General features: G+C 43.6%; 3 protein-coding genes and 1 long non-coding RNA gene across 4 annotated transcripts; 2 read left to right on the top strand and 2 right to left on the bottom strand.

Annotated features, from left to right (window-relative positions):
* Nucleotides 1-58,000: 58,000 nt before the first annotated feature.
* Nucleotides 58,001-63,948, bottom strand: LOC138070674 (uncharacterized). The gene is made up of 3 exons (XR_011144172.1): nucleotides 63,823-63,948; nucleotides 60,371-60,541; nucleotides 58,001-58,377 (listed from the first exon to the last, which is right to left on the bottom strand). It is a non-coding gene; the product is annotated as an uncharacterized lncRNA (long non-coding RNA).
* A 3,347-nt stretch (nucleotides 63,949-67,295) lies between these two features.
* Nucleotides 67,296-69,678, top strand: HSD17B10 (hydroxysteroid 17-beta dehydrogenase 10). Its single transcript, XM_068962373.1, has 6 exons — nucleotides 67,296-67,417; nucleotides 67,752-67,916; nucleotides 68,550-68,714; nucleotides 68,835-68,963; nucleotides 69,043-69,151; nucleotides 69,350-69,678. Exons 1-6 carry the CDS (start codon nucleotides 67,391-67,393, stop codon nucleotides 69,538-69,540), a joined length of 786 nt encoding a protein of 261 aa, XP_068818474.1. The 5' UTR covers nucleotides 67,296-67,390; the 3' UTR covers nucleotides 69,541-69,678.
* Nucleotides 69,679-69,999: 321 nt separating this feature from the next.
* Nucleotides 70,000-77,215, bottom strand: RIBC1 (RIB43A domain with coiled-coils 1). The gene is made up of 6 exons (XM_068963047.1): nucleotides 77,102-77,215; nucleotides 75,946-76,027; nucleotides 75,396-75,740; nucleotides 70,973-71,091; nucleotides 70,189-70,583; nucleotides 70,000-70,081 (listed from the first exon to the last, which is right to left on the bottom strand). The coding sequence occupies exons 1-6, from the start codon at nucleotides 77,213-77,215 to the stop codon at nucleotides 70,000-70,002; spliced, it is 1,137 nt and encodes a 378-aa protein (XP_068819148.1).
* Nucleotides 77,216-83,511: 6,296 nt separating this feature from the next.
* On the top strand, nucleotides 83,512-120,801 carry SMC1A (structural maintenance of chromosomes 1A). Its single transcript, XM_068962966.1, has 25 exons — nucleotides 83,512-83,620; nucleotides 90,152-90,340; nucleotides 90,452-90,564; nucleotides 91,656-91,859; nucleotides 91,953-92,191; nucleotides 92,749-93,007; nucleotides 93,090-93,230; nucleotides 95,146-95,228; nucleotides 95,383-95,590; nucleotides 96,755-96,940; nucleotides 97,034-97,213; nucleotides 97,313-97,459; nucleotides 97,559-97,696; nucleotides 98,674-98,790; nucleotides 98,889-98,995; nucleotides 101,979-102,120; nucleotides 104,487-104,632; nucleotides 104,724-104,877; nucleotides 106,251-106,361; nucleotides 111,899-112,055; nucleotides 112,451-112,605; nucleotides 112,717-112,868; nucleotides 113,989-114,058; nucleotides 114,348-114,458; nucleotides 114,882-120,801. Exons 1-25 carry the CDS (start codon nucleotides 83,512-83,514, stop codon nucleotides 114,963-114,965), a joined length of 3,702 nt encoding a protein of 1,233 aa, XP_068819067.1. The 3' UTR covers nucleotides 114,966-120,801.
* Nucleotides 120,802-131,868: the final 11,067 nt, after the last annotated feature.

The raw sequence follows: 131,868 nt of genomic DNA, 5'->3' as shown, positions 1-131,868 counted from the left end.
CATCTTGACTGCTGTTTCCAGGCTCGCGCAAAACCCCTTAGTTTAAACCAGCCTATTAACAGTTAGTGTTGCCCACTATAGTCTGTCTATAAAAACTGTAACCCCTTTGTTTGGGGCTCAGAGCTTGGAGTGTTAACTCCTCTGGGCCTACCGACGTAATAAACCTGAGATCTCCAACTCTCCAAGTGTGATGCTTGGTTTCTCGGTTACTGGTTTCTGCAACACTAGGAGTTCTATAGTTTTGCATTTTACGTTTGGGTCTGAGTTAATTTTTGTGAAGGGTTTGGGTCTGAGTTAATTTTTGTGAAGGGTATAAGTTCTGTGTCTAGATTGCTTTTTTTGGCATGTGGATGTCCAGTTGTTTCAGTACCATTTATTTTATTGTGATAAGAACTCTTTAACTTAAGATCTACTCTGTTAACAAATTCTTAAGTGTACAAATTATTATTGCTGACTATATAGATACAATGTTGCACAGTATCTCTCTAAAGATTACTCATCTTGCTTGACTGAGACTTTACTCCCATTGATTAGTAACTCCCCATTTCCCTCTCATCTCAGCCCTTGACAACCACCATTCCATTCTTTGACTCTATGAGTCATATGAGTAGCTTCATGCAGTATTTGTCCTACTGTGACTGGCATATTTCACTTAGCATGATGTCCTCAGAGTTCATCCCTGTTGTTGCATATTGCAATTTTAATATTTGTAAAGGCTGAACAGTATTCCACTGTATGTATATACCATGTTTTCTTCATCCATTCACCTGCCAATGGACATTTAGGTTGTTTGGACATCTTGGTTATTGTGAATAGTGCTGCAATCAACATAGGCGTGTTCATATCTCTTTGAGATACTGTTTTCAGTTCTTTTGGATAAATAACCAGAAGTGGGATTCTTGGATCCTATGATAGTTCTATTTTTAATTTTTGAGAACTTGCCATACTGTTTTACCACACTAGTTATACTATTTTGCATCCCCACCAACAGTGTGCAAGGGTTATAATTTCTCCAGCACTTTTGTTGTCCTTGTTGTTGTTGTTGAAAATAGCCATCCTAAAAGGTGTCAACAGCCTGTTGAAAAGACTATCTTTGTCTCATTGTTATTACCTTTGCTCCTTTGTCAAAGATCAGTTAACCACATATATGTGGGTCTATTTCTGGGCTCTCCTCTCTGTTCCACTGATCGGTTCGTCTATTCTTTTGCTAATACCACACTGTCTTAAATACTAAGTTTTATCGTAAGTCTTAAAATCAGGTAACATCAGTACTCCAAATCTGCTCTTCTCTATCAATATTGACTGGGCTATACTAGATCTTTTGCCTCTCCATTTTACATTTTAGAATCTGTTTGATATCCATAAAATAACTTCCATGGATTTCTTTGTCTGGTTTTGATATAAGATTAGAGTAATATTGGACTTTCCTGGTGGTTCAGATGGTAAAGAATCTGCCTGCAATGAGGGAGATCTGGGTTTGATCCTCGGGTCGGGAAGATCCCCTGGAGGAGGGCATGGCAACCCACTCCAGTATTCTTGCCTGGGAACTCCAATGAACAGAAGAGCCTGGTGGACTACAGTCCAAGGGGTCACAAAGACTCGGACACAACAGACTGACTAACACTTTCACTTTTTTTTTTCATTCAGGGTAAATATTGAACTTATAGAATATGTCAGGAAGTATGCTTTCCTTGTAGTAGGCAGAATTCTAATACAGCTTCCAGGATTCCCAGCTCCTGATGTACATATACTTTCTCTCAGTTATTTAATTAAACATGAATCTAGTTACTAGAAAAAGCAAGAGAATTCCAGAAAAACATCTACTTCTGCTTCATTGACTAAGTTCAAGCCTATGACTGTGTGGATCACAACAAACTGTGGAAAATTCAAGAGATGGGAATACCATACCACCTTACCTGCCTTCTGAGAAACCTCTATGCAAGTCAAAAAGCAACAATTAGAACCAGATATGAAACAATGAACTGGTTCAAAATTGGGAAAGGAGTATGTTGAGGCTGTATATTGTCACCCTGCTTATTTAACTTATATGCAGAATACATCATATGAAATGTCAGGCTGGATGAAGCACAAGCTGGAATCAAGATTGCCAGGAGAAATATCAATAACCTCAGCTATGCAGATGATACAACTCTAGTGGCAGAAATTGAAGAGAAACTAAAGAGTCTCTTTGATGAAGGTTAAAGAGGAGAGTGAAAAAGATGGCTGAAAACTCAACATTCAAAAAACTAGGATCATGGTATCCAGTCCCATCACTTCATGGCAAATGGACATGGAAAAAGTGGAAACAGTGAGAGACTTTATTTTCTTGGGCTCCAAAATCACTGCCGATGGTGACTTCAGCCATGAAATTAAAAGACGCTTGCTCCTTGGAAGAAAAGCTATGACAAACCTAGACAGCGTTTAGAAGCATTAGAAGCAGAGACATCACTTTGCCAACAGAGGTCCGTCTAGTCAAAGCTATGGTTTTTCCAGTAGTCATGTATGGATGTGAGAGTTAGACCATAAGGAAGGCTGAGCATTGAAGAATTGATGCTTTTGATCTGTGGTGTTGGAGAAGACTTTTGAGAGTCCCTTGGACTGCAAGAAGATCAAACCAGTCAATTCTAAAGGAAATCAGTCCTGAATACTCATTGGAAGGATTGATGCTGAAGCTGAAGCTCCAATACTTTGGCCATCTGATGCAAAGAGCCAATTTATTGGAAAAGACCCTGATGCTGGCAAAGACTGAAGGCAAAAGGAGAAGGGGACAGCAGAGAATGAGATGGTTGGATAGCATCATCAATTCAATGGACATGAATTCAAGCAAACTCTGGAAGATAGTAGAGGCAGAGGAGACTGGCATGCTACAATCCATGAGGTCGCAAAGAGTCAGAAACGACCTAGCAAGTGGGCAATAACAACATACACACACAGAGAATGGAACATTACTCAGCCATCAAAAGAGTGAAATCATGCCATTTACAGCAACATGGATGGACCTAGAGATTACCATACTAAGTGAAGTCAGAAAGAGAAAGACAAATACTATATGATATCACTTATATGTGGAATCTAAAATACAATACAAATCAACGTATCAATGAAGCAAAGACAGACTCACAGATATAGAGAACAGATTTGTGGCTGCCAAGGGGAAGGTGGGTAGGGGAGAGAAGGAATGGGAGTTTGGGATTAGCAGAGGCAAACTATTATATATAGGATGGATAAACAACAAGGTAGGGCTTCCCTGGTGGCTCAGTGGTAAGGAATCCACCTGCAATGCAGGAGCTGCAGGAGATGTGGGTTTGATCCCTGGTTTGGGAAGATCCCCTGGAGGAGGGCAACCCACTCCAGTATTCTTGCCTGGAAAATCCCATGGACAGAGAAGCTTGGTAGGATCAGTCCATAGGGTCGTAAGAGTTGGACATGGCTGAACCAACTTAGCACACACGCACAAATAACAAGGTAATTCTGTATAGCACAGGGGAACTATGTTCAATATTCTGTGACAAACCATAATGGAAAAGTATATGTATATATATATATATATATATATAATATGGTGGTGGTTTAGTCATTAAGTTGTGTCTGACACTTTGCAATCCCATGGACTGCAGCCCGCCAGGCTCCGCTGTCCATGGGATTTCCCAGGCAAGAATACTGGAGTAGTTTGCCATTTCCTCCTCCAAGGGATCTTCCCAACCCAGGGATTGAACCCATGTTCCCTGCATTCCAGGCAGATTCTTTACCACTGAGCCATTGGGGAAGCTATATAAATAGAAAATGAAGTCACTCAGTTGTGTCCGACTCTTTGCGACCCCGTGGACTGTAGCCCACCAGGCTCCTCTGTCCATGGGATTCTCCAGGCAAGAATACTGGAGTGGGTTGCCATTTCCTTCTCCACGGGATCTTCCCGACCCAGGGATCGAACCCAGGTCTCCTGCATTGCAAGGCAGACACTTTAACCTCTGAGTCACCAGGGAAGCCCATATATATATGTTAAACTGAGTCATTTTGCCATGCAGAAGAAATTAACATACTGTAAATCATCTATACTTTTAATAAAGTTAAAAAATAAAAATAAGTAGCATCTCTTTATAATTATCTTAATTTCTGTAGGATCTGGACTCCCCTGGCGGTCCAATGGTTAAGACTCTACACTTCTACTGCATGAGGCCTGGTTTCAATCCCTGCTCAGTGGAGTAAAGTTCCTGAATGTCACGTAGTACAGCCAAAAAAAGTCATTCCTATTATGAGTCATTTGGATCGTCTTTCCTTTTTCCTTCATCAATCTGTCTAGAAGTTTATCAGTTCTAATGATCTTCCCAAAGAGCCAGCTATTGGTTTCTCTTCTTTTCTCTATTGTTTCCTGTTTTCTACTTCAGTGATTTCTGCTCTTTATTATTTTTTTTTTTCTGCTTACTTTGGGCTTCCCTTGTGGCTCAGCTGGTAAAGAACCCACCTTCAATGCAGGAGATCCGGGTTGATTCCTGGGTTGGGAAGATCTCCTGGAGAAGGGAAAAGGGACCCACTGCAGTATTCTTGCCTGGAGAATTACATGGACTGTATAGTCCATGGAGTCGCAAAGAGTCGGACATGACTGAGTGACTTTCACTTTCACTTTCTGCTTACTTTAGGTTTGATTTACTCTTTTTATCATAATTTCTTAAGAAGCTGAGGTCATCGGTTTGAGACTTCTTTTCTAGTATAAGCATTTAACGCTATAATTTTCTCTCTAAGCACTGCTTTTGCTACATTCCATACATTTTTATATATTTTCATTAATTTCATTCAACTTTTTAATTTTTCTTAGGATTTCATCTTTGACCCATGGTGTGCTGGTTATCAACTTACTGCCACTCAACTTCAAATTCACCCTTTCTGCCTGTTCTGTGGTAAAGAAACAATTTTAACTATTTTCCCTTTGCCAGCTGGCACTGAAGCTTTCTCAGTAGAGGGTGCTGAAGAGATACTGCAAAAAGAAAAGAGTTTTCCTCCCTGCTTCCTGCATGCTCGATTGACAGGCTCTTTCTGCATGGGTTTTTCTAGCATCAGACTCCTGCAACACTCACAACTCTTCCAGGGCCTGATTTCTACAGTGCATAGTGACCAGTAGTACCCAGTGAACAGCAGCTTTCCCCTCCTTCCAGAACTCACCCTCAGGCAGTTTGCAAGCAAGCAGAATGCTTCTGGATCTTGCCACACTCACAGCTTCCCCAGAGCCTGGTTCCTGCAGTGCAGACAGGCCAGCAGCACTCAGTGAACAGCTTTCTTCCACCTCCCAACAGGGAGATTTCTGGCAAGTTCCACCAGTATGGCATCACAATGACTTCACCCTGAAGCGAAACTACCATCACGCCTCTCCAACAAGATCTGGATCTCAGCCTCGGTGGCATTTGTCAACCTAGGGACAGTGACTACTTCTTTGGCAGAGGTGTGAGGCTTTTGGGATCTTAGTTCCCTGACCAGTGACTGAACCTGGCCCTTGGCAGTGAAAGCACTGAGACCTAACCACTGGACCGGTAGGGAATTCCCCTGTGACTGCTTCTTATATCTGCCATTTCTATGTTCTTTAGAGTCCTCCTCACATCTTACCAGCCAATCCCTCATTATTCCAATCTCCTGTTATAGGTAATTCCTTATATTAACTTTCTCTATTCAAATTCCTGTGTTATCCCTCTCTCCAGATAGAGCTCAGGCTGATACAGAATTGTTACCAGGAGTGGTACCAGGAAATAGATTTGCAGAGATGGGACTTTGTGATTGGTTTCTTCATTCCTCTAGCCTTACTCACGGTGATGAACTCCTTGCCAGTGAGAGATGGGTGCTAGTAACAGAGCCATCACAATTAATCAACCTATGGTTGTGATGAAGTGCCAAATGAAGCACATGTCCTGGAAGCCAAAATGGCTGCTGCACTTGACTATTATAGTCGTGACCATGACTGTGAATATCGTGATGAGGGAGAGATTATTTTGAATGCACTTGAGCACTTACAAAGAGAAAAATAACAAGCTTGGGTCCATTCATTTCTCAGTTCAAGTCACAACCTAAGAACCAGAGAGCTTTCTTGATGCCTAGCAACAGGGTTAACATTGTTAAACATCTAACACATGTTTAATTGTATAAATTGCTGAATTACAATGTCAGTTGAATTCACAGTCTTTTTTTTTTTTTTGAATTCACAGTCTTGACAAGTTTCTCATGTGAAAGTTATGGTATTGACTGGTAAAGAATGGGATCCTAAAACTTGGAATGGGAACATCTGTTTGGCCCCAGATGAAACTCACAGTCTTGAACTACCAAGTCATACTGAGCCTTCCTTACTAATGGAAGTAGCTTGCCTTTCAGTGTCCGAAACTAACCTTTCTCTCTTTGAAAATGCTGTGATAAACTCAACTGGTCCAGGGGCCTTGAAAAGAGATGCTCATTCTCAAGACCCACCACAACCACCCCCTACATTGACAGACCCATCAGTTCAGTTCAGTCGCTTAGTCGTGTCCCACTCTTTGCGACCCCATGAATCGCAGCACCCCAGGTCTCCCTGTCCATCACCAACTCCCGGAGTTCACTCAGATTCATGTCCATCGAGTCAGTGATGCCATCCAGCCATCTCATCCTCTGTCGTCCCCTTCTCCTCCTGCCCCCAATCCCTCCCAGCATCAAATCTAAGCAGGGGGAACAAGTGCACACTATGACCAAGTTGGAAATCACTTATACACCAAAATGATTGCAAGAGTTTGCTAATATATAATGGCAGAAACCTGGGGAATATGTGCAGAAGAGGATTCTATGGGTGTTAGATGAAGGAGGGCAAAATATAACTCTAGGTTAGGCAGAATTCATTGATATGGGTACGCTTACTAGAGACTCTGGATTTAATGTGTGAGCACATGCTCTAAGTGCTTTCTTGGTTGGTTGACTGAAACTGAGACTCAATTGTGGCTTACCGTTAATGAGGCTGAGATGTTAGAGGTGTCCTGGCATGACATGGAGGAGGGAATCCAAAGGCTTAGGGCAATAGGAATGTTGGACAGGATTTATCATGCAAGACTTGCATGCAATCCCCAACTATATTCCGTGACAAGACTCAGAATACACTAACTTCACCAACCCTTTAGTGAGAATGTGTACCTGCACCCTTGGAAAGCTCTATGGTTGCTCTCTTCTGTGGGCCAGGAATGACTGTAGGGGAAAAATAACCCTGAAGGCAATCCAGAGATCATCAGGACTGCCCCTCTGATCACAGGCCCAGAGCACAAAGGCCCCAGGGGCAGAGTAATTTCAAAGGAGTAGCCACTACCACATTGATGGGCACTACCTTGTGGCTCAGCTGGTAAGGAATCTGCCTGCAATGTGGGAGACCTGGGTTTGATCCCTGGGTTGGGAAGACCCCTTGGAGAAGGGAAAGGCTACCCACTCCAGTATTCTGGCCTGGAGAATTCCATGGACTGTAAAGTTCATGGGGTCGCAAAGAGTCAGACACGACTGAGCGACTTTCACTTCACTTCACCTCATATGGTGGTGGGTTCTGCTACCTCGCTCGGCATTGGTCTCCCCCAGGTGCAGCTCTAGCAGCCTGCGGTAGTATGGGCTACATCCACATGAACGAAGGAGATATGGTACCTCCACCTAGATTTCAAAGAATTGGGCCTCATGGCAGAGCTGCAGGCTCAGGACTCCAGAGGCAAGAGCCATGGGGCCCTGGTGGAGAATGGCCTGGGAGCTGGCTGCCCAAAGCCTTGAGGGCCCAACCCAGCAAAGCCACACCATTGTGCTTCACCCCACTGTATCTAGAAGATGGACCTCCACCCCAGTGGGCCCGGAGATTAGAGCATCTGGCCAAAGAGCATTATTCTCAAGCCTTAAGGTCTAATGAAATTGGCCCCTTGGAGTTTGGACTTGCTCAGGCCCTTGTCACTCTTTTCTTCTCTCCTATTTCTCCATTTTGGAATGGGAATGTCTATCCTCTGCCTGTTCTAACACCACATTTTGGAAGCACATAACTTGTTGGGTTCATAGCTGGAGAGCAATTTTCCTCAAGATGAATTGTACCTTGAGTCTCATCCATATCTAAGTTAGATGATATTTAGATGAGACTTTGGAGCTTATCCCTGGGATATACATACTTAGAAACTGGCATAATCTCCACATCAACTTGTTGATAATAATGAGAGCATTACTGTAAGAAGGGCTAAATGGAAGTGAATCTCCACTCCCTTCAAAGTTAGTAAACCAGAAGTGATAACTCATCCCTGGGGGAATGCACAGATTAATGGCCCTGTGGGTGCATGCTAAGTCGCTTCAGTCATGTCCAACTTTTTTCAGCCCTATGGACTGTAGCCCACCAGGCTCCTCTATTCTTGAGATTCTCCAGACAAGACTACTAGAGTGGGTTCCCATGCCCTCTTCCAGGGGATCTTCCCAACTCAAGGATCAAACCCTGGTCTCTTATGTCTCTCCTACATTGGCAGGTGGACTTTTAACCACTGGACCACCAGGGAAGTCCTCAACATGAATTTTGAGGAACACAATTCAGTCCATAGAAGCCCATGAATGAAGTGGCAGTGATAGAACTGCCCAGGCTCAACAATATAGTCTTTGCATTACTGAGGGTGGTGTGGTTAATGCTGCTGCAGAGTGACTAATCTGCCATCAATGGAGATGGCAAAGGAGAGACGAGTCCCCAGTATGATGCTATTCTGTGTGGAGACCAGCCAGCCACCTGGTGGCAGGTTAATTATCTTGGACTTCTTTCATCATGGAGGGGGACAGAGATTCATCTTCACAGGAATAGACTCATTGTCTGGATATAGTTTTCCTTTCCCCACCCATAAGGTTTGTGCCAGCACCACCATCTGTGAACTCTTCTGCACAGCCTTGCATCTGATCCAGAAACTCATCTCACAGCAAAGAATATGTAGCAAAATGTTCATGCCTATGAAATTAACTGGTCTTACCATATCATCTAGATGCAGCTGGCCTAATTGAGAGATGAAATGGTTTTGCAGACTCAGTTATGATGCTAGGTGGGAAACAACACCTTAAAAGGATGGGATTCTGTTTCATAGGATGTAGTATATACTCTGAATCAGAGACCATTATACGGTGCTATCTCCCCACTAGCCAATATAAATTGGTCCTGAAATCAAGGGGTGGAATTAGGAGTGGTCCCTCTAATTATTACACCTAATAACTCACTTGCAGAATTTTTGTTTCCCATCTTGGCAACTTTGAGCTCTGCTCATTTGGATATCTAAGTCCCTCTGATTTTTATGTGTCAACTTGACATAGCCATGGAGTGCCCAGATATTTGGTTAAATATTAGTCTGGGTATGCCTTTGAGAGTGTTTCTGGATGAGATTAACATATGAATTGGTAAACTGAATAAAGCCCAATGGGATTGGGCCTCATCCGATCAACTGAAATCTAGAATAGAACAAAAAGGCTGAGTGATGGACCATTAATTCCTCACTGCCTGATTGACTATCTTTGAGCTTGGACATCAGTCATTTCCTGATGAAAAATTGGACACAGAATCTCATCCTGTGATTGGCTGAATTACAATGCAAATTGAACTCCTAGCTTCACAGGGTGTCTACTATGAAACTAAGGGCATTGATGAGGAAGGAATAGGATCCTCTAAGATGGAATGGGTACATATGGGAAGACTCTATTGAACCTGGGGATGCTCTAAATTCTAATAAGTCTTCTCTGCCAGTGGAAGATGTCCCTACCAGGGGGTACATCAATGGGTCCATTGCATGGGAAAGTGAAGACATTTTAGGCTCTATGCCAATGAAACTATAGGAAAAAAAAAAGTGTGGGGAGAGACGTAGAGTTAATTCACTGGCTGGAATGGTTGATCTTCATTACCAAGGGGAAATCAGGTTGCTGCTATACAACAAAGGCAATGAGGACCATGTCTGCAACCCAGAGGATTATCTGGGGTGCCTCTTAGTACTTCTATGCCCAATAGTAAAAAAATAATAGAGAACTACAGCAACCAAAAACTGGCAGGATGATTGAAGACTCAGGAATGAAAATTTGAGCCACTCCATCAGGTGAAACAGCATCTAAGGTTCTGAAAGAAGGCAGGGGAAATACAGAATGGGTAGTGGAAGAAGGAAGTCATTGATGGTGACTTTAGCCTCATGATCAAAAACAGAAATGAGTACTACTGTAGCTTTGCCTATTTTCTTTTTGCTTGTTATATTTGTTTATTTGTATGTGCTAGCCATTTTCTTTTTCTTTCTCCTGATTTTTATTTTATGTACAAATAGTTATTAGAAGTTAATTTTCTAATTTAGTCTTTAGATAATGGAGTATCAATGGGACTATGATTAAATTTGAGGAATAGTTAACAGCAATGGATACAATGGCTTTGGGACTGTGTGTCTCCTCATTTGGGGGAGAGAGTCATAACTTCCTCTCTTACGAGACAGCTATATCTTGTTAGGTAGAAATAAAACTGTTTTGCTATGCAAAAATTCAAGGATACAAAAGAGTGCACACAGAAGCTGAGTAGTCAGAGGGGTGGACTGTGCCACGTACTGATTTTTTCCTCTTGGCTTCAAATCCACTCTCTATACTTGCCTGCTCTGCACAAATGGATCTGGTCCATTTAAATTTTTTTTTCCTTTGCCAGCCAGCCCTGAATTTTGGCCAGTAGAGCTAGAGAGACACTACAAGGAAGAAAGTGGTTTTTGCTTACCGGCTCTGGGGTGTCCACTCCGCAGGGTCCTGCAGCACACACATCTTTCTCCAGCACTAGGGGCATAAAGCACCCACACATCCTCCAGTGCCTGGCTCCTGCCGTGCGTGGTGACTGCCAGCACAGAGGCCAGCTGCTCCTCCCTGGAATCCCACATCAGCCAGTCCTATAGCAGTTTGCCTCTGCTTGTGAAGCACTCACACAGCATCTCCAATTATTGCAACAAACATACCTGACAACCAGCAGTGCCCAGTGGCCAGCAACTCCCCACATTGCCTCCCATCCTGCACCCTCCCTCAGGTAGTTTTGTAGCAGAATGCTACACTTTCCCCATGTTGCCTTCTTTGGCACCCTAGAGGGTAGATTTCTGCCAAGTTCCAGAAAGCAGATTTCTAGCAAGTCCCACCACTCAGAGAACCACAACCATATTCTCTCCAATAGGGACTGGATCTCAGCTCTGAGTTTGAGGGGAGCAGGGGGTGGGGTAGGGTCTTCCTTGGGTGCTCTATTTCAGCCCTGCTTATGCTCTCCTCTACCTTCTTGAAAGTATGTGTTATATTTGTAATAGCTGTTTTAATGTTTTTTGTCTATTGGTTCTATCATCTGGGTCATTTTCTATGGATTCTTTTCCCCTTTATTATGGGTTGTACTTTCCTGCTTCTCTGTTTTACTGGCTGCCAGACATTGTAAATTTTATAATGAGTAAAATGTGAGTGCTTTTTTAATTTGGTACTTAAAAAATTGGGGGGTGGGATTGGGCTTTGTTCTAGGATACAGTTAATCAGTTTGATCCTTTTGAGGCTTGCTTTTAAGTTTTTTTTTAGGCAGGACCTGAACAGCCTTTAGTCCCGGGCTAATTTGATTGATAGCTACTTCCCTCGTAGCTCAGTCAGTAAAGAATCTGCCTGCAATGCAGGAGACCCACAATTGATTCCTAGGTTGGGAAGATTCCTTGGAGAAGGAAATGGCAACCCACTCCAGTATCCTTGCCTGGAGAATCCCATGGACAGAGGAGCCTGGCAGGCTATAGTCCATGGGGTCACAAGAGTCAGACACAACTTAGCGACTAAACCACCACCACCATTTTAGTACTGAGGCAATACCTTCCTGAGTTCTCTATTCAATGCCTCATGTACTAGGAGGTTCTTCTACTTAAGCTGGTCTGGAGATGAACTATTCCTGTCTCTGATAATTGCTCCTCCTGATCCTTTTCAGTGGCCTTTCTCTGGCCTCAGACAGTTTCATCACATATGTATTCTGATTGGTACTTGGTTGAAGACTTGAAGGGAACCCTCTGTAGATCTCCACAGCTTTTTCTCTGTGTGCAGCTCTCTCCTCCATAGCACTCTGCCTGTTCTGAGAACTCTAGCTACTGTGACTGCCACAAACTCTTAACTGTGTCTTCTAAATTCAGGGAGACCACCAGGCTATTTTTGAGTCCTCCCCCCACCCACACACACACATCCTTGCACTGAACATGGAAATTCTCTCCAGGTAATCATATGGTTCATTCATTTATTTGCTTTCTCTGAGGAAACATGGTCTCATGTTTCCTGTTGTCTAATATCTATAAACCATTGTTCCATGTATTTTATCTGGTTTTTTAGTTAAGGCAAGAAAGTAATTCTAGTGCCTGTTACTCCATCATGGCTGGAAACAGAAGTCCCCAAACTCCCTTTTCTGACCCATCTTGTGAGAACTTGCCTTCTAGAACTCACACTTAGTCATCAACAGAATCCCTCCATTCTCAATCTCTTCCCTGAAGGCTGAATTTGCCTTCTTGCTCCAGTGGAAACATGAATCTTCCTGGACAATAGTGAAGCCCTCTTGAGCAGTGAATTTACTCCCACAGCTCTCAGACCAGTGATTTAGGAGGCATAGATGTCCTTGCACTTCATGTGCAGCCCCCAGATCATGCTCTCTCCCTACTCAGGAACCCCTCCAGCTCCTTTGAGGCACAAGCATCAGTCTACATGGACTTCTCTGCATCTTTGTTACACTCATCTGCCACCCCTCATCATTCCTCTTTAGGTTTTGAGGATTATTTTCCCTGGCTCACTGTCACCCTCTCCAATTCCTCTCTTGTTCAGAACCTTGGTGATTTCAAAATCTGCATGATGTTGGATTCAAAAATACACATTCCAGGCCCTTCCCTGGGGGTCCAGTGGTTAAGAATCTGCTTTGCAATGTGGAGGATGTGGGTTCAGTCCATGGCAAGACCTCACATGCCATGGAGAAGCTAAACTCGCACACCCCAACTACTAAGCCTGTGGGCTCTGGAGCCCGCATGCCACAAGTAGAGAGCCCACATGCCTCAACAAAGAGCCCACGTGCCACAACTAAGACCCAGTGCAGGCAAAATAGATAAATAAGTGCTTAAATTAAAAAAGCACACAAAATACACATTCTAAACCTCTAGTCCCTCCGTTCCATGAGCATTTCTTCTCCATTAATATTGTGTTCAGCCTCCTTTAGCCATCTACTCCCATCATTATACCCTAACCTGCATCAGTAACATTAACTGCAACCTCTCTACAACCTCAATTTCAAGGTTCTCCCTCTTTGACCACCACCTCTTCTTCCAACAACTAATGCAATACTGTTAATCAGCTATATACTCCAATATAAAATAAAAATTTTTTAAATAAAGAAAATAAAAGTTAAAAACCCACCAAAGTCCAACACATTGGGGATTATGGTTGCAACATATGAATTATGAGGGGCACAAAAATTCAGTATAGCAGAAAATAAGGAGGAAGTATTCACAGTTTCTGTAACTGGTCACATGCTTGTAGTTGGTATTTATAACCACCTTCCTCCACAACCCATTCCATATTCCCTTCGCTTTCAGCAAGACTATCAGCTGGTTGTGGTTCTTTACCTTTATTCTTGAAGGATCTGGGCCATTAATAGCCCTGCCTGAATTGGGTTATTGTAATTTTTCCATTGTCCTTAATCATCAGATGATTACCTATATTACTTGTATTACTAAGAGATCACCAGACGTCTTCCTCACTTCCATTGTGGAGTAGTGGTACAATTTACCCTTGGTAGTCAGAATCAGTCACCCCAGTAACTCCCTTCTTTACCATTGATTCAGAGGCACAAAAAGATCAAAGCAGTGGGGCAGTAGGTCTTAACTTTCATTTCAGTGGAATTACTGTTGCATCTCCTGATGGAAGCATTCTTCCTTTTAGAACTAAGGCCTCTAGGCCAGCAGAGCACATGGTCAAGGGAATAGGAAGCACCCCACGGCCCAGTCAAGTTGACATATAAAATTAACCATCACATCCTTCAACCCTATTAGGACCCAGAATTTATTGACCCTACTATATTTTCACTGTTCCAGACCTCTCTCATGTCCTCACTTCCCTCCTTACGCAGCTTAAAAGCTATGGTCCATAATTATGTTTGATTGTGCCTTTTTTACTTCTTTTTTTTTTTTTTTTTAACTACAGCCTACCTCCTAAGGAAAATATAGATCCAGGCAGTCATCACTAATGATTGCCACATCCCAAAAAGACCATACTGGATATCACCATCACCAGATGTGACAAACATATTCCCTTCTGTGTGCCTATGTCTGACAGTGTGTTTCAGGAGAATTTCTATGACTGCTTCTGGGTGTATGTGACCCCAGTCTGCATGCCCCTTTGCTTCTCAGCACCTTTTCTTGTGTATGTGCCTGTGTGGTTGTGTCTGTATAGCTCTGGTTAGGCATTGCTGTGTGTTAGCCTACATAGGCTCTGCTCACACCTGTGCTCATGAGCTGTGTGTCTCCACATGGCATGTGGGTATCTATGGGATTTATGTTCCTTTGTGAGTGACTGATGGTCACAATACTGGGTGTCTCTGTTTGCTATTGTGTATTTCAGAGTCTGTGTGCCTATGTCTGGGTTTGCGTGCTGTGGCTGTGTGAATAACCCATGGTCATTGTACATGGGTGTCTCTGGATCACTTAGGGGGCTGTGTCTGTACCTCTGACTGAAAGAGAGAGACAGCAAGATGACTCTGATCTAGAATCTTCACTCCCACAGGCCAAGCCCACCATCTTACAGGGCAGGCATTAACTGCAAGAGTTAGGTGATCCACTGGTTGGGAAGCACCTACCACCTGTATCCAGGGCTCTCTCCAGATGTGGAGCTTCCCCCAGGAAGGGAGAGAATGAATGAAGGAGGGAGGGAGGGAGGGGTCCTCCAAAGAGTCCAGCAGTGCCCCATACTTCCTTTCCCCCTCCACCCTCCCCATTCTAATCCTGACTTACTGAGTCCTCAAGGATAAACTCTATGCTGGCCCCACTCCCAGCGGAGTCACCCAAATGCCAGATATCCACACCTACCTCCTGTGCTTATCTTCCCACTACCACCTTCACCAGACCCACTCCAAGAGAGCCTCTCCCCTCCCTCCTGTCCCCTTCCTTCTTCTCCCCTGTGTTACCACATTGAGCCAAGATGGAGTGTGTGCCTGGAAAAACCCAAGCCAGAAGCACCTCTGCCCTTACTGCATCCTTGTCACTAGCCAAGCTTACTCCCAACTCAGGACCTTTCTGCTGTCCTCTGTCTGGAACACCCATCCCCCAGACCAATGCATAGATAGCTCCTTCAGATCACTGTTCTGGTTTCAGTTCATGTTTCACCTCAGAGAGGCCTTCTCTGATCACCACTGGTAAGTGATCACTCCCTCAGTCCGCTCTACTTCACCTCCCTGCTTTACTTTCTTTAGGGCATTAATCCCTCTGACATCATGTACTGATTCCTTTGTTCACTGTTTGCTGTCTCTGCCAGAATGACAGCATCCTGGGGAGCAGGGATTTCTATCTGTTCTGTTCACCACAGTGTCCCCAGCACCTAGGATAGTGCAGGTGCTCAGTAAGGAATTGATTGGTTGAATTAAAAGATTTCTCACTGTGAGATGTGAGATTCCCCCACCCTTGGCTGTTAGCCTCACTGCTCACGGCCCTGAAGGAGGGCAGGGCGAACTGGGTCAAAGGTGAAGTCACAGTACCTGTCAAGTCAGGGGAGATGAGCTAGCCCTATACCCAACAGTTCCCACACTGGGCATACTCCCTGCAACCACCCTTGGCTCCTAGGGACCTTACACCTAGGGCTGAATAGGGTTGTAGCCCTAAGCATGCCTGCACTGATCAGCAGCAAGGAGGCGCTGCTGAGCCAAGAGGAGCCTCTGCCTGCCCAGTCAGGCCCAGTCCCTCTAGGGAGGGTTCCTCTGCCTCTCCCACCACCCCTGGGCCCTGAAAGTAGCAGAAACTCAGAGGCTTTCAGAGTTCTCAGAAGCACAGCATCCATAATGGCATGACCCAGTTTCTTACAAAACAAATGTCTTTGTACACACACACAAACCAACAGACTAGCTGGCCAACTCACCAAACCATCAAATCTCCTAAAACTCAACTGAAAGCTAATTTGCTGAAAAATCAACGTATTGAATTCTTGATGATTTAGAAATAATTTGCATTTAGAAGAGACTTGGCACACACACACTAGTTCTGGGTGGTACCAGAAAAACACTTTCAATCAAGTCTAGGTCAATTCATTGCAGTTGTTCTAAAGCCAGAGGCAGCAGCATGGGTGATAATGAAGCAAAATCTTGAGGGGGGAATCCCTAGATATGGGTTACCTTGGTCACTCAGCAATTGAGCATCAAGGGGAGGATCCTGGGTGGCAAAGTAGCCTCTTCCACTGAGACCCAGGATAGGGGGTAGAGTTGGGTTAGGAAGTGACCATAAGGAATAGATATCAACATACCAAGAGCCATGAGATGAGCCCCACTCAAAGAGGCTCTAGTAAATCTTCATGACCTTAGATTTAAAAATGGATTCTTAGGGCTCCTCTGGTGGCTCAGTGGTAAAGAAACCACCTGCCAATGCAGGAGGGACAGGTTCAATCCCTGGTCTGAAAAGATCCCACATGCCATGGAGCAACTAAGCCAATATGTGTGTGTGTGTGTGTGTGTGTGTGTGTGTGTGTGTGCACGTGCGTGCGCATGCGTGTGTCGTGTGTATGAGCGTGTGCATGTGTTAGTCACTCAATTGTGTCCGATTCTTTGTGGCCCCACAGACTGTAACTTGTCAGGCATCTCTGTCCATGGGATTTCCCAGGCAAGAACACTGGAGTGGGTAGTCATTTCCTCCTCCAGGGGATCTTCCCGACCCAGGAATCAAACCCTGGTCTCCTGCACTGCGGGAAGATTATTTACCATCTGAGCCACCAGGGAAGCCCAACTAAGCCCACGCCCCACAACTATTGAGCCTGCACTCTGAAGCCCTCGAACCACAACTACTGAGTCCATGTGCCCTAGAGTCCATGCTCTGCTACAAGAGAAACCACCAAAATGAGAAGCCCATACACTGCAACAGAGAGTAGCTCCTACTTGCCACAACTAGAGAAAAGCCAGTGCAGCAACAAAAACCCAGCACAAGCTAAAGAAATTAATTTAACTAAAATTTTTAAAAATGGATTCTTAGAAAATGGGGTACATATATACAGTGGAATACTACTTGGGCACAAAAAAGAATGAAATAATGCCATTTGCAACAACATGGATGGACCTAGAGATTACCACAGTAAATGAAGCAAGTCATAAAGAGAAAGACAAGTACCATATGATATCACTTATGTGGAATCTAAAATATGATACTAATCAACATATACATGAAACGGAAACAGACTCACAGAGAACAGACTCGTGGTTTCCAAGGGAGAGAGGGGTTTGGGGGGAGGGGATGGGGGAGAAATGGGTTGGAAGTTTGGGATTAGCAGATGCAAACTGTTATATAGAGAATGGATAAACAACAAGGTCCTACTATCCAATATCCTGTGATAAATCATAATGGAAAAGAATACAAAAAGAATGCACAGAGAGCTCCCTAGTGGCCTAGGGCTTCCCTGGTGGCTCGGCAGTAAAGAATCTGCCTGCGGTGCAGGTGACATGGGTTCGATCCCTGGGTCAAGAAGATCCCCTGGAGGGGGAAATGGCAACCCACTTACAGTATTCTTGCTGGGAAAATCCCATGGACAGAGGAGCCTCATGGGCTACAGTCCATGGGGTTGCAAACCATCTGACTTTCGCTGCCATGGCTCAGGTTCAATCCCTGGTTGAGGAAGATACTACAAGCCATGTTGTGTGGCCAAAACAAAAAACAAACAAACAAATATATGTATATCTGAATCATTTTGTTATACAGCAGTTATCACACTGTAAATTAACTATACTTCGATAAAATAAATTTTTAAAAACAGAAAATGGATTATTAGGTATAACACCAAAAGTACGCACAACAAAAGACAAAATAGGTGAATTGGACTTCATCGATAATAAAAAATTTTATGCACCAAAGAACATTATCAGGAAAGCAAAAAGACAACCTATGGAATAGGAGAAAGTGTTTGCAAATCATGTGTCTGATAAGGGTTTAGCATCCAGAATATATTTTTAAAAAGTCTTACAACTCAATAACAAAAAGAAAAAAAATATGATTTTTAAAATGGGCAAAGGACTTGAACAGAAATTTCTCTGAAAAAAATATTCAAATGGCTAGAAAGCACAAGAAATGATGCTCAACATCATTCATAATTAGGAAAATGCAAATCAAATCCACAATGAGGTACCATTCTCAATGGGACTGCTATAATTAAAAAAAAAAAAAACAGAAAGTAAGTGTTGGTGAGGATGTGGAGAAATTGGAACCCTCATACACTGCTAGGCTTTCCTGGCGGCTCAGCTGGTAAAGAATCCGCCTGTAACATGGGAGACTTGGGTTCAATCCCTGGGTTGGGAAGATCCCCTGGAGAAGGGAATGGCTACCCACTCCAGTTTTCTGGCCCAGAGAAGTCCATGAACTATATGGGATCACAATTGACTCCATGTGGTCGCAACGAGTTGGACACATCTGAGCGACTTTCACATACATAGCTAGCAGAACTATAACATGGTTCAGCACAGTAGAAACAGTTTGGCAGTTCCTCAAAAACCTAAACAAATATAAAGCTAAACATAGAATTATCATCTGATCCAGGGACATCCCTGGAAGGCCAGTGGTTAAGATTCCATGCTCCCGAGGCAGGGAACACATGTTTGATCCCTCACTGGGGAATGAAGATCCCACATGCCACATAGCACAGCCCCTCCTACCTCAAAAAACAAGAATTACCACCTAATCCAGCAATTCCACTCCTAGGTAAACACCCAAAAGAACTGAAAACTGGTACTCAACAAATACATATGCATGTGTGTTAACAACATTATTATTCACAGTAGTCAAAATATGGAAATGCCCATATAATCATCAGCAGATGAATGGATAAACAAAATGAAGCATATACCTACTACAGACTATTACTCGGTCATAAAAAGTTATGAAGTCATGCTATATGATATATATTACAATGTTGATGAATTTTGAAAACATTATGCTATGTGAATAAAAACTGATCACATGGACCACAGCCTTGTCTAACTCCATGAAACTATGAGCCATGCCGTGTAGGGTCACCCAAGGTGGATAGGTCATGATGGAGAGCTCTGACAAAACATGGTCCACTGGAGAAGGGAATGGCAAAACACTACAGTATTCTTGCCTTGAGAACCCCACGAACAGAATGAAAAGGCAAAAAGATATGACACTGAAAGATAGGTCAGTAGGTGCCCAGTATGCCACTGGAGAAGAATGGAAAAATAATGCCAAAAAGAATGGAGACAGAACCAAAGCAAAAACAATGCCCAGCTGTGGATGTGACTAGTGCTGGAAGTAAAGTCTGATGCTGTAAGACCAATACTGTGTAGGAACCTGGAATGTTAGGTCCATGAATCAAGGTAAATTAGAAATGGTCAAACAGGAGATGGCAAGAGGGAACATAACGTTTTAGGAATCAGTGAACTAAAATGACTGGAATGGGCTAATTTAATTCTGGTGACCATTATATCTACTACTGTTGACAAGAATCCCTTAGAAAAAATGGGAGTGACCCTCATAGTCAACAAAAGAGTCTGAAATGCAGTACCTGGGTGCAATCTCAAAAATGACAGAATGATCCCTGTTCGTTTCCAAGGCAAACCATTAAGTATCACCGTAATCCAAGTACATGCCCCAACCACTAGCGCCAAAGCAGCTAAACAGTTCTAGGATGACCTAAAAGACCTTCTAGAACTAACACCAAAAAATGATGTCCTCTTCATCACAGGGGACTGGAATGCAAAAGCAGGAAGCCAAGAGATACCTGGAGTAACAGGCAAGTTTAGCCTTGGAGTACAAAATGAAGAAGGGCAAAGGCTCATAGAGTTTTGCCAAGAGAATGCACTGGTCATAGCAAACACCCTCTTTCAACAACACAAGAGAAGACTACACATGGACATCTCCAGATGGTCAATATTGAAATCAGATTGGTTACATTCTTTGCAGCCATAGATGGAGAAAGTCTATACAGTCAGCAAAAAAAGAGACCAGGAGCTGATTGTGGCTCAGATCATGAACTCCTTATTATAAAATTCAGACTTAAATTGAAGAAAGTAGGGGAAACCACTAGACCATTCAGGTATGACCTAAATCAAATCCCTTACAATTATAAACTGGAAGTGACAAATAGATTCAAGGGGTTAGATCTGATAAACAGACTGCCTGAAGAACTATGGACAGAGGTTTGTGACAATGTACAGGAGGCAGGGATCAAGACCATCCCCAAGAAAAAGAAATGCAAAATGGCAAAATGGTTGTCTGAGGAAGCCTTACAAATAGCTGAGAAAAGAAAAGAAGTGAAAGGCAAAGGAGAAAAGGAAAGATATACCCATCTGAATGCAGAGTTCCAAAGAAAAAGGAGAGATAAGAAAGCCTTCCTCAGTGACCAATGCAAAGAAATAGAGGAAAACAACTGAATGGGAAAGACTAGAGATCTCTTCAAGAAAATTACAGATTCCAAGGGAACATTTCATGCAAAGATGGGCACAATAAAGGGCAGAAATGGTATGGACCTAACAGAAGCAGAAGATATTAAGAAGAGGTGGCAAAAATACACAGAAGAACTATACAAAAAAGATCTTCATGACACAGATAACCATGATGGTGTGATCACTCACTTAGAGCCAGCAGACATCCTGGAGTGTGAAGTCAGGTGGGCCTTAGGAAGCATCACTACAAACAAAGCTAGTGGAAGTGATGGAATTCCAGTTGAGCTATTTCAAGTCCTAAAAGATAATGCTGCAGTCAATATACCAGCAAATTTGGAAAACTCAGCAGTGGCCCCAGGACTGGAAAAGGTCAGTTTTCATTCCAATCCCAAAGAAAGGCAATGCCAAAGAATGTTCAAACTACTACACAATTGCACTCATCTCACACACTAGAAAAGTAATGCTCAAAATTCTCCAAGCCAGGCTTCAACAGCATGTGAATTGTGAAAACTTCCAGATGTTTAATCTGGATTTAGAAAAGGCAGAGAAACCAGATCAAATTGCCAACATCCACTGGATCATAGAAAAAGTAAGAGAATTCCACAAGTGCACATGGAACATTCTCCAGAATAGATCACATCCTGGGCCATAAATCTAGCCTTGGTAAATTCAAAAAATTAGAAATAATTTCAAGCATCTTTTCTGATCATGATGTGGTAAGATTAGATGTCAACTACAGGAAAAAAAAACTATTAAAAATATATACATATGGAGGCTAAACAACACACTTCTGAAAAACAAACAAATCAGAAGAAATCTAGAAAGAAATCAAAATATGCATAGAAACAAATGAAAACACAACAACCCAAAACCTATGGGATTCAGTAAAAGGAGTGCTATGGGGAAGGTTCATAGCAATACAAGCTTATCTCAAGAAACAAGACAAAAATCAAATAAATAACCTAACCTTATACCTAAAACAACTAGAAAAAAAAAGAAATGAAGAACCCGAGGGTTAGTAGAAGGAAAGAAATCTGAAAAATTAGGGCAGAAATAAATGAAAAACAAAGGAGACCATAGCAAAGATAAAAAAAAAAACCTAAAAGCTGGCTCTTTAAGAAGATAAATAAAATAGATAAACCATTAGCCAGACTCATCAAGAAAAAAAGGGAGAAGAATCGAATCGACAAAATTAGAAATGAAAATGGAGAAATCACAACAGATAACACAGAAATACAAAGGATCAGAAGAGACTACTATTAGCAATTATATGCCAATAAAATGGACAACTTGGAAGAAATGGACAAATTCTTAGAAAAGTATAACCTTCCAAAACCAAATCAGGAAGAAATAGAAAATCTTAACAGACCCATCACAAGCACAGAAATTGAAACTGTAATCAGAAATCTTCCAACAAACAAAACCCCAGGACCAGATTACTTCACAGGTGAATTCTACCAAAAATTTAGAGATGAACTAACACCTATCCTACTCAAACTCTTCCAGAAAACTGCAGAGGAAGGTAAACTGCGAAACTTATTCTATGAGACCACCATCACCCTAATAACAAAACCAGACAAAGGTGCCACCAAAAAAGAAAACTATAGGCCAATATCACTGATGAACATAGATGCAAAAATCCTTAACAAAATTCTAGCAAACAGAATCCAACAACATATTAAAAAGATCATACGTCATGACCAAGTGGGCTTTATCCCAAGGATGCAAGGATTCTTCAATATTTGCAAATCAATCAATGTGATATACCAAATTAACAAACTGAAAGATAAAAACTATATGATTACCTCAACAGATGCAGAGAAAGCCTTTGACAAAATTCAACATCCATTTATGATAAAAACCTTCCAGAAAGCAGGCATAGAAGGAACATACCTCAACCTAATAAAACTCATATATCATAAACCCACAGCAAACATTATCCTCAATGGTTAAAAATTGAAAGCATTTCCCCTAGTCAGGAACAAGACAACAGTGCCCACCCTCACCACTACCATTCAACATAGTTTCGAAAGTCTTAGCCATAGCAATCAGAGAAGAAAAAGAAATAAAAGGAATCCAGATTGGAAAAGAAGTAAAACTCACTGTTTGCAGATGACACGATCCTCTTCATAGAAAACTTTAAAGACAGCATCAGAAAATTACTAGAGCTAATCAATGAATATAGGGCTTCCCTCATAGCTCAACTGGTAATGAATCTACCTGCAGTGCCTCAGTTGGTAATGAATATAGGGCTTCCCTCATAGCTCAGTTGGTAAAGAAACCGCCTGAAATGCAGGAGACTCCAATTCGATTCCTGGGTTGGGAAGATCCCCTGGAGAAGGGTAAAGGCTACCCACTCCAGTATTGTGGCCTGGAGAGTCCAGAATCAATGAATATAGTAATATTTCAGGATATAAAATTAATACATAGAAATCCCTTGCATTCCTATACACTAACAATGATAAAACAGAAAGAGAAATTAAGGAAACAATTCCATTCACCATTGCAATGAAAACAATAAAATACTTAGGAACAAATTTACCTAAAGAAACAAAAGACCTATATATAGAAAACTATAAAACACTCATGAAAGAAATCAAAGAGGACACAAATAGATGGAGAAGTATACCATGTTCATGGATCAGAAAAATCAATATAGTGAAAATGAGTATACTACCCAAAGCAATCTATAGATTCAATGCAATCCCTAACAAGTTACCAATGGTATTTTTTCAGAGAACTAGAAAAAATAATTTCACAATTTGTATAGAAATAAAAAAACCTCAAATAGCCAAAGCAATCTTGAGAAAGAAGAACGGAACTGGAGGAATCAACCTGCCTTACTTCAGTCTATACTACAAAGCTACAGTCATCAAGACAGTATGGAACTGGCACAAAGACAGAAATATAGATCAATGGAACAAAACAGAAAGCCCAGAGATAAATCCACACACCTATGGACACCTTATCTTTGACAAAGGAGGCAAGAATATACAATGGATTAAAGACAATCTCTTTAACAAGTGGTGCTGGGAAAACTGGTAGACCACGTGTAAAAGAATGAAACAAATACTTTCTAACACCATACACAAAAATAAACTCAAAATGGATTAAAGATCTAAATGTAAGACCAGAAACGATAAAACTCCTAGAGGAAAACACAGGCAAAACACTCTCCAACATAAATCACAGCAGGATCCTCTATGACCCACCTCCCAGAGTAATGGAAATAAAAGCAAAAATAAACAAATTGTACCTAATTAAACTTAAAAGCTTTTGCACAATGAATGGAGAAGGCAATGGCACCCCACTCCAGTACTCTTGCCTGGAGAATCCCAGGGACAGGGGAGCCTGGTGGGCTGCCGTCTATGGGATCGCAGAGTCGGACATGACTGAAGTGACTTAGCAGCAGTAGCAGCAGCAGCACAATGAAGGAAACTATAAGCGAGGTGAAAAGACAGCCTTCAGAAGGGGAGAAAATAATAGTAAATGAAGCAACTGACAAAGGATTAATCTCAAAAATATACAAACAGCTCATACAGCTCAATACCAGAAAAATAAACAACCAAATCAAAAAGAACTAAACAGACATTTCTACAAAGAAGACATACAGATGGCTAACAAACACATCAAAAGATGCTCAGCATCACTCATTATCAGAAAAATGCAAATCAAAACCACAATGAGGTACCATCTCATGCCCATCAGAATGGCTGCTATCAAAAAGTCTACACACAATAAATGCTGGTGAGGGTGCGGAGAAAAGGAAACCCTCGTACACTGTTGGTGGGAATTAAACTAGTAAAGCCACTATGGAGAACGGTGTGGAGATTCCTTAAAAAATTGTCAATAGAACTGCCATACGACCCAGCAGTCCCACTGCTGGGCATACACACCAAATAACCAGAATTGAAAGAGACACGTACTCCAATGTTCATCGCAGCACAGTTTACAATAGCTAGGATGTGGAAGCAACCTAGATGTCCACTAGCGGAAGAATGGATGAGAAAGCTGTGGTACATATACACAATGGAATATTAATCAGTCATTGAAAAGAACACATTTGAATCAGTTCTGATGAGATGGATGAAACTGGAGCCTATTATATAAAGTGAAGTAAGTCAGAGAGAAAAACACCAATACAGTATACTAATGCATATATATGGAATTTAGAAAGATGGTAACAATGACCCTATATGCAAGACAGCAAAAGAAACACAGATATAAATAATAGATTTTTGGACTCTGTGGGAGAAGGTGAGGGTGGGTTGATTTGACAGAATAGCATTGAAACATGTATATTACCATATGTGAAATAGATCACCAGTCCAAGTTCAATGCATGAAACAGGGCACTCAAAGCCAGTGTACTGGGACAACCCTGAGGGATGGGATGGGGAGGGAGGTTGGAGGAGGGTTCAGGATGGGGGACACATGTACATCCATGGCTGAGTCATGTCAATGTATGGCAAAAACCACTACAATATTGTAAAGTAATTAGCCTCCAATTAAAATTAATTGATTTTTTAATAAGAAAAAGCAAGAGAATTCCAGAGAACATCTACTTCTGTTTCATTGACTATGCCAAAGTCTTTGACTGTGTAGATTACAACAAACTGTGGAAAATTCTTAAAGAGATGGGGATACCAGACCACCTGACCTGCTCCTGAGAAATCTGTATGCAGGTCAAGAAGCAACAGTTAGGACATGGAACAACGGACTGGTTCCAAATTGAGAAAGGAGTACATCAAGTCTATATATTGTCACCCTGCTTATTTAAATTATATGCAGAGTACATGATACAAAATGCTGAGCTGGATGAAGCACAAGGTGGAATCAAGATTGCCAAGAGAAATATAAAAAACCACAGATATGCAGATGATACCACCCTTATGGCAGAAAGTGAAGAGAAACTAAAGAGCCTCTTGATGAAAGTGAAAGAGGAGAGTGAAAAAGATGGCTTAAAACTGAATATTCAAAAAACAAAGATCATGGCATCCAGACCCATCATTTCATGGAAAATGGATGGGGAAACAATGGAAACAGTGACATTCTATTTTCTTGGGCTCCAAAATCACTGCAGATAGTGATTGCAGCCATGAAATTAAAAGACCCTTGCTCCTTGGAAGAAAAGCTATGACAAACCTAGACAGCATATTCAAAAGCAGAAATGTTACTATGTCGACAAAGGTCCATGTAGTCAAAGCTATGGTCTTTCCAGTAGTCATGTATGGATGTGAGAGTTGGACTATAAAGAAAACTGAATGCCAAAGAATTGATACTTTTGAACTGTGGTGTTGGAGAAGACTCTTGAGAGTCCCTTGGACTGCAAGGAGATCAAACCTGTGCATCCTAAAGGAAATCAGTCCTGAATATTCATTAGAAGGGCTGATGCTGAAGCTGAAACTCCAATACTTTGGTCACCTGATGCAAAGAACTGACTCATTGGCAAAGACCTTGATGCTGGGAAAGAGTGAAGGCAGGAGAAGGGGACGACAGAGGATGAGATGGTTGGATGGCATCACCGACTCAATGGACATGGGTTTGAGTGGACTCTGGGAGTTGGTGATGGATAGGGAAGCCTGGCGCGCTGCAGTCCATGGGGTTGCAAGGAGTTGGACACGACTGAGTGACTTAACTGAACTGAATAAAAATAAGAAACTCAGATGATGATACTGAGCGCAAATCAGGGCAATGGGAGAGGGAGTGTTGGGTGACTGAGACAAGGAGGTCTTGCTATTTAATATGAGATGGTCAGGGCAGACCCTACTGAGGAGGTGACAGTCAATCAGAGACCTGAAGGAAGCCTGGATTATTAGGCTGATTGCTTCCCCGGACCTGTTCAACATGTTCCTCTGATGCCTGGATATCTATAAACTGGTAGTTTGATCTATAAGTTGACCTGCTACACATTCGGTTTGGGGGCAAGAATCCTTCCTACATGGTGCTGTGAGGTCTTCCATCAGGAAGCATGTACATCTGGGTCTCATGACTTTGTGGCCCTAGATAGCCATTGCCTGGATCCACTATTTCATTAGGGGTATGCAAGTGATGAGAATCCATCATTCCTTGTTCAATATGAGTTATTTTTAAAATTCTTGTTACACAGAGATTACTTTCAAACAATTCTCCCTCCCTTATCCTAAAGTCCCTCAGTTTAAAAACATTGAATAATTCCTTAAAGTCTATCAGTTCAGTTCAGTCAGTCAGCTGTGTCTGACTCTTTGAGACTCCATAGACTGCAGCATGCCAGGCTTCCCTGTCCATCACCAACTCCCAGAACCTGCTCAAAATCATGTCCATTGAGTCAGTGATGTCATCCAACCATCTCATCCTCTGACATCCCCTTCTCCTCCTGCCTTCAACCTTTCCCAGCATCAGGTTCCTTGCCAATGAGTCAGTTCTTTGCATCAGGTGACCAAAGTATTGGAGCTTCGGCTTCGGCCTCAGTCTTTCCAATGAATATTCAGGATTGATTTCATTTAGGATTGACTGGTTTGATCTTGCAGTCCAAGGAACTCTCAAGAGTCTTCTCCAAAACCACAGCTCAAAAGTGTCAATTCTTCAGCATTCAGCTTCTTTTATGGTCCAACTCTCACATCCATACATGACTACTGGGGAAAAAAAAAAAAAAACAGCTTTGACTAGATGGACCTTTGTCGGCAAAGTAATATCTCTGCTTTTTAATATGCGGTCAGGTTGGTCATAGCTTTCCTTCTAAGGACCAAACGACTTTTAATTTCATCTGCAGTGATTTTGGAGGCCAAAAAAATAGTCTCTCACTGTTTCCATTGTTTCCCAATCTATTTGCCATGAAGTGATGGGACTGGATGCCATCATCTTTGTTCTTTGAATGTTCAGTTTTAAGCCAACTTTTTTACTCTCCTCTTTCACTTTCATCAAGAGGCTCTTTAGTTCTTCTTCCCTTTCTGCCATAAGGGTGGTATCTTCTGCGTATCTGTGTTTTTTTATATTTCTCCCAGCAATCTTGATTCCAGCTTGTGCTTCATCTAGCCTGGCATTTTGCATGCTTTACTCTGCATGTAAGTTAAATAAGCAGGGTGACAATATGCAGCCTTGACTTAGCCCTTTCTCAATTTGGAACCAGTCCATTGTTCCATGTCCAGTTCTAATTGTTGCTTCTTGACCTGCATACATATTTCTCAGGAGAAGGTAAGGTGGTCTGGTATTCCCATCTCTTTAAGAATTTGCCACAGTTTGTTGTGATTCACACAGTCAAAAACTTTGGCGTAGTCAATGAAGCAGTAGATGTTTCTCTGGAATTCTCTTGCTTTTTCTATGATCCAATGGATATTGGCAATTTGATCTCTGGTTCCTCTACCTTTTCTAAATCCAGCTTGAACATATTGAAGTTCTCAGTTCACGTAGTGTTGAAGCCTGGCTTGGAGAATTTTGAGCATTAATTTGCTAGTGTGCGAGATGAGTGCAATTGTGTGGTAGTTTGAACATTCTTTGGCATTGCCCTTCTTTGAGATTGGAATGAAAACTAACCTTTTCCAGTCCTGAGGCCACTGCCGAGTTTTCCAAATTTGCTGGTATATTGACTGCAGCATTTTCACAGCATCATCTTTTAGGACTTAAAATAGCTCAGCTGGAATTCCATCACCTTCACTAGCTTTATTCGTAGTGATGCTTCCTAAGGCCCACTTGACTTCACACTCCAGGATGTCTGGCTCTAGGTGAGTGATCATTGTGGTTATCTGTGTCATTAAGACCTTTTTTTGTATAGTTTTTCTGTGTATTCTTGCCATCTCTTCTTAATATCTTCTGCTTCTGTTAGGTGCATACCATTTTTGTCCCTTATTGTGCCCATCTTTCCATGAAGTGTTCCCTTGGAATCTGTAATTTTCTTGAGGAGATCTCTAGTCTTTCCTATTCTGTTCTTTTCCTCTATTTCTTTGCATTGATCACTGAGGAAGGCTTTCTTATCTCTCCTTGCTATTCTTTGGAACTCTGCATTCAGATGGGTATATCTTTCCTTTTCTCTTTTGCCTTTCACTTCTTTTCTTTCCTCAGCTATTTGTAAGGCCTCCTCAGAGAGCCATTTTGCCTTTTTGTGTTTCTTTTTCTTGGGTATGGTCTTGGTTACCACCTCCTGTACAATGTCACGAACCTCCGTCCATAGTTCTTCAGGCACTCTATTTTCAAACGTTTCAGATACATGATTTCATAGCTCCCTCTTAAAACCCTTCAGTTTTAATGCTAATGTTATAAGAGTCCCAATTTGGTTGAAGTCATCTACCAACTTTCATTTCTCTAGAACTTTAGTTCCTAGATTGCTACCCTGTCTCCAATACCTTGAACCTTGCTAATTTGATTTCTGTTTAAATGACCTTTCCACCTGTGCACAGAGACCTGCCCTCCCTTCCTTGACCTCCTCTCCTCCAGTGATCTACTCAGTTTCTCACTCACTCCCACAGAAATAACCTTGACATCATCACCCAAAGCGGAACATGTACAATATTAAGTTCATGTATCCCACTCTCAGACAATTTCTTCCCATTGCTTCAGCTCATTCTCTCTAGTACCCCAACCAATCATTTGTTGTTGTTGTTCAATCACTCAGTTGTGTCCGACTTTGTGGCCCCATGGACTGCAGCATGCCAGGCTTCCCTGTCCTTCACCATCTCCCAGAGCTGGCTCAAACTCATGTCCATTGTGTCAGTGATGCCATCCAACCATCTCATCCTCTGTTATCCCCTTTCCTTCCTGCCTTCAATCTTTCCCAGCATCAGGATCTTTTCTAATGAGTCGGCTCTTCGCATCATGTGGCCAAAGCATTGGATCTTCAGCATCAGTCCTTCCAATGAATATTCAGAATTGATTTCATTTAGGATTGACTGGTTTGATCTCCTTGCAGTCCAATGGGACTCTCAAGAGTCTTTTCCAACACCACAGTTCAAAAGCATCCATTCTTTGGTGCTCTGCTCTCTTTATGGTCCAACTCTCACATCCAATCATGACTACTGGAAAAACCATAGCTTTCACTATACAGACTTCTGTCCACAATCATCATACCCTAAAAACAGACACTGAAACATCTTAAAGACTTTGCACCCATGAATATAGACACCAAGGCATATCAGAGACAAGTCACCATGAAAACACCCCCCACAAATAATTATGATTTCAAATCCTGACAAAGATCCATGAAAATCTCAGCTACCTCCCACATGGACTGAATCCCCAAATTCATAACCTTGTAATCCCCCAGGTACCTCACACCCTGGGATAAAGACCCTCCAAAGTATAGAAATTTTACAATCTGAGGCACAGACCACCAATAACACAGACCTCATCCTCCAGAACAGACCAGCAAATAACTTAGATACCTCATACATTAGACACATAACCCCCCAAAAGTTCTGAGACCTACAACCCTGACACAGACCTGCTCAAACCTCAGAGACCCCAATCATGTCTAACACCTCACACATCAGACACAAACCCTTAAAGATCTAAGAAGTATCCCACACCAGATCCCAAACACCTTGGAAACTATACATCCTTAATCACAAATCCTTCAAAAGCTCATAGGCCACATGTGGTGGGCACAGACCCCCAGAAGGCTACACATCTCATACCATGGACACAGAATCCCAAACAGATTTGTAATCTTATACCTTGTGACACAGAAACCCTAAAAGAATGCAAACATCAGATCCTAAGACAGAAAACTTAAATCAACTCAAAGATCCTCAATATATGGTCCATCTCCACAAAAGTATCATAGAGAACTTAACACCCAGAGACACAGCCCTAGAAAGAATTCAGAGACAGCACATCCTAAAAACAGATCCCAAACAGAGGAGAGACAGCTCATTCTACAAAAAAATCCCCCAAACAACTGTAGATGCTACACATCCAAGGATATCTACCCACAAATTGCTTGGGTGCTATCATCTTGAACAGAAACCCAGACAACTGAGTGACCTCACATTCTGGACACGGGAACTAAATTACCTCAGCTCAGAGCCCTGAAACATACATCCAAACAGAAACCAGCAATGCAAACCTTAAAATGCCAAAGCCTCCATACTCGGGGATACAGACCCATAGAATATCAAAACTTCACCATCAGGGAAAAGTCTCACGAAGGTTGACAGTCCCCATGCCCTGGACAGCAAAACCACAAAGGGCTCAGAGGCCTCGAACTCAGGTAGAAAGTGGGCAAATCAGCTTAAAAGAATTCACAACCTAGAAAACAGGACACCTGGTGGAAGAGGGGTTAAGATCGCATACTTCTACCGCAGGGGCATGGGTTTGATCCCTTGTCACGGAACTAAGATCTCATGTGCCACACAGCATGGCCAAGAAAAAAAATAGAAAATAGGACATGAGACAGCTTAGAAACCTCGTACTTCGGACACAGATCTCCCAAAAGCCCAGAGACCTCACACCATGGGACCCAGAAGAGCTAAGAGATTTCACTCTGTGGAACAAAGACCTAAGTAACTCAGATACCCCACATCATGGATAGAGATTCAACATACTAAACTATAAAGATATCATGACATAGACAAAGACTCTCAAGCAACTCAGACACCTCACACCCTGGGACACAAAACCCCTACGCACCTAGTATTACCATATGATAAACTGTCCCCATCAGCCTCTGGGATTTCACAACTTGGAAGACAAGATTCCCAAAATTAGTCGTACGTTTAACATACTGCAAAGAGACATTAAAAAGTTTACTGATGGGATTTCCATGGTGGTCCAGTGGCTAACACTCCATGCTCCCAATGCAGGGGGCCTGGGTCCAATCACTGGTCAGGGAGCTAGATCCCACATGCTGCAACTAAAGATCCCGAGTGCCACAACCAAGACCCAGCACAGCCAAAAAAAGAAACAAAGAAAGAAAGAACAATGTTACATTAAAAAAAATCTTTTATAAGAAAGCTTATTGATCTCACATTTCGGACAGTTGCTAAATCACCTCAGAAACCTGGCACATGACTAAACATACCTTAGAACAGCAATGTGGCCTCAAATTTAAGGAGAAAACCTCAAAAATTCAGAGATGTTAATAGTCAGGGATGCCAACCCTCCAAATATCAAACACCTCACAACCATGGTAATGGACCCACAAAGATTTCAGAGAACTCATGCCACGGTCAAATACAAATCAGCTCAGAGACTTGCACGTGCTCAGAAGTGTGAGAGGTACACGTTGAGAAGTAGAACCACAAAGGATTCAGAACCTTCACAGCCTGAGATACAGCTTAGAGACCACACACTCGCACATATAGACCCCCAAACAGCCAAAGGAAGTTACAGCCTGAGACAAAGAAACATAGATATCTCAGTGACCTCACATCCATGTGACACAGACTCCCAAACATCTTAGAACCTCAGACTTTGGGTCACCAACCCCCAAATGGGCTTCCCAGGTGGCTCAGTGGTGAAGAATCTTCCTGCAATGCAGGAGACCTGGGTTCGATCTCTGGGTCAAGAAGATCCCCTGGAGAAGGGAATGGCAATCCACTTCAGTATTCTTGTCTGGAGAATCCCCATGGACAGAGGAGCCTGGTGGGCTACAGTCCATGGGGTCACAGAGTCAGACATGACTCAGTGACTAAGCATGTGCACACCATGGAAACATAGACCAAAGTACTCAAAGTCTTCACATACTGGGAAGCAGAGCCCCAAACAGTTCATGGACTCCGCACCCTAGGACACAGATCCCCAAAGAACTAAGATATGACACTGTCCCTCAGCCAGCCTAGAAGCATTATTCTGCCCCCTGCAGAAAAGGTGACAGTGTAGGTGGTCTGGTGTTGTGGCTGCTGTCTCCCTCCTCCTGCCATGGGGCCAGACAGGGAACTTTCTCCAGATTCTCCTGTATCCTTACTGTGAGAGCTTGGTGGGGTTCCTGGAGTAAAAACCTGCATTGCAGCCCCCAGAAGCTTCACACTTTCTAGCCTGCACTCAGCCTCCAGCAATCTGTCAAAATTTCTAGTTAACGTTCCTCTCAGCTCATATAGCATCCGGTGGCTTCTGCCCCAGGTGAGCAAATGCTCTCTGGTCCTGCACTCCTTGCAGGCACTAGTTTTTTTTTTGCTTTTTTTTTCCCAGATTTCAGGATGACCATCTGTCCTGTGATCTCAGTTCTCTGATGACTTCATGCTATTGTTAATTTGCTCTCTGTCCAACTTCTTTCCTGTTGAAGGATAGGAGTTACTTTTCTTCAGTTCCTTACATGTCCAAGTTGAAACCATAAGTCTTTTCATTTATCCTTTTAAGTACGTTTTCTCTCTCTCTCTCTTTAAACTATTTTATTTATTTATTTTTGGCTGTGCTGGGTCTTCACTGCTGTGTGGGCTTTCTCTAGTTACAGAGAGCGAGTCCTACTTTCTAGTTGCAGTGTGCAGGCTTCTCATTGTGGTGGCTTCTTTTGTTGCAGAGTACAGGCTCTAGGGCCTGAGGGCTTCAGTAGTAACGGCACGTGGGCTCAGTGGCTGTGGCTCGTGGGCTCTAGAGCACAGGCTCAATAGCTGTGATGCACCAGCTTAGTTGCTTCACAGCGTGTGGGATCTTCCAGGATCAGGGCTTGAACCTGTGTCTCCTGTGTAAGTAGATACTTTACCACTGAGCCACTAGGGAAGCCCCTCTTTTCATTTATTTTTTATCTTAAAAGCTTTCCTCCTTTTCATCTATTTTTCTTAAGCCATTATCTGTTGTGTTTATTATGTTCCTTCTAGTTCAGTCTTTGTTTCTGAAATGAGTTTTAGTCATTTCTAATTCTTTAATTCTATTACTTCATTTTTGGATTTTTCTCATTCTGATTTAAGCTGCTCTTTCATATCTTATACATTTATTAATGTCTTAGTTCATTTGGAAATACTAGGATGGAAGTTTCATTGGTTTTGTTTATCTTTCTGATATTTTCTTATTATCCATAGGGATGTTATTCTGCTCCTTATACTCTTTTTTCTTGTAATAATGTTATATGAGATTTGACTTCCCTTCTTTTATATAAAATCCATTTTCTTGAATGTTCAGAAAGGAACAATGGTTCAGGATTGCTTTTTTAACTTCATGGCTTTATAGCTCCCTCTTCTGTTTTTGCAAAGAGCTCAAAACTGTGGGAACTTGGTCTCTTCTATTCTACTCTTTCACTTTTATCTGGACCTTCTTTTTCCTTTAACTCTATGTTCTTCCTGCTCACACTGGATTCTGTTCCCAGTATTTCCAGTGTGGTTGTTTTGACAGTTCGTAAGACTCAAACTGTTCCTCCTTTCAGAATTATTCTTTATTTTTGTGTATGAATGATAAGTTCTATTAATAAATTTTAAAAAATCTCTATGAGATACACAGAGTTGAGTGGGGGGAAGAGAATGAAAACACTAGAATATTATTAATAAAGAATAATTTTAGGGGATTCTCTGGCAGTCCAGTGGTTAGAACTCCAAACTCTCATTGCTGATGGCCTGGGGTTCAATTCCTGGTGGAAGAATTAAGATTCCATAAGCCTCGTGACCAAAAAAAAAAAGAATAATGTTAGCAGTCCATGGGGTTGCAAAAAGTCGGACACGACTTAGTGACTGAACAACAACAATGTGGGGGAGGGTGGATAATCTCCACAGCGATGGCAGGAAGCTTTTCACTGCACACCTGTTAATCTTCATTTTTTAAGTAAATGCATATCACCTATTCCAAATTTAAGTAATTCTTCAAATTGTGCCTCCAAAATAAAAGACATCAACCCATGAGGACAAGAATTGGAGAAGAAAATTCTGGAATGTATTTTGGTATATAGGAGGCATATGGATGAGTGGTAACAGGAGAACAGAGAAATCAAAATCATATACTAGCAGTTGGGAGGATAAAAATCAGCATGATATTAAAAGTGGAATCCCCAAATGACTCTGAAATCAATAGTATCAGGTACTCTGGAAGTAAGAATGCATTCCAAAACATGAAAAGATTCTCAACATGGTTAATCAGAGAAATGCAAATCAAAATCACAATAAGATTTCACCTCACACCTGTCAGAATGGCTATCACTTAAAAAGTCTATAAATAACAAATGTTGATTAGGATGTAGAGAAAAAGGAAAACTTGTATACTATTGTTGGCAATAAAAATTGGTGCAGCCACTAGGGAAAAAAGTATAGAGGTTTCTCAAAAAAACAAAAATAGGCTTCCCTGGTGGTCCAATGGTTAAGAATTCACCTTGCAATGTAGGGGACACCGGTATGAGCTCTGGTCCAGGAAGATCCCACATGCTGTGGAGCAACTAAGCCCCTGTGCCACAACTATTGAGCCCGCACTCTAGAACTCATGAGCTTCAACTACTGAAGCCCAGATTCCTAATCTACATAACAAGAGAAACCACCACAATAAGAAGCCCTCGCACTGAAACTTAGAGAGCAGCCCTACTCACCACAACTAGAGAAAGCTCAAGTGCAGCAACGAAGACCCAGCACAGCCAAAAAAAAAAAGAACTATCACATGACCCAGCAACTCCACTCCTGAGTATTCAACTGAAAAAAAAATGAAAACACTAATTAGAAAAGATACATGCACCCCAATGTTCATAGCATTATTTACAATAACCAAGATATGGAAGCAATCTAAGTGTCCATCAAAGATGAATGGATAAAGATGTGATGCATATATATACTACTCGATCATAAGAAAGAATGAAATTCTGCCATCTGCAGCAACAAGAATGGACTTGGAGGGTATTATACTAAGTGAAATAAAGTCAGACAGAGAAAGACAAATACTGTATGAGATCATTTATATGTGGAATCTAAAAAATAAAACAACTAGTGAATATAGCAAAAAAGAAACAGGTTCATAGATATAGAGAACAAACTAGTGGTTACCAGTGGGGAGAGAGAGGGGGCAACAAGAGAGGGGTAGGGGATTAAGAGGTACAAACTGCTATGTATAAAATAAATAAGCTACAAGGATACACTGTACAGCACAGAGAATATAGCCAATTTTTTATTATAACTATAAATGGAATAAAATCTTTAAAATTTTTGAATAACTATGTTATGTACCTGAAACTTATATAAATAATATTGTGCAAAGTATATAAAATATACTTTGATATAAAAAATAAGAACTTAGACCCAAACATCTCCAGTTCTACCACATGAGTCTGGAAGGATATAAAAGCTCTGAACAATTATTAATAACTGACATATACAGGACATTTCAGCCAATAACAGAATAATAAACTTTTTGAGATGCATACAGAACATTTATCAAAATTAACCACATCCAGAGTTTTAGAGTAAGCTTAATAAATTTCAAAGTGCTGAAATATCTCAGAGCATATCCTCTCATAATAGTAGAAATATGTGGTATTGGGACTTCCCTGGTGGTCCAGTGGTTATGACTCTGTGTTCCCAATCCAGAGGGCCCAGGTTTGATCCCTGGTCAGCCAGGAGTTAGTGATGGACAGGGAGGCCTGGCATGCTGCAATTCATCGGGTCGCAAAAAGTTGGACACGCCTGAGCGACTGAACTGAACTGAGGGAACTAGATCTCATATGCAGCAACTAAAGATCCCACCTGCCACAATTAAGAGTTCACATGCCATGGAAGGTTAAGACAAGGCCAGAGGAAATAAGAAATGTATACAAAATAAAACTGTGCATGTTAACAATTTAAAAAAAAGTTCACATGCCACAACTAAAAGACCCCACATGCCACAATGAAGACATGGCCCAGCCAAATAAAGAAACAAATAGGGACTTCCCTGGTGACTCAGTGGTAAAGAATCTGCCTGCCAACGCAGGAGACATGGGTTCAATTTCTGATCCAGGAAGATTCCACATGCCACGGATCAATTGAGCCTGTGCTCTAGAACCCGGGAGCAGCAACTACTGAGCCCACATGCCCTAGAGCCTGTGCTCAGCAAGAAAAGCCATCACAATGAGAAGCCTGTGCACCACAAGTAAAGGGGAGCCCCTGCTCACTGCAACTAAAGAAAAGCCAGCACCGCAGTGAAAACCCACCACGTCCAAAAATAAATAAATAAAACTATTTTAAAAATGAAATACATATTAAAAAGAAATATATGATATCATAACTAACAATATGATGACAAACATCTAGAACTTCTAGGAAATTAGTAGTACATCACTAAATAACAGATGGGTCAATGTAGAAATCAAGATAGAAATTAGAAAACTGAATGATAATGAGCATAGAGTATATCAAAACCAGGAGATACAGCCAAAGCTGTACTTTTATAAGCCTGGGTGCATATGTAGGGAAAAGAAAACCTTGAAGTTAAATAACCTCAGATTTCATCTTAAGGAACTAAAAAATGAGGAATAAATAAAACCCAAGGCAGGACTTCCCTGGTGGCACAATGAATAGGAATTGGCCTGCCAATGCAGGGGACATGGGCTTGATCCCTGGTCAGTAGCCCCTGCTTGCCACAGCTAGAGAAAGCCCGCACACAGCAACAAAGACCCAGCACAGCCAAAAATAAATAAATTTAAAAACATTAAAAAAATTAAATCTTAAAAAAATTGTCTATCTATTATTACTATTTTTGGCCATACCACAAGGCATGCAGGATCTCAGTTCCCTATCTAGGGATCAAACTCACGCCCCTGCACTGGAAGCATGTAATCTTAACCGGTGGACTGCCAGGGAAGTCCCGTGTAGTGATGTCTATTTTATTCCTGATATTTGTTATTAGTATATTCTCTCTTTATTCTTGATTAGTTCTTCTAGGTGTTTATCAATTTTTAAATAAGTTTTCTAATAACCAACTCTTGGTTATTAATATATATTTTTTATATATTTGTTTCCTATGTGTTTGTTTTCTGTACTTCCTTTTTTTCCTTTTTGCTATTGCTTTGGGTTTTTTTTTATTTTTATGTATTTATTTATTCATATTTTTTTATTTTTGGCCATGCTGGGTCTTTGTTGCTGCCCTCAAACTTTCTCTAGTTGTGGTGAGCGGGAGCTACTCTTCATTGCAGTGCATGGGCTTCTTAGCATGGTGGCTTCTCTTGTGGAGCACAGGCTCTAGGGGCGTGAGCTTCAGTAGTTCTGGCACATGGGCTCAGTGGTTGTGGTGCATGGGCTTAGCTGCTCCTTGGCATGTGAAATCTTACTGGACCAGGGATCAAACCCATGTTCCCTACATTGAAAGGCAGATTCTTAACCACTGGACCACCAGGGAAGTCCTAAGAGATATAGATATATATATATTTTATATGAACCATTTTTAAAGTCTTTTTGAATGTATTACAATGTTGTTTCTGCTTTTTATGATTTGGTCTTTTGGCTGCAGGGCACATAGGACCTTAGCTCTCCAACCATGGATTGAACCCACACCCCCTGTGTTGGAAGGCAAAGTCTTAACCACTGAACCACCAGGGAAGTCCCAAATAAATTTTTTTTTTAAACAAGGATATCACTACAGGTCTTATAGACATTGCAAGTATTAAAACAGGGGAATTGCCAACATCTGTTGGCTCATAGAAAAAGCAAGGGAATTCCAGAAAAATATCTACTTCTACTTCATTGACTATGCTAAAGCCTTTGAGTGTGTTATTACACAGATCACAACAAACTGCAGAAAATTCTTAAAGAGATAGGAATAACACACCACCTTATTTGCCTCCTGAGAAACCTGTACGCAGGTCAAGAAGCAACAATTAGAACTGGACATGGAACAACAGACTGGTTGTTGAACAACAGAAAGGTCCAAACTGAGAAAGGAATACATCAAGGCTGTATATTGTCATCCTGCTTATTTAACTCCTATGCAGAGTACATCATGTGAAATGCAGGGCTGGATGAAGCACACGCGGGAATCAAGATTGCCAGGAGAAATATCAATAACCTAAGATATTCAGATGATACCACCCTAATGGCAGAAAGTCAAGAGGAACTAAAGATCCTCTTGATAAAGGTTAAAGAGGAGAGTGAAAAAGCTGGTTTAAAACTTAACATTCAGAAAACTAAGATCATGGCATCCAGTCTCATCACTTTATGGCAAATAGATGAGGGAAAAATGGAAATGGTGATAGACTTTATTTTCTTGGGCTCCAAAATCAATGGGGATGGTGACTGCAGCCATGAAATTAAAAGACATTTGCTCCTTGGAAGAAAAGCTATGACAAACCTAGACAGCATATTCAAAAGCAAAGACATCACTTTGCCAACAAAGTTTTGTATAGTCAAAGCTATGGTTTTGCCAGTAGTCATGTATGGATGTGAGAGTTGGACCATAAAGAAAGTTGAGTGCCAAAGAATTGATGCGTTTGAACTGTGGTGCTGGAGAAGACTCTTGATAGTCCCTCGGACTGCAAGATCAAACCAGTCAATTCTAAAGGAAACCAACCCTGACTATTCACTGGCAGGACTGATGCTGAAGCTGAAAATCCAATACTTTGGCCACCTGATGCGAAGAGCTGACTCACTGGAAAAGACTTTGGTGCTGGGAAAGACTGAGGGTGGGAGAAGAAAAGGGGGCAACAGAAGATGAGATGGTTGGATGACATCACCGACTCAATAGACATGAGTCTGAGCAAGCTCTGGGAGATTGTGAAGGACAGGGAAGCCTAGCATGCTACAGTCTGTGGGGTCACAACAGTCGGACATGACTGAGGGACTGAACAACAATGCCCTCCTGCACTGTTGGTGGGAATGTAAACTGATACTATTATGGAAAACAGTATAGAGATTCCTTAAAAAACCAGGAATAAATCTACCATATGACCCAGCAATCCCACTACTGGGCACACACTCTGAGAAAACCACAATTCTAAAAGACACATGTGCCCCAATGTTCATTGCAGCAATATTTACAATAGCCAGGACATGGAAGCAACCTAGATGTCCATTAACAGATGAATGGATAAAGAAATGTGGTACATATATACAGCAGAATATAACTCAGCCACAAAAAAGAATGAATTTAAATCAGTTCTAGTGAAGTAGATGAACCTAGAGCCTCTTATACAGAGTGAAGTAAGTCAGAAAGAAAAAAAAGTATTGTATATTAATAACATATGTGGAAAATGGCACTGATATATAGAAAAATGGTACTAATGAACCTAGTAGAGAACGAACTAGTGGACACAGTGGGGGAAGGTGAGGGTGGGACAAACTGAGAAAGTAGCACTGACATATATGCACTATCATGTGTAAAACAGTGAGTAGGAAGTTGCTATATAACACAGGGAGCCTGTCCTGGCACTCTGTGATGACTTAGAGGGGTGGGATTGGGGAGGGGAGGGAGGATCAAGAGGGAGGGGATTTGTATATAATTATGACTGATTTTTTGTTGTTGTATAGCAGAATCCAACACAACATTGTAAAGCAATTTTCCACCAATTAAAAAATTTAAAAAACAAAAAACAGAGCTATGAACAATTTTATGCAAATAAATTTCACAATTTAGATGAAAATATGCAAATTCCTTGAGAAACGAAGCTCTCCAAATGAACACGAGAAGATATAGACAGTCAAGTTTTGATCATGGTAAGCTGAAATAAAATAAGATAAGAAATATCCCCTCATTCTCTATTTTCTGTAAATAAGCATGTAGAATTGATATTTCCTCCTTAGAGGTTAGATAGCATTCACTGGTGAAGTCATCTGGGCCTGGAGTTTTTTGTAGGGGAATGTTGTTGAATCCAATTTCTTTAACAGTTATGGAACAATTAAGAATATCTATTTCTTCTAATGTCACTCTTAGTCATTTTATTTTCAGAGAACTTGCCCATTTTATGTAAGATATCAAATTGTTCAACTTGTTTATTATATTTACTTATTATCCTTCATATGTAAGATATGTAGTGATGTACTAATTTTTATTCCTGGTGTTAGTAATTTGAATTTTCACTTTTTTTCTCTTGATCAGTCCTGCTAGAAAATTTTCAATTCTACTGACCTTTGAAATGATTACTAAAACTTCATGAAAAGAATGCACCTACATACTGTCATGTACTTCAGGTAGGAATGCAAAATAATATAAGGCCTATGGAGAACAATTTGGCAGTATTCATTAAAATTACAAATGCACATATACCCTTTGACCCAGTAATTACATTTCTGGAAATGTGCAAAACAATGCATATATGATTATTCATTACAGCATTTTCATAATTAGAAACTGAAGACAACCCAAGAATAAATACATTATGGTACATACACACAAACGAATGCTCAGGAAGTATAAAAAAATGAAGAAGTTCTCTATGTATTGATTTGTAAAGATTCCCAGGATATATGGTTAATAAAGCAAGATGCAAAACAATGTATCTAGTTAGTATGCTACATTTTGTGTAAGAAAGGTGGGGGTGATATCTAGTCATAATTGCTTGTACATGCATAAAGATATTCTGGACAGATACACAGTAAACTAACAAAGATGGTTACTGAAGAAAACCCAAGTTCTTTGGCCTGGAATACAAGTCCTTCTAGGAAATGCTTTGAAGCCAGATTGCCTGACACTTTGGTATAAGACTTTGGCCAAATTACTGTTTCTTCACCTCAACACAAGATAACAGTACCTATCCTCATAGGGTTATGAGGATTAAATGGATTAATGGAGTGTCTGGCACATAGTTAACATTCAATAAATCTTAGCTCAGTTATCATCATAATTTGCCTGACTCTAGCCTACCTTCTCATCCACGTCCTCAACAACTTCCTTACAGCTGTGGCTAAAGGAATTATCTCCAACAGATATTTAGTCCCTGTGCTTTCAAGCCTAGCTGCAAATTAGGATCACCTGGGAAACTTTTTTTTTCAATACTGAGGCCTGGCCCCACTCCATATAAATCAGAGTCTCTAGAGAAGGGGGTTAGTGGAGCCCAGGCACTGACATTTTTAAACAGCACCCCAGATGATTTTGATCATGCCTACCAGATTATTGATTGCCTCAATGCACCTGACACATGTCAGGCTCATTCCTGCCTCTGCACTTTTGCCCACTTTATTCCCCCTCCCACTCCCACTCTGATTTGGGAAGCCGTCTCCATCCCACATCCATTTCTACTCATCTTCCAAGACCTAGTTTAGATACCCTGTCCTCCATAAGGACTTTGCTGTTTTCCACACACTCCTCTCTTTGATGATTCCCTGCTGCCTACAGGGTCAAGTTCTTCTCCGACAGATATTTAGTCCCTGTGCTTGTATCATTCCAAACTACTTGTTCTTCTGCAGCCACACTTATGCCTGAGCCTCTGCACATTCTCTTCCAAACCCCCAGCCTCAACCATACCCTCAACCAACTACTACTCATCCTTTAAGACCCAGCTCATACAGCACTCCTATGAAGCCTACTCTGAGCCCCTCTGCTAGTCCCCCTAAGGTAGAGTTAGGTATTCTCTGCCCTCTATTCCCTCGCACTTTGGACTTATTTCTAACACTTAGCACATGGTGTTGTCATATATTTGTCTGGGTTGCCAGTTAGTCTGAGCTTCTGGAAGGCAAGGATTGTGATTTTTCCATCTCTCTAACTTCCCTATAGCACAGAACCTGCACAAAGGAAGTACTTAGAGAATATTTGACAAATTCTATTGCTCTGTCGGTGTTTACTGGTATTCATTCTGAAAATTGCTAGTCTCCCCTTCAAGTTAAAGCCCTGATAACTGAACAAAATAGTTTAAGGTTAGTATGAACAGCACTGAGGAAACTGGATTATCACCTTTCATTTTAGCCCATTTTTGTCCATAGCCCTTAGATCTAGGGCTAAGATCTCAATACCTTATTTATAAGCCAGGCTTTGAGGTCTAAGATCTTATTAAGGTTAACAAGCCAGCCTTTGAGTACCACCCCCTCAACCAATTCACTGCCTGACAAATAGCTCTGCTTAGTCAATGGTCCTCACCTAGGCTATACATTCAAAATTCAGCTGAGGAGCTTTTTAACATCCTGCTGCTCAGGAGGCCTGGCAGGTCGGTTACTTTAGAATCTCTGGGGGTGGGCCTCAGACATCAGTGCTTCTTGAAGTTACCCAGGTGATCCCAAAGAGCCGTCAAGCCTGACAGTCACTGGTAGATTTAAATCCATACGGATCCCGCCCCTGGCTCTGCTCTTATTTTTTCCTCCGGACTCTACCCTTTCTTCATAACCTGTCTCCATGCTCCTCTTCTCTCACTCCCACTGGCTTGTTTTCCAGTCGTTCACATTTATTGCCTTGATATGACCTGAATGGAAACTGAGTAGTGGAAACAGCACCGAGCTGGGAAAGCCTGCATTGAGCCTGGGTCTCTGCCCCTTTGTGGTCTTAGCCCTTCATTCTGGATGTTTGTTTCCTCTTGAGTTGAATGGGGGATCATGCCACTTTTTCTGCCTTCTTAAGAGGCTTGTGTGAGGAGCACAGGAAATAACAGACCCTTCTTTGGAAGGAATGATGTTAAAGCTGAAACTCCAGTACTTTGGCCAACTCATGTGAAGAGTTGACTCATTGGAAAAGACTCTGATGCTGGGAGGGATTGGGGGCAGGAGGAGAAGGGGACGACAGAGGATGAGATGGCTGGATGGCATCACCGACTCGATGGACATGAGTTTGAGTGAACTCCGGGAGTTGGTGATGGACAGGGAGGCCTGGTGTACTGCAATTCACGGGGTTGCAAAGAGTCGGACACGACTGAGCGACTGAACTGAACTGAACTGAAAGTTCTTTGGGTGCTGGAGAGCCTGTGGAGATGTAGGGAGTATCTAGAGCTGCACAACCAGCATAAGGGTCATACAGTGTTAATACCACTCATGCAATACAAGACCATGTCAGGAATTCCCTGGCAATCCAGTGGTTAGGACTCTGTCCTTTCACTGCAGGGGGGCATGGGTTCAATCCCTGGTCGGGGAACTAAGATCCCACATGCCACAAGGTAACTAAGCCCACCCACCACAACTAGAGAAAGCCCTCCTACCACAACGAAGAGCCGGAGCACTGCAATGAAGACCCAGTGCAGGCAAATACACACACACACACACACACACACACAACCTGGGGAGATTCCTGCTGGTTCAGGGTTTAGGATTCGTGCTTTCACTGCGATGGTCTGGATTCCATTCCTGGTTGGGAAACTGAGATCGCACAACCTGCACAGTGTGGCCAAAATAAAAAATAATAAAATAAAAACCAAATTTGAAGGTTTGACAAAATGTGAAGCATTTTGTCAGCACTATGACAAAATGTGAAGGTTTGATAAAAGTAGCAGTGTTTTATATTATTCTCTACTTTTCTGTACACTTGAAAAGAAGATGATAAAATAACTATACAAGAGAAAGACATAAACTTTTTTTGGCTGCACTAAGTCCTCTTTGCAGTGCATGGGCTCTTTGTTGCTGTGCATGGGCTTTCTCTAGTTACAGCGAGCGGGGGCTACTCTCTAGTTGCGGGCTTCTCATTGCAATAGCTTCTCTTGTTGCAGAGTACAGGCTCTAGGTGCACGGGCTTCAGTAGTAGCAGCTCTTAGGCTGTAGAGTGCAGGCTCAGTACTTGTGGCACATGGGCTTAGTTGTCCCAGGCCACGTGCGATCTTGGTTCTCGAACCAGGGATAGAATCTGTGTTCCCTGCACTGCAAGAGGGATTCTTAACCACAGGACCACCAGGGAAGTTCCAAGATACACACACTTTTAAAGCAAAATAAATCAAAGGGATTTTTATCATCATCTTGTCCTAGCTTAATTTTTTTGCCTGCCCTGGTATAGTGTCAGGAATGATATATCTTGGAATTGACAGCTGTTTCAAATCCTTTTTGTAAGATAGAGATGTATAAATCAATATATTTTTTTTAATTTGTCTGTTTCCTCTACCTGATTTTGGACATGTTGCTGAGGACATTTTTGCATGCACTCCACCAAGTAATGAATGCTCAGTATGTTCCCTTGAAGAAAACAAAAGGAATGGGAGAGACCCAGGAAGAGCCTGAAGGGGGAGAGGGAATAGGGGTTCCTTCACTTGGATGAAGTCACCCTCAGGTGTCAGTGGCTACCCAACTATCATCCTCTCCCTTGTTCAGTTGCTGCTGCAGTTTCTTGCAGAGGGGTTGAACAATTCCACTGTGCAGCCACTAGGGGCTCTGTAATAAGGTAACAAAGTCACAGTTCATGGTGCTCTTTTTTTTTAAATTATGTATTTATTTATTTGACTGTGCCGGGTCCTAGTCACAGCACACAAATCTTCGACCCTCGTTACTTTTTTTACTGCGGGATCTATAGTTGTGGCATGTGAGCTCTTAGCTGTGGCATGTGGGATCTAGTTCCCTGACCAGGGATGGAATCCGGGCCCCTTGCAATGGGAGTGCCACTGGACCACCAAGGAAGTCCCTATAATGCTTTTTAAGACAGTTGCTCAGCTTTTACAACAACCTAAGAACTGATCTGCTACTTGGAAAACACGGGCCTGGCAAACAAGCTACAGTTCGCCCGTGTAGCACTTTCATTTGATTCAGACACGGGTGCCCTCCTGGGCAGAGGCAGCTCTTCTGGGTTCAGTGTGGCTAGCCTGTGGATTCTAGAAAAAGGCCCCTGAAACTTCCCTGGTGGTCCCTGGTGGTTAAGACTCCATGCTTCCAGTGCAGGAGGCTAGGGTTCAATCCCTGGTCGGGGAACTAAGATCCCACATTCTGCAAGGCAAAAAAGCAAAGAAAAAGCCCCCCTCTCTCCTGGCTGGCACAGCCTTGCACCAAGATCCACAGCACAGCTAGGTGAACATAGAAACGATTGACTTTAGGATCCCTCATCCTGAGAAAACTGTCTCTTCAGCAAGTGGTGTTGGGAAGTTGGGTAGCTACATGTAAATCAATGAAGCTATAATACACCTTCACATTATACACAAAAATAAACTCAAAATGGCTTAAAGACTTAAATATAAGACAAGACACCACAAAACTCCTAGAAGAGAATATAGGCAAAACAGTCTCTGACATAAATTATACCAAGGTTTCCTTAGGTCAGTCTCCCAAGGCAATAGAAATAAAAGCAAAAACAAACAAATGAGACCTAATCAAACTTATAAGCTTTTGCACAGCAAATAAAGTCATAAACAAAACAAAAAGACATTCTATGAACTTGGAGAAAATATTTGCAAATGATGAGACTGACAAGGGCTTAATTTCCAAAATACACAAATAACCCAGTTGAAAAATGGGCAGAAGACCTAAATAGACATTTCTCCAAAGAAGACACACATATGGCCAATTCAGTTCAGTTAAGCCACTCAGTCGTGTCCGACTCTTTGTGACCCCATGGACTGCAGCACGCCAGGCTTCACTGTCTATCACCAACTCCTGGGGCCTGCTCAAACTCATGTCTATCGAGTCGGTGATGCCATCCAACCACCTCATCCTCAGTCGTCCACTTCTCCTCCTGCCTTCAATTTTTCCCAGCATCAGGGTCTTTTTCAAAGAGTCAGTTCTTCACGTCAGGTGGCCAAAGTATTGGAGCTTCAGCTTCAGCATCAGTCCTTCCAATGAATATTCAGGACTGATTTCCTTTAGGATTGACTGGTTTGATCTCCTTGCTGTCCAAGGGGCTCTCAAGAGTCTTCTCCAACACTCAGTTCAAAAGCATCAATTCTTCAGTTGCTCAGCTTTCTTTATAGTCCAACTCTCACATGCATACATGACTACTGGAAAAACCATAGCTTTGACTATATGGACCTTTGTCAGTAATGTCTCTGCTTTTTAGGCACATGAAAAGATGTTAATAATATCACTAATTATTAGAGAAATGCAAATCAAAAGTACAATAAAGTACCATCTCATACCAGCTAGAATGGCCATTATTAAAAAGTCTACAAATAACAAATGGTGTAGTGAAAAGGCAGCCCTCTTACACTGTTGGTAGGAATGTAAACTGGTACAGCCACTATGGAATACAGTACACACACATACACATACACACAATACACACACACACTGGAATAGTACTCAGCCATAAAAAAGAATGAAATCATGCCATTTGCAGCAACATGGATGGACCTAGAGATTATCATACAAAGCAAAGTCAGAAGGGAAAGACAAATACTATATGATATCATTTATATGTGGAATCTAAAAATGATATAAATCAATATATTTATGAAACAAAAACAGACTCACAGATATAGAGAGCAGATTTGTGGTTGCCAAGGGGAAGGTGGGTAGGGGAGGGAAGGAATGGGAGTTTGGAATTAGCAGATGCAAACTATTATACATAGGATGGATAAAAAAACAAGGTCCTACTATATAGGATGATATTTAATATCCTGTGATAAACCACATGGAAAAGAGTATGAAAAGTATATACATATATACATATATAAAACTGAGTCACTTTGCTGTACAACAGGAACTAAATATTGTAAATCAACTACACTTCAATAAAATTTTAAAATAAATAAAATGAGACAGTTAAAAAAATGATCCTCCATCCTCATCCTCTCAGCACAAGATGTCCTCTGTACAGGGAAAACTTTCATGACTTTATAGGGCAGTACTGCTGACACATAAAATAAGTACTTGTGATCTGGCTTGTGAGTATCCCCAAGATCTCAGACTTCAATTGTCCCACCCTCCCCTGCTTTCATGCACTGCTTTCACTGCAGGTTATCTGCATTCCCAAGGCACTGGCCTTTACTCTGACCCTGGCTGAGAGGAGCCTGGCCCTGCCTCAGGGCTTTTCACTTGCTCTCCCTGCCTTGCTCCTCCCACTTCTTTCTTTACTTCCCAAACCTTTGCAGATCAGGGTTTTCAGTTCACCAATACAGCCAATCCTTTCTCCAAGTCTCCCAGGCCTTCAGTACCCTCACTACCCCCTGAAAGTCTTATTTACAAGTTTATTGTTGATTCCACCTCCCTAGAGAACTGTGAAATCTCTTTGCAGGGAACACTCCATTCAAACATCACCACCCCTCCCACCCAAACCCTGTACTAAGGGACTTGCCCAAATTTTAGCCTGACTTCTAACAGCCTTCCCTGGTGGCTCAGATGGTAAAGTGTCTGCCTACAATGCAGGAGACCTGGGTTCAATCCCTGGGAAGGGAAGATCTCCTGGAGAAGGAAATGGCAACCTACTCCAGTATTCTTGCCTGGAAAATCCCATGGATGGTGGAACCTGGTAGGCTACATTACAGTCCATGGGGTCACAAAGAGTTGGACATGACTGAGCAACTTCACTTTCATTTCACTTTCTAACAGCCTAAGGCTGGGTGCCTGGATAACATAGCCTCCTTTTGAGTTCCTGTCTGAAAAAGTTCAGGGTTGTCAAAACAAGCTACCATATGTTCTAGCCAACACCTGACGATAGGCCGCTGATCTCTCTTACGGCATTTACTAAAAAGGGCTTACAATTGTGAATTCCCCTGTCTCTTTGAGATGTACTCTTTGGGACCCTATGGACTGTAGCCTGCCAAGTTCCTCTGTCCATGGGATTCTCCAGACAAGAATACTGGAGTGGGTTGCCATGCCCGCCTCCAGGGGAATCTTCCTGACCCAGGGATAGAACCTGAGTCTCTTATGCCTCCTGCATTGGCAGGCAGGTTCTTTACCACTGAAGCCCATATATACATATACATATATCTCCTAGGACTCAGAAACATCTTTCTCAAGGTCCTGAGAGCCAGTCCTTTGAAATATAATCAAGGAAGGATAGGGCTTCCATTTCCTTCCCAGTAACTATGAGAGGATAGAATAATCCTAACTTCAATAATTGACAGCTAACAGACACAGCTGGCCTAATTGTAAGCCAATAGGGTAGGGGGCCTCCCCAGAAGAAAAGAACCAGATACAGCTTTTTGACATAAGAGAAGCCATTTTATCACACCAGTCAGAATGGCCACTATTAAAAAGTCTACAAATAACAAATGCTGGAAAGGGTGTGGAGAAAAGGGAATTCTCCTACACTGTTGGTGGGAATGTAAATTTGTGCAGCCACTATGGAAAATAGTATGGAGTTTTTTTAAAAAACTAAAAAGGTCTCTAACCTTCTCAAATGGCCTACTCTGTAAATAGAGTATTTATCTCCCTGAATAAATCTGCTTTCAGTCTAAAAACTAAAAAGAGTTGTGATATGATCCAGTAATTCCACTCCCAGACATATATTCAGAGAAAGCAGCACTATTTACAATAGCCAAGACATGGAAGCAACCTAAATGTCCATCGACAGATGAATGGACAAAGATGTAGTAAATGTATACAATGTAATATTATTCAGTCATAAAAAAGAATGAAATAATGCCACTTGCATCAACATGGATGGACCTAGAGATTATCATATTAAGTGAAGTATATCAAGAAAGAGAAAGAAGGGAATTCTCTGCTGGACCAGTGGTTAGGACTCAGCACTTTCACCGCTGGAGCCCAGTTACTTGGTCTGGGAATGAAGATCCCCAAAGCCGCAAGGCATGCCAAAAAAAAAGAGAGAAAGAGAAAGACAAATACCATATGATATCACTTATATGTGGAATCTAAAATATGACACAAATGAGCTTATCTACAAAACAGAAACAGACTCACAGACTTAGAAAACAGACTTATGGTTGCCAAGCGGGAGGAGAGGTAGGGGAAAGAAGGACTAGGAGTTTGGGATTAGCGAAAGCAACCTATTATACATAGGATGGATAAACAACAAGGTCCTACTGTATGGCACAGAGAGCTATAGTCAATATTCTGTAGTAAACCATAATAGAAAAGAATATGCCATATATATAAATATAAAACTGAATAACTTTGCTGTACACCAGAAACTAACACAACATTGTAAATCAACTATACTTCAATTTTAAAAAGAGAGAGAGAAGCCATTTTAGGCCTAAGCCATTTCGTGAGCTAAGCCTGGCCACAATGATTGCCCTTGAACACATCTTAAGGAAACAAAAGAACAAACAACTGTTGTCAGGAAAAAGAAGTAATAGCAAAGATAATGAATCAGCTGTAAAGACTCTCAGTTCTGTTTCAAAGGTAAAGATTAGCCTGAAGCACTTTCTTGAGCTGTTTTGCAGAATTCAAACCTACCTCCAGCACTCAACCACCAGATCAACTGGAACCTAAGGGATGATGATGTTGACCTTTGCTGACCATCATGGCTTCAACTATAGCTTGGACTCTAACAGCCTTTGCCCCAGTTCTATGCTGAATTTTCCACTGCTCAAGCTCCCCCCACCCCAACCCTGCCATGGATATATATACACCACGCAATCTCCTAATAGAATATTTATGTACCCTCAGCTTAAAACTTCCCCAATTTTGCTGTTCAGGGAGACACTGCTTTGGGAAAAATCCCCAGTGTTCTCCTTACTTGCTTCAAGTAATAATAAATCCTTCTTTCTCCCACTCTTTGCCTTGGTTATATCTTTTGGCTCGACACCCACCAGGAAGCAAACCCAGTTTTTGAGTAACATAATCGCTCTTACACTGACCAACTGTCTTTTTAAAATTTTTCACTTCCCTCACTCTACTTGAGCCCCTGCTTCTTGTTCCTCTCCCTCTCTCATTCTCCCTTTAAAACACCCTGCACAAAAAAAAAAAAAAAAAACACCCTGCACAAATCGGAATGGAGCCCAGCTTTTTCCCCTACTGTCAGTACTTACTGAACAAAATCTGTTTTCACTGCTCTAGAGTCTCAGTTCAGTTCAGTCACTCAGTCATGTCCAACTCTTTGCGACCCCATGGACTGCAGCACGCCAAGCTTCCCTGTCCATCACCAACTTCCGGAGCTTGCTCAAAACTCATGTCTATCGAGTCGGTGATGCCATCCAACCATCTCATCCTCTGTCTAGCTTTGTTGTCTAGCTTTAAAGTCTAGCTTTGTTGATATTTTACACTCTCTACCTTCACTCTCCCTCAGAGGGAAGGGACCATGTTTATTTTGTTCACTGTTGAATCCTAAGTGCCTCCAAGAATGACTGGCACAACAAACATTTGCTGAATGAACAAATAAATGTTTGTTAAAATGCATATAGTAGGGGACTTCCCTGGTGGTCCTGTGGTTAAGAATCTGCCTGCCAATGCAGGGCACACAGGTTCAATCCCTGTTCTGAGAAGATTCCACATGCCATGGGGCAAATAATCCCGTGCACCGCAACTACTGAGCCTGTGCATTCTAGAGCCCACAAGCCACAACAAGAGGAGCCACCGCAATGAGAAGTTCACACATGGCAACTAGAGAGTAGCCCCCGCTTGATACAACTAGAGAAAGTGCATAGCAACAAAGACCCAGCACGGCCATAAATAGATAAAATAAAAATGTTTTTTAAAAATGTATGTAGTAAAACGACCCTGTTGGGCTGCTACCCCGCAGGCCTAAAAGGCTTGTGCATGTCCAGCTTCAAGACCAAAGAAAGAGCCCAGAGCCCAAGACAGAGACATCAGTGGTTTAATGGATGGGGGATCTTACATGTCTGAAGCAAGGTCCTGGAGCGACACCTCACTGTGTGTTGTGGATGGCGGGCAGGACATGGCTGCAGTCTTCGCTCTGGGGAAGGGGAGACTGCCAGTTATAGGGGGAATTGACGTCAGGTTGGCTCATTGGTTACCAGAAACTAGCAGAGGAGCACGCCCCTCACTGCCCCACTGATAAGAACATTCGTCAGTAGCTGGGGCCTGGGGCAAGTATGTGGGAAAGTCAGTCATGTGAGTAGGTTATAGGTGAAGCAGGCACTGGTCCAGCAGGGGATGTACAAAGAGCAAGAGAACAGCCATCTTGAGTGGTCCTTGACCATACAGACCCCAAGACTGGGAGATAAGAGGCCTAGATTTTAGTCTCATCATTTGTCTTGGTTAACTTGTTATGCGAGTCAAGTTACTTCATCAATTTGGTTCAACTACTATCTGTGTAATCTGGGGCAGCATATGGAACATTGCTTTGTCTCCGTATCCAAGCAATTCCTTCTGCACAAGATTATTGGGAAGACTGAAATGGTGTATGAGAAACACAGCAGTGTGAGAGTAGGTGCTCAGGAAATAAGTTCCAAGTCTGACCTTTTAGTGGGTCTCCCTTATCTGGTCTCTTACCCAGAGCCTGTAGGTTGTGCTCTTAGAGGAGTACAGACTCTGGAGCCAGACTGCCTTGAATGTGAAGTCCTGCTTTCCTCCTTACTAGAGAAGCACTCACATGCTTATCTGTAAACTGAGGGTGATTGTAATCCCTACCTCACAGGGTTGTCCTGAGGCCTAACAAAGTAAATATACTCAAAACAGCACCTTATGTTACATAATATGATTGGGCCGTCTTCATTCAGAAGAAGCATCAAGCTTCAAGAGCCCCAGTGCCTCTGTGACTTCACACCTGTAGCTGGAGCAGTCAAAGGCTCCCTTCGCTGTCCTTACAGGGGCCTGGGGGTCAGAAGTCAGTTATTAACCCAGTCTCAGATTGGGCCAATTAGCACCTAATTCCGTGTTCATTGGGCCAATTCGTACCTCATTCAGTCTACACTACCTGTTCTGTAGTCTGAAGTCACTCTTCTGTGCCCCGCGCCTGCTCCGCTCGGCTTATCTGTGGAAGCAGCGGTTTTCCCAGGCCAGAGACGGCTCCAGAGCAATTTTTTCAATTGCTGTAATCCCACCCTGCTCCACAGACCCCCTTTTCGACTCAGAGTCCCCTGGAGTGTGGGTGAGCCCTTTGGAACTGACTGATAGACTGAGGGTGGGGTCTGGCGCGGTTACTGTGCAAATTTAGCTTTTCTTCAGGGGTATGATATGGGGTCCAATGGACCTAAGATTGAGTCCTCTCTAGGCCTTGGAGATGTGAGGAGGGGATCGACAGGGGTTTCCTCTGGGTCTAACACAGCCACCCCGTTCCGTTCTCTGGTTTTCTACCTCCCGCGGGCACCACAAACGGCAATCCGGAAGAAAGGAGGACCCACAAGCGCTTGTCTACCGTCGAGGACTCTGCGTCTGCCTAAACTGCCCCGGGTGGCCGCACCCCTCCTCTTCTCTCTGTGACCTGTTGCTGTCGCACGCCGCTTTGTCCACATCCCCTTACAGTCACTTCCTATGGGTCGGGCCGCATTCTTCCCCTCAATCGCAACGGCCAGCTCCACAACTGACTCTCCCACCCGACTGGCAGAACAGAGCGAGCAGGACGCGCATGCGCGGACCCCACCTCCACAGAGCACAGGGCGACCCCCCTCGGAGGGCCTGGTAGGGGCGGAAGGAGCATGCGCAGATGCCGCGAACTGCTCCGGAAGGGAAAATGGGCTGAGTGGGTGGGTATTGGCAAAGCCAGACCTGTTCATCTCTGCGCCCCTGCTGCCCTCCTTCTCCCTGAGTCTTATCTTCCCACACTCGGTCAGGACTATAGGACAGCCGCGTATTGGAATCTTAGCGTGAATCCTTCCGTTTAGCTAGCAACCCCTCTAAAAAAAAAAAGACTGAGTTAATAAAAATAATATTAATCTGTTGACTTGCAGGGTGCAGCCTGTATATCACTGTCCAGTCCTTGGTTCCAGAGCAGACGACTCTTCTTCCTCACCTGGGAGTGGCAGAAATAAAAGGGGAACTTGCCCCCTGCTGACCCCCTTTGCTGAACTCTTTGGGTTCCCTCCTTCTGAGCCCCTTTGCCAGTCTCTTCGAGGGCCTGAGCCATCTTTGGGTTCCCTGTGATGATGGATCAAGGTCTCCTCACTGTGTCCCACATCCCCACCAATGTGACAGTTTCACATGGTGCAAGTGGCCTAGGGTGGAGGGCACAAGTGCTACGCATGACATTTACTACTGACAGACCACCTTTTATACTAGATATGATGCACTAGGATAGAGTGAGTATTCGACCCACTTCACTGAGGAGGAAACTGAGGCCAGAAGAGGAAGACAACTCGACCCAGATCACACAGCCACCCCTTCAGTAGGTGCATGATCAAGACTTATCACAGACAGTGCCTCTAAATCCTCACACTTGGAATAGGAACCCCCGCCCTGTGGGCCTCCCACTTCTGGGTGTTGTCCAGTCACACTGGCAGGAGTTTCACTGCCACTTCTGCCTCGCCTGGGCTGACTCATCTCCCGCACCCATCTGTTCTGTTCAGAGTCTTTCCTAACTCAACCCCGGTGGGCATGGAGGGGATTTGAGAGCCAGGGCTCCCCTCATAGCCCAGTAGGTAAAGAATCTGCCTGCAATGCAGGAGACCTGGGATCGATTCCTGGGTTGGGAAAATCCCCTGGAGAAGGAACTGGCAACCCACTCCAGTATTCTTGTCTGGAAAATCCCATGGACAGAGGAGCCTGGAGGGCTACAGTCCATAGGGTCACAAGAGTCAGACAAGACTTGGTGACTAAACCACCAAAATTGTTGGAGAATTGTTGGAGAATTCTCCACCAAAATCGTTGGAGAAACTAGACTAGATCCAGGGCTGGAAAGCTGGGAGGCCCCAAGAGGGCCAGCCCTGGGTTGGCCTCTGGCCAGGGGCTGAGCGGGGGTGCTTTGCACCTCCTGGAGGAGGGGTGATGAGGAGCCCCAAGCGAGAAGCATGCTTCCACCCGCATTACCTCCCTCCTCCCAGGCTCCTGCCCCCTGAGGGCGCCGGCTGTCACTCCCAGCTTCTTCGGCGCCAGCTGGCTCCTTGTTCTCAGCCTTCGTGCCTGCCTGCTCGCTTTCCTGCTTTCCTACCAGCTTGCCTGCTGGGTCGATATGTCAATCATGTGAAGACAAGGTGGATACAAGTGGAACTGAGGCAGTGTACTGATCACAAGACATTGATTCCACCAAATGATGCAGGTTTATTGGGATGTCACATATGCATTCATTCACTCAACAAACTGTGTTCTTTGCTAGGCCCTGAATGGCAAATGAAGGATTCAGAGATCAGAATACAGCCCTGAACTCTCAGGGATCAGGGTAGGTATTGGTGCGGAGGTGGGCATAGAGAGCCATGGGAGCCTGAGGAGGAATATTTCAACATCAGGGTGGTTATCCGTGTGGTAGCATTGCCATATTTAGAAAATAAAAAATAGAGAGCCCCACTCTGATATGAATTTCAGTTAAATAACAAATATTTTTCATTAGTGATATTGGGGGAGTATATAATTTCCTCAGTTCTGTCTCACCGCAGCAAAAATTTGAATCGATGGACGGATCAGTGTTATAGCTGTTTTATTTGGCAAGCAAACTAAAATACATCCTTGAGGCATGAGGGTGGGCCGACCCAAAAGACACAAAGAGAAGAGAAGCCAGAAGTTCAATTTGGGCTCCTCTTTTTATATGTTTTTTCTCCTCCCCTTGAGCCTGTCCTATGTAAATTGGGCTAGCCAGGAGGGCTGTTTGTTTCACCTGAGGTTCTCACTCCAGTCCTCCAAACTTCCTTTGTTCTATTTTCACAGGCTTTTTCCTTTCTTTGTCTTTTAGCCACAGCCATTATGGACTCCTTTTTCCTATTTTAACTACCTAACAGGAATAAATGAGTTAACAACTACATAAGGAAAAGAAAAATATACTTAAAACTGTACCTGGCCTTTAGGAAGAGCTATGTAAATATTAGCTACTGTTACTCTTCAGAGTAGTGTCTCTTAGCCTTTTTTTATGCTAAGGACACTTCTGGCAATCTGGTGAAATCTAAAGAAACCCTTCCCAGAATAATGCATGCCTAAGATAAATAAAGATTACAAAAGAAATACAAATACTAAAATAAGAAAGATATCTGTAACATAGTTATATAAGTACGTCTTTATTAATATATTAAATATCAAACTCTATCAACAGGTTTAGTGACTAACAAAATTTCTAAATAGTTGATGTAATTTGAGAGACCTGAAACAACTATGATGAGCTATGAAAATCTGATTCCTATTGGTGACAAAACCACAGGTACTGCTAATACTACTGTAGTTTGTTAACCACATTTCCTATAATGACATGCTACATATCTGTTAGTGAGAATAAAGATGCAACCTTCCCCCCCAAATCCATGGGCTCCTTAAATTCTCTCTGCTGCTGCTGCTGCTGCTGCTGCGTCGCTTCAATCATGTCCAACTCTGTGTGACCCCAGAGACGGAAGCCCACCAGGCTCCCCCGTCCCTGGGATTCTCCAGGCAAGTACACTGGAGTGGGTTGCCATTTCCTTCTCCAATGCATGAAAGTGAAAAGTGAAAGTGAAGTCGCTCAGTCATGTCTGACTCCTAGCGACCCCATGGACTGCAGCCTACCAGGCTCCTCCATCCATGGGATTTTCCAGGCAAGAGTACTGGAGTGGGGTGCCATTGCCTTCTTTAAATTCTCTCTAGAGACTCTGAAAGGACCCTGGACCCTGGGTTAAGAACTATTGCGTTTAAAGTAAATGGAGCCATTAGTTGAACACTTCCTTTCTTGTCACCTCCAACCTTGTCTCTGCCCCTACTGTCTTTCCTCGGGTCTCAGAGAAAAGAAGTCCTATCTGGGGCTTGCCCTTCCCACTGGGCTCTTGGTCTCGACCTCTCCCACTTCTTTGGGGAATTGTGCCATTGAGTATCTCCTCTCTTTATTGTTTGAACCTCTGTCTCAAGATAATTAGAAAATAGGGAACAGAGTGAACTCAACTTTTGCACACAATAGATACTCATCAGTTAGGGTGCATGAGGGCCAGAGATGAGCCAGGAGGCATGTCAGGGACACCAGAACCAGCAACATCCGGCATTACCCAGAGTTAAGGTTAGGGTTAGCTCTACCAGGAGGTGAGAGAAGAGCAAAGGTTTTTCTTTACTCCTGGGAGATAAAAACCACAGGATAACCCATTTAACCCTTGTGGGTGCCTGAAGTTATCCTGGCAAAGGCACTAGCTCTGACTCTGAGATGACATTGACAAATACAAAGGACCCCAGCAGATGAGTGTGGAGAGCAACTGAACATGTACCTATAATTTGAGTGAGTTGGGGCACAATTCAAATGAATGGTTTAAATTCTGAAGGAGTGTGTGGGTTGTGAGAATGACTGTAGCGAACATCTGAGAGCATGCTGAGGACGCATGCTAACCAAGTGTTTATCATTTGTATAAATGGAACTGACGTCTAAGTGAGCCTGTGTGATGCCAGCCTAAGGTCATGATGACTTTACCTTTGCCCAAATCAATGGCCATTGTTCAGCCTTTGTGTAATCAGAACTTTCTGACTGCACTCGACATGGTTGACCAACTCTCCCTCCTAGAAACTACCCCTTAGCTTTCATGACACCTCTCTTTCCTGGTTCCCCCTGCTTAGCTGTTTCTTCTTGGCCTTCTCCCTGAGTTCCTTTTTGGGGAGCCCATCTATCTCCTGGTATAATAGTGCCTCTCTGCTGAGGACTTTCCACTCTCTAGGCTCATTTTTTCCACTGAATTTCAGAATGAGACAGCCAATCATTTTCTGTCCCTCTACACCAGATGTTCCTTGAGTGAGTGAGTGAGTGAGTGAAGTTGCTCAGTCGTGTCCGACTCTTTGCGACCCCGTGGACTGTAGCCCACCAGGCTCCTCCGTCCATGGGATTCTCCAGGCAAGAATACTGGAGTGGGTTGCCATTTCCTTCTCCAGGGGAATCTTCCCAACCCAGGGATCGAACCTAGGTCTCCCGCATTGCAGGCAGACGCTTTAACCTCTGCACTTAGGCACCTCCAACACATATCCTAAACTAAACTAAACTTAGTCATTACCTCCAACATCTGTTCTATCTCAGTTCAGTCCCTGTTGTCTCTCTTAAAAGAAGCCTCCAAGAAGCCAGAAGGAACCTCTTCCTAAAGCTAAAATTTTAATATGCTTTAACCCCTCCTTGCTTTAAACCCTTTGACTGGTTCTCTCTCACTTCTAGGCCTCTCCATAAGTTGCTGCATTATAATTGTCTGACTTCAGCCTGTACAACACTACTTTTCAGCAACAACATGTGACTTTATAACTCCCCACAGTAGTGCTACCAGGTGAGATAAAAGATGCTCAGTAATGAAATTTGAATTTCAGATAAACAACAAATAAATTTTAGTATAAATATCTCCCAGGCAGTATTGGGGACATACTGATACTAATATTGTGGTTTCCCTGATGCCTCAGATGGTAAAGAATCTGCCTGCAGTGCAGGAGACCCAGGTTCGACTCCTGGGTTGTGAATCTCCCCTGGAGAAGGGAACTGCTACCCACTCCAGCATTCTTGCCTGGAGAATCCCATAGACAGGGGAGCCTAATGGGTTACAGTCCATGGAGTCACAGAGTCGGAAACGACTGAGCAAGTAACACTTTCACTTCTTTTCACACTAATATTATTTGTTACTGTCAGGAGAGTGTGTAATTTCCTCAGTTCTGTCTCACCGCAGCAAAAATTTGAATCGATGGACGGATCAGTGTTATAGCTCAGTTTTATTTGGCAAGCAAACTAAAATACATCCTTGAGGCATGAGGGTGGGCCGACCCAAAAGACACAAAGAGAAGAGAAGCCAGAAGTTCAATTTGGGCTCCTCTTTTTATATGTTTTTTCTCCTCCCCTTGAGCCTGTCCTATGTAAATTGGGCTAGCCAGGAGGGCTGTTTGTTTCACCTGAGGTTCTCACTCCAGTCCTCCAAACTTCCTTTGTTCTATTTTCACAGGCTTTTTCCTTTCTTTGTCTTTTAGCCACAGCCATTATGGACTCCTTTTTCCTATTCTAGCTACCTAACATTCCCCCTTCAAGAGATGGGAGGCTCAATTCTTTGGGAATGGGGCATCAAGGTCTCTCTGGCTACTTCCTGCTGAATTGGGACAGCGAGGGGGCATTGGGCCTCCCTCTCTTGCTAGTCTCAAGTCTCAGAGTCCTTATAGCGGTGTCCATCTAAGGGTGAGTGATATTTTCCATGGTCAGCTGTAGTTTTATATATCCTTGTTCAACTGGCACTGCATGTTGTAGCTTGTTGACCTGGGCAGAGACAAAACAGGTTAGACAATCGATAATACATGGAGCAATCAAAAGCAGCATCAATATGGTGATAAAAAGGATTAGTAGGGGCATTAGCCAACTCCAAATTCCCTCCTGTCAGGAGGAGGATCCCCCAAAGAGATATTGTAGCCACCCCAAGAACTCTCCAGCTCATTCTTTGAGATCCTGTAGGATCTGAATGTTTTTCTTGTGGACTCTGAAACTTTCTGTAACTTAGCTGGTGGTATTTACCCAGAAACAACACATCTCATTCAAGATGGCTTGAGTTCCTCTTTGTTCAGGGATCAGGAGATCTATCTCCTGTCTGTTTTGGAGTACAACCCCTGCCAAGCTGTGTTGGCTTTTTAGAGCTATCCTGAGAAGTCTTATCCTCAGAAACTTAGTTTTGGGGGTGTTCATTAGAATGGCACTCATTTGTAGTCCTGAATAGGTATCTGAGATCTCCCAGGGGCTCATACGTGTATTGAGTGTCCTCTTCTGTTTTCTTCCATGGCTTGACTCATGAGTAGTGAATCCAGGAGTTATGTCCTAGTACCTTGACTGCTGTGGGGGTATAGAAAGTACTACAGGGTAGGGGCCCTTCCATGTGGGCTGGAGTTGAGCATTTGAGGACCCATCTTTCCAGACTTTAATTAGGACTTGAATCTCTGGAGCATATAGTGGTGTCTCTTTAGAATCTTTTGGGTCCTGGTTGACACACCACAAGCATATATCTTGTTGGAATTGCCCAATGGCCATGGTATAAGACTGGAGGGTCTGAGCCTCTGGATCTAGGAAGAGGTCATTGACATAAACAAAAGGTCTCCCATATAGCATCTCATAAGAACTAAGACCAACCTGTTCCTTAGGGGCAACACGGGTGCAGAGGAGAGGTATTGGTAAAGCCTCCTTCCATCCCAGGGTGGTCTCCTGGTTTATCTTTTTTATCACTGATTTTAAGAATTGGTTGGGTCTTTCTACTTTTCCTGAAGACTGAGGCCTCCAGGCACAGTGGAGATAATAAGTAATGCTCAATGCTTTAAAGACCCCTTGGGTGATCTTAGAAGTAAATGATGTCCCATTGTCACTTTGTAATGACCTGAGCAGACCAAATCTTGGAATGGTTTCAGGAAGCAGTTTTTTTTACCACCTCCTCAGCCTTCTCAGTCCAGGTAGGAAAGCCTTTAATCCATCCTGTGAATGTATCTATCATGAATAATAGGTATTTATACCCTTGAGAAACTGGCATCTGGGTGAAGTTCATCTGCCAGTCCTCTCCTGGGTAGGTCCCATGCCATTGGACAGGCTGGGCCAGCTAGGGTCTTTGAGCTCCTTGGGGGTTGTTTAATTGGCAAGTGGGACAAGAGGAGACCACTTTCCTTATAGTCATTTGGAGGCCTGTTCCTCTGAAGGACCTTTCTAGTAATCCTTGGAGGGCCTTCTTCCCTAAATGAGTGGTGGCATGTAAGGAGTTAACCAACTTCCACTGGAAGTTCCCAGACATAAAAAGGAGTCCTTCCTTGTGGAACCACCCAACACGATCTTCTTGAAAGCCCTCACTCTTAGCTTTAAGAGTCTCACCTTCAGTATATGAAGGAGTTTCTGACAAATTAGTCTGTGGAACTGAGGTGGCAACCCCTATTAGGTCATTGTTCTGTAATCCTGCTCTCTTAGCTGCCTGATCAGCTGTTTGGTTTCCTTGTGCCACTTCTGTGCTTCCTTTTTGGTGTCCTTTATAATAGGAGACTGAAACCTCAGTAGACTGAAACCTCAGTGGGCAAATGGACTGCCTCCAAGAGCCTAAGGATTTGATCACCATATTTGATTGGGGACCCTTGGGTGGTCAAATGGACTCTTTCTTTCCAAATAGCAGCATGTGCATGTAGCACCAGAAAGGCATGCTTGGAGTCAGTGTAAATGGCTACTCTTTTTCTTTTCCCCAGCTCTAAAGCTCAAGTCAGGGCTATGAGCTCAGCTAATTGGGCTGAAGTACCTGGTGACAGAGGCTTAGCCTCTATGGTCTCAAAATTGGAGACTACTGCATATCCGGCTCTTCTTTTTCCATCAAAGACAAAGCTGCTTCCATCAGTGTACCAGATTTCCTCAGGATTGGTCAGAAGATCTGATAACCCCTCTCAGGGTTTTGTCCAGTGGTCCAAGGTTTCTAGGCAAGAGTGAAAGGGGTAGGCAGGAGGGTAGCTGGGTTAAGAACCTCACAAGGCGATATAGTCAGGCCTGGATTTTCCATCAGCACTACTTGATATCTGAGGATCCTTTGATCAGACATCCATAAATGGCCTCTCCCATTCAGGAGTTGTTTCACTTGGTGGCTGGTAAAAATAGTTAGTTTGCCCCCAAGAGATAGTTTTAAAGCATTTTCTATCAGGACTGCAATAGCTGCAAGATTTTGAAGGCAGGGAAAGATCTCTTCCCAATAAGGGAGTAGGATACTCAGGGACCACCAAAAACTGGTGGGAAAATATTTGTCCATCCCAACAGCCAAGTGCTCAGGTGAATCTTTTTGTAATTGCTTTTCCTATAGCACCCAAAATGGTACAGGTTTGGGAGGAGAAGGCTCAGGAGAAGGAGATCAGGACAGAGTAGGTAGCCCCTGTATCAACCAAGAAATTCTTGGACCTACCTGCCACATCCAGTTGCACCCTTGGCTCCAGCCCCATAATGGTTATCTGTGACAGGCAGCCTGGCTGAAGCAGGCCGCTTCAGTCCTGTTGAACCATCATGAGGGAAGGCTTGGCACTTGACCTTGAGGCTCTTGGGTCCTGAGGGCAGAGTGCTGCCCAGTGTCCCAATTGATGGCATTTGTAGCAAGCTGTTTTAGGAGACCTGTCATGGTTTGGACACTCTTTGGCCCAATGTCCTGCCTGTCTACAGATTGGGCATTTGCCTCGTGCCTTGTCCTTCAAGGACTCAGGGTTTGCCACAGGGTTTCCCTGGAGGGCGGCCAGCATCTGGGGATGCCTTGTCTCTTTCCTTTTCTCCCTCTCCTGGGCCTTGGCCTCCCTCTCCTGTTCTCTGTTATGACAGGTATTGGTGGCTGTCTGGACCATCTCATATAAAGAGGCAGCAGGGTCCTGCTGCTGTAGCTGTTGTAACCTTATCCTGATGTCTGATGCATATTGGGACAGGAATTTGTCCTGTAAAATCACCTGTCCCTCGTAAGAATCTAAGTCCAGATTGGTAAACTTTTGGAGGGCCTCTTTTAGACTTTCCAGAAAGGCAAAGGGGTTCTTGTTGGACTCCTGAGTTATTGCTGAGACCAGACACAGTCCCACAACTAATAGGCTTCCTTCTATTTCCATGAGTGGACTTCCTCAGGGGTGAGTCTTTCTGAAGCTTATCCTACCCAGTACCATTGCAACCTGAGAGCTGGGCGTCCCTGGGTCAGGGTGCAGATCTCCAGGCAGGCCAAGGCATGACAGCCTCCTGATGATTGAATCCCCAGGCAGGTCGAGGCATGTCGGCCTCCCGAGAATTGGGTCCCTGGGCAAGTTAAGGCATGTCGATCTCCTGGGACCCCTGGACTGGCGGATCCCCGAGCAGGATGGGGTGTGACAACCTTCCAAGGACCAGCTCCCTAGGCAGGTCAACGCAGGTCGACCTCCTGGGACCCACGGACTGGAGTTGGGTGTCCCCAAGGTCTCCAGCGTGACCAGTGCTGGGTAGGATTAAGGGGTTGTAATCTTAACTCATTGCCGGTTTGTCCACTGAGGATGGGAATAGATATCATGATGTAAAGCAATCCAAGCCTGTGCCCTGAGACTGGAAACCTGGCAAAACAGCCACAGGCCCTATCCTCTTATTGCTCTGAGGGAATGTAAGTCACTGATTTCCTCCCCTAGTCCTCCAAAAGAGCAATTAGGGTGTTTCCAATGGTAAACATTTCATTGTCATAGACCCACTTCAGGCAATAACAGAAGTAATGACAAAGGAGTGGGCTACCTGGTCCTGTTAAGGGCATTAGAGTATTTTAATAATAAACGGGGTGGAGTGATGTTGCTTACAAGGGAGCAGGGTCCTGGTTGTAGGAGTTACTAAGTGGCTTAAGAACAAATTGATAAGAGGCAATAGACCAGATGTTCTATAAAAGTGGAGTGAAGATTTGATCCGGGGGTGTGTTTGTAACTTTAGGAGAACATGGTAAGAGTTTGGGCCCAAACAGCCTCCAGAGCTAACTCCCAAGGTGGCAAACATTATCCCTGGAAGCCCAATTGCCCTTGAAGGGATGCCACCAATAGATGGACTTCTAGCAGGCATTGTGTGCCTGTCACCTGCCCTCACGGGTTCACTGAGAATCGTTGTTGCACATGTTGTAGGAAACATGGAAGATGAAGCCCTGAATATCTAGAGAGATTGGATATTATACAGTATTTCTCTCCCAAGGGCCCGCTATTTTCTGGTTGTCCCTCCAGAAGACTGTAGGGCAACATTGTGGGCCCAGGAAAAGAGCATGAAACAGGAGGGAAGAGGGCAGGGCACAACTTTTGAAAGAATGACATAGCCCAAGGGCATAACATAAACCAATTAAAATCAAAATGGATCCAAGATGACTAAACCTTGATCCTCAACTTGCAAGCTAAATGACACACCTAGAGGTAACAGGACAGTTCCAAGGCACTGTCAAGAGACCCAGGAGTGGGCAGGCCCCCAATTGTTGGAATGACCCGCTTATTAGCGTATGAAATCACCCAGCTCATGGCCACTGCACTTGCCCTCTGTGATGGCCCACACTCTTGTAGAGTGCTTCTCTCTGAACCCATACAAATCTACCTCTTACCTATTGCTGTATCTCTCATTGATTTTTTTTTTTTTCAATGAGACATCAAGAACCTGAGGTTCATTAGGTCCTGAAACTAGGCACCATGGGTTTTAGCTGGGCTCAAGTCCCAGTTGGATGCGACTGAGTGACTAAGCATAGCACAGAGTCCCTGCCACGTGGGTTTGAGTCCCAAATCTTAGGTAAACGGTTTCAAGCACAGCTTTCAGGAATGGAAAGATGATGACCTGCCTAATACTTTGTAAGCAGTGGCACAGATGGAGAGAGGAGCTGGAGGATGGGAGGAAAAAGCAGTGGGGAAAATGTGCCAAGGAATCCCCTTCATAATCTGCCAGAAAATCTGCTAAATACCTGACCTGTGCCCACAATTTTCATTGGCCTGATCCTTGGCACAAAGGAGATTAAGGACAGAAGAACCCTCACCCACTTGGGCACCCACTAGGGCATAGCAGATGGTGCAACCTTTGGGACACACTGGGGAGTAGAGGAGCCCTTGCCAGAGTCCCTCAGTTGCACCCATTGCTGCTCGCCTGTTTGTGGGGGTTGGGGGGGGGTGCGGGTGTAGAGGAAACAAGAAAGGAGAGACTGTAAAGGAATTAAGATTTTGTTAGCCATATGTCCTTCCAGCCATAGGAGCGAGGACCTCCTACCTTAATCGGAGGTCTTCTGGAACCTGAGCTGTGTGACATTTCTGCCGAATTTGCTTTTGTTGTCCCAGTTTCCAGCACACTGGGCTTCTTGTCACTTCCACTGCGCTGGGCTTTCTTGAGTTCAGCTTCCACCGTGGGAGCTTTCACTGAGTTGGGCTTCTGCTGTGCTTGGGCTCCGCCTCGTGGGGGCTGAGCCGAGGTTGTTTCAGCCAGGTTAAATCCGAGAAACGGCACCATATTCCTAACAACCTTACAAAGGAGGTACTTTGATTTTATCCATTTCATGGAAGAGGATAAAGAGGCACATTCAAGTAGCTTTCCCAAGGTCATCCAGTTAGCAAATGATGAAGCTGAGATTCAAACCCAGACCTCTGGTATCAGAGTCTGTGCTGAAAATTCAAGGAGTTGAATTAGTAGGATGCCAAGGGATAATGGGTTGAGGACACTGGTGGGAATGGGTAAAGAGAGAGGAGGAATGAGAGAGTGTCTACACAGTCCAGAAGAAAAGTAGGAAGAAGCTGCTGGGCTGGAGAAAATAGAAAGGCCCACAGATCAACAGGGTTCAAGGATATAAAAGAAGTGGTGGAGAGAAGACCTGAGATGATTGGGAGAACATGGTCAGAGTCAGAGGCGGTGGTTTGTAGATGTGGGGGAATCTTTCCAGGACATGACAAGGTTAACAGTGTGGTTTAGACAGAGGTGGTTAAAGCAGCAAGGAGGTGAAGGTCCTTGGAGCTGAGCATAATTCTTCATGAAAGAATCATGAAGCTGGCCTGCAAATTCTCCCAAGATTGGCTGGTTTATTCCTTAATTCATATTGATAGTGTGTAGTACATGTCAGGCAGTGTTCTTAGCATGAGGTAGCCAAGAGGTAAAGGACCAGATCCTGCTGCCATGGGGTTTACCTTCCAGCACACGGAGAACACACAAACACTCACACAAACAAGGCCAGGTTAGACAACACTTAAAATCCTTAAGGCACAATTCCACAGTGCCAAAAGTTTTGGGAAGTATCAGGCTGTTTTTTCATACCTTGGAGCCCAAACTCATTAGGTGACAAAACCTGACCTGAAATAGCATAAGGCTATTTGTAGTCTTGATTCATTCGATGTAAATTTTCATATTTTTGCCTCTAGAACTACTAATGTTTAATGATTAGCGACACTCCAGACTTTTCTCGGTCGTTATGTATAGAGTATATGCAGTATATAGAATTATGTAATATAGGGTATGTGTCTTCAGAATTGAAAAAATTTCGAATTCCAAAGCATATCTAGCCCCAAGTTTGGAAAAAGATGGTGGACCTGTAATTACTATGCAGAGAATTCAAATATGCAATGTGTTGATTCAAAAAACTGGTCCCTGCACAGGAAGGGCAGGGAGAGACTGAAGAAAGAGGCAGACCATTCCAGATTGGTAGGTGGCAGATTTAATGAGCAAGGGAACTTCTAAGGTTTGTTCTGGGTGACCAAAAGACTAGTAATCTCCACACCCATCTGCCAGAATCTTAAAAGTTTATATAGAGGGGTTCATGGGATTCAGTTAGGTGGTATTCAGTCCAGATGGTCCCAACACCTTACTCTCTCAAGGCTATGTCCTTGAAACAGCTCTAACTGTAGGAACAGTGAGCATATTCCAGGGACAGAAGCAGGGTATGGAGTGTCCCAATGCCTGGGTCCAACTCTGTGGTCAACCTGAGGTTACGTCCTCTTAATGACATCCTCCAACACAATGGAATGGCAACTAAGTGGCTCACAGCTTGAGAGGTGAGGGAGAGGAGGTGACATTGAAGCTTAGTTCTGAATGACCAAACAATAGCAACAACAGCAGCAACAAATACAGTCATGCAAAGATCAGGAGAGCATTCCAGGCAGAGAGAATAGCTAATTCAAAGATGAACACAGCTGGGGTGGGAAGATAAATTGGGAGACTGGGATTAATATATAAAAACTACTATACATAAAATAGCTTCCTTGGTGGCTCAACGGTGAAGAATCCACCAGCCAAGCAGGAGATGCAGGTTCAATCCCTGGGTCATAGATGCTGGGAGAAGGAAATGGCAACCCACTCCAATACTTACTCTTGCCTGAGAAATCCCACCGACAGAGGAGCCTGGTGGGCTCCAGTCCACGGGGTTGCAAAAGAGTTGGTCAGACCGAGTGACTAAACAACATCATGTATAAAATAGATAACCAATAAGAAACTACAGTATAGCACAGGAAACTCAATACTCTGTAATGGCCTATATGGGAAAAGAATCTAAAAAAGAGTGGATATATGTTTATATATAACTGATTCACTTTGCTGTACACCCACAACTAACACAATATTGAAAATACACTACACTTGAATAAAAATTAAAAACAAAAGAAAGAACAGAAACAGGGCACTGTGGTTGGACCATATTTGGCTGCGTTAAGAGTGATATCACTGAAGGATGGGGAAGCTTCATGTTGTCTGAAAGATTGTGAATCTGGTACTAAATCCTTTCATGGATATGGTGTAGTGACCATGAGTGTGGTAGTAAGTCAACATTTAGGAGGCCCAGAGGGAAGTCTTCCTGGGTGGGAACCCAGATAGGGAGATACTTAAAATAAAGGAAATACACAGCTCAATGAGGCTGAAAATGTAGACTAAGGTTATGGTCTGAAGACCTTGGTTTGGGGAGAAGTATATGAAGAAGTCAGATAAGGTAGGCTCAGAATTATAATTAGAATACTGGTGAAAAGATGTTTTAGGGTGTTCTGGGTCTTAAATGACAATCTCTGGTTGAGGTCCAATGTGAAATGTGTGATCTAGGCTTTGGGGTTTAAAATAGGTGGTTAGACATAGAGGACAGTACCAAAGGCTCAAAGATGTTTTTTGCTTCTCTGCTTATGCCTCTCTGGGTTTGTGTTTCTCAGCAGCTGTCTCAGAATGTCGTTTTCTAGTTTCTCTTGTTATGGCTTTCCACATCCGTATCTCTGAGAACCTGTCGGTCACCTCAACATATTTCTCTGTATGTGGCTCTCACAATCACCATCTTTGTATATCCATGCCTGGGTTCTAGAATCTGGTTCTTTGTCCCTTCCTTTGTCTGTGTCTGTACTGAAATTATTTCTTTTTCCAACTGAACTTTCCAACTTCCCTCTCAGAAGGCATGAACCTTTTATTATTCCTCTGATTATTTTATCATTCCTCTATTATCCCTAGTGCCCCGCACAGAGACTGGCATATAGGAGTCTCTCCGATATGTTTATACTTGAACGGAGTTTTTTTCCGAGGAGTAAGGAACACATTCTCAATCTCCTGTCCCCCTCCCCCCAGCAGAGCTGCAGGCCTGACCAAAGGCCCGGGGGTGTGGTAGTGTTGCGACGCGGCTATTCGTTGCTTTTCCCCGGGTGTAGAGACTCTCTGCCTGGACCTTGCCCCGGCCGGCCTTGCCCCTGCGGCGGGTGACGTAAGAGGCTGGCGCCCACTTGTTTGGCTGAGCGGCGGAACGCCCACCTCGCCGGCCCCGCCCCGCGGCTCCACCCCGGCCAATCCCCGGATGCCCGACAGTCCAGCCCTGTAGAGAGGCCTGAGCAAGATGGCAGCTGCATGTCGGAGCGTGAAGGTAAACGGGTTTTCGCCCTTCTGCACCCACTGGGTCGGCGCAGCCGTAGAACCAGCGGGGAGAGATCAGTGCTGGGAGAAAGCATCACTCTTATCTAGGCCTGTTATTGCGACGGTGGGGCTCGGGAGGTGAAGGTCAACTCTCCGGGGCACGTGCATGTGGGGTGACTGGATGGCTGTCTGAGAATGAGACACCCAGAGGGTCCCATCGTTAACATGAGGAGGCACATCTGGGTCAAGTCGCGGCGGTGACCGGGAGCCTCCCTCGCAGAAGCCTGGAGAATGGGTGGGGGTGGTCCGCACAGTGTAGTTGTTGACCGAGCTCCTCTTCACAGGGTCTGGTTGCCTTAATAACCGGCGGAGCCTCAGGCCTAGGCTTGGCCACAGCGGAGCGACTGGTGGGGCAGGGGGCCACTGCTGTACTTTTGGACCTGCCCAACTCAGATGGGGAGGCCCAGGCCAAGAAGTTAGGGAAGAGCTGCGCCTTTGCCCCAGCTGACGTAAGTGGGGTTACCTCACCTCTCCCATGGGGTTCCTTTTCATAAGAGTGCCTGTCTATGTGGGCAATGGACCCATCTCCTTTTCCCTTTTGGTCTGAGCTGTTTTCATATGCCTCTGGATAAAAAATTTCTAAAGCTGTGATTCACAACAGGGAGGAGGGTGGGGAGGTAGGTTGGGGATTAGCCATATCAGAATCTCAAGGAGATATGTAGAGTTATTGTGCCCAGTAATTTTAATATTTACAAAGTCAAAAAATTTATCCTGAAACAAACTACAGAAAGTAAAGCTGGACGAAATCATATTAGCAAGTAGGGGTACCAAAAAGCTAGTTTATTTTCATATCAATAATTCTCACAACTTATCTGATCCACAGCAGTTGAGAATCTCCAGGGGTATGTAAGTTTATCAAAAGAGGGTATAGATTTTAAAGATGTTTTGAAATACTGTTCTGTAATACCTAACATTTTCACCTTTGTCTCACTCTAGAGTTTTCTTTCCTTGGTCTCTCCCTTGCTTACACAATTATGTTGTCACTCGAAGACTGGATTTGCCCTGCGCCCCCCACCCCCCGCAAGATTTAGTGGTATGTGTGTGATGGTAGATGAATACCTTCTCCACTTTTCCCTTTGAAGGTGACCTCAGAGAAGGATGTGCAAGCAGCCCTGACTCTAGCAAGAGAAAAGTTTGGCCGTGTGGATGTGGCAGTCAACTGTGCAGGCATTGCAGTGGCCAGCAAGACATATAACTTAAAGAAAAGCCAGGCCCATACCTTGGAGGACTTTCAGCGAGTTATCAATGTAAGGCCTTAGAGGTTCTCCAGGAGTAGTAGTAAGAAGTATCTGACTGTGAGTGTCCCCACACCCACAAAAGGCTACCTCTGCTTCAAGTCCTATATCACGTCTCTTCTGGTCCTCCAGGTGAATCTCATGGGCACCTTCAATGTGATCCGCCTGGTGGCTGGTGAGATGGGCCAGAACGAACCAGACCAGGGAGGCCAACGTGGGGTCATCATCAACACGGCCAGCGTAGCTGCCTTTGAGGGCCAGGTGTGTGAGTAGGGACAAGGCTTGTACCCTGGTGACTTGTTGGGGGCCCTGCCCCCTATGACCTCCACTCCCTCTCCAGGTTGGACAAGCTGCATACTCTGCTTCCAAGGGGGGCATAGTGGCCATGACACTGCCCATTGCTCGGGATCTGGCTCCCATGGGTATCCGGGTGATGACCATTGCTCCAGGTAGACATACCCCTCCCCGCCACACCTGGGATTGGGTGGGATCTGTGGGCAATTGAGCAGGGAAGGTATCTACCATCTAAACAGCAGCAGCCTTCTATCTCTGGACATAGGGAAGCACCACAAGTAGAGTTACGGTGAGGAGGGACCAGGTAAATATAAAAGTGAGGGTGGGTCTCTGATTTTGGCTGTCTTATCTAGGCCTATTTGGCACCCCGCTGTTGACCACCCTCCCAGATAAAGTGCGCAACTTCCTGGCCAGCCAGGTGCCCTTCCCCAACCGACTTGGTGACCCTGCCGAGTATGCTCATCTGGTACAGGCCATCATCGAGAACTCATTCCTCAATGGAGAAGTCATCCGGCTGGATGGGGCCATCCGCATGCAGCCTTGAAGGGGGAAGACAGAGAGAACAAAGGTTCCTCTGTCCCTCCCCCTCCTGGAGTACTCTTCTCCAGTTTGGAAAGAAGCCCAGTAGCCATTTTGTAACCTCTGCCTATCAGTCACCCTGTGTGCCTAATAAAGTCTCTGTTTCTCACGGAGGAGTGAGCAGCACTGTGTGCTGGGGGAGCTGGCATGGGGAAGAAATGTGAATGGGTGAAGACTGACAGGGTTGGATGCTCAGAACCCATGGGTGGGGTGGGAATGGCAGTACCTTACACTTTTTGTGTCCTATTACAACATGTAACCTTGATTTTAATGAATAACTTTATTACCCAGGGTCAGAGGTAGGGTACTGGCTCAGCTCTCTTCCACTGGGAAATGGATTGGGGAGGGGGGTGGTCTGCAGCATTTTTTTCTCTGTTAGCTTCTGTGAGCTTGATGGTGAAGGTGGGAGAGGACAGTCCTGAGCTCAGCGGCTGTTGGTGTTAAATTGCAGATAATATTGGGCTGTAGTTTGATTGGTGTAGATTAATGAATTCAGATAATTCTGCCTGTGAAAGAAATCCAGTGGCCTCAGCTAATGGGCTTTCCCTGGTCCTTGCCATCCCTCCCTACCCTCCCTTGGCATTCATCCTTGCTGCTACCCCCTAGAACTCACTGGGCTTTTTGCTCATTAGCCAGCTGCTGGTTGAAGGAGCCCAGTCCCCTCCGAAATTCAGCACACAGCTCCTTTTCCTGCTCTTCTAGTTCCATTGCTGCCTGGGCCAAGTTTATGGCCTGGCTTTCCCATTTGGCATCCAGTGCTTGTTCAGCTTGGCGCTGTGCTTCTTTTTCATGGTGTTGTGTCTCCTGTACTTTCTTGATGGTGGCTCTCTGCTCTGGAGTCATGCCCTTCCAGCAATAGGGCAGGACCCTGTGGGGAGCCACGGGGTTTTGGGCAACCTGCGGGTTCTCAGCCAGTTGGCCACTTGGGATCTGGTTCTGGACCTCCACGAGGTTCACCTCCTGTTGTCGCTGATGCTCACGGCGCTGCCACTCAGCCAGCTTAGCTGCCTGGTGGGGCCCCCAAATGTGAGTGTTTGGATGCCCAACCTCAGGGAGCTCTCAGTCACAGGGGGAGGGGGAGACATGGCCCTACTCTCCCCAATCTAAGGGAGAGAAGGAAGAGATACTGCATGGCCTTTGAGTGACTTAAGGTGGAGGAAGGGGTGGAATGGGCAGGGAACTCCTCTGCCCTCTGGAAGCCCTTAGACTGAGACACTGGGGAAGGGAGGGCAGTGTTCTGTTTTCAGATCATCCTGAGCCTGGAGGTGGGGAAGGGGACCTCTTGCCCTAAGAGGGCCCTAGGGTGAAGGGGGAAGTCCGCAGGTAGATGAGAGGGCTGGTTTGATCGGTAGATTGGGGAAGCCTGATGCCCTGGATGGCTCTTATGCTGTACATACCTCCGCTTTTTTGGCATTGGCTGCGGCAGCCATCATGGCTATGCGGCAGGACTCCTCCAGCTTGGCCAGTTGGGCGGCCCGTATGTCCACAGCTAGGCGTAGCTGGTCATCGAGCATGTCTACACAAAGAAATATGGCCAGGGCACTGTCATTCAGCCATTTGTTCAGCAAGCGTTGTGAATGTATGTTTATGCATGTGCAAGCTATGTCTATGTATGTTTGGGAGTGGGGTAATGTCCTCATTGTAGGGATGTGTGGACGCAGCTACTCTTTGGGGCTAGGGATAATAGAAGTGACAGCCACAAGGTTTTCTCAGGTGCCTCACTGAAAGATGCTTCTAATGGACCTGGGTCTCAATGCCAGCTCTGTTGCTTCGGAGCTGTGTGACCTGGGGAAATTATTTCATCTCTGAGCTTCAGACTAAGGGCTAGGGTGCAGGTACAGCATGAGCAAAAGTATTGAAAGTGCTTCAGTCCAGCTACAGTGGTCTCCGTGCTGTTACTAGAACATGCCAGACATTTCTGCCTTAGGGATTTGTAATAAATGATACTCTTGTCTCATGTTGTTTTCCTTCCTTAGGTCTTTGCTCACTTTGCTCCTCAGTGAGGCCTTCTGTCTTTCCTACCTAAAATTGCCACCTGCCTGACCCCAACATTTATCCTCCTCTGATTTATTTTTCTCCCTAGCATTTATCATCATCCAATATACCTTACATTTTACTTAATTGTTTTTGTCTATTGCCTGTCTCTCTACTCACTATAAGGTAACCTTTGTAAAAGCAGGGACGTTTGTCTGTTTTATCCACTGCCATACACTAGCACCTATATCAGAGCCTGGTACGTAGTGGGTCCTCAGTAAATATCAAATAAGGAAGTGAAGAAACAGCGTGATCTGTATCTTAAATTATAAGTAGTCTGCTCTTGCTGGAGCATAAAATGCAAGTGACTAGGGAGCTCTACAGGGGCCAGACTAAGGACTGGAAACTTGACCCTGAAGATGATGGCGAATATGGAAGGATTTTAACTAAGGGGGTGACATGGTTAGATTTGCATTTTAGAAGGCTCCTTTTGGTGCCAGTATAGAAGACAGTGAGGCTGGTGGGAGACAGTGGAGGTAGGGAAGCCATCTTGGAGGCTATGGCAGTAGGCCGGCTGAGAGGGCTGAAACCAGGCCAGTGATGGAAAGGATGCAGGGGAAATATATGGAGGTTTCATCAGCAGAATTTGATGGATTGGATTAGGGAGCAAGGGAGAGCAAAAGACTTGGATGCTTCCCAGGGTCCTGGCTGGGATGACTCCGTGCATGATGTGGCCACCTCTGGAACCAGAGGATACAGAATGCAGAGCAGGTTAGGGAGCACTGATGAATTCTCTTTAGGAAGCTGAATTGGAGGTGGTCAGCAGCCACCTGGATATCTGACTGCAGGAAAAGAGTCCTCAGCATAGAGATGGTGATGTGGTAGCCGAAACCAGAATGAGGGTCGAGGGCACCTGAGGCAAGTATGCAGGGTAAGGAGAGCAGTGTACCAAGGACAAAGTCTCTAGAAGGAAGAGGAATCCACAAAGTGTGGACAGAAGAGGAATGATCGGAGAGCTATAGCAGAATATGCTGTCACAGAAGCCAAGGAAGAGAGAGGTTTAAGAAGGAAGAATGTGATAAGAGTCAAGTGTAGCAAGAAAGTCCAAGTAAAGGAGAAAAGACTGAACAGACCCTCTTGTACCTGATAACACAAAGGGCATTGATGATTTTTGTAAGAGTAGTGTCAGTGCAGGTGTGTGGGGAGAAATAAGATCTCAGGAGTTGAAGTGTGACTGAAAAGTTAAGAAGGAATGACAGCAAGTAGAGACAGATTTTTCAAAAAGTATGGCTGTAAAGGAAAAGAGCTAGCTCATAACATCTAGAGGAATCAGAATGGAGAGAGGCTTTTGTTTTATTCTTAAGGAGGGTTATACAGAGACTTCCCTGTTGGTCCAGTGGTTAAGAATCCTGCCAGTTCAGGGGACACGGGTTCAATCCCTGGTCTGGGAAGATTCCACATGCCTCGGGGCAACTGGGCCCATGTGCCACAACTACTGAAGCTGTGCACCCTAGAGCCCATGCTCCACAACAAAAAAAAGTCCTTGCGCAGCAACAAAGACCCAGCACAGCCAAAAAGAAATAAAAATTTTAAAAAGTTTTTTTAAAAAAGGGTTAGACATAAGCATGTTTATAGCCTTCACAGAATATGGCCAGTGGAAAGTGTTGAGAACCTCAGGGCCAGGGCGTACCTGAGGGAGCACAGCCTGCATGGGGGACAGGGGGGAATGGGGTCCAGAGCATAGGTTGAAGGCTTGGCTCTGGAGAGGCACAGGGACAGACTTCGGAGACTGGATGGCAGGGGAAGGGAGGATAGGGGTGCCGGGTTTCATTTTGGTCTTCATAGCAAGTCAAAGAGGAAAGGTCACCCCATGTTTCCAGATGAGGTCCAGAGGTGAAGTAAAATGCCTAAGGTTACACAGCTGGCACTTAGTAAGTTAGAATCCAGATATCTCAAGGAATCAGCTCGTGCTCCTTTCATGACACTACACAGACTCTCCCCCAGCATTCTGCTGTTCTGTTGCCTAACTCTACCTTCTTGTACACCTGCCTGCTGTCACTAGGTAGCTGGCCCCTGGTGCCACTGCAGCTACTTTTTGGTGATTTGGTAATCACCAAATACTCCTAATTTCTCAATCTAATAGGTTTCTTTTCCTATCTGAACTTCTCTGAGGGCATTTGACATTATTGACGACTCCCTCTCTGAAACCTCCCTTGGCCTCTGAGTCCCCATTTTCTCAATGGTGACAGAGCAAGTATGGTGTAGCAATCAAGAGTGTGGGCTCTGGAGCCAACCTGCCACCTGAGTTCACTTCCCCCTTCCATGACCCACTAGCTATAACTTTGGGCAACTTACTTAATATCTCTGTTCTTCAGTTCTTTCAGTTTCCTCCACAGAAAATAGGGATATCACTAGTACTTGCCTCATAGGGTTGTTGAAGATGAAATAAGTTAATATATGGTAGAAAGCTTGGCACAGTACTTAAGTACTCAATAAAGGTTAACTCTTCCTCTTGCTGCCCACTCTGCCTAGAATGGCCTTTTCTCATTCTCACTCTCTACCTTGCCAAAATTGTACCCAGCTTTCTAAAATTTGGTTCCTGACAGCTGGCCTGTGCCAACCCCCTACCATCCCTCCCTTCCCCTGTGAGAACTGACCCTCCCATCTTGATGTTCCCTCTGTGTCCTATGGGCTTCCCTCATAGCTCAGTTGATAAAGAATCCGGCTGCAATGCAGGAGACCCCGGTTCAATTCCTGGGTTGGGAAGATCCTCTGGAGAAGGGATAGACTACCCACTCCAGTATTCTTGGACTTCCTTTGTGGCTCAGCTGGTAAAGAATCTGCCTGCAATGTGGGAGACCTGGGTTCGATCCCTGGGTTGAGGAAGATCCCTGGAGAAGGGAAAGGCTACCCACTCCAGTATTCTGGCTTGGAGAATTCCATGGACTGTATAGTCCATGAGGTTGCAAAGAGTCAGACATGACTGAGTGATATCCTGTATATATTTCTATCACAGTACCTATCATAGTACCTAACCCAGTGTTAAAGCATAGATATTTGCTGGCAAATAACTTGCGCATGTATTTTTTCCTTTTACTCTAAACTGATTTTCTGGAAGTCCTGGTTCTGTGGGTTTCTGGAGGGCAGGGTGCCTGTCTTGTTTATTTTGGTCTTCAGTTGTTCATTCAAGGATGATTTTGTTGAACTCCTGACACTGGCAGGCAATGTACTAGGTACCTGGGATATAGAGGTGGAAACGAGAGATGTGGTTCATCTTCAGTGAGCTGACTTTTGGGGGAGAAAGACATTCCACAAATACCTCTATGGTAAGTGGTATAACAAAACAGGGTGCTACAACAGGGGTGGTTTTAAAGGTGAGTGGTGTGAGTAGGTAAGAGATGGTCCTTGCCCTTACTCTAATGGAAGAGGGGAACATGGCCACAGATGTCAGAGTAATAGTAGCTACTGGTTATTGTAGCTACTATTGTACTGATGCTTGTGCTTTACTTACAGCATCTCATTTCATTCTCACATGAGCTGTGTGGTATGGATGATTTCCTCATTTTAAAGATAAGCAAACTGAAGCACAGAGAGGAGGGTTCATTTCCCCAAACTAGCTAGTAAGTGGCAGGAGCATTAGGTTTGTCTCTACTCTGCTGTCTTCAGGTAATGGAGTGCCAGGCTGATCAGGGATCAATGGCTACACTGTCAGTTGATGAAGGAGATTGGGACCTTTCAGTATCAGCCCTTACATGAAACTGAACCTGCCCACACAGTTCTGGTCTTCAGCTCAGGATGGCTCCCCACTAGGCCTCAGGTCACAGTCTGGAGGGCCTCGCTGCTTACCTGTACAGTTCTCATCAACTCTGGCTTGCTGTTGCTCTTGTAGCTGCCTCTCCAGGCTGTATTGGAACTGCTCCTGCTGCATTCTCAGACATGCGGCCCTCTCCAGATCTTCCCCAGAGAAGCACTGCAGGCTGGCTTGGCCATAGTAGGGAGCATTGTCTCCAGGATAAGCTGGAAACTCCCTCCAGAGTTGGTTTGAATCCCAGAAGTCAAATTCACGCCTGTTCTTGAGTTGCTGCCTCTGTTCTCTAAACTTTTGGACTTTCTTGGCCAGCCGACGTGCCCGTTCTGCCTCTTCCTTCTGTAGCATCTGAGCCACCAGATCATATTGCACCTGGTTGGTACCTGGGGGTGGTGGATAGGGGTATGGAGAAGGCCCCACAGGAGAGACAGCCTACTCAGCACAGCCACTGCTCCCAAAGGCCCATCTGGTTTGTCTTACCACACCCCTCAGACCTCAGGCTGCACTCCAGAGCAGAACTGCCTTGCCTTAGCCCACTCAGATCCTTGCTTTTCCCCCTTGGCTGGCCTCCAGCCTTGGGCTTTTTACCATAAGCTGCCTTCTTGCTTCGTTCTGTTGCCTCCTGAAGTTTTCGTTCTTCCACCTGGTTGTTCAGGGCTTCAGCATCCACCTGATCCCAAAGAAATAGGCTAAATCAAGGTAGGAGCCCAGCAGTGGGCCTCGAATGCTCTAACACAGACTGCTCAGAATTTATCTGCCTCAAAATCCTCCTATAGGATCCACAGTATCTACTGGATAATGTCCCACCATCTCACCATGGTTTGTAGGTCCCTCAGTGGTCTAGCCTCTGCCTCCAGCCTCTTCTCACCCTCTTCCCTTCTCCCACCCTCAGGAGCTCTGCTTACAGTTCTCTACATATCTTACGCTGTTTCATATTGATGGCCTTTGCTCCAGCAGCTCCCTCCACTTGGAACACTCTTTCTTCCTCTCTTTACCCAAACTCCTATTCATCCCTTAAGACCAGCTGAGACTTCCCTGATCCCTCTAGCAGGTGCTACTCCCATAGCACCTGGGACCCACTATCCTCATTACCTTGAACTTTGCCTCTATCGATTGTCTCCTAGGCTGTGAGCTTGCTAAGGGCAGAGACTGGGCCTTAGTCAGCTTTGTGTTCCTATTGCCTAACCCAGTGCTTGGCACAGAACAGGCCTTGAAACATTTGCCAACTAGATCTCAAGTCACACCACTCATCCACCCACCCAGCAATCTATTTTTTTCTTAAAACTATCAATATTTTCTCTTTATTTTGACTATAATTCATTTAAAACATTTCAAAATAGTGCAAAAGGGAGTACAGCTTAGGGAAGAGTAAGTGTCCCTCCCATCAGTTACCAGTTTCTTATGTAGCCTTCCAGAGAGTTTTGGCATATGCATGCAATACCAAATATTCTTTATAGACTTCTTTTGGCTCCATTTACTTGTCTCTTGAAAACCAGACCACTTGGCCCAGAGATGACTGGAGAAGAGTTTGCTGTCACTGGCTCCTCTTCCCCTGCACCTCTAGGCCTCTTTCTCAGGCGCTCACCACACGTTGGGGTGGGTGCCTTTTTCCCTTCCTCCTTCCTTTATAACCCTGCAGTCTGCTCAAATCAGGGAGGGGCTGTGATGGGCACGGCTATGTTCCTCTCCTGGTGTAAGAGTGAGGTGACCCCTGGTCCAGAGAAAGTCCCCACTGCCCACTCACCCCCATGACTCTGGTCTGCACATTGAAGAATCGACTCTGTCGCTCCTTTTCTTGATTTCTAGCTTCGGTGGGAGCCACCTCCTTGGGATCTGGTGGCAGATCTACCTGATACATCTGGAGCAAGGGCGAGTTGGATGGCCAATTAGTGCTAACCATCATACTTGACTATACCCCCACCCCCATTCCTTTCTCCCCACAGTATCTTACCAGCTATTGATTCCTACTGATTTTACTTCCTGACATATTTCATATCTGTGTTCTCCATCTCTGCTGTCACAACCCTAATTGAGGCCTCACAAGCTGGTGCCAGATAATGTTCCCAGGAACCTCACTGGGCTCCCTTGCTCCAGTGTTAGGCTCTCTACTGCTTTTCTGCCTTGGCTACCAAAGTGATTTTTCTGAAAGCAAATCTGACCATGGCACACGGCAACTTAAAACCTTTGAAAGCATCTATAAAGCAAGGGGGCTTCCCAGGTGACTCGGTGGTAAAGAATCTGCCTGCCAGTGCAGGAGATGCAGGAGGGAAGATCCCCTGGAGGAGGAAATGGCAGCCCGAGCCAGTATTCTTGCCTGGAGAATCCAATGGATGGTGGAGCCTGGTGGGCTACAATGAGTTGAACACGACTGAGCATGCACGCATGGCATAAACCAAATTGTTCCCCAATGTTTTTGTTTTATGAGTCTTCATGATCTGATTCCTGCTCACCTTTCCAAGTCTCAAACTGATTTACAACATCCCTTTTGCATTAGGCTCTATTTAGTTTTTTCTGTTTCAGTAAATGCCACCACCATTCCCCCTTTATTTTTATTACTTATGCTCTAGTCAAATTAAAGGCTTAAATTTGCCTGTATTCCTTTGTATTTTGGGAAGCCCAGCCAAAGCCACAGCCAAAATCTCTTGCTAACATAAATCTGATCATGTCTTACACCTGCTTAAAATCTTCCACTGGCTTCCTACCACACTTAGAATTAGATCCATACCCCTTACTGTGGTTCAAGATCTGGTTCCTGCATGCCTCTCCAGTTCATCTCATGCTTCCCTCTTCCTTGTTTACTGTTCTCCAGGTACGCTGGCTTCCTATCAAGTCCTCCAACACTACAACTGTTCCCACCTCACGGCCTTTGTACACTGCATTCCTTTGTTTGGAATACCATACATCAACTCCTACAGCTAGTTCCAACCTCACTTGTTCACTGTCTAACCATTTTGTAACTAAAATATTTGATGCACACAGGGGAATTATATATAAGCCATATGTAACTTAGGAAAAGGAAGCATGATAAAAGAGACCCATGAACCAACTCCCTAGTTAAGAAATAGAACACGATTAATACTATTTAAGTGTCTTATGTCTGTTCTTCCTCATCCTTACCCTAAGAATAACCACTATCCAAAATGTCACCATTCCCTTAGTAATATGCAGTAATATACCATATGTGTGTGTATGATTCCCTGAACATTTTAAAACATTTTGTCTTGAAACTTGATGGAGTATCACACAGTATGCATTCTTCTGCATCTTGTTTTTTTCACCCATGTTCATTTATCAATTAACAAATATTCATGAAGTGCCTACTGACAGACAATCCTTTAAGCGTTTGAGAGACATCAAGGAGCAAAAGTGACAAAAATCTGAGTCCTTGTGAAAGTTACTTTCTAGTGGGGACAGACAAGACTAGAGAGAGTACATTAAATAGTTTGTAAGAAGATGATGAGTGCTTTGGGAAAAAATATAGAGCAGGATAAGGGGAATTGGAAGTGCTAAAGAAACGGGGAGAGTGTTGCAATTTTAAATATGGAAGTCAGGGGAGGCATAACTGGGAAAGAAATAGTTGAAGAAGGTGAGGGAGTCTCCTATACAGATAACTAGGAGGAGAGCACTGCAGGCAGAGGGAACAAGTGCAGAGGCCTTAAGGTGGACAAAAGAGGCACACACACATTCAAGAGGACAGCAGGGAGGCAAGTGTGTGAATGAAAGAGGAGTGGGAAATAACATTAGATTGGGTGGGGAGATGCAGAGCATGTAGGACTTCACAGACCATTGTAAAGGCTGCAGCTTCTACTCAGAGAAATGGGCAGCCATTGGAGGATTTTGAGCAGTGGGAGTAATGTGTCCTGTCTTTGATTTGTAAAGGATTGCTCTGGCTGCTGTGTTAAGAATAGACTGGAGGGGATGGGAAGGGAGGCTGGAGGCAGGGAGACCAGACAGGAGGCTATTGCAGTTGTCCAGGCAAGAGATGATGATCACGCCAGGTTAGTAGCAGCAGATGTAGGGAGAAGTGGTCAGATTCTGGATATATTTTGAAGGCAGAGCCAGCAGGACTTCCTGATGGATTGGGTGTGCTGTGAGGAAGCAATGTTAAGAATGACTTCAAGGATTTGGGCTGGGGCAGTCAGATGCATTGCTATCAACTAAATCATCTGTATGGAGAGAATAGAATAGAATGAGAATCTGGAGATCAGTTTTGGAGGTGTTGAGTTTGAGAGGTCCATACCCATTGATAGATACAGATAGTATGGAAAATTTGTTATTTTTCACAAAGATATGCTATTGGGAATTTCCTTGCTGTCCAGTGGTTAGAACTCTGCACTTCCACTTCAGGGGGCATAGGTTTGATCCCTGGTGGGGAACTAAGATCTCACAAAGCCCCCCAAAAGTCTTCTTTGGTATCCGTCCTTACAGGATTCTATATTCTTATCATATAGCCCTCATGATTAGCCGCATAATCTGCTTTGCCCTCTGGAAAGTGAGAACTGACAGTGCCATTCCTAGGCAGAACTAAGAGCCATTAAGTGATAGCCATATTCTCTCTTTACTGCTGTGGGACCAGCAATGTCCCAGGTGAGGGCTGTCCCTTCAGTCTTGGTCCTGGAGTGAAGACAGAGCAGAGATGTAGCCAACCCACAATGGACAAGAAGTGGAGTGAGAAACCTGTCTTTATGAGCTGCTGAGACTTAGAAACATTTTTTAAGAGTTTATTTGGGCAGAAAACAAATTGGGTACTGCCAAACCAGAGTGGTTAAGAGTTTAAGGAAAGATGCTTAAAGAGATGGAAAACAAGGAAATTATTTGATTGGCTATAGCTGAAGTGCTTGTTTTATTTGAGAATGCCTAGTTGACTGTGTTTGGATTGGTTGTTCTTAGGGATTTTTTTAAAAATAGCTTTTAAAGGTTACTTCCCATTCACAGTTAGTACAAAGTGTTGGTTTTATTCCCCCTGATATACAATACATAGCTGAGCCTATCTTACACCCAATAGTTTGTACCCCCCACTCTCTTACCCCTATAGTACCCCTTCCCCATCACTGGTAACCACTAGTTTGTATCTGTAAGTCTGCTCCTTTTATATTATCTTTGCTAGTTTGTTGTATGTGTTAGCTTCCACATACAGCCGCTGAGATTTTGAGGTTGTAACCTCAGCATAATTCAGCCCTTCCTGACTGATACAAGGAATTTAAAGCTATGAGGCAGTAAGTAAGAGATATCTTAAGGTAGGGAGAGGAGGAGCCAGCACTGGAGGCTGAGTGGCAAGTGAGGTGAAGTGCAGTGTGAAAGTCCCTCAGTTGCTTCAGGCTCTGAGAGGTGGAATGGGCTTAAAAACTGGAGTTCCCTGTCTGACAAGCTGAGTGAAGAAAGTGCTTCTGGGAGGAGAGTGAGCAACTGATGATGGGTTAAATAGATGAGGTCTGAGAACTGACTGATTTGAAGGGGAGGGTTGCTTCTGACCTTGATGAGAACATTTTTGGTATGGCAGCCCACTCCAGTACTCTTGCCTGGAGAACTTCATGGATGCAGGAGCCTGGTGGGCTGCAGTCCATGGGGTCGCTAAGAGTCGGACACGACTGAGCGACTTCACTTTCACTTTCTGACTGAAGTGGGTTCAAGAGAGACTAGGACTCTGCAGCACGAACAATCCAGTTTGGTTAATTGCCAAAAAAGAGGAACTTGTAGATTAAGAGAGATATATATACAGCTGCAAGAGTGTCCCTAGTATATGCCTAGAAGTGGAAGTGCTGGATCATAGGGCATCAGCCTATTTAAACTTTACAAGATAATGTTGTTTTCCAAGAAGACTGCACCAATTTATACTTTCACTATAGTGTATATAAACTCTAGCTACCCCACATCCTCAGCAACACTTGATGTACAGACTTTTTAATTTTTGCCAACTTGTGGGTATAAAGTTATAATTATCAATTTTAATTGGCATTTTCCTTATTGCTGATGAGTCTGCAACATCTTTTCATATGTGTTTTGGGCATTTTTTCTTTCTCTTCTGTGACGTGCCCATTGATATCTTTTGTTCATTAAAAAATGTTTGTCCTCTTCTTATTAATTTTAGGAGTTTGTTGTGTATTCTGCACACCAATCATTTCTTAGTTTACCTGAGGGAAACATCTTCAATTTGTGGCTTGTGTTTTCACTTTGTTATTATTTTATAATAATTTATGTTAATGATCGATACATACAAAGGAAAATGGTTAACACATATAAGTTATGAAGTACAACAACAAAATGAACACCTGCAAACCCTCCACAGAACCCAGATTGATACTTTAGAAGCTTTTTGTGTGCACTTATCATCTTTTCACTTTATGTTATAATTTGGAGGAATTTGAATGCAGTCAAATTTACCAATCTTTTCCTTTAAGTTCAGAAGTTTTTATCATTTAAGAAATCCCCTGAGGTGATAAAGATATTCTCCTATATATCCTAAAATTTCTAAAGTTTTGCTTTTCTCATTTAAGTTTTTAATCTGTTTGGGAATTGCCTTTTGTATATGGTGTGAGAAGTAGGGATCCAATTTGATTTTCTCTCCAAAAAGCTACATTTCATCTTAAATGGAAGTTATTGTTGTTGTTTAGTTGCTAAGTCCTGTCCAACTGTTTTGCCACCCCAAGGTGTAGCCCGCCAGGCTCTTCCATTCATGGGATTTCTAGTTCCTGTCCATTATGAGATTGCTGTCTTTGGTCATTTTATCCCCTCAGCCTGATCACACCAGTATCTCCCAACTGAACTTCATTTACTCGATTGCATCAACCAGGCTTTCTCACTTTTCTGGACTTCTCCTAAGACTCTTCCCAGCCTCCAGACATCGTTTAAAAAATAGTTACAGGAATGGCTGTAGCAGCCACCAGACCCTTTCCATGTCTAAGTCTAAGCACTGACGCCAGCTTGCTTATATTCCATCTGTCACCACAATATAAGGTCAAACTGAAGGGGAAGATTCCACAGCTTCTTGAACTGCTAACATTATGGCTTAATAAAGAGCAGGTAATAAGGTAAGGGGGGATGATGGGATGAAGCAGAGGGATAGAAAAGATGGGAAACAGGGGAAAGGGACAGAAAGGTCAGGGGCAGAGGGGGAAAAGAGGAAGGAGGAAAACTGGGTGGTTGATAGGGGTGGAGGACAGAGCAGAGAAAAGGAAGGGAAGCAAGGGACTGGGCAGAGGGGGGATGTAGAGGAGGGAATGGGATGGGAGTGAGGCATGAAGACAGAGATGAAGAGGGGGAAGGGAAGAAGGATAAGAGGTGGAGAGCACAGGCTTAGGGACCCTGACTCCCAGGGGTTCACACAAAATACCTTTTTCATCAAGGAGTCCCAATTGTGAAGCTCCCAGGTTAGGTCCAAGACTATAGTGGCAGTCTCTTAACTCTGCTTGGAGAAGAAGGAGGGAGGCGGGGCGGGGGGGGGTCGGGTAGGGGTCGTACCTCTGGACACAGTTTTCCCCAGCCCTTATCCCCGTCGCTCCAGAGTTCCCTCGACTCCATTCACACCTCATCCCCCTTAACACCCTATCCCATGTATAACTCCACCCCACTCCAATTCCAACCTCAGCAAGATTTGAGCTTCTCTAACACGGAATCCTCCTGCTGGCCCCTCCTTCCTCCCCTCCCTGGGGTCTGTCCAATTCCCGACCCTTTTCTTGTCTGAACCTTCCCGCCGGCCAGGCAAAAGCTGCAGCCGAGCTCCCACCTTACTCTTGCCCTGGAGGACATAACCCTCCTGTGACTTCTGACTTGTCTCAGCAAGGGTCGGCCTCGTCAGCCAGCTTTCCGGGATCCTCAAAGCTGCAGACACCTCACTGCACTGCTTGCCTCCTCAACTACGAGGTCGCCTGTAGCGGCGGTTTGAAATTGCCACGCAACAAGAAAAGGGGGCGGGGCCCGAACGCCAGTCGTAACCTCGCGCCTTGGCAACCGATCAACAAAACCGCCACATCCGTCCGAATGCCCCGCCCCTTGGTTCCATCCCGCGCCGGAAGTCGAAAATCCCGTTCGGCCTGGACTTATTCTCGCGAGGTTTGCTGTCCGCCCGGCCTGCACTGCGGTGTTTCCCGCGCGGGCTATCCCAGTTGGCGGGCGAACGGTGCGGCCTTTCTTAGCGCCGGCGGCGCTGCCGCAGTCATGGGGTTCCTGAAGCTGATTGAGATCGAGAACTTTAAATCGTACAAGGGTCGGCAGATTATCGGACCATTTCAGAGGTTCACCGCCATCATTGGACCCAATGGCTCTGGTGAGATAAGCCCGGCTGCGGCCCTGCGCACGTCCCAGCCTGGACCCCCTTATCCGCAGCAGAGTAGTACAACCCAGGCTTTGCAACCTAGGAGGTTCCTTGCCCTTCTAAGTGTTCGATCCTGACCCGCTTTTCCCGCTTGGGTGCTCTGATTCGAACCTCTTCCCCAGATGTCACTTGCCCGCTCTTTGCGTGACCCCCGTCCCGGCCTGAGTGGTACGGGCCGAGCTGTACGTTACCCCGCCCACTGCCCCCTGCCTCCAGAAGTGGCGCGTCCGGAGCATGCTTCCAGTCGCGGGCCACGCAATTCCTCGCCGGCGCAGCTGCATCCGGCCCCCACACATTGTTTTAACTACCGGGAAGCTCGTGGCCTTCTCCTGGCCTCTGGGCCAAATGGTATACTTCTGCTTCATCCCAGCGCCTCCTCCCGCCTCGCGTTGGTACACTCCAATTCCTTTTTTTTTCTTTTTCTTTCTTTCTTTTTTTTTTTTTTTTAAAAACTCTTCTCTGAAGGCGGCACTTTTGAATTTCGAACTCCGTGCTCCAGTCTCTGTAGTGCTTGGGGTCTTGAACTCCCCCATCCTCAACTGAGAAGTGGGGATGCCTCGAATTCGCCCCTTTCCTACCACTGAAACCGTCGAAAGTCAGAAGTCTTTAGCTTGTCAAATTTATTAAATGTTTACTGCTTTATAAGGATTTGTTCAATCAAGGTGCTGTGGAAACAGCGGAGAATAGAATAAGCCACGCTTTCAGAGAACTTATATTTCGAGGGGAAAGACGATAATAAAGGAGAAAATAAGTTATTTTTCGGCTGTAATAAGTGCTGTACAGGAAATTAGATTGATGTAATAAAGTGATGATGTGATAAGTGACTCGGATGCCTCTTTAGGAAGAGTGGTTATTAGTTAACAATACTGTATTGTATATTTCAAAATTGCTAAGAGTAGATCTTTAAAAAGTCACAAAAAATATTAACTGCGAGGTGATGGATGTTAACTTACTGGGGCAGCCATTTTGCAATATATACAAATACGGAGTCACATTGTACGCATGAAACTAATACAGTGTTGTATGTCAGTTCAGTTCAGTCGCTCAGTCGCTGTTGACTCTTTGCAACCCCATGGACTGCAGCACGCCAGGCTTACCTGTCCATCACCAACTCCCTGAGCTTGCTCAAACTCATGTCCATCAAGTCGGTGATGCCATCCAACCATCTCATCCTCTGTTGTCCCCTTCTCCTGCCTTCAGTCTTTCCCAGCGTCAGGGTCTTTTCCAGTGAGTCAGCTCTTCGTATCAGGTGGCCAAAGTATTGGAGTTTCAGCATCAGCATCAGTCCTTCCAGTAAATATTCAGGACTGATCTCCTTTAGGATTGACTGGTTTGATCTCCTTGCAGTCCAAGGGACTCTCAAGAGTCTTCAACACTACAGTTCAAAAGCATCATCAATTCTTCAGCGCTCAGCTTTCTTTATGGTCCGATTCTCATATCCATACACTAGTAACAGAAAACATAGCTTTGACAACACGTTGGCAAATAATGTCTATACTTTTTAATATGCTGTCTAGGTTGGTCATAGCTTTACTTCCAAGGAGCAAGCATGTTTTAATTTCATCCTGCAGTCACCATCTGCAGTGATTTTGGAGCCCCCCGAAATAAAGTCTGTCACTGTTTCCATTGTTTCCCCATCTATTTGCCATGAAGTGATGGGACCAGATGCCATGATCTTCATTTTTTGAATGTTGAGTTTTAAGCCAACTTTTTCCACTTTTCTCTTTCACTTTCATCAAGAGGCTCTTTAGTTCTTTGTTTTCGCCCATAAAGGTGGTGTCATCTGTGTATCTAAGGTTATTGACATGTCTCTGAGCAGTCTTGATTCTAGCTTGTGTTTCATCCAGCCCGGTATTTTGCATGATGTACTCTGCATATAAGTTGAATAAGCATGGTGACAGTATACAGCCTTGACATACTCCTTTCCCAATTTGGAACCAGTCCGTTGTTCCGTTTCTGGTTCTGTTGCTTCTTGACCTGCATACAGATTTCTTGGGAGGCAGATAAGGTGGTCTGGTATTCCTATCTCTTGAAGAGCTTTCCACAGTTTGTTGGGATTCACACAGTCAACGGCTTTGGCATAGTCAGTGGAGCAGAAGTAGATATTTTTCTGGAAGTCTCTTGCTTTTTCTATGATCCAGCAGATGTTGGCAATTTGATCTCTGGTTCCTTTTGCCTTTTCTAAATCCAGCTTGAACATCTGAAAGTTCTTGGTAAATGTACTGTTGAAGCCTAGCTTGGAGAATTTTGAGCATTACTTTACTAGCGTGTGAGATGAGTGCAATTGCGCGGTAGTTTGAACATTCTTTGGCATTGCCTTTCTTCGGGATTGGAATGAAAGCTGACCTTTTTCCGGTCCTGTGGCCCCTGCTGAGTTTTCCAAATTTGCTGGCATGTTGAGTGCATCACTTTAACAGCATCATCTTTTAGGATTTGAAATAGCTCAACTGTTATATCTTGTTAAAACTGGGGGGAAAAGGAAAAAGGAAGAAAGGGTAGTCAGGTAAAGTCTCTATTTCATATCTAAATTCCCTGTCTAAATACACCAAGGATTCCTCCTGTCTGCCTGCATTAGCTATCTATTTGGAATCCTGCTGTGTTCCTCCACCTCAGAGGTGTTCTAGCTAAATCACTTCCTAGCCTGAGGGACTGCCCTTGCTGAAGTAGCTCTAACTGATGACCTTCCCTGGAGACTTGCCTAGATTTCGCTCTCAATTAAGCAGGGTTTCTCTATAGTAGCGCTATTGACATTTCCAGTGAGATAATTCTTTGCTTTGGAGTCCATCCTGTGCATTGTAGGATATTTAGTGGCTTCCTTAGCTTTTACCCACTAGGTGACAGTAGCACCACCCCCCATGACTCAGGTATGACAATCAAAAATGTCTCTAGACATTACCAAGTGTCCCCTGGGGGGAGAGGCAAAACCATTCCACTTCCCCCCATCTTCTTAGATGGCTAATGCTTGGGGTTTCATTGCAGTTGTTTAGGGTTTTGTTTGGTGGCCCCCATGGAAAGAGCCAGGATGCACCTTTTGGCATTCAGTCCCCTCAACATGGGTAAATTTGTATGCGCAAGTGTTCCAAAAAAGCCCCTTGGTCTGACTGGCCCTCCCTTACCTGTTCTTTAGTGTGCAACTCACAAGATTTGCCTTGATTCCCTTCAGTGAATTTCTGCTCTAGACACCTGGTACATGTTAATTTTTATTCTGTCTTGAATTCATGGTATATATTTTGATATCTTCATCACTGGCCTGTGGAGTTCCCCAAAGAAGACATTCCTTGAAGCATTGTATCATTGTTCAGATCATAATGCATGTTATAAAAATGTTTACAATATTGAATGGTTGCAGGTAGGGAGGCCTTTGATTATGTGATGTTCTTGTCATCCTTGGAGAGCATGGGAGAAGCCCAAAGGTTGTAAATGGGTTGCCTAAAAGACTGACTCCTCATCTGCATGTTGTGCTAGTCCTGCTGTGTTGAGGGAAACCAAGCTAAGAGTCCAGACCTGGTTTGGATAGAATAGGATTGCCATTTATTGAGCCCGCACTATGTGACAAGTATCAGTACTTTACTTATTGGGACATTTTGCATTTAAATTCTCACAGTGACCCTAGGAGGGAGGTACCGTTATCTTTGTTTTATAGATGAGAATACTGAGGCACAACAGGTTGTGATCATCTGCACACTTAATTCTCAGAGCCAGGATCACAACCTGTGCCTGTCACACCTGTGCTACTGCCACTCCCACAGAGAACTATGTGCTTACCCATTGAGTCATGTTTTTAAGATTTTCCAGGTGAGGGAAAGGAAAGTCAGCTAAATGTTAGTTGCTCAGTCATGTCTAACTCTTTGCGACCCCATGGACTGTAGCCTGCCAGGCTCCTCTGTCCATAGACTTTTCAGGCAAGAATACTGGAGTAGATTGCCATTCCCTTTTACAAGGGATCTTCCCGACCCAGGGATCAAACCCGGGTCTCCTGCATTGCAGGCAGATTCTTTACCGAATCTGCCACCGAGCAAGCTCAGTAATCCCTTATATTCTGGAATCGTCCTCTCCAAAAGACATTGACTTTTTAAAAAGACCAAACTAGTTGTCTTGTAGAACATTCCACATTCTGTGTTTGCCTTAAGATTTCCTCATGCTGTCATGTACCATGATTCTCTAGATGCTGTATTTCTTATAAACTGGAGGGTAGGTCTAAAGGTCTGTTTAGATTCAGGTTGAATATTTTTGGAAAGATACTTCATAGTGATGCTGTGTACTTCATGTATCACTAAAAAGACATGCTTTTTTAAAAATGTTAAAATACACATAATGTAAAATTTACCATCTTCACCATTTCTGAGTATACAATTCACTAGTGTTAAATAATTCCAGTTGAGCTATTTCAAATCCTGAAAGATAATGCTGTGAAAATGCTGCACTCAATATGCCAGCACATTTGGAAAACTCAGCAGTGGCCACAGGACTGGAAAAGGTCAGTTTTCATTCCACTCCCAAAGAAAGGCAATGCCAAAGAATGCTCAAACTACCGCACAATTGCAGTCATCTCACACGCTAGTAAAGTAAAGCTCAAAATTCTCCAAGCCAGGCTTCAGCAGTACATGAACCATGAACTTCCTGATGTTCAAGCTGGTTTTAGAAAAGGCAGAGGAACCAGAGATCAAATTGCCAACATCCGATGGATCATTGAAAAAGCAAGAGAGTTCCAGAAAAACATCTATTTCTGCTTTATTGACTATGCCAAAGCCTTTGACTGTGTGGATCACAATACACTGTGGAAAATTCTTCAAGAGATGGGAATACCAGACCACCTGACCTGCCTCTTGAGAAACCTATATGCAGATCAGGAAGCAAGAGTTAGAACTGGACATGGAACAACAGACTGGTTCCAAATAGGAAAAGGAGTACATCAAGGCTGTATATTGTCACCCTGCTTATTTAACTTCTATGCAGAGTACATCATGAGAAACGCTGGACTGGAAGAAGCACAAGCTGGAATCAAGATTGCTGAGAGAAAGGTCAATAACCTCAGATATGCAGATGACAACACCTTTATGGCAGAAAGTGAAGAGGAACTAAAGAGCCTCTTGATGAAAGTGAATGAGGAGAGTGACAAATTTGGCTTTAAAGAGCCTCTTGATGAAAGTGAAAGGGGAGAGTGAAAAAGTTGGCTTAAAGCTCAACATTCAGAAAACGAAGATCATGGCATCTGGTCCCATCACTTCATGGGAAATAGATGGGGAAACAGTGGAAACAGTGTCAGACTTTATTTTTCTGGGCTCCAAAATCACTGCAGATGGTGATTGCAGCCATGAAATTAAAAGACGCTGACTCCTTGAAAGGAAGGTTATGACCAACTTAGATAGCATATTCAAAAGCAGAGATATTACTTTGCCAACAAAGGTCCGTCTAGTCAAGGCTATGGTTTTTCCAGTGGTCATGTATGGATGTGAGAGTTGGACTATAAAGAAGGCTGAGCGCCAAAGAATTGGTGCTTTTGAACTGTGGTGTTGGAGAAGACTCTTGAGAGTCCCTTGGACTGCAAGGAGATCCAACCAGTCCATCCTCAAGGAGATCAGTCCTGGGTGTTCATTGGAAGGACTGATGCTAAAGCTGAAACTCCCAATACTTTGGCCACCTTGTGTGAAGAGTTGACTCATTGGAAAAGACTGATGCTGGGAGGTATTGGGGGCAGGAGAAGATGGGGATGACAGAGGATGAGATGGCTGGATGGCATCACCGACTCGATGGACATGAGTTTGAGTGAACTCCGGGAGTTGGTGATGGACAGGGAGGCCTGGTGTGCTGCAATTCATGGGGTCGCAAAGAGTCAGACACGACTGAGCGACTGAACTGAACTGAAATATATTCACATTTTTGTGCAACCAGTCTTCTGAACTTTTTCATCTTGCAAAAGACTATACTTGTCAAACAACAGCTCTGCATTTTCCTCCTTCCCTCATCCCCTGTTTTTTTGTTGTTTGTTTTTAAACTTGGTTGAGATTGAACTATGTTGAGTTTTGTATCATGCTTGTTTTTCCTGTTTGTGGGTATCTTCCTATGTCATCAAAGGTTGTAGAGGACTTCCCTGGCAGTCCAGTGGTTAGGACCCTGCAGTTCCCAATGCAGGGAATGTGGGTTCAATTCCTGGTTGGGGAACTTAAATCCTACATGCCTTGCAGTAAGGCAAAAAAAAAAAAAAAAAGGTTGTAGAATGATCTATTTTGTGAATATATCATTTCCTTAAATGGGGCTCTAGTTTTTGGCTATTGTGAGTAGTAACTTCAAAGGAGCTATTTTTCTAAGCCTTTGATCCAGGGCTTTGGTCAGGCCCAGTCTTTACAGGGGCAAAACAGTATTTTGTCCTCCTGACAGTCTAAGCACTGAGTGATTAGAGGACATTTCTGTTCTCAGTGTTTCTTTTATTCCTTTTCCCCTCCCATTATTTCCCCTCCTCTACTTTGTCATGTCCTCCTTTAGGCAAGTCAAATCTCATGGATGCCATCAGCTTTGTGTTGGGTGAGAAAACCAGCAACCTGCGGGTAAAGACCCTAAGGGACCTGATCCACGGAGCTCCTGTGGGCAAACCAGCAGCCAACCGAGCCTTTGTCAGCATGGTCTACTCTGAAGAGGGTGCTGAGGACCGCACGTTTGCCCGTGTCATTGTTGGTGGGTGAGGCTGGCCAGAAGGTTCTCCTTGGATCCACAGGGGTGGCTAGACTAGTTTGTTGGGGTAAGAGGGAGGCCTGACCCTTGGCTAACTCATGCATTGTCTTGTAGGAGGTTCCTCTGAGTACAAGATCAACAACAAAGTGGTCCAGCTACATGAGTACAGTGAGGAATTAGAAAAGTTGGGCATACTTATCAAAGCTCGTAACTTCCTCGTCTTCCAGGTGGGCTTTTTTTTTTTTTTTTTAACTGTGTTGGGTGTTTGTTGCTGTTTGGGCTTTTCTCTTATTGGGCAAGTGGGACCTACTGTGTGTGTGTGCCTGTGTGGTGTGCAGGCTTCTCATTGTGGTGGCTTCTCTTCAAGTGGGCACTTTAAACAGTTGTTGGCTATGTACTTTTTTTCCTATCCCCACTGGACTTGCTGTATCTCTGGCTTCCTCATCTCTCTCTGAACTAATGTAGCAGCTTCCTCACTGGGCTTCCTGACTCCAGTCTGAACCCCTCCTGTTCATCCCCTAAAATTCATCTTATGAGAGCACAAATATTCCTTCCTCTTAAAACATTTCAGTGATTTCTCATTGCCTTCTGATGGCAGTTCTCAAATTGTAGTCTCCAGATTGGCATCAACTGGGGACATGTTAAAATGCACATTCTCAGGCCTTACCCCAGACCGATAGGGGCAGAGACAGTGGGGTGAGGCCCAACAGTGTGTGTTTTTCCAAGAGCTGCAGGTTATTATGATTTACACTAAAATTTGAGAACCATTGCCTTAGCATGAAATTCAGCTCCTGTCATTCATGAGACAGCCCTGCTTTGGCTCTTGCTCACCTCACTGCCCTCATCTGGCAATACTCTTCTAGCCCTGCACTCCAGCCTAATTAAACTTTTTACAGTTCCCCACATTTGCCTGCTTTCTTTGGCCTGCAGACTTTGCAATACTAATTTTCCTCTATGTGGAATAACCTCGTCTCTCTTAACTTTTTTGTTTAGTTTTTTCCCCATCTTCCAGACACAGTTGTCACCTTTGGGAAACCTTCTCACATAGATACTCCTACCAGTCATCTATCCTCAAGCTTCATTTAGTTCTTTTTATGTACTCCTGCTGTCACTGCACATAATACATGGTGTTATCTCTGCTTCTGTTTCTTCTGTTCCCCATGTACATTAAAAGGCAGGGGATGTCCTCAAAGCTCAGTGGCGAAATGTGGCACCCAGTGGGGGGAAGGGATCAGTGAACGTTTTCTGAATGATGGAGTGGGTAGGGGAACTGAACTGAGTAGGGTCTAAGTGGGGAGAGTGTTTTGACCTTTACTAGGGTGCTGTGGAATCTATTGCCATGAAGAACCCCAAAGAGAGGACAGCTCTTTTTGAAGAGATCAGTCGCTCTGGGGAGCTGGCCCAGGAATATGACAAGCGAAAAAAGGAAATGGTAAAAGCTGAAGAGGACACACAGTTTAATTACCATCGCAAAAAAAACATTGCAGCTGAACGGAAGGAGGCCAAACAAGAAAAAGAAGAGGTAGGTGGCCAGGTTGCCTCTGGGATCTGAGAGGCCAGGATGAAGCCAGTGCCTCACTGATGCACCCCTGTCTCCACACCTCTATTTGCACAGGCTGACCGCTACCAGCGCCTGAAGGATGAGGTGGTGCGAGCTCAGGTACAGTTGCAGCTTTTCAAACTTTATCATAACGAAGTGGAAATCGAGAAGCTCAACAAAGAACTGGCCTCTAAGAACAAGGAAATAGAGAAGGACAAGAAGCGGATGGACAAGGTAGAGGATGAGCTGAAGGAGAAGAAGAAGGAGCTGGGCAAAATGATGCGGGAACAACAGCAGATTGAGAAGGAGATCAAGTAAGTGGCAGGACTGAGCCTGCAACTTGTGGAAAGCATCCTCCCCTTGACTTGGCTTTGGCTAGAATCAGGCACATTTCTTGACTTGCATGTTAGACAGATAGTATTTAAGTACTCAGACTCCATGTAGATAGGTACTCGGAAAAGGAGAACTTGAAAAGGGTGGTGGCTTTGCCAAAAAGAAGTGATGGGAAGCCACTCGTGACTGATAGTCCCTTCCTAGAAGAGGAAAACTGGAGCTTCAAGGTCAAAGAACAGAAATTTGAAAAGGTTAGATCAGATGGGGAACAGTTATGTGAACACAGGGTACTCTTGGGAGTTGTTACTGAGAGGTCTGGCCTGGCTAAGGTTGAGGCAGGGGTGGTAGCTTTACCTTCTAGAGTGGCTGGAATGCCAGGCTGAAGCCATCACAGGATCTGTGGGGCATCAGCCCTGTTCTTTTAGGCACTTCCCTGAGGCTTGGAAGGGAAGCGCCTAATCCCCCTTTGGATTAAAAAGCCTTGGAACCCTCCCTTCTCCCACTGAGCTAATTGGTTCCCCCTCCCCTCTGGTGAAAGGGAGAAGGACTCAGAGCTGAACCAGAAGCGGCCTCAGTACATCAAGGCCAAGGAAAATACATCCCACAAAATCAAGAAGCTGGAAGCAGCCAAAAAGTCGCTACAGAATGCTCAGAAGCATTATAAGAAGCGTAAAGGTGACATGGATGAGCTGGAAAAGGAGATGCTGTCAGTGGAGAAAGCTCGGCAGGAGTTTGAGGAACGGATGGAAGAGGAAAGTCAGAGTCAGGGCAGAGATTTGACCTTGGAGGAGAATCAGGTAAGCTCTGAGGGGTGCGGGGATGGGCAAATAGATTGCGAGGCTGACAGGACTGATTTGGTCACCCCTGTCCCTGACACAGGTGAAGAAATATCACCGGTTGAAAGAAGAAGCCAGCAAGAGAGCAGCTACCCTGGCCCAGGAGCTGGAGAAGTTTAATCGAGACCAGAAGGCCGACCAGGACCGGCTGGATCTGGAAGAACGGAAGAAAGTAGAGACAGAGGTGGGCATGCCTTACAAGATTAGGGGTGATGGTCCAGAGAAAAGGAAGTAACAATAGTCTTAACAGTAATGACCATAGTTAACATCTAACATGGGGCTTCCCTGGTGGCTCAGTGGTAAAGAATCTGCCTGCCAATGCAGGAGACACAGGTTTGGTCCCTGGGAACATTCTCCTGGAGAAGGAAATGGCAACCCATTCTAGTATTCTTGCCTGGGAAATTCCATGGACAGAGGAGCCTGGCGGGCTACAGTCCATGGGATCTCAAAAGAGTTGGACACAGCGACTAAACAACAAAAGGCAAGCTCTTACTGTGTGCTAGGCACTGTTTTTACATATATGCAGTCATCTTTTAAAATATTTATTTATTTGTCTGTTTTGTTTTTGGCTGTCCTGGTCTTTAGTTGCTGCTTGCAGGCTTTCTCTAGTTGCAGTGCTCAGGCTTCTCATTGCAGTGGCTTCTCTTTTTGTGGCGCACAGGCTCTAGGGCCCACGGGCTTCAGTAACTGTGGCTCTTGGGCTCCAGAAAGCTGGCTCAGTAGTTGTGGAACATAGGCTTAGTTGCTCTGCAGCATGTGGGATCTTCTGGACCAGGGATTGAACCTTTGTCCCCTGCATTGGCAGGTGAATTCTTAACCATGGGACTACCAGGGAGGTCCCTGCCTAAGGTTATTAACTGGCGGAACTGGGATATGAACCTGGGCAGTGTAGCCCACACTTTTTTGTTTTTTTTTTGGCTGCACCTTGTGGCATGTGGAATCTTAGTTCTCTGACCAGGGGTTGAATCTGCACCCCCTGCAGTAGAAGGATAGAGTCCTAGCCACTGGACCACCAGGGAAGTCCCGGAAGCCCACACTTTCAAGTATATTTCACTTACCACCTTCCTAATAACAATAATAGTAAAATAATAGGAATGGTGGAAAGTTATTATAATATTCCAAGAGCCTACAATGTTCCAGGCATTGTGGTGCTGCTGCTGCTAAGTTACTTCAGTCATGTCCGACTCTGTGCGACCCCATAGATGGCAGCCCACAAGGCTCCACCGTCCCTGGGATTCTCCAGGCAAGAATACTGAAGTGGGTTGCCATTTCCTTCTCCAATGCATGAAAGTGAAAAGTGAAAGTGAAGTCACTCAGTCGTGTTCAGCTCTTAGCGACCCCATGGACTGCAGCCCACCAGGCTCCTCCGTCCATGGGATTTTCCAGGCAAGAGTGCTGGAATGGGTTGCCATTGCCTTCTCCGGGAGTTTTGCTAAGCAGTTTTAAATGTTTAAAAGAAGGTATTAGGCATTAATTAATAGCTAGGGGCTTCCCAGGTATGCTAGTAGTAAAGAATCCACCTGCCAGTTCAGGAGATAAGCATTCAATCCCTGGGTCGGAAAGATCCTCTGGAGTAGGAAATGGCAACACATTCCAGTATTCTTGCGTGGCAAATTCCATGGACAGGAGCCTGGTACACTAGAGTCCATGGGGCCGCAAAGAGTAGGACATGACTGAGCAATTGAGTGCACACACACATAGAATTAGTGGCTAATACATGTTAAGCCCTTAATGTGTATTCTATGAAGTGGAAGTTACCTGCATTTTATAGATGATAAAGCAGAAGTGCAGAAAGGCCCAGAAAGCTTTACTTTGTCTTGGTTTGAGCCTGCCTGCTTGGTGAGGAAGATGTTCCAGGCTGGGTAGAACACCTGTGAGAGGGTCTCATAGGGCCCATGGTGGCCCCATCAGTTAGCAGAGGCACACTGAACACTGTTTATATATCCGATTTTTAATAGGCCTCTTATACTAGTGACAGATTGTCTGTGATTGTTAGGCTGTTAGAATGATTAGGCATATGGGGGATGAGCCAGGACTCTATGGTCTTGGCCTTAACTTGCTCAGCCTATGGTGATGTAGTGTTTTTGTCTCTCTCCCAGGCCAAGATCAAGCAAAAGCTGCGGGAAATTGAAGAGAATCAGAAACGGATTGAGAAACTAGAGGAATACATCACAACCAGCAAGTATGTGGCTTTGTAACATTCCCTCTTACCTCCAGGCCTGTTCTTGTGAACCCTACCTGTCCTGCCCCTCCCCAGGAAGGACCCTCATCATCCCTCTCGGCCAGGAATATTTTCTGGCCAGCCAGGGTAACCCCAGTATTTCCTCACTTTGTAGGCAGTCTCTAGAGGAGCAGAAGAAACTAGAGGGGGAGCTGACAGAGGAGGTGGAGATGGCCAAGCGGCGTATTGATGAGATTAATAAGGAGCTGAACCAGGTAATGGAGCAGCTGGGGGATGCCCGCATCGACCGCCAAGAGAGCAGCCGCCAACAGCGAAAGGCAGAAATTATGGAAAGCATCAAGCGCCTGTACCCTGGTTCTGTGGTAAGAGTGGAAAGGGAATTCATTTCCTGACCACTGTCTTTCATACTCACTGTCAGATAATTTTCCCAGCAGCCCCATGAGGACAGATTGCTAATTCCGTTTTTACACCTGGGGAAAACAGGGTCAGAGAGGTTGAATGACTTGCTCAAAACAGCATAGCTTATATGTATAAGAACTGCATTTCAAACCAAACTTGTTCTTACTCTTAACCTTGTGTTCTTTTCATTGCACCAGTTGTATCTTTCTGAAAGTTTTGTCTTGCTTGTGTCCACTCCTTTATGGGATGTGGAGAAAGTGAAGAGGCCTTTGGGAAAGGGAAGGGGCTACAGGGCAGGAATTAGTTCCCAGGATGTATCAATAGCTCTGTGTAGGCTTTAGTGTGAGCTCCTTAAGCATATAACCGTCAGCTCATTTACTCGGTTCTTTTGGCCTCTTGAATGAAATCCTGAGTTTCCAGATTCCCTGAATATTATCCCTCTATTGCTGTACTTCCATCCCTGGGTTCAATTTAATTGGGTTCTACAAATATTTCTTGATCATTTCCGTAGATCAAGGGTCCCCAACCTCCAGGATCTAATGCCTGATGATCTGAGGTGGAGCTGATGTAATAATAATAGAAATAAAATGCACAATAAATGTAATGTGGGATGATTCAAGCACGTTGCATTTATTGTGCTCTTTATTTGTGGAACCAAATTAAGTTGCATAATGCCTGTGGTGCCAGTGGTCTGTGAAATGGTAAAAGTGAGGTTTAGAAAGATGATTCTGGATTCAGACATGACTGCCTGAAGTTGTTGTTGCTTTGGGGCCAGTGAAGTGAAGTCACTCAGTCATGTCTGACTCTTTGCGACCCCATGGACTGTAGCCTACCAGGCTCCTCTGTCCATGGGATTTTCCAGGCAACAGTCCTGGAGTGGATTGCCATTTCCTTCTCCAGGGGATCTTCCCAACCCAGGGATCAAACCTGGGTCTCCCTCTTTGTAGACAGACGCTTTACCATCTGAGCCACCAGGGAAGTCCAGAGTAGGCCTTTTTCCCATAGTTTGGGAGCTGTGCTCCTGATAGAGATTCTGACCTGCTATCCCCCTTCTAAGCTGGGAGTTAGGGTTCCTGAGCCAGCTCTCAAAAACTTCATGCTTCATTCACTCTTCTGACTTTCCTTAGTACGGCCGCCTCATTGACCTCTGCCAGCCCACACAAAAGAAGTATCAGATTGCAGTAACCAAGGTTTTGGGCAAGAACATGGATGCTATTATTGTGGACTCAGAGAAGACAGGCCGGGACTGCATTCAGTATATCAAGGAGCAGCGTGGGGAGCCTGAGACCTTCTTGCCTCTTGATTACCTGGAGGTGAGGCTGGTGGTGATGGGGTCAGGGCAGTGTGAGAGGGCTGCTCCTCCTAGCCCTCCATGTTCAGCCACTTAACTAAGCTTTTTCTCACAGGTAAAACCTACAGATGAGAAACTCCGGGAGCTGAAGGGGGCAAAGCTGGTGATTGATGTGATTCGCTATGAGCCACCTCACATCAAAAAGGCCCTGCAGTATGCTTGTGGCAATGCCCTTGTCTGTGACAATGTGGAGGATGCCCGCCGCATTGCCTTTGGAGGCCACCAGCGCCACAAGGTATGGATTCCCTTGCCACATTGTAACTGGATAGGCTTAGTATTGGCGATTCCTTTGTTCAGCTTCTCTCCCCTCCTCTCTTTTCCCTGCTGTATTTAGACAGTGGCACTGGATGGGACCCTGTTCCAGAAGTCAGGGGTGATCTCTGGCGGGGCCAGTGACCTGAAGGCCAAGGCCCGACGCTGGGATGAGAAAGCAGTAGACAAGTTGAAAGAGAAAAAGGAGCGGTTGACAGAAGAGCTGAAGGTAAGCCACAGGCAGGGCTGTCCCTAGGAATGGGAGTCCTAAGCCCAGGCCAGCCGGCCACCTTCTTACCACCTAGCCTTTCCCTCTTATCCACTTCAGGAGCAGATGAAGGCAAAGCGAAAAGAGGCAGAACTCCGTCAGGTGCAGTCTCAGGCCCACGGACTGCAGATGCGGCTCAAGTACTCACAGAGTGACCTAGAACAGACCAAGACACGGCATCTGGCCCTTAATCTGCAGGTGGGACCTGACTTTCAGCCCTGTTCACCAATGGCCATCCTCATATTCCTGCTCTATGCTCAGTTCTAGGGGTGGGGAAGTTGTCCCTCTTCCCTCTCTCCTCCCAGTCTGTTCCTGGAAACCAGGAATAGATGGCATAGAGTTAGACAGTCAGGGGTTTAGGACTTGGCTCTATGATATTAGGCAAGTTACTAAACCTCTCAATGTTCAAATCCTTTGATCATTTTTATATTGGTTTGTAAGAGTTTTTTGAAAAATATATTCCAGAAATGTCTTTTTCAAATGCATGTATTACAGATACTCAAAGAACATTCTGTTTGTTTGTTTTTGTAAACCTCTCAGTGTCCATTTTTTCATCTTAATCTGTAAATAATCTGTAGAAGTATAGGGTCCTTGCACAGATTGAATGAGTTAATACATGTGAAGTATTTAGACTGATTGCTTGTACCAAGTGAATGTTCAATAAATGTTAGGTGCTATTAACCTAATTAATTCATTCAGCAAATATTTGAGTTTCTTCTGAGTTTTGAAAGTGAGCTACAGATATTTCAGTCCCTGTGAGTGGAGGTACTTTTCTAGCTATATTAATGTGTTTGATTATGGGTGCTTCCCCAGACCACTCTGGAGGTGTTATATAATATGTAGTATGTATGTCATTTTTCTAAAATCAAGAAGTCTAAATTCCAGGACACACCTGGCCCCAGGGGTTACAGATGAGGAAAGTGTAGACCTGTAAATAACATTGTTTATTGTGTGCCCAGCCTTTTGGATTGAACCTGACAGACTGGAGGCCAGGGAAGGAAGCCATATGATGGTTCAAGTGAGAGATGATGCAGCCTTGAGTGGAGTAGTGCTAAGTCAGGTTCTCAGTGTGTGGAGAGTTAGCCCTTTTTGTCCATGGGACTGGTACACACAGGGTGGCTCTTTTTTTCTAAGGATCCTGGTCTCTTTTGTCTTCTCAATTCCATTTCTTACAGGAAAAGTCCAAGCTGGAAAGTGAGCTAGCCAACTTTGGGCCTCGAATCAATGATATCAAGAGGATCATCCAGAGCCGAGAGAGGGAAATGAAAGACTTAAAGGAGAAGATGAACCAGGTTGGTAGAGGATGTACCTGCCCAGCACGGGCAGGAATAGGATTGGAAGCAGCATTCTGACCCAAAGGGCCTTTTCTCTCCCTTGCTTCTCTCCTCAGGTAGAGGATGAGGTATTTGAGGAGTTTTGTCGGGAGATTGGTGTGCGCAATATCCGGGAGTTTGAAGAAGAGAAGGTGAAGCGGCAGAATGAAATCGCTAAGAAGCGGTAGGTGGAAGTCTGGGTGGAAGGGGGAGATTGAGGTATCCTTGAGCCCCTAGCCTGACATCTGGGGAGTCAAATACCATCATGACGTAAGGAGCAGCTTTTAGAATGATGGACATTTATTGTAGTCATCTTTAAAGAACAGGGACATCAGGGAAGCACGTGTCACAGTATAGGGATTAAGAGTGCCAGCTTTAAACATGGTTTACCTGGATTAAAAGCCCAGCTCCAAGGTTCATTTGTCTTGGATAATGACCTCTCTAAGCCCCAGTTTCCTTATGTGTCAGATAGGATAATAATGATACCTATCTCATAGATTGTCAGGTAGATCAGAGGTTGGGCTTAATCCTTATAAAGTATTTAGCATAATACTTAGCACCTACTAAGAGCAGTAGATAATAGGCCACAGCAGTGAAAGCCTAACCACTAGAACCACCCAGGGAACTCCCAATAGATACTAGCTTTTATTATTGTCCTTATCCTAATAGGTGATGAGTGAGAGGAGGGCCAAAGTTCTAGGTTGGAAGAATAGTAAGAACAAAGCAAGTTTCTCTTTTCTTTCCCACTTTAGTTATTCATTTGTTCAACCTTGTGCCAAGTTGTCCTATGCTAGGTATTGGAAACAGTGGGGAGATGAGGGTAAGATAGATGAACATGACAGTCTCTCTGAAGGAGGTCACCCCTTGAATCCTGGGCTTCAGTCAGCCCATCACCCATATTGTAACAGTTCATTGGTCTCCTACCCCCAAGCCAGGTTCAAGGGATATAGAATTGAATCAGAGACTGTTCCTGTCCTGAGGGAGTTTTGGGGTAGTGGAGGAGATAAACAAGTAGATTAGCAATTTCAGAATAATGCTGTACTTTAGGTAGATAGAAAGTACAGAGGAAAATGTTCAAGGAACTGTAGATCAACAAGAAGAAAAAAAAAAACCTAGAGACTCAGTAGAAGAATGGACAGGATGTAGTCATATCTAGCATTTCATGGAAAGAGAAGCTCGAATGGCTAATAACCATGAGTTGATGTTCGGTCTCATTCCTAATCAGATAAAGGCAAATTAAAACAACTTAGCAGCATTTGGTGAAAATAAGTCTACATGAGTCCTTTGACTTAGCAAAGCCACTCCTTGGGTCTGTATCCCAAAGAGTTTTGGCCACCAGGTCTCAAAGAGACAGATTCAGAGTTGTTCATCTTGGCGTACTTTGTGATAGTGGGACATTGATAGCAATGTAGACAGCTGTCACTGCAGGGAAATACAAGTTAAATGTGATGACTGTACAGACTATGGAATACTCTGTTCAGACAGGAACTAGATTTACAGGCAGTAACAAGGATAAATTTATAACACTGTACATTTGTGTAAATTTAAAAGCAACATTTTACAAGTATATGCATTTTAAGGTTATATACATATGTATGTATCTACCTATCTGTATATAATGTACATCACTTCGGTGTATTTGCTTACTGTAGGGAACATAATAGGAGTAGAAATCTGATTGAACCCAAGGAGACAAGGGAAAGGTCTTATACAGACAGTGATCATGAAAGTTACATGAACTCTGGGATATGATTAACTCAACTGCATCCAAAAGGGAGGAACCCAACAAAGTATAATAGAAACGAAGAACCTATTCGCAATCCTCAGGAAAGGTTTTACAGAACAAGGAGTGATGAACTGGAGACCTATAGAGTGATTTAGCCACCCAGGCAGTACACAGAATGGAATTCCAAGCAGTGAGAACAGCATGCTCAGAGGTGTGAGAGAGCATGCTTTGTTCTATAAACTAAGTATTGAATGTCTGGAGCAGAAAAATGGGGTCAGGAGGAAGGTGGGGGTGTTGGAGAGGTCAGCAGGGGCCAGATCACAGAAGGCTTTATGAGTCATTCTTAAGAGATTGAACTTAAAATTGCATAGCTCAAAATTATAGAGTTAATTACATTCTATTTGGATTATAGTGACTAATAGGTTTAAGCTGCTAGCAAGACATCTGGCAACATCTGTCACACCATATTGGGGGGTGGAGGGGCAGTTGGAAGTCATCCCTGCCTGTCCTGCTAATATCTGTGTATGCTAGTTGCATACTTTTTTAGTTTCTAAAGAGTTAGGAAGGAGGGAACTACCAGGGATCTGTTTTCTCCATTTTTTTTTTTTTTTACTATCCAATCTCTGCCCTCGTAGAAGTTCTGGGATCTTGGGGCAGAGGTATGTGCAGGGGTTTGGGGACAGTTGGAAAGAGTCAAAGCCCATGAACTGAATAGTCAGTCAACCTGGAGATGGTGATGATAACTAAAATTTATCGAGTACTTACTGTGTACCAGGCAAGGTTCTAAACACTTTATACGTATTAATTCCCAATAACTGAGGTAAGTACTATTGTTATTTCCATTTTTCAGTTGAGAAAACAGGTAAAGAGATATAATTAACTTGTCTGAGATTCACTACCAGTAAATGGCAGAGTTGGGATACCAGTCCTCTTATCCTACCACATTATATTGTAAGGATGCCATAGGAGAAGAATCCCAGGTTTTGGTGTTTATAGACTGGGATCTGATCTCACATTTGCTAGCTATGTGGCCTTGGGCAAAGTCTTTTACCTCTTGGCGAAAGTTTCCTTTTTTGTAAGATTAGGATAATAGTGCCTACTTGTAGAGCTATTCGTTAGAGGATTAGAGGTAATGTATGTAAACTACACAGAAGCTTAATAAATAGAAATTAACAAAGCTAGTGGATTCAGGTGGACCTTTTTATATCTGCTTCTAGGAACTTATCAGGGGAGGGCTCCAGTGTTTAAAGAAAAACTTAATAGAGTTTGGCCCAATCTCCTCTGCCTTGTGCCATACCTACAAAGCTAGGCCAGGGAACTTAGTTCTATAACTTGAGGGGACAGTTTTATATGGATCTGTGTGGATGAGCTCAGTGGTGACTTATATTCAGCAGTAACTGAGTCCCTGTGCCTTAGGCCTAGTTCTCCTTTCTCCCCACAGTTTGGAATTTGAGAATCAGAAGACTCGTTTGGGTATCCAGTTGGATTTTGAAAAGAACCAGCTGAAGGAGGACCAGGATAAAGTACACATGTGGGAGCAGACAGTGAAAAAAGATGAAAATGAGATAGAAAAGCTCAAGAAGGTAAGAAAGGAGAACATGAAAAACTAAAAACTAGGAGAAAAAATTAGAAGAGGTAATATCCATAATTTATAAAGCCCTCCTCTAAATAAGAAAAACACCAAGACCTAAATAGGGAGAAAAATGAGTGGCATCAACAGTTCAAGGAGAGATTCAGATAACCCATAAATACATATCCATAATTGAGCCTTAGTAGAACTCAAAGGAATGCAAATTAAAACAATAATTACATGTAATTTGTTTCTTACCACATCACCCAAGTTTTAAAAAAAAAAAGGATACTAGCATGTTATGTTGCACAAGACCAGCATTCTTAGGCCATATGGCAGCATCCATTGAGAGTCTTCAGAATACATTTCTCCTGACTCACTAATACCTGAGGAGATCCAAAGTGCTGGCATAGCTTTGTGCACACAGGTTGATAATGAGTGACAAATATTTATAGTTCCATATAGGAAACTGTCCCGTGTCTCCTGGGAATTAGGATTGAAGCAAATTATGCTACATTCATGTAAGTATTTGTGTAGTTTAATAGTTTCAAATTTGAGTGATATACTGACCTCTTTTAAAGATTTATGTCAGCTTAAAATATCCTTAATGTTAAATATGTACAAACGTACCACTTAACCAAAAAGCCAGGACAAACTTCCAAATTAATTTTATAATTAACCACATGAACTCAGTGAGCAGGTGATGGTGTTTTGCTGAAACTGAGTTCCTATTCACAGTGTGCCTGACTGCCATGGCTCAGTTTCTTTGAGTCAAGCACGCCTGTTCCAGTGGTTATTTGACAACTCATTTACCCACACTCCTTCTTTTTAAATTCCTGTGGAGCTTTTTTTTTTTTTTTTAATTTCTTTGGCTGCAGGTCTTTGTTAGGGCATGCAGGATCTTTAGTTGTGGCACTTGGGATCTAGTTCCCTGGCCAGGAATCAAACCCAGGCCCCCTGCTATTGGGAGTGTAGAGTCAACCATTAGACCACCAGGGAATTCCCTAAATTGCTGTGAAACTTTAGTTCCTTGCAACATCCCTACATGAGGTGATTTGATTCTCACTTGGCTTAAGTACATCATTTTATGTCTGCCTTTGTTGGTTGTTGGTTGTATGGTTTGGTTTTTTTTTTTCCTCCATTAAACCCTGATGACTGAAGTAGTCTTCTTTGGTGTCACTGCAATCTTCAATGCAAATAGAGATTGGGAAGTAAAATTCTGGGGCAGGAGTAGGAAGACATGTAGATGATCAAGAATCATCTATTTCTTTTTGACTTTTTATTTTGAAATAATTTTAAATTTAGCAGAAAGTTGCAAAAATAGTACTAAGAACTCCCATCTACTTGTCACCAAGATCATCAGTCATTATTTGCCATATTAGCATTTGCACTCTCTGTATGCATATTATTTCTTATGCATTGCAGATATATCCCCTTCTGTGACTTTCAGATCAAAATGAAAACGTTCTCCTTAAAAATCAGAACATAATAAGTAAGATTATAATCCCCATTGACTGGCCACTCTCAATCCTAGTCCTTTTACTCTTCCTAGGGCCAGTGTCATATAGAGTGAATTCTTCCAGACTTTATAGGCATTCATTACATTCTTATATGTGTGAAAAGTGAAAGTCCCTCAGTCATGTAATTACATTCTTATATGTGTGAAAAGTTAAAGTGAAAGTTGCTCAGTCATGTCTGACTATTTGTGACCCCATGGACTATACAGTCCATGGAATTCTCCAGGCCAGAATACTGGAGTGGTAACCCTTCCCTTCTCCAGCGACCTTCCCAACCCAGGGATTAAACCCAGGTCTCCTGCAATGCAGGCAGATTCTTTGCCAGCTGAGCCACAAGGGAAGTCCTCTTATATGTGTACTCATGGAAAACATATAGTATTATGCTTTTTAAAAACATTGATGTTGTTGTTGGTTGTGACAGTAATGTTGATGTGAAAAAGATGCTTAAATAACATTAAGTCAGAATATAGACTTTTAATTATAATTTAGTCTCAACTATATAGACTTGTCCGTAAGTAATATTGGGAGGTGATAGGCTAAATGTTAATTGGTTACCTCTGCCTGGTTGGGTTTCAAGTAATTTCTTTTTTTCCTCCTACTTCATACTTTTTTATACTTTGAACATTTCTACAGCAGGCAGTTTGTATATTGGGGTTGGGGGGAGGTCAACAAAATAATTTGGAAAAAGGTAAAGGAAGCCAGAGGAGTTATGGGGATTTGTAAAAGCAGAGCTCATCAAAGATAGATTCCAACAAACCACCTGGTAGAAAGGGTGGGCACAGAGGAAGAAGATTCCATTCCATTCTAGTGGGAATGGAGGGAAAGCCTTCACTTCTTGTCCTGTTCCCCCTGCTGGGCCCAGGAGGAGCAAAGACATATGAAGATCATAGATGAGACCATGGCCCAGCTACAAGACCTGAAGAACCAGCACCTGGCCAAGAAGTCAGAGGTGAATGACAAGAACCACGAGATGGAGGAGATTCGTAAGAAACTGGGGGGCGCCAACAAGTGAGTGGGTGCAGGTCTGGGCTTGGGGGAAGTACGTATTATGGGCAGCTTGCTGGATTTGGATCTCACCTATCTCCCTGGATCTTCTTAGGGAAATGACCCATTTACAGAAGGAAGTGACAGCCATTGAGACCAAGCTTGAACAGAAGCGCAGTGACCGCCACAACCTGCTACAGGCCTGCAAGATGCAGGACATCAAGTTGCCACTGTCTAAGGGCACCATGGATGATATCAGTCAGGAAGAGGTGAGTATCATGGCTGGTGGTGGGTGTGGGCTGTGAACAACATAACCAGGGATGGAGGATGAAGGTGGCCAGGGAGGGCAGGTGAGAGAGAGAAGGATGGTGGGTGAGGGTGGTGAGTGACAAAAGGAGGGATGCAGAGGAGATGAGGCAGGGTGAGGCTGTGAAGACAGGTGAGGTGAAAGGTAATAGCCTTGATGTGAGAGGGCAGTTTTGGGGTAGGGTGTTTGTTAGTAGGTGGAGAAGGAGGTAAGCCAGTAGAAGAGGAAATCATTCATTAACCTCAGGGACCTGAGCTAAGATAGTTCCAGCAGATTATGGATATTGGTTGTTGTTCAGTCACTCAGTCATGTCCAACTCTTTGTGACCCTATGGACTGCAGCATGCCAGGCTTCACTGTCCTTTACTATCTCCCAGAGTTTGCTCAAATTCATGTCTGTGGAGTTGGTGATGCTATCTAACCATCTCATCCCAAGAGCAAAGGAAGATGGAAGCTGAGGGTCCTGAGGGATGGTAACTTAGCTCCAGTGAGAGAGGCCGGTCAGGAGAGGGTTGGGTAAGGGACAGCAGCAACCCAAAGGTGATGAAGCATAGTTATGGGGAAGGGAAAGACACAAGCCAATAGAAGAGCCAAGGCATTTTATCCCCCAGAAGTGAGGCTTGATAGCAAGGGAGTGGGACTGTTAACTGAGAGGAGGTCTGCACTTGTCTTTGACCTAAACATGTATCTCAGTCCTACATGTGTTTCTCCCTCCTTTCTTCCCAAATAGCATTTCCATTTGATTCAGCAAAATCTTCTGAACGCTGGCAGTGTGCCGGGCATCATGGTAGCACATGATATAACTACTCCTAATCCTAAGCACAGCCTTGCCAGGCAGGCATGGTCCCATGTTACAGATGAGGGTTTGTGTGTTTAAATGAGGATTTGAGCAACAGCATGTCTTGCCCAGGGTCACACCATTAGTCAGTGTGTGTGAAGTCGCTCAGTCGTGTCTGACTCTTTGCGACCCCATGGACTGTAGCCTACCAGGCTCCTCTGTCCATGGCATTTTCCAGGCAAGAATACTGGAGTGGGATGCCATTTCCTTCTCCAGAGGATCTTCCCCACCCAGGGATCAAACCCTGGTCTCCCTCATTGTAGGCAGACGGTTTACCGTCTGAGTCACCAGGGAAGTCATTAGTCAGTGGTAGAGCCCAATTTTGAACTCAGGTCTTTCTGCCATCAAAACTGCTCTTCCTTCTACCATAAGTGCTTTCTATCGAGGTGCTTCTCAAAGGCATCAAAGGCTGCCAAGAAGCCCCCCTCTCCAGCCCCCTCTAGAGGTGTACTGTTATGGCCAGTCAGCTGTGTTTGACTCTCCCTCTCACTATTGCAGGGTAGCTCCCAAGGGGAGGATTCAGTGAGTGGCTCCCAACGGACTTCCAATATCTATGCACGAGAGGCTCTCATCGAGATTGACTACGGCGACCTGTGTGAGGATCTGAAGGTGAGGTTCAGTCTTGGGGGGTGGGGTCATCCTCCCAGCTGTCCAGAGAGAGGATCAACCCATCTGGGGCCCCTGTGGAGACAGACCATGTCTGGAAGGAGGGGCAAACTGCAAGGGAGTGAAGTTGTGATCTAGGTTCTCCCCTCATGTACACACAGACACAGGCATACATACAGCAGTCATTAACAAATGATCATTGCCTGTATCTATTAAGGGCTGCAAAATGGTAATTTTCTGATTTTTTTCATTCCTCCTATGTTTATTAATTGGATTTCTAAAAAGAACTTTCTCACATCAACTGTTTAGTTCCTTTGAAATACAGTTAGTACAGAAAAGGTAGAATAAATACTTAATTCCTTGCCTTTATTTCTCAGCTTTTAGAGTTGGTTGCCCTTATAACCTTTAAAGGTGACCAGTAAGGTTTCTAATTTATATTTTTTATGAACTTAAGTGCTTAAATGTGTTTTGGTATTTTTCAGTCTATTTGGAGTCATTTTTCTTTCTGATACTCATATTATCCCATTCTTGGCCATTGGGAGCCACTTCACATTGATTTTTGCTGATCTTATTTTTAGATTTTTATTACAGAAAACTTCATATGCATGAGTAAAATAGTACCGTGCTGCCTCATGGCCATCACCGGTTTCAGCAGTTATCAACTCATGGCCAAACTTGTTTCATGTGCACCCCGACACACACCATCCTCTCTGCCCTCCCCACCCCAGGATATTTAAAAGTAAATTCTGGACACCATGTCATTTCATTTGTATTGTAAATATTTCATAATGTATCTCTATAAGAGAAAATTCTTCAAAATATTAAGAATTATCATACCAAAAACCCAATAGCTTAACCTTGTTATATATTATTATATAATTACTTAATATTAATATTATGATCAGTATTCACATTTCCCGGATTGTTATACACACACACACTCTTTGCTTGTTTGAATTGAGAGTCAAATAAAATGAAAGAAACAGATAATTGATTTAGTGATTGGTTGATGTCTCATTTAATCCAAAAGTTCCTCCTGTCTATTTTTATTTTTCTCTACAATATTTATTGTTGTTGAAGAAATTTGCTTATTTTTCCTGAAGGATTTTCTATATTCTATACTGTTGATTATGCCCTGTGGTTTTTAAAATATTGCCCCAGAACAAAGCAAAAAAATGAGTTCTGCTAGACCCTGTAGTTCCTGTAAGTGGGTAGTTAAATGTTGATCAGTGCTGTTAAATACAGATATAGTATGACTCACGTGTAACTTTTAAAAAGTGAAATTAATTTTAATACTATATTTTGTTTAACCCAGTATATCCAAAAGAATTAACATTTCAATGGTAAACATTATAAAATTTATTGATGAGATATTTGACCAGCTCTGTACTGAGTTTTCAAAATTCATTATCTGTTTTACACTTCTAGCATATCTCCATTTGGATTCTAAATTTTCTTCAAAAATACTTGATCTGTATTTAGATATCCTAAAGTTTACAATTGAAAACAGAGAACCACATACCCAAGTTGTTACAAATATACTTAGTTTAGTAGTAACTGAATTGTCAGTTTTTAAATTTAAATTATCTAACATTCAGTAAAATAAAAACTTCAGTTCCTCAGTCATGCTAGCTGCATTTTTCATGTTCAGTAGTGATGTGTGGCTTGTGGCCGGTATATTGGACAGCTCAAATCTAAAGGTTTGATTGGATTCAAGTTTTGGGGTTTATTTGGTCAAGACTGCTTCAAATGAGGTTGTTACTTCCATCAAGAGGTTTATAACATCTGGTCAGTGGCTCTTCTTGTGTAGCTTGCAGCCATGATGATTATTGCCTAGACCCATTATATAATTTGTCAAGGGTTGCAAAATGGTCATCTTAGTCTTATCATTTCTTTATTAGCTAGAACACTGTAAAGAGATTTTCTCTCATCAATTATTTGGTTACCCTGGGGTATTTTGTATAGGAAAGGCAGGATATATGTGCTGGATTCTTTCTCTTTATCAGTTTATAATGAGTTGGTTCTTTGGCATTCTCAAGATATGGCCACCGAGTTGTTTTCATGTTGTTATGAACTTTTAGATTTAAACATTTGACGTGTTGCACTCTTATGATTATTATCCTTATTGTATGAAGTCGTTGGCATCTTTGGCCCATGGGGACTCATTCAAATTGGCTTCTGAATAATTTTGACACATCCTTTATATTTTCCACCCTAGATATGGAATTAGCCATTTCTCTGAAAAGCTCTGACTTCTTTTTCTCAGTTCAATTCAGTTCAGTCGCTCAGTCATGTCCAACTCTTTGCGACCCAATGGACTGCAGCACTCCAGGCCTCCCTGTCCATGGCCAACTCCTGGAGTTTACTCAAACTCATGTTCGTTGAGTCAGTGATGCCATCCAACCATCACATCCTCTGTCGTCCCCTTCTCCTCCTGCCTTCAATCTTTCCCAGCATCAGGGTCTTTGCCAGTGAGTCAGTTCTTCCCATCAGGTGGCCAAAGTATTGGAGTTTCAGATTCAACATCAGTCCTTCCAATGAATATTCAGGACTGATTTCCTTTAGGATGGACTGGTTGGATCTCCTTGCAGTCCAAGGGACTCTCAAGTTTCTTCTCCAACACCATAGTTCAAAAGCATCAATTCTTTGGCACTCAGCTTTCTTTGTAGTCCAACTCTCACATCCATACATGACTACTGGAGAAACCATAGCCTTGACTAGACGGACCTTTGTTGGCAAAGTAATGTCTCTGCTTTTTAACATGCTATCTAGGACTTCCCTGGTGGCTCAGATGGTAGAGCATCTGTCTACAATGCGGGGAGACCCGGGTTCGATCCCTGGATCGGGAAGATCCCCTAGAGAAGGAAATGGCAGCCCACTCCAGTACTCTTGCCTGGAAAATCCCATGGATGGAGGAGCCTGGTGGGCTGCAGTCCATGGGGTCACAAAGAGTTGGACACGACTGAGCGACTCCACTTTCTTTCTAGGTTAGTCATAACTTTCCTTCCAGGGAGCAAACATCTTTTAATTTCATGGCTGCAGTCACCATCTGCAGTGATTTTGGAGCCCAGAAAAATAAAAATCAGCCACTGTTTCCACTGTTTCTCCATCTGTTTGCCATGAAGTGATGGGACTGGATGCTATGATCTGTTCTTCCTAACCTTGTATTTCCTATAAATTGGAAGTTTGAACTGTTTTAGAGGCTTGATACGTTTGTGTTAAGTAATTTTTTTGCAAGAACATTTCACTGCATACTATCCCCCAGCCCCATCCCTGCCTCCGGCTGTGCTGAGTGATTTGCAGAATCTTAGTTCCCTGACCAGGGATTGAACCTGGGCCACGCCAGTGAAAGTGCTGAGTCCTAATCACTAGACCACCAGGAAATTGCCTACTGTGTACTTTATATTGCTGGAGGCACGTGTCAGTGTCCTACTATGCATGATGCTAAGTTTGAGCCTCAGTTAAGGTATCTATTGCCAGATTTCTCAATACTAAGCATACACTTTTACCATTGTAAGTAATAAGGAATCTTTAGGGTGACTTTTTGGCATCTTGTGAATATCTTGTTCCCCTAATATTTCTTTTTTAACCCAGTGGCTTTCATATTTTGATTCATCTTAATTTTGTTTTATAATTATGTAAATTCGTCATTTGATTCTAAATCCAGAAGTATAATACAAAGTATGTGAAGAGAAGTTTAGTTTTCTTTTCTTGTCTAACTTCACCTCCCTCTATGTGTGACCATTTCAGTTTTTGGATTATCATTTTGTTGTTGTATGTTTAAAATACAAACATACTTATATGCAAACATATTCACATTCTCTCTCTTAGATAAAAGATAGCATTCTGTTGTGTACCTTTCATATTTTATTTCTACTGAATCCATGAATCACTCCATAGCAATATATAGAGAGAGGGATGTTCAAAAAGGCTTTTCTTCAAAAATATATGTGTGTGTGTGTGTGTGTGTGTATCCATCCTTCCTGTGCTTGAAGTCATTCGGTGGCACCTCACCTACGATAAAGCCCAAATTTCTTACAAGGCATAAAAGACACTTATCATTGGGCTTCTTCATGTGCCTCCAGCCTTGCCTCTATCTAGTGTACATGCACGCACGCACACACACACACACACACACACACACACACACACACACACACACACGCACACACACACACACACACACACACAAAACAGTTGCTACTGTTGCCATGTTGAATTGCCCTTTATTTGGCACTTTTTTTCTTTTCCTGCACCGCTTGGTTTGCAGAATCTTAATTCCCTGATCAGGTATTGAACCCAGGCTCCAGCAATGAAAACACCAAATCCTAACCACTGGACCACCAGGGAATTCCCGTTTGGTTTTTGAAGTTCATTAAAGTTGGTTACTCTTTTGAATTGCTTTGATTTCCTTGAACAAACCATGGATAAACCCTGGTTTTGCATGTGATATGTGCATAGAAGACTATTCTTTCTCTCCATTCTCACCATTCATCCTATAGGCCTGAGCTTAAAAATATTCCTGAAAGCCTTCCTTATCCCGTATCTGAGTAAGTGCACTTGTGTGCTGACCCATCACCATCTGTTTATGATTGTTTGGTTATTCACTATATGAGATTGTTTACTTATATACATTCCTCTGTTACTCCATGAGCTCTATGAGTACAGGAGCCCGGGCTCACGAGATAAGAGGGGCCAGTGCCTGGTGTTGGAAGGCATTTAGTAATATTTATTGACTAAAAGTGACAGAAAGGCACAAGCCCAGATATGCATTGCAGTATCCATAAGACTTAAAACCAAGTTCAAGTGGAATTTGCTCAGGTGTAGTGATCTGAGCAGAAAATATGCATTGTCTTATTCATTGTACAGCTGTAAATGGAGTCCAGACGAGCCTGTGTGGGAGCCTATAGGTCACCCTGAGATGGTGCTCGCTCATGACCTTGGCTGAGAGCCAGAGAGGGGCACCATCAGCTGAGAGATGGAGAGGCTGACAGGGCCTGGGGGAAGGGCTTTATTATTGTTGTTCAGATGCTCAGTTGTGTCCGACTCCTTTGTGTCCCCACGGATTGCAGCACACCAGGCTTCCTTGTCCTTCACCATCTCCCGGAGCTTGCTCAAACTCACACCCAGTGAGTCAGTGATGCCATCTTGTCCTCTGTCATCCCCTTCTCCTCCTGCCTTCTATTTTTCCCAGCATCAGGATTTTTTCCAATAAGTCAGCTCTTCGCATCAGGTGGCCAAAGTATGGGAGCCTCAGCTTCAGCATCAGTCTTTCCAGTGAATGTTCAGAGTTAATTTTCTTTAGCATTGACTGGTTTGGTCTCCTTGCAGTCCAAAGGGGAAGGGCTACAGATGAGAAAAGTGACATGAGCCTGTAATTTCTAGGGACAGTGGGAAATGGTTACTTTGGTCAGGATCTGATGAGAGCAGCAGGGTTGGGAAAAAGAACCTGCCTTCTGCATGGGAGCAGGCCCCCACTGGATCAGGTATCTCTGTAGGGGCCTGGCCCTTCTTAATGCTGCTGGGCCTGGGCTTTGCAGGATGCCCAGGCTGAGGAGGAGATCAAGCAGGAGATGAACACGCTGCAGCAGAAGCTGAATGAGCAGCAGAGTGTGCTCCAGCGTATTGCTGCCCCCAACATGAAGGCCATGGAAAAGCTGGAAAGTGTCCGAGACAAGTTCCAAGAGACCTCAGACGGTAAGAGTTTCTTCTTTTACTCAGGCCTAAGATGAAGGCAGGAGTCTGGAGGTATGGCAGGGGCCTATTGTACATACCAACAGCTCCTGTTCTTACATGCTTTTTTACTCAAAACTCCCAAGAGCCCTAAGTAGTAGGGAATTATCACATCTGCTTTAGAGTAGAGAACTGCTGAGGTTTAGAGAAAGAATGACCTGCCTAAGGTCACACAGCATGTGACCAACCCACTGGACACAGGTGATTGTGGAATTGTCTTCCTGGGCCCCTCCCCAGGCATTCCTCTCCCTGTGGGATGTCCCTGTTCTGTGTATTGTCACTTGTTTTTGCCAGAGCATGGATCTCAGCCTTGGCAGAGCCTGGGTACTGAGGGGTCGCCTGTCTTTCTCTTGTGGTAGAATTTGAGGCAGCCCGAAAGCGAGCCAAGAAGGCCAAGCAGGCATTTGAACAGATCAAGAAGGAACGCTTTGACCGCTTCAATGCCTGTTTTGAATCAGTGGCCACCAACATCGATGAGATCTACAAGGCCCTGTCCCGTAACAGCAGTGCTCAGGTAGGCTGGAGCCCCTTGCCCAAATGACCCTTACCCATCCTCATTTGACCTTCCCTCTAGGCTTCCTGTCCTCATTCCCATCTAGACCTGACCCATCTCCTTTCCCCCTAGGCATTCCTGGGCCCTGAGAACCCTGAGGAGCCCTACTTGGATGGCATAAACTACAACTGTGTGGCTCCTGGCAAACGCTTCCGACCCATGGACAACTTGTCAGGGGGGGAGAAAACAGTTGCAGCTCTGGCCCTGCTCTTTGCCATCCACAGGTAAGGCTGTGCCCCCTGCAGGGCAGTTGGTGGAGACTGTGCTGAGGCCACCAGAGGCTCTGGGGTCCAAGGATATGCATAGATCTGCAGAGGTGAAGATGATCTGGTGGACTTTGGATTGCATCTGTTTCCCTACCTGCTGCAGCATATCTGTCCTTGGTTTCCTGGACTTATCTTCCCAATCCACCCTCATCCATTCTGCATGCCCTCCCCTGCATGTATTCAGTCCCACCTCCAAGCTTTTGCTCACATGGTTGCTGGCTCATAAGCCCTTTCTTTTCATGCAAATCTAGCTTGGCCGTCACCTACTACCCCTTCACATTGCATTCTCCTCCTCCTGTTCCTCTAGGAAGCCTGCTTCAACCACTGTGGCATACCCTGACCTCCCCTTCCTAAATGCCAACAGTCCTTGAATCTGACTGCCCCCCACAACTTAGTGCTTGATTGTACAGCGTCAGTCAGTGAGCATTTCTTGATGGCTGGTCTTTACCATCCTGTTGGGGGATTAGGGACACAGATGAGTCAGACATGGTTTCTGTCCTCGAGGAGCTCATGGTCTAGTGGAAGCCAGATGTGTAAACAGTGAGCTAAATGTTATAACTGGGTGAGTGTGTGTGCTGTTGGACGCACAGAGGAGAGCCACCAACCCAGTCTGGGAGGGTGTGGGTGGCCAAGAAGGGCTTTCAAGGGCTGGTGACACTTGAGTAGGAAATGCAAAGGATAAGTAGAAGTTAGCCAGGGAGACCAGTAGGCATTCCAAGGCAGAGGGTACAACATGCACAGAGACAGGGAGACATGGTGTGAGTGGGTAGGTGGGGTTCAACCTCCAGGTAGCTTGGTCAGTATCCAGAGCCTAGGACAGCTTTATCTCCTCAACCAACCTGGACACTCCAGAGAGGACCATGTCTTTTGGTTCTGCGGGATCCTGGAGCGCAGAGATGGATGCAAAGGAGAGTTCGGTTGGTGTACTGGCCTTTAGGGACTCAGGCAACATTCAGACCTGGGGTTTTTAGTCTCTGAAGAAACGGAAGGGGGTGCCAGCCTGTGTGATGGGCCCTAGGGCTGTCATGCCCTACCTCTGCTCCCATCAGTATCAGCTTACCTACCGGTTCCCTCCCAGCTACAAGCCAGCCCCTTTCTTCGTCCTGGATGAGATCGATGCTGCCCTGGATAACACCAACATTGGCAAGGTGGGTGCAAGGAAAGTGGGGCCCGGGAAAGAGGCCCCCAAGTCGGGGCTGGGTTTCAGGGAACAACTCCTGAGTGTGCCCTAGCCGTTCCTGCCGCCTGTTCTCTGTGCCCGGGAGGCTGGGCCGAGGGTCATCCACACTGTACTAGTCAGTAGCCTCCTCTCAGCCTCTCTTCCCCCAACCCTCCACCCCCTACCCTACCCCACCCGCCTCTGGTTCTGACTGTATAAGCCAGGGAGTGTTAGGGCTTCAGCCAGCCCTACTAAATGCTTGGTGGCCCCTCCCACAGGTGGCAAATTACATCAAGGAGCAGTCAACTTGCAACTTCCAGGCCATCGTCATTTCTCTCAAGGAGGAGTTCTACACCAAGGCTGAGAGCCTCATTGGAGTCTACCCTGAGGTAGGGCGGGCCTGGCTCAGGAGCCAGCCCCCACTCCCTACCTGACTCCCCAGGGCAGGAAGGGAAGGCTGCAGTGGAGGGGCATGGGGGGTGGGGGAGCATAGGGACTTAGTTCATGAACAGCCTTGTTGGAGCCCTGTCCTGGAGGCTTACCAGCCAAGCTGGGCAGGGCCATTGGATTTGGTGACAGGTAGAAAGGCAGGGCAGAGGCACCCAGACAGAGAAAAGGACAAAAGTACAGAAATAGGTAGGTAGAGAAGGCACAAGGGACTGAGCAAATCTTCTCACACCCAGAGAACCAGAGCCTGGGCTTTGGGCAGGTATGTAGGGAGGAGGGTTTGAAGCTCCCCAGTCCTAGGGCACTAGACCCCTCTTAATTCTCTCCTTACAATTTTATTTTTCTTTTTCTCCCTCCTCCTTCAGCAAGGGGACTGTGTGATCAGCAAAGTCCTGACCTTCGACCTCACCAAGTACCCAGATGCCAACCCCAACCCCAATGAGCAGTAGCAGTAGTTCTGCCCTCCTACCCAGTCTGGATCCTTAAGCTGCCCCTCTCCCAATCTCTGGATATTTGGTTCCCAACCTTCCCCTACTTCCTGTCCCTGTTTGGTATAATCATGGGATTTAGGCACTGCTATCAAGCACGAAGAGGAACAGAGGTGATATTAGTTCTGGAGCAAAAATTCCTGAGTTTCAGGGAGCATCCTGGCCTCTGGAAGGAGGTGGTGAGCTGAGCTGAACTGAGCTGAACAGGGCCATCTGTCCATCCCCCTTCCCTCCCTTCCAGACCTTCTCCCATCATCCATAATCATGGGTCCTCTGGGCCCCCTTGCATTTTGCTTATGTGTGAGTATGTATGTGTGTGTATATATGTCTGCATGTGCGCATGTGGGTGTGCTTGCAAAATAATAAAGATAATAGAGACCCATTTTAGAAGGAGCCTAGGCTGAATTTGATTCCAAGAGAGCTTAGTATGACAGCACCCTGGAGCTGGGCAGAAGTATTCCGGACCTCATAGGATTCAGGCAGTTACGTGAAACTGCCCTCATTCATGTTTTCATTCATTTTGTGTGTTAATCAGACACATACTGAACACCTGTTTGTCAGACTCTATGCTAGGAATACAGAACTGAGTCAGACATGATCTCTACCCTCCTACTAGGAAGATGCTAGTTCATGAGTTCCCATGGTTAGGTGAATCAGGTATAGGTGCTTTGAATTTGAAAAGAGGACGATCACCTCCAGGCTTTCCGGAGGTCACTTTTGAACTGGACCTTAAGTTGGTAGGATTTGGTTGGGTACTAAGAGCAGAGCCTGGGCTCTGGGGACAATTCTAGTCCCATTTTTTATTACTTTCTAGTTTGATGCTGGGCAAGTCATTTGACCTTTCTGTGCCTCAGTTTCCTCATTTATAAAATGGGGCTAACAGTATTTACCTACCTCATAGGATTTAGTGATGTCAAACTCCTCACTGGAGGCCTTATCCTTGCTTAGAGCCCAGTAGGTGCCAACACCTCAGAATACAAGTCTTCACATGCCTAATGCCTGAGGGCTTCTGATCCCAATTGTTAAGGACAGAAGGAGCCTCCAGATTTGGGAGATGGTGAATGCTCTGGTTATTGGAGAAGTTCCAGGGCATTGATGGGGTTTACCTGGTAAGTGGAGGGCCTAAGGAACCCTGTAGCTTAAATCACATATAACTGAGTGCCTAGATCTCAACCTGGGTTGTGAGGAGGTAGGGGAGAGGTAGCCTGGGCCACATCCTGGCTAAATGTGTGTGATGTTCCTTTTGGGAAATAATTGTTAGTTGCAGAGGCAGCTCAGTGTGCTGCCATGAGATCAGTCTTTGCTACTTCACATATACCATCAGACCATCACCTTGTCCTGATCTGTATACTACATTTTTGTTTTTTAAAAGTTTAGTCAATTATAATTACCCAAGTAATGAGTGAATTTTCTTTTTAAGAAATTAGATTGTTGCAAATAATAGTAGTCATTCAACTACCATTCTCCCGTCCCATCTAAATTGCTGTAATGTCTGTTGTACATCCATCTTAACTTTAAGACTTTTACATGTGAATTCATTGAATATATTGTGTTTAATGCAGATGATGTATTGACTCATTCTGCAGTTTTCTTTCTTTGCTTAGCTATATTTTTGAGGTTTATGCATGTTGCTAAATGTAGAAGCAGTTCATCCTTTGTAATTGTTAGGTAGATTGCCATTATGTGACTCTACCACATTTTATTTACCCATTTCTCATGTGATAGACTGTTTTCTGTTTTTGCTTTTATAGGATGCTAAGCAGGAGCATTTGTGTGTGTGTGAAAACTTACCTAGGGTAGATTCCTAGAAATTGAATTGCAGAGTCATAGGCTATTTATACTTTTGTTTTTAATAGATACTGCCAAATTGCCCTCCTGTACTATTTACCCAGTATTTTTCTTGAGGTTGTCTTAGGTCTAATATTGTTGTCTACTTTAGTTTCATCCTAAGTAGCGATAACCGTGAAACAATGGGTTTGATGTGCTAAGTATGTATTTCCTAATACATATGAAAAGGGACAACTATCAAGACAAAATAAATTTATCTGTGTTCAACCAAAGAAATCACATACCACTTGTGGTGTGTGTGCCATAATTTGGGAAATGCTGGCATATGTGGAAAAGCACAATTTGGGAGTCACCCTGATTCAAATCCTAGCTGCAGAAACTTGAGCCCGTTAGTTCACCTCCCTGAGCCTCGGTTTCCTCACAAAGGAAAGGAGGTAATATACACCTACCTTGCAGCCATGTAAGGAAGATGAAATATATCTGAAGCAATTTGGCTGACATCTAGGTCATCACAGGCTTTTAAAGGTAGTAATTGCTATTCTTCCCACTTTACAGATGAGGAGACTGAGGCCCAGGAAGGTGAAGTAACCCAGCTACCAGGTAGCAGTGAAGGTTTGAACCCAGGCCCTCCAATTCAGTCTTGTGTTTTCTCATTGTGAGGGTGGTTATCAACCTTGGCTGTTCACTGGAATCACCTGTGAAGCTTTTTCTTTTTCTTTTTTTCTGTCTGCACTGTGTGGCTTGCAGGATCTCAGTTCCCCAACCAGGGATTGAACCTGGGCCGTGGTAGTGAAAGCCCAGAATCCTGACCACTAGGCCACGAGTGAACTCCCTCTTTTTCCTTTTTAAGAATCAAAGCAATATATATACCAGTTAGAAAATAAAATAATACAGAAGGGCTTATAATGAAAAGCAGCAGTTCCTTGCTGCACTCCCATGTCCAAAGGATGTGGAGCTCCTTGCTCTGGTCCCACGCCTGGAAATCTAATTCAGTAGGTGTGGATGATAATCTGGGTAATTGCCTCAGGCTAAGGCCGTGGTACATTGGAACAAAAGTGCTACAAAGGATTTAAATCCTGAGGCTCAGAGAGGTGAGATGACTTGTCTTGAGATCCCAGTGGTTCCATTGCAGAGTCTAAACTTCAACTAGGATCTCCTCTGTTGGCCCAGTGCTTTCTCTTGTGTCACAGTGCCTCCTATCATCACAAGGCAACACATGCTCAGTGTAGGCTGTGCCCAGAAGAGAGCAGACACTGGTGTGTTTCCAAGAGCCAGCTGGACCTGAGTGAAATCCCTAGGCCTAGTTGGGGGACACTAGGTTGACTCCCTTATGTTCTGGACCTAGTAGCCTTAGTCTGGGGACACAAACATGAACCAAATCTTTATCCTGTCCTTGAGGAGTTCAGTGTCTAGTTGGGGAGGCAATTCATAAACCAATGTGATCAGCGCTGTGACAGGAGCATGGATATAGGAAGGGCATCTAGCTTAGGTAGAGGTTCAGGGGAGACATCCTCTAGTCTAAGGGGTGAAACCTGAGCTGAGTCTCAAAGGACTGGTAGGAATTGGCCAGTTGAGTTGGAAGGGATTTCCAGGTAGTGGGAACAGTATGTACAAGACCTGTGGTCAAGAAACAGCTCACCAGTTCAGAAATACTGAGCCATAAGGTTTCCTGGGCTGGGGAAAAGTAGCAAGAAGTGAAGCTGGAGAGGTAGTCAGGAACCGGATTTGAAGAGAGTCGTAAGAGCCTGGCTATAGAACAGACTTACCTCATAGAACAGTTTGGTTCCCTCACTGGCTGTATACCAGAAACACATGGTGCATCCTGGATGACATCCCCCTACCACCACCACCACCTAAAAATTCAGTTTCCATAACTGGGTAGGGGCCTCAGGATCTGGAGAGCTTATAAATGTGAGGATGTAACTAGGGTGCAGCCAGGTTTGGGAACTGTGGGTTGGAGACAGCAGAGGAGACTAGATAAAAAACAAGCCCCTTTCTGGCTAGCCAGTGTGAAAGCAGATTAGGTTAGATGCTCAAACTATATGCTTCCTTAGTTTCCCAGTTCAATTCTCACACTTTTATATTTGCCTGTTTTATCTCTCCAAATAAGCTATAAGCCCCATGGGGGTGGGGCTATCTTGCTACTAGTATACACCCAGCAAAAAGCACAGTGCCTGACCCCAAATAGACATCCAAAAAATAGTTTTTGAATGAATGAATGCATGTGTGAAGGAGAAAGTGGAGACATATTAGTTAGGGAACTATTGAAAATACTAGTCTACTGAAGGGCAAGGGCAGTGGGACTGGATTGGAGATGATAAGGTGTGAGCCGTTAAAGGAAGAGGTGAAGCAGACTTGGTGACTGATTATTGGATGTGAAGTGTGACTGGGAGGATAGAATGGATGCTTGTTAATAGCCAAGATTCCTACTCTGTCCCAATCATTCTCTTTCATCATCTATCTGAATCAGAATCTCCCTCCAGCCTCCTCAGCAATTGAAATTCCTCAAGTTAAGTAAACATTCTCTGTGTGCTGTGTGGTCTCCCCCTCCTCCCCAGCCATTGATTCATTCATTGAGTTCAATAAATCTTGGCTAAGCACCTCCTGTGCCCTTCCAAGGTGGGACTCTTGACTCCCTCTTTCCTACCTCAGATGTTTTTGAGGGCTTCCCCAGATAAGATTTACGTCCCTTATACAGTAACCTAAAGGGAGATACTCAAACACCAGACCTGTAAGGGAACCTACAGACTTCGTCCAGTCCCCTCCTGAGGCTCTCAGGGGGAAGAAACTTGCCTAAGGCCCCACTACTGGGAAATGTAGGAGCCAGAACTGGAATCTAAGTTCCCTTTCCACATTGCCCCTAGAGCCTTGATTTCTCCCATTGCAGATCAGAACAGGCAGAAAAGGCCAAGGAGAAGGTTGGCCTTTGAAAGTCACTGGTACTGGACAGGCGAACAAGAAGCTTGCCAGTTACACTGCTCCCTTTTGGAAGCCCTCACCAGACCTGCCATGCCCACAGTCCCTTTTAAGGGGTTTCTTAAGCATGAGTTGCCATGCTCTGTACCATGTGACCTCACAATCCTGGCCACAGATGACAAAGTTGGGATAGTATCTTACTCATGGACAGCCAGTCTCTAAGCTGGATGATGGCCTATTAGGTAGACTGATGTAAGAACTCTACCTCCTAGCCATGGCCTGTATGAGATGGCAAATGTATGAAACAATCAGATCCTTTTTCAGGGAGGCTGAAAGTGAGGCATTCAGAAGAAATGAACAATTAGAATTTAGCAAGGCAGACATGGTGTTGGATGAAGAATGTCAGAAACTGAATAGCAAAAACAAGGAGAAAGCTGCAAAAACCATGAGGCATGTGAGAATGTGGGGCCACAGGTAGCAGAAGCCATGAAGCAGCAAGACAATGGGCCAAAAGGACACAGAAGCCATGAAGCAATAGGAGCCACGATGTAGCAGTAGCCTAGAGGAACAGAAACCATGAGACAAAACCCTGAATCTGTGAGATCCACGAAGCAGCAGAAGGCTTGAACAGACAAGATCCATGAGGCAGCAGAAGAAATGAGACTGCAAGAGCCCCAAGGTAGCTGCTACCTTGTGGCAGTGAGGCAGCAAGAATCAAAGAGGCAGGATAGACCAGGCAAGCAGAAATTACAGCACAGAGAAGCCCCCGATTAATTGGAGCTGAAGCCCCAGAAGCCAGGAAGCTGCAGGAGCCAGGAGGCCCAGAAGCTGTGCCCTGAAGGCCACTGGCTGGCGTGGAGGGAAGCAGAGAGAAGGTAGTCAGTAGCAGTAGGAGGAGTATAAACACTGCCAGAAAGAAGTTGAGTCACCATTTTGAGAAGCACTAGAGAAGGGAGCAACAGATGCCTGCAGCTGAGGGGGTGACAAGATAAGCCAGGCTCTAGCGCTGCTTTGGATCATAAACCATTTTCAAGTTTCTGTTCTGTGAGGCTGCCTGTGTAGCTGTTTTTGTCTTCCTTATTTCCCTGTGAATGCTTCAATAAATCTCCATCACTAAGCTGAGTGTGTCTGTTCCTTATAATCTAAAAAAGGTTAACACTGGTGTGTACTTTAGATGGGTGGAGAATAGGGCAGAAGATCTTACAGGTAGGTTTGAACCAAGACACAGGTGGAAATTCATTCTTCTCTCACACCCTCACTGGCACAGGAACTTTTCATTCACTTACTCATTGGCTGCTTTTCCTTATCCAGTCAGTCATTTATTCATTACTTCTGGATAACTCATTCATTCACTTATCATTCATGCAATAGTATAAGCATTTGCTCATTAGTTCTTTCCAGTATTCACTTAGTCATCACTTTGCCATCCATTCATTCAGCAAGCATATATTGAGCTCCTGCAGCATGTCAAGCCCTGTGCTTGGTTCTGGAGATAAAATATATTCCCTATACTCCAGGAATTCAGTTTACCTGAGGGCTCAGATAATTAAGCAGATATGTGCATCAACTGTGACAAAAGAACTGACAAGTGTAGATGAGGCAGAGTAGAGAACGTGACCATTAGGTGGTTCTTCCTGGGGCGGGGTGGGGTGGGATGGAGGGTATTTTCAGGAGAGCCTTAATAGAGAAGGGGGCACTTGAAGGAAGAATTTCTGTTTACCATGTAGAAAAGAAGGAAAGAATATTGCCAACGGAAGAATTGCTTAAGAAACATAGTGTGAAAGCACATGGGTTTTGGGGGGACCAGTGGAAGAAGTGGAAGCCAGGCAATCACGCTTAGCTTTCATTCTATGGGCAATAGGAAACCGAAGAAGGGTTTGAAGCAGAGAAGTGACAGATCGGTATTTTAGGAAGATGACTCTAATAGCTGGTATGAAGGATGGTTGGGGGCATGAAACATTGACATAAATAACATGAGTAAAGAACATGCATGTGTCATAGAGGCATGAATGAATACTCAGGAGTTAGTGAGAAGGGAGAAAGTTCTGCCAGTGGACTAAGGAAGACTTTGGAGGAGGTGGAATTTGAGCTAAGCCTTGAACAATAGGGAAGATTCCAACTAATGGAGATAAGGAGTAATATTTCCAAGCAAATATGGCAAGTCTGGGTTAATGAATATTCCAGTTTGACTGCAGTAAAGCTACATTTACGGGGAGAGGTAGGAAAGGAGACTAAGGTTTCTCAAAGATTTTTATATTCTGATACCATTAGGTCTGCCAGGAACAAGGGGATTTGGGGGGAGGGAGTAAGTGGTGGACAGGAATGTCCTTTTTCTGTTTTTAAAAATTAATTTTAAATATGTGTTCATTTTAAAATAGAAGTAATGCATACACAATGTTCAGAAAACAAATCAATAATCAGTACCAAAAAAGTACTGACACACGTGTGCCCCCATCCCTACTCTACCATCTTGTTATTAGCATCCACTTTTAGTTATTTCTTCTGATTGTTATTTCCATATCTAAATAATATTCCATGAGATGTGTCTTTCATGTCCTGCTATGACAGATAAGGATTTAGGTAATTTACACCAAGTTCAACTCTTGTCCTTCCTGCTTCTAATATGATTTAGTTTCTCTGTTAAATAACTTCTGAGGGGTTTCCCTGCATGATAGCACAGTTGGTAAAGAATCTGCCTGCAATGCAGGAGACCTCGGTTCAATTCCTGGGTCAGGAAGATACCCTGGAGAAGGGATAGGCTACCCACTCCAGTATTCTTGATCTTTTCTTGTGGCTCAGCTGATAAAGAATCCACCTGCAATGTGGGAGCCCTGGGTTGGGAAGATCTTCTGGAGAAGGGAATGGCTACCCACTCCAGTATTCTGGCTTGGAGAATTCCATGGGCTGTATAGTCCATGGGGTTACAAAGAGTTGGACATCTACCATCTTGTTATTAGCATCCACTTTTCATTATTTCTTCTGATTGTTATCCCCACTTCTAAATAATATGCCATATGATGTGTCTTTTACGTCCTGCTATGACAGATGAGGATTTAGATAATTTACACCAAGTTCGGTTTTTGTCCTTCCTGTTTTTAATATGATTTAGTTTCTCTATTAGATAACTTTTCTGAATTTAAGCAACACTGTGATTCCTTGTTCCATGAGTGAGAGACCATTTTTCTGAACCAGAACTTTGTTAGATGAGAATACCTTTCCTATTTGCCGCCTTCCCCACTGTTCAACCTCTCAACTTCTATCATCTGGTCTTTTATATATCAAAGTTGGTAACATTGAATTCTGTTCTGTAATCAGATTAAGGCTTTTTCTGTGTGTGTTGTCTTTAGTTTGATCCTAGAAGTTTAAAAGCAATAAACAGTTATTATTAACATGACTGTAAACATTGTTCATTGCAGAGCCAATTGGTGTACTTTTATAATTTTTTACTTGTAGCAATTTTTCATTTTTTTGGAATTTTCTAATTCTGTTTCTCTTTTACTATTTTACTTTTTCATATATTCCATTTTTTCTTTTCAAAAATCTCTATTGCATTAGGTACATCAAGTCTACTGCCCCCCAAACAAAAAAGACCCTCTTCTTGGAACCCTCCATCCCTTTCTCAAATCTGGACTAGTTGTTCTCCAGGCCTGATGCATGACTGTCATTTTGGAACTTTCCTTCGCAGCTTTCCTTGGTTATATGACTATTTCCTGGTGGTTCCCGTTGTTTTGATAGTATACATCCTCAAGTAACTTCTCAGAAAGGTTGTATAGGAGATAGACTTCCTGGATACTGTATTCCATTCCTATGCTTGGATACAAAGTTTCATTTCTTGTGGGCTTTTTTTGTTTGATTGATTGATTGTGGTTTTGTGGCTGTACCTTGAGGCATTTGTAGGATATTAGGATATTAGTTCCCTGACCAGGGATTGAACTCATGCTCCCTGCAGTGAAAGCACAGAGTCTTAACCACTGGATCGCCAGGGATGTCCCCTAAAGTTTGAGATTCAAAACCATTTTCCCACAGAACTTTGAAGTTTCATTGCTCTTATGTAAATATTAACTCATTTATTTGTTCTGTCTTTCTGGGACCTCAAAGACATGAATGTTAGATTTTTTTCTTATAGTGTCACAGGTCCCTGAGCTCTGTTCACTTTTTTCCTAGTCTATTTTCTCTCTTTTTCTAGACTGGGTAATTTCTGTTGTTCTATATTTCCAGTTAACTGATTCTCTCCTCTGTCCCCTCCTTTTTTGCCATCCATCCATTTTGTTTGGGTTATTGTATTTTTCAGTTCTACAATTTCCATCTGATTCTTCTTTATATCTTCTATTTCTTTACTGACAATTTGTATTTTTTCACTTGTTTTAAGCATATTCCTTATTGTCCATTAAAGCATTTTTATGATGGGGCTCCGTAAAAACCCTTGTCAGATGATTTTTAACATCTCTGTCATCATGGTGTTGAGTCTGTTGAGTGTCTTCTCATTCAAATTGAGGTTTTCTTGGTTCTTGGTATGATGAGTGATTTTCAGTTGAAACCTGGGGATTTGGGGTATTGGGTTAAATATGAGGATTACTTAAATATCTTGTTTTACCTTGCCTCCTCAGACACTGTTCCAGCAGTGAAAGAGGAGACACTGACTTGTTACTATCAGTTGGACATGGAAGTCCAGTATCCCCACTCAGTGTCTGTTCATACCCCAGAGAGAGGGTTTCCTCATTACTCTTAGATGAGGGTGGAAGTTCTGGCTCCCCACTCAGCCTTCCCAAACACTACCCCAGTGAGGAGGGGAAGAGTTACTCTTTATAGCCAGCAAAGGTAGAAGTCTAAGCTCCCCACTTGGCCTTTGCTGGTGGGACTACAGTTTTTTCCTGTGGTGTTTGGCTGGAGTAGAATGGTTATTATCTAATTACCATCTTATCCAGCACCAAGTCTAGGATATGTGAGGTACTGAGGCCCTCAGCAGGTTTGCCTTCTCTCCACTTCTCAGTCTTATGTTTATATATAATGTCCCAGGATTTTAGCTGTACTTGGGGAGAGGAATAGGGAAAAGTACTTCTACTCCATTCACTCCCCTCTTTAAATAGTAAGTTTTTGACAACTGTGTTTGTGGTGTTTTAAAATTTCCTAATTATGTGTTTTAAGTTTTGGGATTTGTCATTCATTGCATTGGTCATTGGATAGACCTCTTCATTTTGAAATTCTTCAATTCTGGAAAATTCTCATATTCTTTGATAAAATTCTTTGATAACGTTTCTCTTTTCTGTTTTTGTTGTTGTTCTCTCCTGGAACTCATTAAAGTGGAATGTTAGACTTTCTGAATTGATCTTTTGTATTTTTATCTGTTCCGTCTACTGCTGCCACACCTCCTACCTCCTTCCCTCTCCCCTTCCTAGTTTTCTCTCTCCCTTTGTTTTTGTTTACTTTCTGGAAGAAGATTTAACTTTATTTTCCAACTCTTCTCTTGCATTTCTTTTCTTCCCTTCTTCTTACTTCCTTCTTTTCTTTCTCTCTTTCTTCCTTCTTGCATTGGGTCTTTGTTGTCCCACGTGGGCTTCCTCTAGTTGTTGTAGGTCGGGGCTGCTCTCTAGTTGTGATGCACAGGCTTCTCTAGGCACATGGGTTCAGTAGTTGTGGTTCACCGGGTCTAGAGCACAGGCTTGGCGATTTTGGCGCCCAGGCTTGGTTGCCACGCAGCATGTGGAATCTTCCCGGACTAGGGATGGAATCTGTGACCCCTGCATTGGCAGGCAGATTCTTAACCACTGGACCACCAGGAAAGCCCTGCATTTCTCTTCATTTTACCAATCACATTTTACAATTTCCAAATATCCATTCATGTTATCTTTCCTTATATCATCCTGTACTTGTTTAATGGATCTACTATTATCTTGAATCTCTCTTGGAGTAATAGAGGTATTTTTATATATCATTGTGTTCTTTGAAATATTTATTTCCTTTGGGATTTGTTTTTCCCCCATTTGCTTATTGTGGTCTCTTTCAATTTGTAATCTTTTCTCAGATCCCTGGTAATGTATAGTGGTTTGCTCATATTTAAGAACACAGCAATAAAATTGGATTCAAAGCTCTATGTATGGGGTACAGGGCTAGGTGACTGGTGGCTTACCTTTAGAATGATTGGAAAATAGCTGACTACTATGCTGCACCAAAACATAAAGATCTTTCTCTGAGCTTGTTCAATTGCCTTAGAGAAGAAATGTCTGTTTTTGCCTAATGGGTAGATGCCTGGCTACTGTGAATTGTACACAGAGGGTTGGGTTAACAGTTCAGTATACAGCTTCCCAATTTATCACCCTGTTTTCAGACCAACATCTCACTCGTACTCTATATCATACCTGGCGTTGTTTAGGCCCAAGACACTCCAGGCTACTACACAGAAAGATCAACTCCTCCTCAGTGGCATCAGCTCCATGCATACTCCAGGCTGTGGCTTCCTCTACCATGCTTCATCAATCATCAATCCTCCATTTTCTTCCTATCTCCCAGACATTTGGAATCTCTTTTGCTGATGGACCTGCTCCTGACGGACATTCTCTTCATCACTGTGTTTTTATACTTCTTTTTTTATTCCTTTACTATTATTTTAGCAAGGTTTCAGGTGGGAATGGAGATAAACATGTGGTAAGTCTGCCATCTTGTCCTAGAAATCTACTAGTCTACTTATAACTGTTTATTTTTTACTTTTCTGATAATAATCTTCATATCTTTGAATAATATACAATTTTTTTCTGTTTATCAACTTACCACTTTTAGACATTATCTGTTACTTCCTGCTATTAATACCACCTACTGCTCTCCTCCCATGCCCCTAATATAAGACATGTCATTAATTATATGTCCTCTATTTCTTACCTTTGTACCTTTAAATAATAGATTTATATTCCCTCTTTCAATCTCTCAACTTCTCTCATTTATATTTTTATATTAACAAGATTAATAATATTTATATTCTGTTTGATAACCAAAATTAAATCATCCATACTTTGCTAACAGGTCATTCTAAAAGGTTTAAAGTCAATAAAGTGTTTATGTTGTTATGATTATATAAATGTTGTTCCTAATGCTCCAGTGTCCTAGGATTACATTTCTTTTCTTATACAGTTTTTGTTTTTTCCTGGAGTTTCTAATTGCCTTTCTTTTTTCCTTGCGTTGTCTGACTTTATCTCCTTCTTAAGTTGTTCCAAATTCTTAAGGAAAGTGTAAAATCATTTGAATCCCCTTTTTCCCCAGATACCTTCCTCCTGGAGCCCTCCGTCTTCCTGCTCCAATTTGGACTGGTTGCTCTGTAGGCCTGCAGCACAACTGTCATCCTGGGACGTCCCTTCATTACTCTTCTGGGTTGGACCCAATCTTTCCTGGACCTTATATCTTCCTCTTTGTTAGTTTACTCCTTTGTAGTGGCCTTTGTAGTTGTTCTCCACCATCCATTCCTCTCCTCCCCCATTGTATTAACAGCTGTGCAATTTGAGTGGAATTGACCCCATTGCCAGCTCTAGGTATAGAGCTTTATGATATAAACAAATCTGAGTAATCTCCCACGTTATCACAGTGATGATTGGTTCAGAGATGATCCAATCACTGAAGCTTTTTGTTCAGATTTTGAGGGAAGACATAGCTGTCTTCCCTTGGACATGAGCGAAGAAGTATGTAGTCTGATTGCTGTTAGCCACCTTTTGAGCATGTGGAAGGCTTACCTGAGAATGGAGCTGACAAATGGAGAAGGCAGTGCCAAGAGAATTACAGAGAAATGGATTCATATTCCTGATCATACCGGGCCTGAAGTCTTCCCTGCCTATGGACTTGTCAGTTAAGTGAGCCAATAAATTGCATTTATTATTTAAGCCAGTTTGAGTTGGGTTTTATATTGCTTGCACATGAAACCATTATAACTTATGTTGTTGCTGTCTCCCTTTAGAGAAGGAATGTGCATTTTTTGCTTATATGAGGCACTATATTGTGAAAGCATATTTTTAGAGTAAATCTGAGATGAAAGATATATGCTGGATAACCAAAGGAGTGAACTCTATTGGCTGCCTAGTATTTAAATCTTCATCCTGTTTGGAGGGATTCCTCTTCGTGTGAGTCTCAATGAGAGACAGACCTCCACTTCCTCTGTGGAAACCAAAGGTAGTTATACTTCCTTTCCCTGCCCACCAGGCGGCAAGGACCGAATATTCTATTCATAGCTTTGAATCCAGTGTGAACAACACAAAGGAGACAGGAATATATAATATTAACAAGTGGATGACATATTAGGAGAATATGCTTGCAATATGTAAAACTGACAAAAGATTAATAGCTAGAAAAAGAAGATAGTAAATCCAAGAGGAAAATGGGAAAAGGAAATGAGTAATTAACAGAAGGAAAAACTTGAATTAACACAAGGGGAAACTTGAATACATTAAGAGATTTTCAACTCTGCAAATAGAGAAATGAAAATTAAAATAACATTGAGAAATCACTACAAGAATGGCAACATGGAGAAAGTCAGATATCATCAAAGCACTGATGATAAGAGGAAAAGGAAACTGTGGGTGGAGTGTAAAATGGTACAGGTGTTCCAGAGAATAGTTTGGCAGTATCTCCTGTAGAGTATATGTATACCCTACAACCAAGCAGTTGCACTCCTGGGTATATATTCCAGAGAATACTTAACACAGGTCATTAGGAAAATATAGTTAAGGTGGTTTATTGCAGCATTGTTTATGCTCACTTGCTTGCTTAGTCACTCAGTCATGTCCAATTCCTTGCAACCCATGGACTGTAGTTTGCCAGGCTTCTCTGTCCATGGGATTTCCCAGGCAAAAATACTGGAGTGGGTTGCCATTTCCTTCTCCAGGGGATCTTCCTGATCCAGGGATCGAACTACATCTCTTGTGTCTCCTGCATTGCAGGAGGACTCTTTACCACCAAGCCATTGAGGAAACCAGCATTGTTTATGATAGTGAAGAATTGAAAGCAATCCAGGTGACCATCACCATGGGACTGGATAAGCAAACTGTGATATATTCATAGGATGGAATAAACAATAAAAAGAAAATAGTTGAATTTACATGTAGCCACATAAGTCTCTAAAACTTAGTGTTGAGTGGTAAAGATAAAAAAGAGAATGAGGTTTATCGCACAAATTTACCATTTGTATAAAACAATAATATCATGGATGTGCACATATGTAAGTAGATCTATGGAAGATGAATTGGAAGTGTGTATGCATGACATACATTAGAGTCACTGAGCTGGGCAGGAGAGTGGGGGAAGGGGTGGAAACTGACAGGGAAAAATAATGCTATAATGAGATCAAGCAAAAGTGGGGCCTTGAATGGACTGATGAAAATAATATGCCATGGACTGAAGAACATGATTAACACAATCCTAAAGTTGACCACAAATAAATGAGAACAGACAGATGATTAGAGTTTGTCTTCAGTGGCATGTGATGATAGGATGATGTCCAGGGGTCAGAGCAGCGGGGCTTGCAGTGCCCATAGCATTTGGATCCAGTTGTCCCCACAGTGTGGCCTTAGCTATGGCTTCTGCCCGATTCTCCAGACTTCTGTGAGCTACAAAATGACCTGGCAATAAGTCCCTCTTCTGCTTAAGTTAACTAGAGGCAGCTTCTGTCACTTGCACTCAACAATCCTGACTGATACATCACATATTTTCTTGGAAGACATTCTCAAGTAACTTCCTAAGAAGGTAAATTTTGTGGTCTTGGCATATCTTAAAATGTAGCGTTATTTTACCTTTATATTTGAATGATAGTTTGTCTTTAGAATTCTATATTAAAAAACAGTTTGCCTCTGAATTTTTTAAGTACTGCTTTTAGCATGTAGTGTTTCTAATTGGAAGTCGGGTTCTCAATTTTTGTTGACGACTTGTTTTCCCTAACTCTGGAAGCTTATGTTTTTTCCCTTCATACTTTTTTTTTTTGAAAACACTTTTATACAAAACATTACAAAAATATTCTTTAACATTAATTTTAGAATCTATACATACTAATACAAATGCTCTAGTTTATTCATACGAATTGCCACACAGCATTCCACAGACATTTAGGTTGTTTATAGGTTTTTACTACTATAAATAATGTTGCAGTAAGCGTTCTTGTATATGACTCTTCATATACATGGAAAATTCACTAGGAAACATACTTAGAAGTGGGATTTCTGGGCTGCAGAGTATGCATAGCCTCTGTTTTACTTTGTGTGTGTATGTATGTGGTAACAACACAACATGAGATTAACGCTCTTGATAAATTTTGAAGTATATATTATTGTATTATACACTGTAAGTACAGTGTTGTATAACCACATCTCTAGAGCTTATTTCTCTTACTTGACTGAAACTTTTATGCCCATTGATTAATAATTCTGTTTACCCCCATCCCACCAGTCCCTGAAAACTATCATTCCACTCTTTGTTTTTATGCATTCGAGTATTTCTGATACTCAAATAAGTAGAATTGTGCAATATTTGTTTTTCTGTGATAGCTTATTTCACTTAGAATAATGTTCTCAAGGTTCATCCATGCTGTCACATATTTCAGATTTACTTTTTTAAGGTTGAATAGTATTCACTGTATGTATATGCAACATTTTCTTTATTGGCTTATCTGTCAATGGACATTTAGGTTGTTTCCATATCTTGGCTATTGTGAATAGTGCTACAGTGAACGCTGGAGTGCCAATATTTATTCAAGATGTTGACTGAAATTCTTTGGATAAATATCCAGTAATGAGATTGACGGATCATATAATAATTCTATTTTGAAAATTTTGAGGACTGTCCTTACTGTTTCCCATAGCAGCTATACCATTTTGCATTCCCATCAGCAGTGTGCATGAGTTCCAATTTCTCCAACATTTGTTCCCTTTGATTTTGTTTTGTTTTTGATAATTTGGATGTGCTTCTTCTTCTGGTTTTTGGAACTGTTTGAGATATATTGACTTGTTTTTTAAATATTGGTAGAAATCATCATTGGAGCCATGTTCTATGTTTTCTTTGGTGGGAAGCTTTTGATTACTGATTCAGTCTTCTCAGTAGTTACAGATCTGTTCAGAATTTCTATTTCTTCAAGATCTAATCTTGGTAGGTTATATGTTTCTGGGAATTTATTCATTTCTTCTACATTAAGCTATTTTTGGGCATATAATTGCTTATAATTGTCTTTTGATCTTTTTTTGTAAATTTATTTATTTTAATTGGAGGCTAATTACTTTACAATACTGTAGTGGTTTTTGCCATACATTGACATGAATCAGCCATGGGTGTACATGTGTCCCCCATCCTGAACCCCCCTCCCAGCTCCCTCCCCATCCCATCCCTCAGGGTCATCCTAGTGCACCGTCCCTGAGCACCCTGTCTCATGCATCAAACCTGGACTGGCGATCTGTTTCACATATGATAATATACATGTTTCAATGCTATCTCTCAAATCATCCCACCCTCACCTTCTCCCACAGATTCCAAAATTCTTTACATCTGTGTCTCTTTTGCTGTCTCACGTATAGGGTCATCGTTAGTGTTTTGAAATATTACAATGTTGACCCCCAAAGTGTGTATTTTCCCCCACCTGTTTTACTGGGCACCTGGTGGTTGGGCCTTTTCAACCTGAAGACTCATATGCCCTCTCCTCGAAGAAACCAGTTTTATTTCTTTGCAAATTTTCTCTCATCTATTTTCCCTGTTCCCTTCCTATATGTCCTGTTAGTTGGATTTAAGACCTCCTGGGTCATTTTCTTTTCTTTTTCTTTTTTTAAATTTTTTCTCATATTTTCCATGTCTTTCCTTTTTTGTTCTGCATGCTGGGACATTTTCCTGACTTTATCTTCTATTGAACTTTTTCATTTTAGGCAGTCATTTAAAATTTCTAAGTACTCTTTCTTAGTCTCCAAAGATGCTTTTTTCATAGTATCTTTTTTTTTTAATGGATGCAATATCTTCTCTGTATGTGTGCTTAATAGAACTTTATCGGAATCTTGGGAATAACAGATGATAATTACCAGGCCAGAAAGGAAAACTAAATGGGTACCAGATATTACCTCTCCAAAAGAATGTCACCTACGCCCCTCAGGAGGGAGCCACTTATTGGATGTCCCTACCTGATACCACATGTGGGAAAGATTATCCACCAACTGGA

Source organism: Capricornis sumatraensis, chromosome X, assembly GCF_032405125.1.
Source record: "Capricornis sumatraensis isolate serow.1 chromosome X, serow.2, whole genome shotgun sequence".
Classification (NCBI taxonomy): domain Eukaryota; kingdom Metazoa; phylum Chordata; class Mammalia; order Artiodactyla; family Bovidae; genus Capricornis; species Capricornis sumatraensis.
This window is presented reverse-complemented; position numbering and strand designations above follow the sequence as displayed.

What these genes read in the sequence shown, in the direction of transcription:
- HSD17B10 (XM_068962373.1), top strand. Translation starts at nt 67,391, where the DNA reads ATGGCAGCTGCATGTCGGAGCGTGAAG. An exon ending in ACTTTCAGCGAGTTATCAAT is followed by an intron (nt 68,715 to 68,834) that starts GTAAGGCCTTAG and finishes CTGGTCCTCCAG; the next exon opens with GTGAATCTCATGGGCACCTT. An exon ending in TAGCTGCCTTTGAGGGCCAG is followed by an intron (nt 68,964 to 69,042) that starts GTGTGTGAGTAG and finishes CTCCCTCTCCAG; the next exon opens with GTTGGACAAGCTGCATACTC.
- RIBC1 (XM_068963047.1), bottom strand. Translation starts at nt 77,215, where the DNA reads ATGTATCAGGTAGATCTGCCACCAGATCCCAAGGAGGTGGCTCCCACC. An exon ending in CCAATGCCAAAAAAGCGGAG is followed by an intron (nt 70,584 to 70,972) that starts GTATGTACAGCA and finishes GGGCCCCACCAG; the next exon opens with GCAGCTAAGCTGGCTGAGTG. An exon ending in GCTAATGAGCAAAAAGCCCA is followed by an intron (nt 70,082 to 70,188) that starts GTGAGTTCTAGG and finishes TTTCTTTCACAG; the next exon opens with GCAGAATTATCTGAATTCAT.
- SMC1A (XM_068962966.1), top strand. Translation starts at nt 83,512, where the DNA reads ATGGGGTTCCTGAAGCTGATTGAGATCGAGAACTTTAAATCGTACAAG. An exon ending in GCCTGTACCCTGGTTCTGTG is followed by an intron (nt 95,591 to 96,754) that starts GTAAGAGTGGAA and finishes GACTTTCCTTAG; the next exon opens with TACGGCCGCCTCATTGACCT. An exon ending in TCATTGGAGTCTACCCTGAG is followed by an intron (nt 114,459 to 114,881) that starts GTAGGGCGGGCC and finishes CTCCTCCTTCAG; the next exon opens with CAAGGGGACTGTGTGATCAG.